Source organism: Gigantopelta aegis, chromosome 8, assembly GCF_016097555.1.
Source record: "Gigantopelta aegis isolate Gae_Host chromosome 8, Gae_host_genome, whole genome shotgun sequence".
NCBI classification, from domain to species: Eukaryota; Metazoa; Mollusca; class Gastropoda; order Neomphalida; family Peltospiridae; genus Gigantopelta; species Gigantopelta aegis.
The window spans coordinates 53,760,124-53,880,186 of NC_054706.1; the positions used below are offsets into that span (position 1 = coordinate 53,760,124).

The following is a 120,063-nucleotide window of genomic DNA, read 5'->3' on the forward strand; positions in this document are numbered from 1 at the left end:
AGAAATGTTGTTATTATGTTTGGAGGATTTATGACAATTTATGTGGTTTACATCTGAGTGAGCATTTAGATTAGAACATTTTAAACAGAACATTTGAAATGGACATAGATTTGCATGACATTCACAATTTCTTTTGCCAAATAACCACTTACCGTTTTGACAGACCATGTCGCTTGGGAAGTTCCGTTGTGTAGAATTCCGTGTTAAGCTAGTCGTCCGGATTTTGGGTTTTCGTTGACACGAATATTGATGCATTTCTGTTGGTCCAACAGCTCTGTAAGTTCTACTTCTGTCAAATCTTGATTAGAAAAAGTTCTTTTTCGCAAGACTGTGCTCGTTCCATTATACTTGGTTCAGTTGTACTTGGCTGTACCTGGTTGCAGAGTCACGTAGATTGTGTTGTAGTTGCTTCGCTGTAGTCAGGTAGATTTTCATGTACTCGCTTTTCTGTAGAATAAGGTAGATTTTGATGTACTCACTTGGCCGTAGAATAAGGTAGATTTTGCCATCGGATCTCCACCACTTAACACAGAGTAATTTTTCTGATGAATGGTAATGAATTTGAACAGAATGAACAGAAGTCTCAAGTTGGTGATGCAGGTTCTTGTATTTTAATTTCCAAACATGAAACATGATTAATAAATTACCAACATGGTGATACAGATAATATACAAGTCAGAGCTCTTGGGTGAATGACACACAGGTCTCCCGATAAAGATGACATTGCTTATTCACAAAACTGTCTCTCAGATCTTCCAGTAGAGTTTGTGCTTTGTGAGAGAACTTCAAGGCGTGTGAACAGTATTTGTTCTCCCGGAGTCTGTCTTTCATGTCATGTCATAGGGTTTTACGTGCACATTCAGAACAAGCTGCTGTAACGCACGCCTGTCGTGGGCACAAGAGCCGGCCTTGGCCGGCCCCTTTGTCCAAGACAGGAAAGGTGGGGGGGGGGGGAGAGATGGGACCGCCTGCACTGGCAGGTGCAAGGGAGCACCAGCAGTCCGATTGAAACGGTAGCAGGCGGGTGGGGGTGGTGGTGGTGCTATGGAATTTTGAGTGGAGCCATTTTAAAGCCAAAGAGAAAATGGTGCGCAGTTTTGTTGAGTAATTTTGGCGCAATTTTGAACGGTCGGTCGAAAGGTAAATGATTGAGCTAGTATAGGTTTTGAATCGAGTGTAGCTCGTTAGTGAGTCGAGAGTAGCTCGTTACTTATCGACCTTTATGATGCTGGTTGTCTCCCTAGGTTGTCCGTAGGGTCCTGATAAGGACCTGACCTCTTCTGGTCGTGGCATGACAACCCCGAGGAGACTCGTGCAATTGTGTAGACACTGGCAGGCAAGGCGATTTGTTCCGGGGTGGTCGAAGCGCTGATGTTGGTTTGGTCTTCAGTTTCCTCCTCATTGACACCAAGTACATTTCCCAGCAGAAAGTATTTGGGGATTGGGTGGGGCGGCCGATATTCTTTTGTTCGGCCTCCCCCGGGTGCATTGCAATTGTGTACTCGGAACCGGTATTCTTTTGTCCGGTTCCTTATTAGAGCACGTGCTGGGCCATTAAAATGTGGGGCGGATGCATTGTTATCATTAGTCAATGCATCCTGTGTGCTGTTTCGGTGAGCATGTTGTCTGTGTGTAATCCTAGTTTGGTGTTTAGGTTGTACCTATTGTCTTACGTCCCTATTCTAATGTTTCCAACGGTCATCATGACCACCCCTCCCCCCCCCCCCCGCCCTTGCGTAGTTTTGTTAACACAATGGCGGGGGGGGGGGGGGGGGGGGGGGATTAGTCTATTCTAAATATCTAATTTGAAGGGCGAGCTCTTGTAGTGTATGTATTGGTTAAAAAAGCCTAGAGCTTAACATATTTATTTTACCAGTCAATGAAAGAGAGAGAGAAAGGAGAGAAAGATAGTTAGCTTATTGTCTTTCATGGGTAAATTATCCTTATTTATAAGACGCATACTAAACACGTATCTATGTAATATACAGTTGTCAAGGTGTACTCGTTCAGACGCCTGCAATACCCGTGGAAACAATTAAATTGCATTGTATTATATTGCTCGTTACATATTTAATTAGTGCTTGACACTAATTGGTTTGATTGGCATGTCACTAAGTGGATACCATGGCAGACGTCAGATTATCAATTAACTAATTGGAATTAATGCACATGTAAAAATAAAGATATAATCCGTATTGTTATAAAGTTGAAGTTTAGGACTGTGACAATACCTTACAATTTTGGCAAATGTAAATTCTTATTAGAGTTCCCCTACTTTTTTTGAAGAGTATATAACCATCTCAAGTTGAAATTTCATCAATCAGTCTGTCTTTGATTTAAAATCCAACCTATTGCTTGACATTTTACTAAAAACTTCACATGAGCATAAGGAATCATGAGTGTGTCCTCATCTTCCTGTGTACATACACCTTGTGGTAAGATGGCATTCTGGCATATTTCAGAATTCTACAAGAAATATTGTCAGATGACCTTTTTTAATATGATATTTACTAAGAAGCTCTTAATGTATTTTATAGGAGTAGCTTTCTAAACAAAGAAGACATCCTCACAATCTGGTTGGTAGGAAGTTCTAATGTCATCTTTCATATATATTGTTCTGTCGTAGTTATCAAAGATAACTTCCACCGGTGTCACAACCTAATGCCTCTGATCATGTCATTATACCTGGCAGTTATGAGGTGGATTTCTACACCATACATAGACTGTTGGTCTCTCATCGTGAGAAATTTACGTGTGCTGGGGCCCAACACACGAATACGTACAGGTACAGACGTAAACCACAAACAGGTCAATCTGATATCAAATTATGATTAACTAGGTCTAGAGACAGTCTCGGCATTACCAAAGAGGAAGGAAGGAAATATTTTATTTAACGACACACTCAACACATTTTATTTTACGGTTATATGGCGTTGGACATATGGTTAAGGACCACACAGATATTGAGGGAGGAAACCCGTTGTCGCCACTTTATGGGCTACTCTTTTCAATTAGCAGCCAGGGATCTTTTATATGCACCATCCCATAGACAGGATAACACTAGCTGGAGCGAGAAATTTACCGCAGAGAGTCCTGACTCTGTATCTATCATCAACGTAATAATTGGTTTAGTATATAGTTTTCTTATAGCCTGTATTGCATGTTTGTTCTACTATTCAACATTTTTTAAAATGTGATTTTAAAAAATAAATCACCCAGTGTATCAAGCACAATGCTTCGCACCGCATGCCGAAACTACATATAATGCACTTTTCCATAAACAGAACAGTACATACCACGGCCTTTGGTGTACCAATCGTAAGGCACTGGTTGGGACGGTGAAAAACCGAATCTATCGAGGGTGATCGATCATGGGAATCACAACTCAGGCGAGCGCTCTTCTTACTGAGCTATCTGTCCCGTCCCACCGGTGTTTGTAGATCCTCCCTGGCCACAAGGGGGAAGCTCCTGACTTGGGTCCATATCTGAAAATGCATGTAATGGGTTACGGTTTGTAACCTATGTGCCAAGTTTCGTGCTTTTAATCAAAACTGCACAATATTTTTGATAGGCACCCCACTAAAACGGTGTGGGGAACATTTGTAGATTCTCCCTGGCCACCAGGGAGTGCTCCTTACTTGGATTCAAATTTGAAACTGTTTGTAATGGGTCAAGGTATTCACGTACCAAGTTTTTAACCAAAAGTGCACACTATGTTTGTTAGCAAAGTGCACACCGTGTTTGTTAGCCGCCGTTAGAACCGTCCTGCCCACCAGGGGGCGCTCCTTATTTGGGTCCTTATCTGAAAATGTTTGTAATGGGTCAAGTTATCTATGTGCAAAGTTTCGTACTTTTATCCAAAAGTGCACATTGCAGTCAAATATTGGGTGTTAGCTGCCCCATTACGAAGGATCGTTTATATTACGTGATTGGGATAATCAAATGCTACTTTGTTGAAAAGAAATCTGTATCAGTGCCCAGAGGCAACTACACGTCGTAATCAACCTAACTACTACTACTACTACTACTACTACTACTACTACTACTACACAAAGGAAAAAAGCACCTAAACATTCAATATTTCCTATTCAGGGCTCGTGCTTATAAAACTTAAAGTCTAGACTTTAATAAAGTCCAGACTTTAACATAATGCTATTTAAATGGCGTTGCCATGATGTTAAAGTCTGGACTTTATTAAAGTCTAGACTTTAAGGTTTATAAGCACGGGACCAAAAGTCGTGACTGATTTCACTAAACACTCACTTGACATATATAATATAAAAAAGATTATTTGAAATTTCACAATTAAGGACACAATCATAGGCGTCGGATGTGCGTGTGTCTGTGTGCAGTGTGTGTCTGTGTGCAGTGTGTGTGTGTGTGCGTGTGTGCAGTGTGTGTGTGCGTGCGTGCGTGTGTGCAGGTGGCACATCCCTCAGAAGCTGCGGGGGACAGAGTATGCAATAACCTCCCACTCTTATTTGTTTTATAGGAATTACATATACCGAGTATAGTGAATCCTTGCCTTTTCCAGCCAGAGCACCACGAATGAAATACCAAAGGTAGTGATATGTGCTATCCTGTTAGTGGGACTGTGCATATAAAAGATCTCTTGATTGCTACTAATAGAAAAATGTAAGGAGGTTAATTTTCTCTCTGAAACTATGTCAAATTACCAAATGTTTGACATCCAATAGCCGATGATTAATAAATCAATGTGCTCTAGTGGTGTCGTTAAACAAACCAAACTTTTCTTTGAATAGCTAAAGGCATGTATTGAATACACATATAGCAGGCCTGTCTTACATGTCTAGGCTTATTTCTACTATCCTTATTTAGCTTCGTCAGATTACTTATCACGATATACTCGTCACTTCCGTTGCAAGATGTTCAAATCTTATATAACGACATCGTGGTGAGAACAATATATAATAATATTATTCTTCATACCACACAATCTCTAAACAAAAGAATGTGAGATAGGCGACCGACATTCTTTATGAAAAAAAAGGTAGTGGTATTTAAAAAAAAAAATTATATAAAAAAATAAATAAATAAAAAGCCTAGCTGACATGAATAGACCTCTCATTTAGTAACTGCGCCCCCACCTGCCCGCCCCAGTTATTGGCATCTTCCGATGCAAAGGTAAATATTGGCAATGATACTTAATGATAATAAAATAAATAAAGTGATGATCAATATAAAAATTCAAGGTTTAAACAAAAACAGTGTAAAGAACTGTGCAAAAATACAAATACAAATATCACAGAATTTTACGGATACTGAATTTTACTCTAAACTTCAATGTGTGCTGTATTGGCCATTCTCAAAGAGAATGTTACACCCCTGCACCACGGTGAGGTTACAGCACGCGCAGGGGAGAGAGAGAGAGAGAGACAGAGAGAGGCGCACATCACACAGAATCCTGAACGACAAAACCGTAATACATGGTCAGGGCCGTAGTGGTTAATTCTATGAATCTCTGTCTAGTGCCTCATCTATAAGAGGTAGGCCACTCCCGAGGAGATCCTTTACTGGAAAGTACATACCTCTTGCACCGCCAAAAAGAGGACTGCCATATATAAATATAAAAACGTTTATAATATGCACTTGATACACGGTAAAACAAATCTCTGTTTAGAACAAAGATAACTGTTTAGAACACTGTATCTAAAGAACGTTTAACTCGGCGCGCAAACTAATATTTATTCATTCATTCATTCATTCATTCAATTATTCATTCATTCGTGCAGCGCGTAATCGTCGCAGGACTGCTAGCGAACACAACTGCTAGCAAACACATTTCAAGTGTTCTTCCGAACCCCTCCGATGATTTACGAAATGCGTCCGGAGTTTTAGACCAAATCATTGTTTATCTTCAAAGCGCCGCCTGAAATCGGCTAAAATTACACCTGTCATTAACTTCCTGAAAGTTTAAAGACGTTATCTGAGGAATGTTGATTTCTTTTACTGCGAATTTACTGACATTTTACGTAAGTTTTAATGCAATTTTGCTTGATGAATATACGATAACATGTTTCAAACTAATATAAATCTGTAAATGTCATACTCGGACACTGATACTGTAATATTACTACTCAGTCTACTGACCCGCCTACGGCTAAGCCACTGATGCTGTTACTGTACAGGTAGACCCGGGTACCTGAGCTAGTTATAAATAGAAGCAGAAGATGACCAATGACACGATATTGTAATTAGTATAAGTTGTTCAGTAATATCAGTTGAATATTCAGTTTTATTTGTAAATTTTATCATTTAGATTATTGATAATAAGTATTGACACCTGGAAGTTGTTTCTAAGGTAAGGCTGGTGAACTTACCTTTAATTTAAAGGGACACACCCTAGTTACGTTTATTTGTTAACCATTACGGTGTTGTTTTTCGCTATTAAACCCCATTTTTCACAAATAAAATTGCACTTTACTTACATTTTATTATTTAGAATACACATTTCCATTCACCTGAAGTGCTTTTTTGGTAATCCTGATGTTTGTAAAACCACGAAATGCATTTTTTGCATTTTTTCACAAGACGTGTTGTCGAGAAAAAACTGTTAAGCAAGCGAGGTCCAATCTATTTTTAGAGGGGATATTTCCATTTCAATGTCACAGACGTTGGTATATCATGTGACCGTTATCATTTTGGTTCGGTTTGTTTTCTCGTGCACGGTTCGCACAATCAACATCCGATTTGTTGTTCATTTGTGAGATTTTTCTTCACAGTTCGTGAACATTTTCAGTAACAATAAAGTTCAGACAAGTAAGTGTCTCAATACAAAACGTTACAAACCCTTAAAACCAATAATTTTGCTAAGTCTTACGATATCTGGAGAGGGGATACAACCAGGACAGAACAGTTGGAACATGTCCAGGAGAGGTGAAACGAAGGCATCCCAAGTCTGTGAAATTTGTCGTGACGTAGGCATTGTTGTGCTTCGAGCGACATCTACCGGTGACATCAGAATACTAACTTTCAAAATTATTTCAAGCAATTGGGACATGAGGATTCCCATGGTATTTATCGATATAAAACCTGCTTTTTCACTCCATTTGATAAAAACGTGATCTAAGTGTGTTACAGGTTTGTAGATTAACCAAATTATAATTTATTTTCGCTGGATGGCACTAGGGTGTGTGGCTTTAAAGATAAGGCCTAATACTTGTAAGCAGTTAGTTGGTCATTCTCCATGTTTCCACAGACACACACACACACATTCCACCCCCACCCCCCAGCTCAAGCACTTTTTTCCCCGGGGGAGCATAGCCTAGCATACAACAAGCATTTTTTAAACATACTTTTTTATAACTTTTGTAATGTAAACTGTAAGCAAATGGAACTAATTAAAAGAAAAACACACAAAATGTAATAATATTTCATCATAAATCTTGTTCAGCACAATGTAAACATGATACGTCAATGGATATTCCAGAGGCCAATTTCGCTAATTTGCAAAAAAGTGTCCCCTCTTCACCAAAGCAAGATATAATACTTTAACAAAAAACTAAAATTAGCACACTTTTCTTTGTTATCTTAACTAGTTATCCTCCAAGTTTTAATGTGTTTGGTTAAACTGTGTATTTTTAATTATTAAGCAAATGTGTTACCCGTCTGTTAAACTATCCACAGCCGGGCACAGAAACACAGAAATGTTGAAAATATTATAATGTTGTCACATACTGACAATCAGTTTACAACTAATATGTCCTATAGACAATATCATTGTGTAGTCTTTGTATTTATTAATATAAATACATCAGGCCCGTAGGAACTGGAGTAGAATGTGGGAGGAGCGGACCTAGGGGCTTGTTCTCCATCCCACACTTGAAGACAAAAATGTATGTTTTAAATTTTCACTACCCCATATAAATAAAGATAATATAAAGATGAAAATCTAGTTTGTATCCCTCACTAGAGACAGTACCCCCCCCCCCCCATACTTCAAATATCGTTCCTACAGGCAATTTGTAGAGGCTGAGGTTAGGAACCAGTTCCTTTTATCTTTAGGATTTTGTAATCATGATTTCAAACCAACTGTTTCAGGTAGTTTGCTCCACATACTGACATAAAACACATTTGTTATTATATATTGGAATAAAACAAAAATAATTACACTATATCCAGTGTTATTTTCTTTAATCATTCATGGAGGAAGAAGGAAGTCCTGGTGAAAATATATTACAGGTAAAACAAAACAAAATAATATATGATGATTATTCCAAGTGGTAACTATTGTAAATTTTGCTTTAAATTGCCAGATGCTAAAAGTGATTACTTATATTATTTTATGGTAACAGTCCAAAATTAGACAACCAATTGTTTCAACCTCTGCCAAAGGTAGCAGGCTTTCTGCCAGAAAATAATTTGAGGGTACGTAATAAAAACTAAATATATCCAAAGGCATATATTGGGTGGTTATGTGTTTGAAATGTTTTTTATTGGACATTTTATTTCATGCACTTTTACTATTTTTAAACAGTAATGCTGTTACTATAATCTATCTAAAAAAAAAAAAAAAATCAATTAATTTCCGAGATTTTTGGGTACATACATGTAATTGTACCCTCCGTACCCTCTGACAGAAACCCAGGCTAGGTAAACAATTATTTTGTGTAGAGTATTTTTAATATGACATACAGAAAGCAGTGAAAAGTGCAATTTTATTATGCTTTAATAGTGGACATTAGCTTTAAAACTAATTAACCATCATTCCTTCTGGCCACGATACATATGTTGTTCCTGCCAAAGTGTTAGCATTTTAATTTTAATGCCAATATACTGAACTGACGATAAACATTGTTAACTAATGTATCAGTTCATGTTCTGGATCTGTTTTGTTATGAGGTTAACAAATCAACTAGATCAAGAGATGTTAGTATGGAGTCGTTATGGGCTGTCGGTGAAAATTAATTTGGTAATTATAGGTAAATAAATGTGGACTATAAATATTTATATGTGAACAAATTGCAATACCTTTATTTAATATATATCTTAAGTACATACTTGTCTTTCATTTTCACATTGTAAATGTACCAAATTGTCATGTTTATGTATTACATTTATACTTTTGGTTTACAACTGTCACACTAAAAACATTTGGTCCATAACTATTTAGTCAAGTATGAGGCAAAATCTAGACTGAAAATGATTTATGCTCATTAAATCTTTTTTGCGATTTATTTATTTTATTTTTGGCATCAGTCTTGTTTATAATAGCAATATGTATGCAAGTTTGAGATTCCGTGTGCGCTATGAAAGAAAAAACATCTTTAAATTAGTGGCGAGAATTTCATAAGTTATGTCCCTTGGTATAAAAATCCCGGTCAATCATAATTACTTTAATAAATCAATTGTTTTACTTACGGTGGTTTAAATTTATGTTAGTGACATAAATCTGTTCTTTAAAATATTGCACATAATAACATATACATATAAATGGTGTTTATGGCTGATAAAGGGTTACAAATTAATAACCTATATTTGGGAAAATAATTTTACCAACTTTTGATTTGCAACTAAGGTGCTAGAGTCACGTAAACAAATTTATTCATCATTCTAGTTGACGAAAACTACCGATTTTTAACGACTAAGTCGGTCATTAATGACCGTAAAGCCGTAATCGACATGTAGGTTTTCAGGGTCGCGTTTTTGGCGAAATGATAAAACGCGTTTAGAGTTTCGGCCCTTCGCTTGGTGGTCGCTACATAGCCCGATAACTGTCATTCGAGAGCTAGACAGACTTTTGTTTGGACAGTTATGATCACTCTCTGAGGCAGAGATAATTAACTGTATAGTGAAAATGCAGAATTGAAGCCTACTATACAGTAGGAAAAGATTCCAGCTCTAATACAACAATAATCCAATGTTTGATTCTAAATACCATTACATTGATAATTTTCGAGTTCTCTGATAACAAATATTACAAACATACTAACCACTAATACACACACTACAGGAAGAAACCCGTCAGCATCTACGTATTTAGCTGGAACATTATTGAAAGTGGGTGCTGCATGAACATCAGAGTACTCGTGCTAAGGGAAGCATAACTTGCCTCCCCCCCCCCCCCCCCTATATAAAGTTTGTTCTATACCCCTACTAAAATTCCTGGGGGGTTTTTCACCAGACATGAGAGGAAAGAAAGATTTTAATACATATTAATATATAGTGAAACTTCGATAACTCGATCTTGAAGGGGGTGAAGAAATAGTTCGAGTTTCAAGGAGTTCAAGTTTTTCGAAATTAATATAAACGAGTTCAGATTTGAAACTGCATTGCAGCTGGTTGCGGCATTGCAGCTAGTTGATTTTGCTTAATATTGTAAGAAGCGTGCTCTTTGCTGCCTACCTCTGAACTCTGAAAACTATGCGTCCCCAGTTGAAAGGCAAATTAATATATCAGTCACCTCACCCCACGCCACCCCATCTCATCCCATCCCACCCCAGCTGTTGGCATCTTTGATGCCTGTGGTACATTCATTTTGCGTATATTGTAAAAGTAAGTAAATAAAACAAAAAAGGTAGCATGTCTATAAAATCACAGAACCAAAATTATGTTTCCCATGATTAGTATCAAGTATGTCTATTCAACAAAAACAATATATATAACAAAACATTTTCTGATGGGTTCCCATGATCACAAGGCATGGAATCAAAAATGTTTTTCCCATTAAAGTGTGAAATCCTATGGTCTGATGATATGTGTTATTAAATGTTCTAGTTTGACGGCTTAACAACATTTAACAAATTATTTTTGTTTTAGGTTTAGGTACATCAACATATTGTCTTGCCTGTATGTGAACACTTGAGAACAAACAATAAGGACCCACCATGAGTAGGGACGCTGCCTACAGGGTTGACCACCTCCAGCAGGGTGGTCCCGGTAGAGGGGAAGAGATCCCATTGTATCAGAGTAAGTCGTACAATTTTACCATAATGCGTAAAGATTAAAGGCGCAGACCCTAGTTTCAGCCCGTAAAAATGGATACTAGGTTTAGTTAATCTACAAACCTGTAACACATCTGGATAGAGTTACAACAGAATGAAACAAGGGTCTGACATTGAAACGGTGAAATACCCTTAAAAATAGACTACAACTCGTCTCCATACTTCTCAGATGGACGTGCGTTTTTAAAAATATTGTAAGTACATTTTATGGTTTTAGAAAGACCAGGATGACCAGAAACACTGTGGATGTATGGAAATGGATAATCTAAACAATAACATTTCAAGTAAAGTATGATTTTTTCGGTTATCAAAAATGGCTCTAATAGTGAAAAAATATGTCTTTAGTGTTTAAAAACTATGGTCTGTCCCTTTAAAAGGCTTGGAAAATACTTTTAAAATGTCATGGAAGATCATCATAAATTTCTATTGATAATAAATTAAGTGTATACATCAACCATATTATTGATTTCAAAATACATACAAATTGGTTCTCAATCATTTCTTTTATTTTCAACTGAATTCTGTAGTTATTTACTAGCCCAACATTGAATATTACTAGCCATGGGAGTGGGGCTACCATAATCTAGAAGCTCTGTATGTTATTGATTTCAAAATACACACAGATTGGTTCTCAATCGTGTCTTATTTTTAGCTGAAAATCAGTGTTTGACAAATGTTTTAGAAAGTCACTAGCCCTCACAAAGCTTTGGCTAATGCCCTACGTATTATAGTAATACCATTGATAATCTCCTCTAGCCCAGCAGTGGCGGATTTAGAAAATAATAAGGGGGGTGGTGGCTGGATTGGGATGGAGTGAACCGGCGGGGGCTTACGGTAAAGATAACATTAAACGTCACAGATACAAAAATATTATTTTCTCTGTGACATCATGTTTAATGTGTTTTTGCTAAAAAAAAATGGCAAATGTTGATCAGTACAGCGACTGCGATTAATTCGCAAAATTCATTAAATATATGTTTGGAATGAACATTTAAAAAAAATTGCCCAGGTAGGGAGGGGGTGGCTAGCCACCCTATTCACCCCCCCCCCCCCCCCCCCCCACCCCACCCCCCAATCTGCCACTGCCCAGACCAGAAGCGAGGACCAGTGGATTTGTTGAACCCTGCTGAATTCTGTTTTTATTTTTATCTCTCCTTTTTTTTTCTCTCCAGTCCAGTCAGATTATGAAGATCCTCCAGAACCCGTTCCAGCCCGGCTACACCGACGTTACACTTCTGAAGCTGGCAGTAATTACCCGCCTCACCAGGCCGGTAACATGGACAGACGGCGGTCCTGGGGAACCATGGATGACATAGCCATTACTGCTGAATTACTGGAGAGTCTGCCCAGCCGACAGCTAGGTAAGATCAACGATTAAAGGGACAGTCTCACCTATCACTGTATCAATCAGTCAGGCCATTAGGAACGATATTTGAAATCAGTTTTAAACAATATTTTATTACTGCCACATTTGGTTTAAACAATATTTATTTCTGTTTGTATTAACAGATGGGATTGGTCAACAGGCATAGACCTTTTGCTACATTATCCAACTGAAATGTTAGCTGGTCAACATGGATATTTTTAGAAAGTACAAGATGTGCATTTAGTGTTGAAAAATGTAACATTTGCAGTTTTGGGATCAGGCAATGGGTGTACGCCTATATTAAGCAGGGCTAAATCTGCTACTCGCCACATTTTAATTACAATTGGCAAATTTCATTTTAATTTGGTGAAACACAAGTGTGTAATAATTGATATTTTGTTGGAAAATAGCAATAGGTTTTACATTTTTTAGATAATTTGGCAAAATTTTCTGATTACCCAGAGCTAGTCCTGTTAAGGCCTCTCCCTAAATATTTACAATACAAAATGTTTCATTTGCGGTCTAGATGACAAAAATAGTAATTTAATATTTACAAACAGAAACAATTAAAGAGACTGTCCTGAGTTTCCTGCATTGTAAGATGTTTCCAACTAATAAAATCTTTTAATGTGTAAAAATACTCAATAAATATATTATCTTGTTTAGAATATCAGTGTCTGTATATTCAATGTGTTTCTGGTTGTGTTAATATTTGTAAGAAGCCCAGACTGGATTTTGTCTTCAAATTATTTTGTATGTACGAAAAAACCATGTTTTAAGAAATAAAATAAAATTTAACCTAGTACAAATACTAGAACGATAAAAAAAAACTTTCAATATACAGCCACTAATATTTTATGCAAAAAAATATATTTGTTATGTAATTACAGTCATTAAAAAGTCTCTGTTAGTCAATAGCATCTTAAAAATTGCAGCAAACTCAGGACTGTCCCTTTAAACACTGGTCTTCATAGACAACTGGGATAGCTGAGGACAGACAGATAGTCCAGATAGCTGAGGTGTGTGCTATGTCAGTGTGCTTGAATTTCATTTGATTCATTTCATTTCAACTTATTTTCATGCTTATATCCAATTACAGTTCAAGTATGCTGTCCTGGACACACACCTCAGCTATATGTATCCTGGCTGTCTGTTCAGGACAGTGGGTTAGTTGTTAGTGATTAGTACCCATTGAGTCGTTAAAACTCAATCAGGGTGGGAGCTGGTACCAGGCTGAGAACCCTGTATATGCCAGCCTTATGACCGATGGCTTAACCACGACACCACCAAGACTGGTTCTTTAATTGGACATAAGCACACAAATAAAAAAAATTAAAAGGAGGGTAATTACATTTAAAGTTGGATTGGCTAAAGAAAGGTATTAGCAGGAGAGGTGGTTATAATGAAATAACAATAGCCAACTTAAACATTGGACACATGTAGCTATCAGTCACACATCATTGACCCCAGAAAGGTGAACAGTGTTCAGATCTGTATTCTGTAATATTCTACACTGTCTAATTTAGCTGGATTGGCTTCCTATAAAAAGACCACATGTCAAGTGTAACAGTGTCATAGTTGATTGAACTGACAGGCTGCATGGGATATTTTGTCCTTTTCTTTCAAATCTGTTACTGAATGTTTTAATGGTATTTCGTGTGGACACCTACAGTAACTGTTTGGCAAAATGTGTGAATGAGATGGAAGATGAGGAGAACCTACTTGTGGCTGTGGACATATTATTGAAGATTCTGAACATTTTATTCTTTATTGATCTCTGTACACTCAACTTCATGACAGGATCATATTACAAGATAAACATCTGGATTCCAAAACTGTTGTGTCAGGAAATAAAAATTATTTGACTCATGAGAAGAATATAATTATGTTCAAAGCAATGCAGAAGTTCATCACTGAAAGTAAATGGTTTGGTGTATGATGAATACATATCCTCTCTCTCATTATTATTATTTAAAAAATATTCTCTCTCTCTCTCTCTCTCTCTCTCTCTCTCTCTCTCCCTCCCCCCTTGTGTCTCCCTGTCTGTCTTTGTCTCTGTCTTTGTCTCTGTCTCTGTCTCACACTGTCTCTCCTCTCTATGTCTGTCTCTGTCTCTCTCTCTGTCTGTGTCTCTCTCTCTCTCTCTCTCTCTCTCTCTCTCTCTCTCTCTCTCTCTCTCTCTCTCTCTCTCTCTCTCTCCCCCTCCCCCCTTGTGTCTCCCTGTCTGTCTTTGTCTCTGTCTTTGTCTCACCGGCCTCGGTGGCGTCGTGGCAGGCCATCGGTCTACAGGCTGGTAGGTACTGGGTTCGGATCCCAGTCGAGGCATGGGATTTTTAATCGAGATACCGACTCCAAACCCTGAGTGAGTGCTCCGCAAGGCTCAATGGGTAGGTGTAAACCACTTGCACCGACCAGTGATCCATAACTGGTTCAACAAAGGCCATGGTTTGTGCTATCCTGCCTGTGGGAAGCGCAAATAAAAGATCCCTTGCTGCCTGTCGTAAAAAAGAGTAGCCTATGTGGCGACAGCGGGTTTCCTCTAAAAACAGTGTCAGAATGACCATGTGTTTGACGTCCAATAGCCGATGATAAGATAAAAAATCAATGTGCTCTAGCGGCGTCGTTAAATAAAACAAACTTTACTGTCTTTGTCTCTGTCTCTGTCACACACTGTCTCTCCTCTCTATGTCTGTCTCTGTCTCTCTCTCTCTCTCTCTCTCTCTCTCTCTCTCTCTCTCTCTCTCTCTCTCTCTCTCTCTCTCTCTCTCTCTCTCCCTCTCTCTCATTTTCTTATATTCCTTTCTTTTTTACATAAAATGTTGGTTTTAAAAATGAGATGTCTTTATTATTTCCCTACCGGTCCAACCGGAGGAGATATAAGTTTTATCTCTGTCCTGTCTGTCTGTCAGTCTATCCTACATATAGTTCTCTGGATGTTTGTTTTACAATGCCCTGAGATATTATGTGTATAGCTTTATCACATACTGTTACAGATCAAGTTTGACTTTCATGATGATTTACTCATTTTTGGCAGAGTTATGGCCCTTGAACTTAGGAGATGCAAATATTTGTTTTCCGGATGTTTTTTTCACAATGGCTTGAGATATTTAGTGAAATCCCATACATTTCTGACAGTTAAATGCTCATTTTACTGCTGCAAATGGTTTAATTAGCCAATCAAATTTCACGTTATATTCACAGTGAATTAGAATTTTAGTTAGTCAGAAACATCTTACAATTGCTGCCAGCTCAAGAATGTCCCTTTAAAATAACGGGATTTTTGTTGTTTCAGAAGACTAGCCTTGGTAGTGTTTTGGTTAAGCCATCGGACATAAGGCTGGTATGTACTGGGTTCACAGACTGGTACTGGCTCCCACCCAGAGCGAGTCTTTAACGACTCAGTGGGTAGATATAAGACCACTACACTCTCTTTTCTTTCATTAATCACTAACAACCAACTATCCTGGACAGACAGCCCAGATAGCTGAGGTGTGTACCCAGGACAGGGTGCTTCAACCTTAATTGGATATAAGCATGAAAATAATTAAAATGAAAAATGTTTCAGAATCTCTGACGAGTGGCAAGCATACGTTGCGACACCGACACATGCGACACAAGTCGTATCACGGCTCAACCCGCGGACCGCATGTAGTCGACCAGACGGATGCTATCGCCATGGCGTTCGATGAACCGGACATGGCTGACCGCACAGAAGAAGAGATCGGCACACTGCTGCGGGACATGACGACGACACTTTCGAGCAAACGAGAAATTAAGTAAGACTAGTATTGTAAAAATGTCTACATAATTATATCGGGTAGCTCCCCCACCCACCCCAAAACTGTACCCCTCTTTACTGATTAATAACTTCGAAAGTATTTAATATTTTGCACTTAATATGTTATGGATGGGATGTAGCTCAGTGGTAAAGCGCTTGTTTGATGCATGGTCATTCTGGCATCGATCCACATCGGTGGGTCCATTAGGCTATTTCTTATCCCGGTCAGTGCACCATGATTGGTATATCAAAGACTATGGGATGGTGCATATAAAAGATCTACTAATGGAAAAATATAGCAAGTTTTCTCTCTAAGACAAAATTACCAAATGTTTGACATCCAATAGCCGATGATTAATAAATCAATGTGCTCTAGTGGTGTCGTTACACAAAACAAACTTTAACTGATATGTTATGGGTATTACCCATTTGTGGTAAAATTTTCAGTTGTGCAGATCGAATGTCTTACAAGTAGTGACAATCAAAAGTGCATGAGAATTAAATTAATAATTCTTTTTTTATTATTATTATCTCATTGCCCTCTTTCTTTTCTCTCCTTTGAATTTCATCTTATTTCTTGCTGATCAGGGACCTAATTCACTAAAGTCTCCCAACTTTGCGATATCGCAGTGCGATGCAGAAAGACTTTCAAAGAGGATGCTTTGTTGTCTAAAAAAGCCTAAGAGAGCTTTGTGAATAAGGCCCCTGGCATGAAAATAAATAAAATGAATAAACAATGAAACATTACTTGTTATTTTGGTTTATTTATCTAGGAGAAGAATTAGCTCCAAGAAGCGCAGTCCAGGACGACTAAGAAGGTGGAAATATTCTCGTGCCATGGTAGGTTTTCCAAGCCACAATATTTCACGGGAACAATTGCTCTGTTCGCGTGTCATTTACACAACTTTAAAATCACAAGAACCGCAAATCGGTTACGTGGTGAACAATTACATTCTAAAATTAAAACTACCATATATGAGTAATGAAAATGAACATGAGTTTATGTTTTTAAATACATTTGAGCCACCAAGGTAGCACAGAACCCATAGTTCAAGTGTTTTAGGATTAGATAGGCCTAACTCATCGGTTATGAGAACTATATTCACATAACCGAACAATCGGTTACCTTAGTAAACCTCATGTGAACTGATGTCCGGTTACCTAAGATTTCGAAATATTGTCCCCTGGTTTTCAGTAATAGAAATACGCAGAAATCTTTACTAATCCTCCGGACAAATACATCTAGAAATCTACTTGTCTGCCAATACTTTCACTTGTCCAAATAACTGGTTTATTTTTTATTCAAGTATCGTGATGATGTTTGTGATTACTAAAAATTAAACTGTACTGAAAAGTTTTACTTGTTCACTGGACAACCACGAGGCACGTTTTGCTTGTCTGAATATATTTTCACTTGTCGGGACAAACGGACAAGTGCTTATTTCGAACACTGGTTTTTGCTTGGGTATTGTAAGCACACAATGAGATACTGTTTGTAAAAGAAGCCAAGTGTGTATGGCAAATATTTTAACTGTTCTAAACAGTCCCACCTTTACTCTTATTAAGTATTTATTGCAGGCTTTTATTTGTTTAAACACTCGGAGGAGTGAAAAATCACTGAATTTAAAGATTGTTTTGTTTAACCACACCACTAGAGCACATTGATTAATTATTCATCGGCTATTGGATGTCAAACATTTTGGAATTATGACACACAGTCATCTGAGGAAACCCGCTACATGTTTCCTAATGCAATACGGGATCTTTTATATGCACTTTGCTACAGGCTGAAAAGCACATACCACGGCCTTTGACCTGTTGTGGTGCACTCGTTGGAAAGAGAAAAAACACTGAATTTGGTCTCCCAATAATTTTGTACATAAGAAAAAATGTATATTATGAAATAAAATTTGACATACTACAAACACTAGTACGATTAGAAACATATTTAATAAACACCCCCTCGTATTTTATGCTAAATTTTTTATTTAATGTGTAATATTAGTCATTAAAGCCACTCAGTCACGGATGGTTGACCTAATTAATGACCCAACAAAGTATTATCTGCAAATATATACATTTGATTTGTACCTAAAAGTACTTTATTGAACCATTTACATAACCACCATATCCCACTTATTATTGATATTTTATTTGGAGAGCAGAGGTGTGACGTATTAATTTTGATTCACGTGACTGGCATCACCAGAATAACCGCAAAATGATATACCAAGCTCGTGTAACATAGGATAAATAGAAAAACCCCAATGAAAATAAGTTATTAAAATTAATAAAAAAATGTATTGAATGATAATAAGCTTTTACATTAATATATTTTAGTAACAGAAGCATGTTAAAACGTCGACAATCCTGACTAGTTAGGCCTTTGCATCTATAGCTAAATGTATTGTTAGTCATATGTGAAAAAAAAGAGTAATAATAATAATAAGTAAATAAATAATTATTTAGTAGATTATCTGAAAAAGAAACTAACTACGGACAGTACAACAACTAACAACAGGGCTTGAACTTAATGATTTTTTCACCGATTGCAATTTTAAGTCTGCTTACGTAAATGTTTTAAAAAGTGAATTTTACTGCAAGTAAATATGACTAAAAGGTTATTTTGCTCTGTGTAGTCATATTTCAAATGCACAAAATTGCAAGCGGCAATCAAAATCACAATATATTTTTTCTTTTATACCAGTAATGCTGAGACCACTCCCGGGTCCCCCTCTAAATTTATGTAATGTTTCTGTAGCAACCACCCCCACCCACTCCACCTCGACTTGATTTTACCAACATTATAATAATAAATTATTATTATTATTCGTCTGCTACTACCTTTTTGGGGTGAAAGGGGCAGTGTTTTATCTGGGGTTATCGCTATAAAAATGCAAGATTAACGTGTGTGCACACACAAACGGCAGGCTGAACTGGATTCAACTGGATTAAGTTATAATTAAGCCAACCTTTGGACGGCAAAACATCCAACAGTACACTGGGTTTTTTTACGCTATACATTAAACCGAATGACTACTTTGCAAATCGGTCAAAATAATTTGCAACTGTTTGGCTAAAAATGACTAGCTGGTTGTAGGCCACAATGGTGATGCTAGAAAACATGTTACCCATTTACGAATTGAGCACTATAGAGTTGTAACCGTCTCTGCTAAATTACATGCATACACACCTGAAGTGGTATCGTGTACGGTAGCTTCATAAATAAAAAACCCCAAGACACAAATTATTGTTTTAAATCATAATAATAATTTTAAAAAAAAACCAAATTTGTGAGTTCCATGTTCCGACTGTTTATTATTTTATTTCAGCGTATTTGCCGTTATTTTGTCTTGAAATAATATATTTTTAATTATCTGTCATGTACATAGCTGGCCCCTCATTTGCCAAATCTCTGTACACAGAGGTCGTTTATATAGAATTCAAGAATACATTATATGGCTGTCCTTTATATAGCCTAATACTATGAGTGTTTTGCCATACATTTTATGACTTTTCACAAGCAGAGTTCCAAATTTTAAAAATGAAGCATGTCATGAAATTCCCCAGATCGTGGTTCAATTAAAATGTTTTGGATGATACAGTAATAAGGTTTGGTATTCCAAATGAATGTAATTTCCATTTATAATCCATATTTAGAGAAATAAGTTCCACTAAATCCGTGACTGAGTGCCTTTAAAACGTATGTTAGTCGGCAACATCTTAACACTGGCAGTAAACTCAGGAGAGTCCCTTTTTAATATGTGTCCGAATGTACTAAACTCTGTGATTTGAGACAATAGGAAGGTGACATCTTCATAAAGATGGCTACTTAAGCAAGTTTTATAACATGCAATATTTGCTATTTGTTTCTGTAGGCATGGCAACACTTCAAGTACAGCATGGCAGAGATGATGTATTCCATTGAGCTGTGGAAGTCAGACCTCAAGAAGATCGAAGGCCATTTTGGAACCAGTGTCTTGTCCTACTTCCTTTTTCTCAAGTGGCTTTTCCTCATCAACATTCCCATCTTCCTCGTGACCTTTGGCTTTGTTGTCCTGCCACGAGTGCTCCAGCGCTGGTTTGAAGACACCCCTGCTGGCTACCCAAACGCATCCTTCACTGGAGTGGAGCTACTCACTGGCGCGGTCAGTATCTAGATCTTACTGTGAAGTTTTAATCATTCAGGGCTGTATCATGGGCATCGGAAGATGTCTGACACATGGCTCACACTGGAACAAATTTGGGTTTAGCCATTTTTCAGAAATGTACAGTATATTACCTTAAAAAAACCTTAAAATGTGGCTAATTTGAGGAATATTTTATTAGCCAAAGTCTAAATTTTGTAGCCATTTTGTATAAAAATTGGCTATTTGCTAATTTGACAATGTACAGGGTGAGCCTTGTGTCAGCAACTTGGGTGGGAAGACATTCCCTGCAATTGCCCACAGTAATCGACAATGCCGTGGAGATTGCTATGGAGCTTTTAATTCTCTGCATCATTTTTTTTGCCTTGGACTATATTCATTGTTTTTTTAATGGCATGTTTTTTGGCCGTGGACATTTTCTTAATTGCTGGGGTTAGAAGACAGTTATGTATTCCCCTATCAACTGGAGTGTGAATGTTTAATCTTTAGAGTTGTGGGGAGGGGGGGGTCAATTGTACCCCTGTTCTCCCACTATTCCAACACAATTTCAGTCCAATTCATTTATTTCCGTTTATGAATTATACAGACATGAATAACAATATCAACATCAAGAAAAAAAGTAAAAACAATACATGTTATAATGGTTACAATATCCTAGCACAATTATAATTTATATACTAGTAACAATATTTAACAAGTGACAGTGTCATTAGGTAGGAGGTCTAGCAACTGAAAGTAGAAGGCATCTTTGTTCAAACGTCTCATAGCAATGCTGCCCTATGATTGAAGCAATGCTGCCCTATGATTGAAGCAATATGTGCTGGGCAGAGAAGTAGAAAGAATAGTTTCTCAGTGTCTGTTAACTGAATAAATGTTTGGTTTAGTTGTAGGTTTTTTTATAGTGTTTCTGCATTTTGTAAGGCCTCGACATTTTATTGAAAAGTGTAATTCATCTTCCATACCAGAGTTGCAGATTTTGCATACCCTTTTGTGTTGTTCAACATTTCTGTTCCTACCAATTTCAGTTTCAAGTCGGTGGTGCACATATTCTTATTTTTGTTATGGCTTGCCGAACATTTGCATTTTTAACATTGTCAAGATATGTTGCGTGTGTGTAGGGGCGGTCAGTATGTTTATAGTAAAGTTTTTTGTTTTTTTTATGTAGATATTTTGTGATTATAGTACTGTTGGTGAGTAACTGTGTTGAAATATGATTTTTAAAATGTATGCCGTTTGTGGCCATGGGCTTTAACAGAGAAGTATCAATCCCATTTTTGTCACACATTATGTTAAAATAGTTGTGCCAACTTGTTTTGTTGGCATCTATCCCTTTGCTGCATTGTACACCTGTTTTATTTAGCCTAATATAACTAGTGGCTGCAATTGTTTTTTTTAAAACCCAAAGAATCGAGGTACAGTAATCTAGAATTCTTAGTCACCAGACAAAAGACTACGTTAACTGTATTTTTCATATTAGCCTCCACTAATTGTGGTCCAGTAATTTAAGTATTTAGTATTAACAGGAAAATAACTGAACTAGTTGTGCTGTCACATAAAATACAGTGTGTTCATTAACCTCTTTTTTTTTCTCTCTCTTTTTTTTCCAGTTCAAATTATATATTATTTATTGTCCCCAGAAACATAGGTGATGTCAGGGTTAGGGAGCCCTCACAATGCCAGTCCACAGTAAAAAGGGGAACAGCTTTTTGTATAGAATAAACTTACGAAATGATGATAAATGTACTTTTTTCTCCGGGCAAAAAGAAACCTTATCACACCTTTTTTGGGAGTGTAGACTTGTTTCTAAATTTTGATCCGATTTCATCCATTGGATTATGGCTAATTGTACCCATGTGAATAATATGAGTCTTTCTGAAAAAAATGGTAATTCTTGGCATAAAAAACCACATAACAACAGATGCTGTATTTGATTTTTTATTACTCTTTGCTACATTTCACATTTACAAATGCAAAGTCCAAAAATCAAACCTCAACTTTAAACATTTCCAAAAGGAAGTTCAACATAGATATAAAATTGAAAATTCAATCTACCAGGGAAGAAATAATCTGCATCTGTTTAATAAAAAGTGGGTATTGTATCAACCGCTCTTTGATAAAATGTCCAATTAAATGTCTTTGTGGCTTTGCTCCCAGCAGTTCATACCTGTTTTAGGACTCTTTTTATATACATAGTAATTGAACAGGTTGTTTTTTGATGGTATTACTTTTTCTGTGACTGGGAAGCTGAGGGAATATACTAGTATGAATAATGTATGTATTGGTGTGTGGGTGTGATCAATTAAATTAGGTGTGAATGAATGTTTAAAAAAATATATATATATTTACCATTCTATAATATTCTGTTTTGTTGATACAACTTCCTGAGTCCTGTTGATCACCTGTCCTCTGTTTCCTCCCTGGATAGAGGGTAGGCTTTGTTGTAACAGGGAAAGGTGAATAATAATTTTTAAAAAAGAATGAAGAAAGAAAAAAAAAAGGGCACTTTTTCAAATTATCCTTTTTTTAATATAACCTTAATTACACACTACAAGACACAGGCATACACAGACAGACATTCATCCACTAAATTTCAAAATGCATTGATTAACCTCTTTGTTTTGTAGGGTTGGTTTGAGAACACTGAGATGTATTATGGATTCTATAGTGACTACAACATCAACTTTGTTGGAGGGACGGAGTATCAGATGAGATTTGCCTACCTGTTTACCTGTGGAGCATATTACCTGTTCTCTCTCTTTATCCTGGCTTTTAGGTAGGCACAGAGCGGGAAATACAGGCAGATTTACCCTTAGAATAATAGTTTCTTAAATAATCCATTTGGGACATACATCACTGTGTGTGATTTTTGACATCACGATGCAATATCCAGAATATGTTGAAGATACAATTAAAGATATCTGATTGGTTGCTCCATGGTGATGTCATAGACATTAAAGTTAAAGTTTTGTTTTTTTAACGACACCACTAGAGCTCATTGATTAATTAATCATTGGCTATTGGATGTCAAACATTTGATAATTTTGACATTAGAGAGGAAACCCACTACATTTTTTCATTAGTAGCAAGGGATCTTTTACATACACCATCTCATAGACAGGATAGCACATACCACAGCCTTTGATGTACTAGTTGTGGTGCACTGGCTGGAACGAGAAATAGCCCAATGAGGCCACCAATGGGGATGGACTCTAGACCGACTGCACATCAAGTGAGCGCTTTACCACTGGGCTATGGCATTTTCATTAAATTCAAACCATCCACAGAAATTAACATTACTGAAACCATTTGCATCCTATGAAGTATATTAGTTTAATGCTCAAGCACAAGTGACCCAATTGTTTCAAGGTTTAAGTAATATACTTCAACTTGCATCATGTTTTTGTTTCGTTTTTTCAGTTTGCAAAATGTCAGCCTGTGTTTGATACCTAATAGCTGATAATGTTTTTTGTGCTTGGGTATCATTAAACATTCATTCATTCATTCATTCATTCATTCATTCATTCATTCATTCATTCATTCATTCATTCATTCATCCATCCATTCATTCATTCATTCACTCATTCATTCCACTAGCCGATATGTTTTCCTGCTGGGGTGTAATTAAATCATTCATTCATTCCAATAGATTTTCATAATGGGGTGTCATTATTCATCCATCCATCTATCCATCCATCCATCCATCCATCCATCCATTCAGTCATCCATTCAATCATATTCATTCATCATGCGGTCGTACAGGAAGGTTCTCTGTAGTTGGAATTATGGGATTCATTCATTCATTCATTCATTCATTCATTCCTTGTGTACCTGTATTTCAGCATCCTGCGGTCGTACAGGAAGTACTACATAGAGGGCAGTAGTAATTTCAACCTGTACTATGTCAACAAAGTTTTCTGTGGCTGGGATTACGGGATTGAGAATCACGAGGCGGCACATCTCAAACACCTCAGTATTTATAATGAACTCAAGGTTAGTGAGAGTGTACACCTCAGTATTTATAATGAACTCAAGGTTAGTGAGAGCGAACACCTCAGTATTTATAATGAACTCAAGGTTAGTGAGAGCGTACACCTCAGTGTTTATAATGAACTCAAGGTCAGTGAGAGCGTACACCTCAGTGTTTATAATGAACTCAAGGTCAGTGAGAGCGAACACCTCAGTATTTATAATGAACTCAAGGTCAGTGAGAGCGTACACCTCAGTGTTTATAATGAACTCAAGGTCAGTGAGAGCGAACACCTCAGTGTTTATAATGAACTCAAGGTCAGTGAGAGCGAACACCTCAGTGTTTATAATGAACTCAAGGTTAGTGAGAGCGTACACCTTAGTGTTTATAATGAACTCAAGGTCAGTGAGAGCGTACACCTCAGTATTTATAATGAACTCAAGGTCAGTGAGAGCGTACACCTCAGTATTTATAATGAACTCAAGGTTAGTGAGAGTGTGTGTCATTTTGTCATAAATGTAGGTCAGGGGGCAGGACGTAGCCCAGTGGTAAAGCGCTCTCTTTATACGCGGTCGGTTTGGGATCGATCCTCGTCGGTGGGCCCATTGGGCTATTTCTCGTTCCAGCCAGTGCACTATGACTGGTATATCAAAGTCTGTAGTATGTGCTATCCTGTCTGTGGGATGGTGCATATAAAAGATCCCTTGCTACTAATTGAAAAAAATGTAGCGGTTTTCCTGTCTATGACTATCAAAATGACCATATGTCTGACACCCAATAGCCAATGATTAATAAATTAGTGTGCTCTAGTGGTGTCATTAAACAAAACAAACTTATAGCTTGCACTTGCCAAACAAAATATCACCAAATTAATGACATTTAAAGAAAGCTAATAGGTACACCTTATTCAGTTAAATCATTTGTCGTAAGGACGTAGTCAAATTGGGTGAAAAACAATGTTTGGTATGGTATTCGGAAGTAATCTAAATGAATTATGAACGTTTAAATGTGCAGACAAAAATTATGTAAACAATGAACCACGGAAAATGTTGGTAGACCTATTCACAACAAACAGTGTTGGCAGTTTTGACAGACTGGTTAATAACTTTGTTTGCCAACTTCAAGTTTAATTCACATTTGATGAATTAATGAAGAAGGAAAGAAATGTTTTATTTAACAACACACTCAACACATTCTATTTATGGTTATATGGCGTCTGACATATGGTTAAGGACCACACAGATATTGATAGAGAAAACCTGCTATCGCCACTTCATGGGCTACTCTTTTTCAATTAGCAGCAAGGGATCTTTTATATGTGCCATGTCACAGACAGGATAACACATACCACAGCCTTTGATATACCAGTCGTGGTGCACTGGCTGGAGCGAGAAATAGCTCAATGGGCCCACCGAAGGGGATCGATCCCAGACCGACCGTGCATCAAGCAAACACTTTACCACTGGGCTACGTCCCGACCCGATGTATTAATGAATGACAGCTTAATCTCTGTACGGATTTGAATGGTACAGCTGCAGGAAAATTAGAAAAAACACTATGTTATAATGTCAGATGTTCATCCTGTGAACAAGTAGTTCTCTTGTCACTTCATGTTACCCCTCCAGTATTTTTTTTTTTTTTTTTGACTGGTATCATTACAAAATAATATGCTTTAAACTATTTTTCAGGAATACCTATCTGGCCAGAGTAAATCATCTGAGAAAACTCTTTCCCAGAAGTGTACTGTATTTTGGATTCGAGTTGTCACCAATGTTCTGGTGCTTGGAATGATATGTGGTGCTGGATATCTTGTGTACTACATCTCGGTGACACAGTCTCTCAAAGTAAGTATTCAATATATCACAGGCACGGCTGAACACTCACTCACTAGACTATGGGTAGAATAATATGTGGTGCTGGATATCTTGTGTACTACATCTCAGTGACACAATCTCTCAAAGTAAGTATTCAATATATCACATGCACGGCTGAACACTCACTCACTAGACTAAGGGCAGAATGATATGTGGTGCTGGATATCTTGTGTACTATATCTCGGTGACACAGTCTCTCAAAGTAAGTATTCAATATATCACAGGCACGGCTGAACACTCACTCACTAGACTAAGGGCATAATGATATGTGGTGCTGGATATCTTGTGTACTATATCTCGGTGACACAGTCTCTCAAAGTAAGTATTCAATATATCACAGGCACGGCTGAACACTCACTCACTAGACTAAGGGCAGAATGATATGTGGTGCTGGATATCTTGTGTACTACATCTTAGTGACAGTCTCTCAAAGTAAGTATTCAATATATCACAGGCACGGCTGAACACTCGCACCCACTCACTAGACTAAGGGCAGAATGATATGTGGTGCTGGATATCTTGTGTACTACATCTCAGTGACACAGTCTCTCAAAGTAAGTATTCAGTATATCACAGGCACGGCTGAACACTCGCTCACTAGACTAAGGGCAGAATGATATGTAGTGCTGAATATCTTGTGTACTACATCTCGGTGACAGTCTCTCAAAGTAAGTATTCAATATATCACAGGCACGGCTGAACACTTGCACTCACTCACTCACTAGACTAAGGGCATAATGATATGTGGTGCTGGATATCTTGTGTACTACATCTCGGTGACACAGTCTCTCAAAGTAAGTATTCAATATATCACAGGCACGGCTGAACACTCGCACTTAATCACTAGACTAAGGGCATAATGATATGTGGTGCTGGATATCTTGTGTACTACATCTCGGTGACACAGTCTCTCAAAGTAAGTATTCAATATATCACAGGCACGGCTGAACACTCGCTCACTAGACTAAGGGCATAATGATATGTGGTGCTGAATATCTTGTGTATTACATCTCGGTGACAGTCTCTCAAAGTAAGTATTCAATATATCACAGGCACGGCTGAACACTCGCACTCACTCACTAGACTAAGAGCATAATGATATGTGGTGCTGGATATCTTGTGTACTACATCTCGGTGACACAGTCTCTCAAAGTAAGTATTCAATATATCACAGGCATGGCTGAACACTCACTCACTAGACTAAGGGCAGAATGATATGTGGTGCTGGATATCTTGTGTACTACATCTTGGTGACACAGTCTCTCAAAGTAAGTATTCAATATATCACAGGCACAGCTGAACACTCGCACTCACTCACTAGACTAAGGGTAGAATGATATGTGGTGCTGGATATCTTGTGTACTACATCTCGGTGACACAGTCTCTCAAAGTAAGTATTCAATATATCACAGGCACGGCTGAACACTCGCACTCACTCACTAGACTAAGGGCAGAATGATATGTGGTGCTGGATATCTTGTGTACTACATCTCGGTGACACAGTCTCTCAAAGTAAGTATTCAATATATCACAGGCACGGCTGAACACTCGCACTCACTCACTAGACTAAGGGCAGAATGATATGTGGTGCTGGATATCTTGTGTACTACATCTCGGTGACACAGTCTCTCAAATAAAGTATTCAATATATCACAGACATGGCTGAACACTCGCTCACTAGACTAAGGGCAGAATGATATGTGGTGCTGGATATCTTGTGTACTACATCTCGGTGACAGTCTCTCAAAGTAAGTATTCAATATATCACAGACACGGCTGAACACTCGCACTCACTCACTAGACTAAGGGCAGAATGATATGTGGTGCTGGATATCTTGTGTACTACATCTTGGTGACACAGTCTCTCAAAGTAAGTATTCAATATATCACAGGCACGGCTGAACACTCGCACTCACTCACTAGACTAAGGGCAGAATGATATGTGGTGCTGGATATCTTGTGTACTACATCTTGGTGACACAGTCTCTCAAAGTAAGTATTCAATATATCACAGACACGGCTGAACACTCGCACTCACTCACTAGACTAAGGGCAGAATGATATGTGGTGCTGGATATCTTGTGTACTACATCTTGGTGACACAGTCTCTCAAAGTAAGTATTCAATATATCACAGGCACAGCTGAACACTCGCACTCACTCACTAGACTAAGGGTAGAATGATATGTGGTGCTGGATATCTTGTGTACTACATCTCGGTGACACAGTCTCTCAAAGTAAGTATTCAATATATCACAGGCACGGCTGAACACTCGCACTCACTCACTAGACTAAGGGCAGAATGATATGTGGTGCTGGATATCTTGTGTACTACATCTCGGTGACACAGTCTCTCAAAGTAAGTATTCAATATATCACAGGCACGGCTGAACACTCGCACTCACTCACTAGACTAAGGGCAGAATGATATGTGGTGCTGGATATCTTGTGTACTACATCTCGGTGACACAGTCTCTCAAATAAAGTATTCAATATATCACAGACATGGCTGAACACTCGCTCACTAGACTAAGGGCAGAATGATATGTGGTGCTGGATATCTTGTGTACTACATCTCGGTGACAGTCTCTCAAAGTAAGTATTCAATATATCACAGACACGGCTGAACACTCGCACTCACTCACTAGACTAAGGGCAGAATGATATGTGGTGCTGGATATCTTGTGTACTACATCTTGGTGACACAGTCTCTCAAAGTAAGTATTCAATATATCACAGGCACAGCTGAACACTCGCACTCACTCACTAGACTAAGGGTAGAATGATATGTGGTGCTGGATATCTTGTGTACTACATCTCGGTGACACAGTCTCTCAAATAAAGTATTCAATATATCACAGACATGGCTGAACACTCGCTCACTAGACTAAGGGCAGAATGATATGTGGTGCTGGATATCTTGTGTACTACATCTCGGTGACAGTCTCTCAAAGTAAGTATTCAATATATCACAGACACGGCTGAACACTCGCACTCACTCACTAGACTAAGGGCAGAATGATATGTGGTGCTGGATATCTTGTGTACTACATCTTGGTGACACAGTCTCTCAAAGTAAGTATTCAATATATCACAGGCACGGCTGAACACTCGCACTCACTCACTAGACTAAGGGCAGAATGATATGTGGTGCTGGATATCTTGTGTACTACATCTTGGTGACACAGTCTCTCAAAGTAAGTATTCAATATATCACAGACACGGCTGAACACTCGCACTCACTCACTAGACTAAGGGCAGAATGATATGTGGTGCTGGATATCTTGTGTACTACATCTTGGTGACACAGTCTCTCAAAGTAAGTATTCAATATATCACAGGCACGGCTGAACACTCACTCACTAGACTAAGGGCAGAATGATATGTGGTGCTGGATATCTTGTGTACTACATCTCGGTGACACAGTCTCTCAAAGTAAGTATTCAATATATCACAGGCACGGCTGAACACTCACTCACTAGACTAGTTTGCATGCCCAGGGGCGGGACATAGCTCAGTGGTAATGTGCTTGCCTGATGCGCAGTCAGTCAAGGATCGATCTATGCCGGTAAGTCCAATAGGCTATTTCTTGTTCCAGCCAGTGTTCTACGACTGGTATATTAAAAGCTGTGGGATGGTGCATATAAAAGATCCTTTGCTATTAATGAAAAAAATATAGAGGGTTTCCTTTCTAAGACTATATGTCAATATTGTTAAAATGTTGATATTTTGATGATTATTAATCATCATGTTGATGATTAATAAATCAATGTACTCTATTGGTGTCGTTAAAAAACCCCAAAACCTTTATCTTTTAACTTTCACTAGATTAGTTTGCATGCCCAGTGTTAAATGAATGATATAGGATAAAATAGGATAAACACTAGGGTCTTCTCGAGTACTCGGGTACGGGCCGAGTCTAGCAAGACTCCAGTCCATTCACAGAACTCGAGTACCTGTGCAAGGAATAGGATAGGATAACATATTAGTGTGCCTATATGTGCAATTAAGGTTCAAGCACCATGCAAGGAAGAGCATTGTCATTTAATTATACTTTTTACATCATTTTGCCATTTGCTTGCACCCGGTTACATTACAGGGCTATGAAAATGTCAGCAATGCAATACAATGGTATGATTTGGCATCCATGTCCAGCCCTGGAATTAAGATGTATACTGCTGTTTTACTTTATTCCTTAGTCTCATTATCATATAGTGTAAGTGTCGGGTACTCGGGTCTGGGTCGAGTTTGACCCTCGAGTACTCGAGTCCAATATTTTGGACTCGTGAAAGCCCTAATAAATGCCAATCTCCCGTCTCAAAATGCTCAAAAGATTCCTCAATATTAACTAATGTATTAATTTGACAGTTTAACACTTAAGGAAATGTTTTATTTAACGACGCACTCAGCACATTTTATTTACAATTATATGGTGTAGAAATTTAACACTAAAGATGCATAAACACATGATTAACATAAATCATATTATATTGAATAGCCATATACTTGAAATCCCTTAAAACTGGACCATCAGTAAACCATAATTCTGTCAAAACTGAAACATTTTTCATAATCCCAACATAGGTGTTTGCCTCAGTTAAAAACCCTGTAAATCGGAAACCCCTAAATACTGAATATTTTATATGGTGCCAGATGGGTTTCACTGTAGTATTACACAATGATATTTATTAACATTTTCTTTCAGAGTGAAATTCCAGTTTTGAGTCTGTTGGCGATGCCTCTGTGCATCATAGGAATAAACCTCTTTCTTCCGTTTGTCTTCAGTCTGCTTGAATGGTTTGAGAGATACGACAAACCAAAGAATGAATTGTACATGCACATGTTTCGGTATGTTATATGCTATAAAATACACTGTCAGTGTCCAGGTAGTGTTAACTTCAGTCAGTCATGAGTTCATTCATGAGTTCATTCATGTGTTCATTTGTCCGTTCGTTCATTCATTCGTTTCATTCATGTGTTCATTTGTATGTTCGTTTGTTCGTTCATTTGTTCGTTCATTCGTTCATTCTTTGAAATAAACCACTTATATATTCACATTAAAATATAGCTTTTCTTATTAAATTTAAATTTTCATTTTTTATTAGTTACATAAATTTGAAATCAAATTAATTAGCTTTCAAGATTACAGTTCTACATTCAAAATAACTGAATTTTAAAATATCTTGTTGTGTAATTAACATTAAAAGTAAAAGATTCATTGTAGGAGTTTTTTTGAAATGTATAGGAACATTGTTTATAACTGTTAATTATATATTCTGCATTGAATTTTCCACCACTTGCCATGCTAAGACATACTTAGATCACTTGTGATATATTCTCTTCACCTAATTTCATTTATATTTGTAGGACCATGTTGCTCCGAGCAGTTGGTTTGGCAGTCCTTGTAAACTTCTGGTTTAATAAAATTGAAAAAGACAAGGTATATTGAACAATTATATATAGTATAAATTTGACACATGTATATATTTTAAAAGGTATGCAGATTATATGCCGACATATATTTTGTCAACAGACATTTTACTAAACAAAGATTTTGCCGACATGGTGTTGTAACTATAATTCAGCAAAAGGTTGATTTTGTCGACATGGTGTTGTAACTATAATTCAGTGAAAGGTTGATTTTGCCGACATGGTGTTGTAACTATAATTCAGTGAAAGGTTGATTTTGCCGACATGGTGTTGTAACTATAATTCAGTGAAAGGTTGATTTTGCCGACATGGTGTTGTAACTATAATTCAGTGAAAGGTTGATTTTGCCGACATGGTGTTGTAACTATAATTCAGCGAAAGGTTGATTCTGCCGACATGGTGTTGTAACTATAATTCAGCAAAAGGTTGATTCTGTCGACATGGTGTTGTAACTATAATTCAGCAAAAGGTTGATTTTGCCGACATGGTGTTGTAACTATAATTCAGTGAAAGGTTGATTTTGCCGACATGGTGTTGTAACTATAATTCAGTGAAAGGTTGATTTTGCCGACATGGTGTTGTAACTATAATTCAGTGAAAGGTTGATTTTGCCGACATGGTGTTGTAACTGTAATTCAGCGAAAGGTTGATTTTGCCGACATGGTGTTGTAACTGTAATTCAGCGAAAGGTTGATTTTGCCGACTTGGTGTTGTAACTGTAATTCAGTGAAAGGTTGATTCTGCCGACTTGGTGTTGTAACTGTAATTCAGTGAAAGGTTGATTCTGCCGACATGGTGTTGTAACTATAATTCAGTGAAAGGTTGATTTTGCCGACATGGTGTTGTAACTATAATTCAGTGAAAGGTTGATTTTGCCGACATGGTGTTGTAACTGTAATTCAGCGAAAGGTTCATTCTGCCGACATGGTGTTGTAACTGTAATTCAGCGAAAGGTTGATTCTGCCGACATGGTGTTGTACCTGTAATTCAGCGAAAGGTTGATTGTGCCCACATGGTGTTGTAACTGTAATTCAGCGAAAGGTTGATTTTGCCGACATGGTGTTGTAACTGTAATTCAGTGAAAGGTTGATTCTGCCGACATGGTGTTGTAACTGTAATTCAGCGAAAGGTTGATTTTTCCGACATGGTGTTGTAACTATAATTCAGCGAAAGGTTGATTTTGAACTTTTTATGTCTTATTTTTCTTCTTTATACTTATTTTCATGCTTATATAAGAATTGTTTGTTATTTGTTGTGAATTTATCAATGTATAACAGTCACAAATTGTATAAAATTGCTTAGCGTAGCAAAGTGATTTTATACTTAATTTGTGACTATTATACATTGATAAATTCACAACAAAATGACGAACAATTCTTATAATTACAAACAGCACAACTTATTTAGTTAAAACTAGACATAATTCATAAATCAGTTTCTAACATGTATATGCTTTATGTAATGACGTCCCATTTGACGTAATGACATCATTTTTTAAGGAGTTTAGTTTAAAATCCTTTACTATGCTACACAATTTATGTAGTTTATTACAAACATACTACAGTGAAACCTCTCAAAACCGGACCCTCTGTAAACCGGAATTCCCTCCCAAAACCAGACAATTTTCAAGATCCTTTTTTAAAAATAGATACAGAACTTAACCTCTCTAAACAGGATACCTCTTAATATCGGAAATTTTACTTGGTCCCTAGGGTGTCCGGTTTAGAGGGGTTTCACTGTATTAGGAGCGTGTGCAGAGGGTGGGTTTTGACAGTGGAACCCTTCCCTTCATCAAGCAAATGTTTATCTTTTTTCAAGACTCTTTCTGGGGAAGCATGTCTTAACCCCTCATAAACTTTGATAGCCACAGTTCAGCCCCACCCTCTTCTAAAATGTATACACAAGTGTCTTAACCCCTCATAAACTTTGATAGCCACAGTTCAGCCCCCACCCTCTTCTAAAATGTATACACAAGTGTCTTAACCCCTCATAAACTTTGATAGCCACAGTTCAGCCCCCACCCTCTTCTAGAATGTATACACAAGTGTCTTAACCCCTCATAAACTTTGATAGCCACAGTTCAGCCCTCACCCTCTTCTAAAATGTATACACAAGTGTCTTAACCCCTCATAAACTTTGATAGCCACAGTTCAGCCCCCCACCCTCTTCTAAAATGTATACACAAGTGTCTTAACCCCTCATAAACTTTGATAGCCACAGTTCAGCCCCCACCCTCTTCTAAAATGTATACACAAGTGTCTTAACCCCTCATAAACTTTGATAGCCACAGTTCAGCCCCCACCCTCTTCTAAAATATATACACAAGTGTCTTAACCCCTCATAAACTTTGATAGCCACAGTTCAGCCCACACTCTCTTCTAAAATGTATACACAAGTGTCTTAACCCCTCATAAACTTTGATAGCCACAGTTCAGCCCCCACCCTCTTCTAAAATGTATACACAAGTGTCTTAACCCCTCATAAACTTTGATAGCCACAGTTCAGCCCCCACCCTCTTCTAAAATGTATACACAAGTGTCTGAACACACCATAAACTTTGATAGCCACAGTTCAGCCCCCACCCTCTTCTAAAATGTATACACAAGTGTCTGAACCAACCATATTTAGTTAAAATATACAAATTGGCTTCTAGCGTCACTTCCATGACCTGTTTTACTTAATGACATCCCAGCTGGTGTAATGACGTCATTTTCTGAGGTTTATTAAAGGATAACGTTAAGTTTTTCTTCAATGTCGTCTAATCAGAATAAAGTAAATCATATAAATGCGGAAAGTTTGTAATTATATTAATTAAGATGCAAGCATGCTGTCCTGGAGAAAACATACCTCAACTATCCAGGCTGTCTGTCCAGGATAATGGTTAGTGGTTAGTTGTTAATTGTTAGTGAGAGAGATGTCAGTGTAGTGGTCTTACACCTACCCATTGAGTCATTAAAACTCTTTCTGGATGGAAGTCGGTACCAGGCTGTGAACCCAGTACCTACCAGCCTTATGTCCAATGGCTTACCCATGTCACCATCTAGGCCGGTTTCTTTATATGGTTAGTGTTAAAAAATCTTCTCCAGAAGGGACAGTAGAAATGTTACGGTATGTGTAATGAATGTGATGCTTTTGTGTATGTACCATAATTGTGCCAACTTGGGGGGGGGGGGGGGGGGAAGGTTTAGTTCTGTATGTACACTATGTAGCACATACTATACTTGCTTTTAACTCGTTACAACATATACAACCAATAAATTTACAACTGCTTTTATATAGTCAAAATTTTATGAAACAAACACATCATTTTGATTACAATAGTTTAATGGTTAAAGGCTAAAAAGGGCTTTACGTACACATTCAGAGCAAGCTGTTGTAGTGCACGCCTATACTGGGCACAGGGACCGGCCTTGACCGGATCTCTCTGTCCAGGACAGGTTTAATGGTTTGAAGACACATGTACTTCTTTGTTTCTTTTCGACTTTTTTTCAAAATCCTGTTGTACATAATACCCACTTTTCCTCAATTTGATTGTTATTAAAATACATTTGTATACAAATTTTATATGTATACATTATTATTATATTATAATTAAGTAATTGTCGGTTTTATATTGTATGTATATAGGAGAGGACCTAGTAAGTTGGCAAACTTGTGCCCAATTCTTTTGTTGCTGATACAATAAAATATGTTTTCAATGTATTTTGTTTTTTTGTCATGAATCAAGCATGTGTGTAGGAAATTGTGAAGGAATGTCTCAACTGTGGCATGGAAAGTTTTGTTTTGGGGGAGTTGGGTCATATTAACCCAGAAAATGCATTAAAAAAATAATACATTTCCTTGTTTTGACTGAATATGATTCCTATCTTAACTATATTAATAACAAGTTAAACTATATGTCTTTATATCATTCCTATCTTAACTATATTAATAACAAGTTAAACTATATGTCTTTATATCATTCCTATCTTAACTATATTAATAACAAGTTAAACTATATGTCTTTATATCATTCCTATCTTAACTATATTAATAACAAGTTAAACTATATGTCTTTATATCATTCCTATCTTAACTATATTAATAACAAGTTAAACTATATGTCTTTATATCATTCCTATCTTAACTATATTAATAACAAGTTAAACTATATGTCTTTATATCATTCCTATCTTAACTATATTAATAACAAGTTAAACTATATGTCTTTATATCATTCCTATCTTAACTATATTAATAACAAGTTAAACTATATGTCTTTATATCATTCCTATCTTAACTATATTAATAACAGTTAAACTATATGTCTTTATATCATTCCTATCTTAACTATATTAATAACAAGTTAAACTATATGTCTTTATATCATTCCTATCTTAACTATATTAATAACAAGTTAAACTATATGTCTTTATATCATTCCTATCTTAACTATATTAATAACAAGTTAAACTATATGTCTTTATATCATTCCTATCTTAACTATATTAATTAAACTATATGTCTTATATCATTCCTATCTTAACTATAATAACAAGTTAAACTATATGTCTTTATATCATCCATTAACTATATTAATAACAAGTTATCTTAACTATCATTAATAACTATATTAATAACAAGTTAAACTATATGTCTTTATATCATTCCTATCTTAACTATATTAATAACAAGTTAAACTATATGTCTTTATATCATTCCTATCTTAACTATATTATAACAAGTTAAAAATATATGTCTTTATATCATTATAACAAGTTAATAAAGTTAACTATATGTCTTTATATCATTCCTATCTTAACTATATTAATAACAAGTTAAACTATATGTCTTTATATCATTCCTATCTTAACTATATTAATAACAAGTTAAAAATATATGTCTTTATATCATTCCTATCTTAACTATATTAATAACAAGTTAAACTATATGTCTTTATATCATTCCTATCTTAACTATATTAATAACAAGTTAAACTATATGTCTTTATATCATTCCTATCTTAACTATATTAATAACAAGTTAAACTATATGTCTTTATATCATTCCTATCTTAACTATATTAATAACAAGTTAACTACTATATGTCTTTATATCATTCCTATCTTAACTATATTAATAACAAGTTAAACTATATGTCTTTATATCATTCCTATCTTAACTATATTAATAACAAGTTAAACTATATGTCTTTATATTATTTTCAGTGTTGGGAGACATTTATGGGTGAAGAGATTTATCGATTGGTGATCGTGGATTTTATATTTACTCTTGTGGTGACATTTACGTTTGAATTTCTTCGAAGGTGAGCATGATGATAAAAATTAGTAAATGTTTACTGTATCTTTGCCTATAAGTCATGTTTTTTTCATCAGAATAGTATTTTATAACTTGGGTTATAGGGGTCGACTTATAGGGTATAAAAAATTAAACAAAATAATACACAGTTTAAACTAAAATATTACACAAAATAATACACTGTTTAAACTAAAATATTACACAAAATAATAAACTGTTTAAACTAAAATATTACACAAAATAATACACTGTTTAAACTAAAATATTACACAAAATAATACACTGTTTAAACTAAAATATTACACAAAATAATACACTGTTTAAACTAAAATATTACACAAAATAATACACTGTTTAAACTAAAATATTTTGTCTTAAAGCAAAGTTTGGGGCAGGACGTAGCCCAGTGGTAAAGTGCTCGCTTGATGCACAGTCAGTTTGGGATCGATCCCTGTTGGTAGGCCCATTGGGCTATTTCTCTTTCCAGCCAGTGCACTATGACTGGTATACCAAAGGCCGTGGTATGTGCTATCCTGTCTGTAGGTTGTTGCATATAAAAGATCCCTTGCTACTAATGGAAAAATGTAGCGGGTTTCCCCTCTAAGACTATATGTCAAGATTATCAAATGTTTGACATCCGATAGCTGATGATTCATAAATCAGTGTGCTCTAGTGGTGTCATTAAACAAAAACAAATAAACCAAAGTTTGTAAATGGTTGAAATTTGTGACTTGTGGTGACATACCATAATTGTGTAAATTATCTCAATAAATGACCAATAAACTATTTCTTCCTTTAACCATTAATCATATACATTGTGCAATACACACACAGGAACGTTTTTCTGTGACTATATTTTAAAAAAAGACCCACAAAACCCTCTAGCTGCTGATGCAACACCCACTACCCATTGTTTGTTGCTCATTGTGGAGATAAAAGCCATCACACTAACCTCTCATTAAAGTGACAGACTCTTGTTTTTAAACACTACGGCATTTTGTTCACTATTAGAGCCATTTTTGTTAATTGAAATAGGACATTACTTACATCTTATTGTTTAGAATACTAGTATTCATTTTTGTACATCTGAATGTTTATGGTTATAAATGTGTTTGTAATGCCACGAAATGCATTTTTGTCATGCTAAAAATACACTTACATGTACATTGTACCTCTAAGAAGTAACGGTTATGGAAATAGCTCAAGTCCATTTCCAGAAGACATTTCCCCCATTTCATTGTCACAGACTATTGTTAACATTATCCAGATGTGTTACAGGTTTGTAGATTAGCCATACTTAGTGTCCATTTCATTGTCACAGACTATTGTTAACATTATCCAGATGTGTTACAGGTTTGTAGATTAGCCATACTTAGTGTCAATTTCATTGTCACAGACTATTGTTAACATTATCCAGATGTGTTACAGGTTTGTAGATTAGCCATACTTAGTGTCCATTTCATTGTCACAGACTATTGTTAACATTATCCAGATGTGTTACAGGTTTGTAGATTAGCCATACTTAGTGTCCATTCCATTGTCAGACTATTGTTAACATTATCCAGATGTGTTACAGGTTTGTAGATTAGCCATACTTAGTGTCCATTTCATTGTCACAGACTATTGTTAACATTATCCAGATGTGTTACAGGTTTGTAGATTAGCCATACTTAGTGTCCATTTCATTGTCACAGACTATTGTTAACATTATCCAGATGTGTTACAGGTTTGTAGATTAGCCATACTTAGTGTCCATTTCATTGTCACAGACTATTGTTAACATTATCCAGATGTGTTACAGGTTTGTAGATTAGCCATACTTAGTGTCCATTTCATTGTCACAGACTATTGTTAACATTATCCAGATGTGTTACAGGTTTGTAGATTAGCCATACTTAGTGTCCATTTCATTGTCACAGACTATTGTTAACATTATCCAGATGTGTTACAGGTTTGTAGATTAGCCATACTTAGTGTCCATTTCATTGTCACAGACTATTGTTAACATTATCCAGATGTGTTACAGGTTTGTAGATTAGCCATACTTAGTGTCCATTTCATTGTCACAGACTATTGTTAACATTATCCAGATGTGTTACAGGTTTGTAGATTAGCCATACTTAGTGTCCATTTCATTGTCACAGACTATTGTTAACATTATCCAGATGTGTTACAGGTTTGTAGATTAGCCATACTTAGTGTCAATTTCATTGTCACAGACTATTGTTAACATTATCCAGATGTGTTACAGGTTTGTAGATTAGCCATACTTAGTGTCCATTTCATTGTCACAGACTATTGTTAACATTATCCAGATGTGTTACAGGTTTGTAGATTAGCCATACTTAGTGTCCATTCCATTGTCAGACTATTGTTAACATTATCCAGATGTGTTACAGGTTTGTAGATTAGCCATACTTGGTGTCCATTTCATTGTCACAGACTATTGTTAACATTATCCAGATGTGTTACAGGTTTGTAGATTAGCCATACTTAGTGTCCATTTCATTGTCACAGACTATTATTAACATTATCCAGATGTGTTACAGGTTTGTAGATTAGCCATACTTAGTGTCCATTTCATTGTCACAGACTATTGTTAACATTATCCAGATGTGTTACAGGTTTGTAGATTAGCCATACTTAGTGTCCATTCCATTGTCACAGACTATTGTTAACATTATCCAGATGTGTTACAGGTTTGTAGATTAGCCATACTTAGTGTCCATTCCATTGTCACAGACTATTGTTAACATATCCAGATGTGTTACAGGTTTGTAGATTAGCCATACTTGGTGTCCATTTCATTGTCACAGACTATTGTTAACATTATCCAGATGTGTTACAGGTTTGTAGATTAGCCATACTTGGTGTCCATTTCATTGTCACAGACTATTGTTAACATTATCCAGATGTGTTACAGGTTTGTAGATTAGCCATACTTGGTGTCCATTTCATTGTCACAGACTATTGTTAACATTATCCAGATGTGTTACAGGTTTGTAGATTAGCCATACTTGGTGTCCATTTCATTGTCACAGACTATTGTTAACATTATCCAGATGTGTTACAGGTTTGTAGATTAGCCATACTTGGTGTCCATTTCATTGTCACAGACTATTGTTAACATTATCCAGATGTGTTACAGGTTTGTAGATTAGCCATACTTAGTGTCCATTCCATTGTCACAGACTATTGTTAACATATCCAAATGTGTTACAGGTTTGTAGATTAGCCATACTTGGTGTCCATTTCATTGTCACAGACTATTGTTAACATTATCCAGATGTGTTACAGGTTTGTAGATTAGCCATACTTGGTGTCCATTTCCACGGGTTCAAACTAGTGTCTGTGACTTTAATAAAAATTAATAAAAGCTGAGTGTGAAATTGTTCATGTTATAAATTGCATATATTTACTCTATACATGCTGGGGTTTTTTCCTACAGTATATTTGCTCAATACTGTTGCAATACAATATGAATGATAACAGTTAATTTACTATTGAGTATTTTTTGTTTTCAGAGTGATGTCTCGGTACTGTTGCACTAAAATAAAACCACCAGTTTTTGCCATTGGACGGAACACTCTGGATCTGATATACTCGCAAGCCCTGTGCTGGTAAGTATATTATATATTTCCTACAGTAAACAGTAAATACTGAATAGTACCGAGTCTTAAACATGTAATATTAAAAATTCTTCTCTGAAGTTTATGGGCCAAATATATGAAGCGTGTTTTTCTTTACACTGGGTTTTAAGCACGTACATGTACATGTATGTAGGTAAAACATGTTAGACAAAAACAGGCTCTGTACATTCGGCCGGGGGCATGACGTAGCCCAGTAGTAAAGCATTTGCTTGATATTGGTGTCATTAAACAAAACAAACTTATTCTTTTTTGTAAATTCATCCCCATATTTTTTATGTATTTATTCAATTTCATTTAAAACAGAACGATAATGAAAAAAACAACTGCATTTCTCTATACTTTAGTTTAGTAACGATTTAATTTTAAGATAGCTATTATCACCAACAACCTTCAAATATATAATATTAAAAATACCTTCTCTGATGTTTATATTATTGTGGCGGGTTTTTTTTACTTTAAATTTTTTTGTTTCTTTTGTTTCAGGCTTGGAACATTTTACAGCCCCTTACTTTCCTGCATAATGATTGTGAAGCTCATTATCATATTTTATGTTAAGCGGGTAAATTTATTCTAGTTCATCTCAAGCATAACACTTCCATTTTTTTAAGGATTGTCAGTTTTTTTCTTTTACGTTCATCAGGGTATGAACAAATAAAATTAGCATCAAACTGTGAATTGGCAAAGCTGTTCACGCGTAAGTTTGTGGGTGATTTTTAAAAAAAAAATTGTTCATACCCAGATGAACGTAAAAGAAATAACAGTTTTAACAGACATTCCTTATAATTAAATTTTAAACATACTTACTACTAATAACACCAAAAGTCCATATTTTATTTTGAATTACATGTTTTGGTTCATTGACAAATTAACAAACTTGCATTGTTACGGCTGGACCAATGGGATTGACATTAAATTGTAATGAATCTTAACAGAAATTTTATTATTTAAGCATGAAAGTAATAAAAAGGTTTAGTAACTCTTATAGTGTCACATAAACTGTTCTTAACTGTCATTCAGTTTTGTTGTAAAACATGAGTTTTTATAATGTATGATCACATCATTGGTCAAGTTTCTTTAAATTTTACGTTCACAGCAGTAGCCTATTGAACAATTTGTCCATTCTTGCATTATGTTTCCAATATTTGGTTATTTTCTGAGTTTGAGACATTTGATGGTAGTGAATAGCCTAAAACAGAATTTATATACATGGTTACTGTATTACTGGGACAGGTTTATAGATGTGGTTTTCTTTATCTTTCGGGCGGGACCTAGCTCACTGGTAAAGCGTTCTCTTGATGCACAGTCAGTTTGGGATTGATCCCCATTGATGGGCCCATTGAGCTATTTCTCGTTCCAGCCAGTGCACCAGGACTGTTATATCAAAAGCCATGGTATGTGCTATCCTGTCTGTGGGATGGTGCATATAAAAGATCCCTTGCTACTAATTGAAAAATGTAGCAGGTTTCCTCTCTAAGACTATGTAAAAATTACCAAAACATCCAATAGCCAGTGATTAATAAATCAATATGCTCTAGTTGTATCGTTAACCTATTTGTATCACTGTGACACGTGATGTGTTTTTGTTGGTATTTCAGATCAGTGTTCTGCAGAACTGCAAGCCGTCAATGCGGCCATGGCGTGCGGCACGGTCTCACACCATATTTCTCGGTTTCCTCATGGTCTTCTTTCTCTTGACCGCTGCTGCAGTCACATGCGGAATCATTTTGTAAGACTTTCTTTAAACAATGTTTAATCATTTTGTAAGACTTTATTTAAACAATGTTTAATCATTCGTAAGACTTTGTTAAACAATATATTGTAAGACTGTTTAAACAATATTTAATCATTTTGTAAGACTTTGTTTAAACAATATTTAATCATTTTGTAAGACTTTGTTTAAACAATATTTAATCATTTTGTAAGACTTTGTTTAAACAATATTTAAAGTTACATTCTCTGGTTCCCATATTATAACATCATGTACAAATATATGAAATACAAGCTCAAATGCACTTTTAAAAAACTTATGTGTGTTCGCTATGAACGGAGATCGTCAAAAGTATATGCTCGATTCGTCGCCTGTGCCGCCATAGCTCGGCAAAGTACAAACGACAGCCTGTTGTCAGTTTCAGTTAACACGTGCGTTTGCCGATTTCAAATTGTAGGGTTCGTCTTAAAAAATTAAAAGAGAAATCTTACGCTGTACGAAGAACTTTCGGTTGAGGATACGGTACTAGAGTTTTTCGTTAAAACCGGTTTGATCTTGACAACGTATTATCGACAATCGTATTTCAGAATTAATATTTTATAAAGTGTTAGTAGAACTTTCAAAGTTTAGTTTGTTTACTAGTAACACATTAATCATGTATATATTTTTTAATAAAATATACTAAAGTAAACAATGAACGTTTTCATTTCTTAATTTTACGTGTTAAAATCGACAAATTCAAATAAATATTCTTTCGTTTGGAAAGGGTAAAGTTAGGGGGGTGGTGTTTAACGACATCAAAGTTAGAGCATATTGATTTAATAATCATTCGACGCCATACAACTGTAAATAAAATGTGTTGAGTGCGTCGTTAAATAAAACATATCCTATCCTTCCTTCCATCTGCTGTTGGATGTCTAACATTTGGTAATTTTGACATATAATCTTAGAGAGGAATCGGGTGCATGTGCAGGGGGAGGGTATTGGAGGTCAAAACCCTTACTTGCCCAAGGTTAAAAAAAATTGAAATGTATTTTCTGGGGGAGCATGGCCCCATATAAACTTCGCTATAACCCCAACCCCGCTGAAATCCCTGCACACACGCTTTGGAAACCAGCTACATTTTTTTTTTTAGCAAGGGATTGTTTATATGTACCATCCCACAGACAGGATATCATGGGGATTGATCCTAGACTGACCGCGCATTTCCAAAAAACACCTTTTTAGGTCTAAGTAATGAATAAATATAACATATAGTCTTGAAAAATGTTACGTAAATCGAACACAGTACCCTCTTCCTCTACCCCTAGAGCATTACGTAATTAGTAACACCCCCTTACATATAACAAGTATGCCAACAGCTGGCCACTGTCAAAATTTCAAGGCAAATCCCCCACCCACCGACCCCTGGAAATGGATATAAATATGTTTTGGAGATATGAGACAACCCCTCAATCAAGACAGTTAAATTTGTTCAAAAATTGCGAAATCTCACGCGATCTCTCGTTGGGGAATTTCACTCTTGTGATAAGCCAATGAAAACCGAGATCGGTAGGAGTCCATCAAAAGTGTCCCACTTTGAAAATACTGGCTTTGTTTTTTACATGGATAAGCCAGCGTAGTGAAACCAATGCAGAGTGCGGCGTCATATATGCACCAAACGTAATTGGATTTTCTGTTCTATATGCTTAAATAATAAAAATATTCCAGGGAATGCCGCTTTAATCATTTTGTATGACTTTATTTAAACAATGTTTAATAATTTTTTAAAGACTTTGTTAAACAATATTTAATCATTTTGTAAGACTTGTTTACACAATGTTTAATCATTTTGTAAGACTTTGTTTAAACAATGTTTAATCAGTTTGTAAGACTTTTTTTAAACAATGTTTACTATAAACATACACATTATAGTGGAATTGGCCAAAGGCACAGCCTACAATTCATATAGGATGATCAAACATTGCATGCATGTACAACTTGGGATAGTGGTGTTTTCTGTACCATAACTAGGTCACCACGACCTACTTTCCATCACACTCGTGACTGTTGTATCATTTACCTTATTGGAACTCTTGTTTACTTCTGTTGCAAATCCATGTTGATAGAATCACCCCATTGTCTAATTACATTTCATAGTTAACAGCATTGTGGTTTTTGTTTGTTTGTTTTACCTTCTGTGTTCTTGCACTTGCAGTATTCATCCGAGCACCACTTGTGGTCCATACCGTAATGTAACGACCACCTACCAGGTTGTCATTATACTCATCGACGATTGGCAGGACGAACACAAATGGCTTACTGACATCATACATTTCATATCATCCCCTGGTGCTATCTTTGGATTGCTGGTATTCTTGTGGTAAGTTTCACAAATGGTTTACTGATATCATACATTTCATATCATCCCCTGGTGCTATCTTTGGATTGCTGGTATTCTTGTGGTAAGTTTCACAAATGGTTTACTGACATCATACATTTCATATCATCCCCTGGTGCTATCTTTGGATTGCTGGTATTCTTGTGGTAAGTTTCACAAATGGTTTACTGACATCATACATTTCATATCGTCCCCTGGTGCTATCTTTGGATTGCTGGTATTCTTGTGGTAAGTTTCACAAATGGTTTACTGATATCATACATTTCATATCATCCCCTGGTGCTATCTTTGGATTGCTGGTATTCTTGTGGTAAGTTTCACAAATGGCTTACTGATATCATACATTTCGTATACTGACATCATACATTTCATATCATCCCCTGGTGCTATCTTTGGATTGCTGGTATTCTTGTGGTAAGTTTCACAAATGGTTTACTGATATCATACATTTCATATCATCCCCTGGTGCTATCTTTGGATTGCTGGTATTCTTGTGGTAAGTTTCACAAATGGCTTACTGATATCATACATTTCATATACTGATATCATACATTTCATATCATCCCCTGGTGCTATCTTTGGATTGCTGGTATTCTTGTGGTAAGTTTCACAAATGGTTTACTGATATCATACATTTCGTATCATCCCCTGGTGCTATCTTTGGATTGCTGGTATTCTTGTGGTAAGTTTCACAAATGGCTTACTGATATCATACATTTCATATACTGATATCATACATTTCATATCATCCCCTGGTGCTATCTTTGGATTGCTGGTATTCTTGTGGTAAGTTTCACAAATGGTTTACTGATATCATACATTTCGTATACTGACATCATACATTTCATATCATCCCCTGGTGCTATCTTTGGATTGCTGGTATTCTTGTGGTAAGTGTCATAAATGGCTTACTGATATCATACATTTCGTATACTGACATCATACATTTCATATCATCCCCTGGTGCTGTCTTTGGATTGCTGATATTCTTGTGGTAAGTGTCATAAATGGCTTACTGATATCATACATTTCGTATACTGACATCATACATTTCATATCATCCCCTGGTGCTGTCTTTGGATTGCTGGTATTCTTGTGGTAAGTGTCATAAATGGCTTACTGATATCATACATTTCGTATACTGACATCATACATTTCATATCATCCCCTTGTACTATCTTTGGATTATTATTTTTTGTGGTAAGTTTTTAAAGTGTTGCTACCTATCATCTTTGGTATAACTTAACACAACAGAGAAAAATCGTTAAAAATATTAGTTTTTCTGCTGAAAGAGAAGATAAATGTACCTGACTTTGGAATATTATCCTCAGCATGGTGATTTAAATGTACTTTCTTGTAGATAACACTGATCATTTGTTACTATATACCATGAATCTAAATATCGCCCAGTATATATGAGTAGGAATAATTAAATAAAGGGGCAGGACAAAGCCCATTGGTAAATCGCACGCCTGATGCACGGTCGGTCTAGGATCAATCCCCATCGGTGGGCCCATTGGGCTATTTCTCATTTCCAGCCAGTGCACCACGACTGGTATATCAAAGGCTGTGGTATGTGCTATCCTGTCCGTGGAATGGTGCATATAAAAGATCCCTTGCTACTAATAAAAAAATGTTGCGGGTTTCCTCTCTATGACTGTCAAAAGACCATATTTTTGACATCCAATAGCCGATGATTAATAAAGCAATGTGCTCTAGTGGTGTCGTTAAACAAAACAATTTTTTTTATTTATTTAATAATTGATAACTAATTGAAGGCTATGACATCACATTTAAGTAATACTGTGTACGAGGACCCTATTTGTGTTATTTATTTTTGTAAGTTAATTGTTTGTTGGTACATGTCAATACACAACACAAACGGGTGTCTCTAATTGATGTTTTATCTCTTAGCATGGCAACATACTACATGAGGATTGCTATGATTGGACACAAGGAAATGGTGCAGTTACTTCGTCAACAACTTTCCTTGGTATGTTGGGTTTTTTTTTTATCTTTTAAACAAATGAAAATCACTGTACTGTTTGAATTTTGTCAGGCCCAAATTTGCTTATACTGTGAAAGTCCTCTAAACTGGAATGCCTGAAACCTCAGTGGTATATGGGCATGTTCAAAATACTCACTCACTCTAAACTGGACACTCTCAGGACCAAGTAAAAAGTCTGGTTTTAAGAGGTATCTGGTTTAGAGAGGTTCTCTTCTGTACAGGTATGTAAAAGAGGGAATTCCGGTTTACAGAGAGTCTGGTTTTGAGAGGTTTCACTGTATATTATATAATTACAAACATGGCATCTTTAACTGTTAATCGAAACACATTCAGCATCTGTTTCCCCATTCACATTCCTGTCATACTTCAGGGCTCGCCCTGTCATTGCCAAATTAGCCATTAGCTGGAGGTCTGCATGTGGTAAGGCCAAATAAATAAAATATGTGTGGTTCTAACTCTAATTGTTTTGGCCATTTTCATCGACCCTAAACTTTTTTTCCACCTACTGATCTTCAAAACAGTAAAAGGACACAGCATGTGTTTGAAATGTTACTCTATTGCTTTTTGTCAAGACCAGTTTGACAGATTTTAGGAATAAATGAAATGAATAAAAAAAATTTTTATAGTCTATCCTAAAAAAAAAATTCACATGTAACCAAAACCACAGATATTTTTTTAATTTTGCCTAATGAAGTACATTGTGTTTGCAGGAGGGTAAGGACAAGAATTTCTTGCTGGGTCTTCTTCAAGAGGCAAATAGAAAAAGCAAGAGAAAAGCAAGCGTGAAGAATCGTCTTCAGACACCGGACAAAACCACAGAAACCAACAGCTTCATATCTCCTGGTAATCTGGAACCATATGCTATTCTGATATGTTAATCATCATTTCTTGATACCCACACACATCTGGTAATCTGGAACCATATGCTATTCTGATATTTAATCATCATTTCTTGATACCCACACACATCTGGTAATCTGGAACCATATGTTGTTCTGGTATGTTAATCATCATTTCTTGATACCCACACACATCTGGTAATCTGGAACCATATGTTGTTCTGGTATGTTAATCATCATTTTTTGATACCCACACACATCTGGTAATCTGGAACCATATGATATTCTGATATGTTAATCATCATTTCTTGATACCCACACACATCTGGTAATCTGGAACCATATGTTGTTCTGATATGTTAATCATCATTTCTTGATACCCACACACATCTGGTAATCTGGAACCATATGCTATTCTGATATGTTAATCATCATTTCTCAATACCCACACACATCTGGTAATCTGGAACCATATGCTATTCTGATATGTTAATCATCATGTCTTGATACCCACACACATCTGGTAATCTGGAACCATATGCTATTCTGATATGTTAATCATCATGTCTTGATACCCACACACATCTGGTAATCTGGAACCATATGCTGTTCTGATATGTTAATCATCATGTCTTGATACCCACACACATCTGGTAATCTGGAACCATATGCTGTTCTGATATGTTAATCATCATGTCTTGATACCCACACACATCTGGTAATCTGGAACCATATGCTGTTCTGATATGTTAATCATCATGTCTTGATACCCACACACATCTGGTAATCTGAAACCATATGCTGTTCTGATATGTTAATCATCATGTCTTGATACCCACACACATCTGGTAATCTGAAACCATATGCTGTTCTGATATGTTAATCATCATGTCTTGATACCCACACACATCTGGTAATCTGAAACCATATGCTGTTCTGATATGTTAATCATCATGTCTTGATACCCACACACATCTGGTAATCTGAAACCATATGCTGTTCTGATATGTTAATCATCATGTCTTGATACCCACACACATCTGGTAATCTGGAACCATATACTATTTTGATATGTTAATCATCATTGTCTGATACCCACAACTTTTTGTTTAATTTCAAGAAATCCATTTCTGACAACTGTTTATCTTCATTTCAAGAATTTCAATTATTAAAGTGACAGACCCTAGTTTTTAAACACTACGTCGTGTTTTACATGGGTTAAAACTAGGGTCTGTGACTTCAATAGTGAAATAATCATTAAATATTAGAATTGAATTTCATAGAGCAGATATGTCTGTCTATTACCCAATGTAAAAATGGTGCCACGGTGAGACATCGGTATCCAGTAACTGATCATTCAGTTCAGAGCAAAACGGTTCCATCTGCAACACTGTTTTAATTGTAGATGGCATCTTCTTGTTCGCCTCGTTCCAGCCAGTACTCCACAACTGGTGTAACAAAGGCTGTGGTATCAGTGTTCGAGATTAACGGTATCCCGATATCCCAGGGATATCAGAATTTAATTTTGGATACCAGACTTGAAGAACCCAGTATCCCACCAGGATACCATATAATGTTTGTGGGGTTTTTTAATCTTGTGTTTTTATTTTTCGCCGAAACAACGAAAGTCGTCATTTGCTGGTGAAGTTAAGTAACAGTGTCGTCCAAAGTTGTTACGATGTTATTTATGAATTTCATTTAAGTGGGATACTAAATTCTTAGGTAGGATACCAGATTTTGAAATGTTAGTATCCAACTGGGATACTGCCCAATTTTTTTTATCTCGAACACTGGGTATGTTCTATTCTGTCTGTGGGATCTTGCATCTTGCATCCATTTGTAAAATGTTGGTAGAGGTTTTCACATAGGCTGTGCCTTTTGGCCAATTCCACCGTAATGTGTATGGTTACAGTAAACATTGTTTACAAAGTCTTACAAAATGATTAAACATTGTTTACACAGTCTTACAAAATGAGGGGCGGGATGTAGCCCAGTGGTACAGCACTTGCTTGACGTGCGGTCGGTCTGGGATCGATCCCCGTCAGTGGGCCCATTGGGCTATTTCTCGTTCCAACCAGTGCACCACAACTGGTATATCAAAGGCCGTGGTATGTACTACCCTGACTGGGATTGTGCATATAAAAGATCCCTTGCTGCTAATCGAAAAAGAGTAGCGCATGAAGTGATGACAGTGGTTTCCTCCCTCAATATGTGTGGTCCTTAACCACATGTCCAACGCCATATGATTGTAAATAAAATGTGTTGAGTGCATCGTTAAATAAAACATTTCCTTCCTTCTTGTTCTTAACCCATGAATTATGGTGACAATGTTTTGCTTGGTATTGCATAAATATACCTCATAACAGATTTAGTAATAATATTCCTTTCCTTTTCAGTGACATTTGTCTTGCTTGTAATTTCAGGTGGTAGAGAATTTATTAGAACAGTGGCTGAATCAGCTAGCAGGACAGCACATTCCTAACTGTTTGAAACAGAAGTGGATTTTAGAAATAATTAACAGTCATATTTCTTCATTGCTAGTTGTTTAAAATGTGAATGTCAATAAACATCCACTTGAGTTATTATTTCTTTTCAACTTAACTTGACCTAAACCCCCCCCCCCCCCCCCCAAAAAAAAAAAAGACGAGAAAAGACATTCAGATTCTAAAAGTGAAAAAGAAAGACTGAAGTTGCTGTAACATGACTGAAATAGGAAGTAGAAGACTCATTTGAAATATTTGGTTTCATTGATTGTTGAAATGGGGGGGAATACTATTGGTTACAGGTGAGTTAAGTATTTATAAAAAGTGAAACCAATCCAATTTTGCTACATTTTTAAAGCAGTTTGATTTTGCTTCTGTATATTGACTTTGAAAACAAAATATTAAACAGTTTCTAATGTGTTTTATATACCAGCGCGTATAATTAAAAAAAGGGCCAAAATTATGAAACCTTTTTTGTAAATTGCAGGTCTTTATGCATTGTAAATATACAGGTAGGTACTTACATTATTTTAAGACAAAAACTGGCTTTGTAGATTCAATCCAATTTTTTTTATTTAAATTTAGATTGTACCAGCAATAGTTTTAACTACTTTGCTTGATCTGCAAACTATCTAATTGATTCTGAGCCAGTCGTTGCTCAATGATTTTATAAAATGGCACCTAGTATAAGTGTATCGATCAACCAAATGAGGTCTTTACAACTGATGCAACTAAATGTTACCGGTAATATTATTTTTGTACACTGGTATATTTATATTTTTAATCCCCTTTTATCATTAAAAAGTCCCAGTTAAAAACATTGACCACTTTATTGCAATTTACCATTTTTGAGACAATCAACATAAACTGAATTATAAATATTAATATTTTACATTTTAATATATATATATATATATATGAAGAGTTCAGGCGCAAAACGCGATATAAACCATTTTCTTTCTTTTTTTAGTTAAAGCCATTATTGTATGTCAGTAAGGGCTAATCGTAGGCCCGCTGATTTGCTGCAAAATGTGATTGATCCTTATGAAATTGTATTGGGTAAATCCCGGGGTTTTTTTTATATATCAAAACGTGATATACGCCAATTAAAAAAGTCACCTTTACTGAAAATGAAAAATGGATATATCGCGTTTTGCACCTAAACTCTTCATATATACCGTATACATGTACATGTATATTCATTATGTTTGTGTACATTTTAGTGTAAAACTTTATCATGTCATATATTAAGAAGTGTAACTAGGGATAAAATTCTACTTGGACTTTTAAAAAAACAAAATGTTTTATTAAGAATTATTTCTTTTGGTTCGGGGGACTGGCAGCCTAGAAAAGTTACTAATCTTCAGGAATCAATGTGTTCTAGTGGCATCATTAAACAAAACAAAGTTTTTAACTTTCTTTCTTCTACGCACATAGTTACACAAATAATATTCAAGGTACAACATTCCAGGTAGCAACACCTCAGGACCCATATTCACAAAAAGGTGTAAATTTACGTCTACTACTAGCACTTACGTCTGCCGTAGATTTACGTTTACGTGCAAGAAGCACCTTATTCTCAAAGACGGTCGTAAATGTAAACGTAACTTAGTTGGACGTAAATCTACGATTTAACACTCACTAGAGAAATAAAAAATAAAAAACATTAGAAACGATGGCTACCGGGTAAATAACAAATGCGCAAAACTCAATTTCGTTTGTCGTCTGCTAACAATAACATCGCGAACGGTGAACCATGACATTTTGGTATTGTGAGAATCCGCGTTTTGGTACGAACTTGAGGATATTTCTTAAAAAGGAAAAGATAACTCAGGAGAAATTGTCCGAGTCGAAAACATCCGTTCGATCACCAACAAAAATATGTTAAATCCGTGGGCGTTCGCCATCGCAAACTGCTTCAATTATTGGAACTGCTGCCAGTTTTCGTAAATAATAGTAAATAACGGCGATCGTGCTTGATTTATTATATGAACACGACTTACGTGCAGCGTTAGTTGTAACTGGAGGCACTCTTATATTTACGTCCAACTTACACGTAACTTACGTTTTCGTTGTTTCGTGAATAGCTCTTCAGTCGTAGATTTACCTTTACGTGTAAAACTAGGCTTACGATGTTTTGTGAATATGGGTCCAGGTCTGTTTTTATCTATGCATTTTAGTAACCGTATCTGATTGACTAAATTTGTATATTAGAATTTACGGTCATTTTTGTTTTACATGTATCTATTAACCAATGAAAAGAAGTAGAATAATGTTTGTGTTTCAGAATTAAATATATATATATATAATCTATCTATCTATTTATCTATATATATATATATTAGCTATGCTATTATGTTTAATATTCGCCATAGAAGTATCTAATGGACATAGACCTAAACTAGATTGTCAAGTATACATTCTGACAAATGATCACAAGTTATAACTACAATATAAATCTGCAAACCTTTTCTTAACTTAGTGATTTTAATTGGGTGAATTACATGCATTTTAATTACTAATTAAATGATACAGGTACATATATATTTGTATGCAGCTCTGTTGATAGAATATTAAAACTAAATATTTGGTTGAATAGCCTTTCTTATGAACTGCTAAAACATTGAGCTTTGTTTTGCTTTTGCTTATCAGATGTATATTTTTGTTCTCTTTATTCATTATTATTCATACTCATTACTTAATCATTTGTGTATAAACATTACCCATTTTCTTGTATGTAACTATGATAATCAGACTTGTGGAAATCTCAACAATATACTGTCATCAGCCCATGTAGCCTGTCAACCAGCCTTGGTGGCGTCGTGGTTAAGCCATCGGACATAAGGCTGGTAGGTACAGGGTTCGCAGACCGGTACCAGCTCCCACCCAGAGCGAGTTTTAACTACTCAGTGGGTAGGTGTAAGGCTACTACACCCTCTTCTTTCTCAGTAACCAACTAACAACTAATCCACTGTCCTGACAGACAGCCCAGATAGCTGAGGTGTGTGCCCAGGACAGCATGCTTGAACCTTAATTGGATATAGGCACGAAAATAAATTGAAATGAAATAGCCAGTCAATATCTACCCGTCTTGATTCATATACCGGTATATGTATGATGACCAAATAAATGTAAACCTGGATAGCTCATCTACCAGCAGTTATAATCTTATTTGTCAGACAGAAGTTAAACATGGAAAAGGGACATCATGCTTATGGACCCCGAAGTTGAAAACTGCACGTTTATTGTGACATTCTGGAATTAAAACTATGACATACACATAAGTGACATACACGTGTACATGACAGAAGATAATAATTGTTTTGTAATTTTTTCTCCAATATTAAGTGCTCTGGTGACAACAAACTTTAACTCTAATATTAAATGTATAAAATATTGTATAGTAAATAAGGTTGAAAGGTATATTTTTCTCACTAAAATATTAATTTCTGTATATCTGGTGTGTTCTTTGCTGTCTTAATGTCTACAGAAGTTCAAGACAGTACGGTATATCAGTTGCTGTATATCTAGTGTTCTTTACTGTCTTAATGTCTACTTTAAAGACAGTATATTCAGTTTTGTATATCTAGTGTGTTCTTTACTGTCTTACTGTCTAAGTTCAAGACAGTATAATATTCAGTTTTGTATATCTAGTGTGTTCTTTACTGTCTTAATGTCTACAGAAATTCAAGACAGTATATTAATTTTTGTATATCTAGTGTTTTCTTTACTGTCTTAATGTCTTTAGACGTTTGTCAGTATGTTAATTTCTGTATATCTAAAGGGTTTTTTTACTGTCTTCAGAAGTTCAAGACAATATATTCATGTTTATTCACAAATCAGTATTTTAAACTTAATGCAGTATTTTAATCGGAACAATTACTCTGATGTCTTTCATGTGGATATATACTAACTCCACTGGAGTTGTACCACCCAAATTGCCAAAAGTTATATAATAAATAGAAAATTTCAAGCGCGATGAGTGTGATATGATTGCAAACTTCACTCAATGAGATATAAACCATATTTGACAAAAAACATGAAATATCCTCTATGTATTAAATGAAATGCACAATAACTGCTAACCCTTGTATACAATTTATTGGTTGCATACCAGAATACATCCAGTTAACAAAATCATTTTATTATTAATTTTTTTTTAATTCTCATATTATTTTTACACATTTGACTGGCACATTTTCAACAGTCTAATAATAAACTGAATAGGGTTAAAGTTTCAGTAAAATTTTGAATTGAATAGGATTACTGGATGAAAGCTTTTTATTATTAAAAGGCATTTTCACTCAAATGTGACATTGTAGTGATTTCCCTAGAAATTAGGCAAGGCATGGTAGGCCAAACACTTTTGAGGCATTTTCACCATTTTCGGGGCACTTGTTTTTCATTAAAAATACACAAAAATTAATTGAAATGAACATTAATGTAATTTATGTACTTGCGTTAATAAATGAATGGCAAAAGATATAAAATGCATATTTTATTAATTAATAATACCTTTTTTGGTGTTTTATAAAGGCAAGTTTAGAATTAATTATTGAAAAAGGCTTGTTTAATCTCAGGGCAGCATGGTGCTGATTAAGGCAAGATGGTGCTAGACTATTAAGGATGGTGCTGCACCATGCTAAAACAAGCTAGGGAAAACACTACATTGTAATGTATTTTGAATTGTTTTGACTATATTGATAAATCTACAGGGATGGGGATTTTAGAAGTATTCAGACTAAATGTTTGGGGGGTAACCATTTTTAGTTTCATTAACAAGAAATATTTGATGGACTGTTTATTTTAAATTATTAATGTTATACGAAATCAGTTTGGACTACATGTATGTGCTCAGTTTTTAAAAACCTAGATTATTAAACTACTCAAACTGCATGTAACAGTTCAAACTCAAGACTGAATCCAGGTTTAAAATACAAACCCATTATTTTTATTAGTAGAGTTTCATATGATAAAATGCAGAATTTTTTTTTTTGACATCTTAGGCTAAAAGTAAATAAATTCTGGTCTCTGGTCAGTGCACGCGTCAATTTTGACCTCGAAGACCAACATTTAAAAAAATATATATATTTCTTGCAGTATGATGTTGATTTTTATAGCAGTGATGTGGGTTGTACAAACACCCCCACCCTACTGTTTAGGAAAATATTTAGGTTACCATGGCCATTGAGGATGGACCAAAGCAGATGAGAAAGACGTTAAAAACCAAAATATACCCTCCTTTTCTGTGCAATCCATGCTTAAGCAAATATTTTGAAAAAAAAAAAAAAAAAAAAAAAGCCGCATCAATTCTGGAACTTTGGTCTGACCGGAGACCAACTTTCTTTTTTTTGAAAGAAATATTACAAAGCATTCATGTATTACATGCAACTGATACCATCTTTTTTTAATGTCTTCTATAAACCAAAATGGCAATTTTATATGTAAATAATACAAACCAATAAATAATCCATATATATATACATGTTAAAAATATGAATTAAAATACATATATATACAATTCATATTAATGAAAACTGTTAGTCCATACAATATGTATGGTCCATACAATATGTATGGTCCATACAATATGTATGGACTAACAGTAAACTTAAGTAAACTTTATAAATCCTTTAACATTTGTTACAGTATATAGGAAATAAATTAGTTTATGTAAAGTATTGAAACATTTTATGATTAGAATCCTCAAGTACCAAGGTTGTGGAAATAATTCTGTTATTAGTATTATGTTTACTTGTTACTTTTTGAAAATCTTGTACTGTTTTGAACATACATCAGTTCAACCAACTGACACATTTATAACAAGGTTAATTGCAGATTTATATTTGGAGTCTGGATTGAAAGCACATTACTACATGTATCTACAAAAAATTTCATAATTTCTTGTGTATTGAAATGAGGCTATACCTTTTAAAACATTTAAACTTACATGTACCTTCTGCAGCTTATCTGAGGCTTATCTGAGGCTTATCTGCAGCTGTGGTCTATAGGACCCATTTTTTATTTACATGAAAGCTAAATAACATTCCAGAGCAAAATAACACTGTAAGCAACTTGATGTGTAACGTTTATTGGATGAAAATTAATGTAATGGCAATACAAATAGGCAAATGTGTTTGTGATCATACAGTAAATGTTCAAGCTACTGTGGTCTTTCTATTAGATTGGGCATTCTGGGGGTTTTCACAAAACCATTTATTGCCAAATTTGGCTTATCTTGTACAGTGGACAAACCACAAAACATTGCGGTAGGACAAATTTGATGAAGTGTGCATGTATGTCAACTGTATTCAATTATGTACTCAATTTCATTAAAATCTTTGGAATAAGCTGCGAATATATTTACTAATATCAAATTATTTCATTTTGTGTAAATGTCTGTGTTTACTGATCATATTATTATATTCAGTGGCATACTGCTTCTCGTTTACATTAAAATCTTTTACAAAAATGATTAAATGTGTTACTTATTTTTTATATCCTCCTTTCTTTTTAAACTACCTTTATATTTTGAAGAATTAATTAGATACTATATATACTCCATAAAAAAAGTTAAGCGCCACCCAATGTTTGCAATGTTATTCAAATTTGGACAGAATTGAATAAATATGTTTATCAGGAGTCAACAATAGAAAACAAGTCGTTGATTAAATCGCATATGCGGTTGTCACGTGGGTGTTCGAAAAACATGTCTGTGTGCTGAGAAATGGAAGGCTGAAAAACTTTGACCATCAGTGCAAAATAAGATGGAAAAAAAAAGAAAAAAAAAAAGAAACTGTTCCAGAAAGGTACCTAGCACTATTAACATGTTCTAGAACCACCAATCGCTCCATAACGTGTAGGATCCGTGTGCAGTTTGAATTGGTGGATTCCTTTTGTGAATGTTACATCCAAGAATGTTCCACAAGTGTTCAATGGGGTTGAGATCCGGACTGCAAGCTGGCCATGGTAGAGTATCTATGGCCTCCTATTGAAGAAACTCCACTATAGCCCTTGCTCTGCGAGGTCAAGCGTTGTCATCCATGTACACAGGTCAACTTCTTAGGAGATGGTTGTCGAAATGCGGCACTACGATATTTCTCCCCGTTTAGCTTTCCTTGTACGGTCACCAGATCCAGTTTGCATCCATATGAAACACATCCCCATATCATTACTGATCCCCCGCCACCTTGAAGGGTAGCTTGAACATGTTTACGAGCAAATCTACTCTTATCCCGTCTCCAAACATGATCTCAACCATCAGTAACCCACAATAGCATCCTACACTCATCGGACCAATGGATCCCTCTCCAAGAAGCGAAGTTCCAGCCTACTCTATTCCTGCACCACATCAAACATTCACGGATACATCTATCAGGCTGTGGTGTGCTAACCAGTCTGTGGGAAAATGCATGTAAATGACACCTTACAATTAATGAAAAATGTGCAGGTTTCACCTGAAGATGATGCATCACAATTACCAAATGTTCAACTTCCAATGATTAATTAATCAATGTGCTCTAGTAGTGTTGTTAAACAAAACATTGAAGTTCAATGATGGCAGCATATTCTGTTCATTCTGCAACAGAAGTGTTACAGTTAACATATCTTACTCTTTATAGCCAGGAGTAATAAAGCACTCGCCCGACGTGTGATCAAACCAGGATTGCTCACCATTAGTGAGGCCATTTCTCACTCTAGCCAGTCTTCCACAACTGGTGTAACAAATGCCTTGGTATGTATTCTCCTGTCTGTGGGATGGTGTATATAAAAAGACTGCTGCCAACTGAAAAAGAGTAGCCCATTAATAGAGTGGTGACAAGATTTCATTTCTCATTTGAGTCGTCTGTAATCATATGAAGGAAGGACGGAAATGTTTTATTTAACGACGCACTGAACACATTTTATTTACGGTTATATGGCATCGGACATATGGTTAAGGACCACATAGATATTGAGAGGAAACCAGCTGCTGCCACTTCATGGGATACTCTTTTCGATTAGCAGCAAGGGATGTCTTATATGCACCATCCCACAGAAAGGATAGCACATACCACGGCCTTCGATATACCAGTCGTGGTGCACTGGCTGAAATGAGAAATAGCCCAATGGGCCTACCGACAGGAATCGATCCCAGACCGACCGGTGCATCAAGCGAGCTACATCCCACCCTCCTATAACCATATAACCATAATTAAAATAAATGTGTTGAGTGTATTTCTTTCTCTTTGTTTCTGAACAGGACAATGGTGTTATTAAACTTTACAACCTACATGTAGCATTCCAGTTTAACGTTTTAACAAAAAACAAACAGCACATATAAGAATAACTTAAATCAGTTCTTTATCTATGAAACAGTTCACAAAAGCATTTGATAGAACATTAAAAACTTTGGTAACACGATATATAGGCACATGAAGCTCAGCTTGGATACAATAAACCAGCAATGAAACAACAAAATGAATGAGGAAAAAAACCCTTTAAAATGTTTAGGCAGGTGCTTTTGCAATAAAAATTAAGAAGGCAAGACCTAGAAAAGTGGATGTCCCCTTGAATGCTACGGGACATAATTATATGATAATATCTAAGCTTGTGTATAGATTGATCTGCAATAATATATGCTACTGCATGGTTATATTTGATCAAATATTAAGTTTTTGTGACAAAATTTGACACATCAATGATGTTAGAAGTGCGCTCGCCCGAAGTGCTTGCATTGAATCACCTCAGTGGACCCATTCTCTGATTTAGTTTATTCCTGTCCCAACCATTGCACCACAATTGATTTATCAAAAACCATGGTATGTGATGTCCTGTCTGTGGGAAAGTGAATATAAAAAGATTCCTTGCTACCAATAGAAAAATGTTGCGGGGGTGTCTTAAACTGTATACAGTATGTCATTGCCTCTGCTTTACTAAATGTTTGACATCCAACAGCAAAGTATCAATAAATCAATGTGCTCTAGTGGTGTCATTAAACAAAACACACTAACTTTATCAATGGTGTCTTTTTTTTCTTACACATTACCTGATTTATTTTCAACATGAAATCATTTTGACATTGTCTCTACTTTACTAACCTTAATTATTAATCATAGTAAACATATTATTTCAAAGACTTTTTTTACTAAACTTAATCACAGTAAACATATTATTTCAAAGACTTTTTTTACTAAACTTAATCACAGTAAACATATTATTTCAAAGACTTTCTTCGCCTGGTAGGCCAGAAGTTGCTCTATCTAGGCTAGATATGATTAATATTGGGTTTGATTGCACAGGGGTACATGTACACACAGACATTTGTTTTTAAAATAAAAGATATTTAAATAATAGATATCAAATTCATTAATTAAAGTGGACAATGCAAATACATGTAAGTTCATTTAACTTAAACCACTTATCTACTGATACATAAATTAAAACACTTATCAAACTAATACATAATGCAACACATGAGGTGCATCTTAATGAAAGACAAAACCTATATACATGCATAATCCCTACAATTTATTCATAATTTGTGTATAATATGTATGTAAGTAATGACATGAAGAGAAAACAACTTGTCTCTGGGTCACCTGGATTCAAAGATAAGCTTTGAAGACTTGACCAGTCCATAATTATAAACTCACAGTGAAATCTAGTTTAGAATAACAGGTTTGTAGCACAAATGACCACAAGAGACAAATACCTGTTGCATTAAAGTTTGTAGACAAGGACTGGGATGTAAAGATGGACGATATAAGAAGATAAAAAAACTAGGACGCATTGGCAGAATAAATAAAATAATGAATATTAAAAAAAGATAGGGAGCTACATTAAATTTTGTAGACAAGGACTGGGTCATCAAGTTGGATAGTAAAAAAAGTTAGATGATGGGACATGCTGTTAGAACAAGCATCATGTAATGTACTGCTAAAGCATTACATGTTATCTACAGGTCCAATTTTGTTTAGTATCTCTAAAGTTCAAAGGTCACAACTTTGTCCAAAATGTGCCAAACATCATGAAATTCAAACTTGATCTGTAAGTCTATGTGATAAAACTATACACAAGGTTCAAGGGTCATAACTGTGTTTAAAAACTGGGTAAATCACTGTGAAAGTCAAACTTGATCTATAACTCTATATGATAAAAGCTATACACAAACTTTCAGCTTAATACTCTGAGGCACTGCAAAAAAACAAAGTCTGGAAAACTATATGTGGGACAGACGGATGGATGAATAGAAGGACAGATGGACGGATATAAACAGACAGACAGACAGACAGACAGATGGACGAACTGAAGGACAGAGGCAAAAACTATAGTCCCTGTCACTTGGACTGGTAGGAACTAATAAAACAATGGACATGAAAGCACAAAAGAGAGTTGCATTAAATTCTACAGACAAGGACTGGGATGTTAAGATGGAAGGTAAAAGACAATACTTACTGTGATAATCAATGGACCAAAGAATGTGAAAGGAGAGTAAATGTGAATAGGTCAACAAATGGTACACTGCCAGACAGACAGAATGGAAAAAACAAAAATGTCTATTAACATGCAGGTGAGAATCAAGTTACAAAGTGGTGAAATTTATCACAGCTTAATATAAACTTTTAATATAAACATCCTATAAAACCTGAGAATACACAACAAAGCTATCACAGTAACGGACGGGATATTTAAAAATATATATCAGTAGTTACAAATTTTATCATGAAAATTAACATATTACAATTAAGATCTTTAAAAATTACACTGACACATAAATAGTTTGTTGCTACATGCTAAATAAATGACCAGTAAAGCACGGGCGAATACAACAATACACACTCATCCACAAACCAACAGAAAACTAGTACCATAGCAAGAAGAATAGTATATCCAACATTAATTTAATATCACAGGCTACAAAATTTGTAGATTTATTTCTCATCACCAAACATGTGGCAAAACATTCAACTCATGGCCACATCTCCATAAAATAAATAGTCACATATCAGGAAACAAAGAGAAGTAGAAAACGATTTGTGTTAAAATTACAAAAAGATTCTGATTTCATGGTCAAATGCATTTGCCATAAGTATGGGAATGATTTAAAATATGTAATTCTGGAATGTTCTTGTTAGCATTAAGACACATTAAATTATAAATACATATACTAATTAATTCACTGAGGTAGTAAAGCAAAACAAACACTTTATCTGGGCAGTATGTTTTGTTCAGGTATAGTTTAAATGTATTATTATTTCTCATATGTTTAAAAATATCTCAGTACATATCAAAATGATACATCCCACTAGAATGCCAAGTGGGATGTAACACTTCGATGTCATCGATCGGTGCACTACAACTGTACAGGAACATCAATCAAATGAGTTGAGAGATAAAAAATTAAGATCGATAATGGGTAATAAATAGGATATTAAACTTGCTATCATTTTGTATCATGTTTATGTTCCTCATGAAATCATTTCCATTGTCACCTGCTACAGCTCGTGAAAATTGAAAATTATTTCACTTGGGACATAAACATGATACGAAATGAATGCTCGTTTAATATTCTATAATTGAAGAGTTCAGGTGCAAAACACGATATAAACCATTTTCTTTCTAGGTTTTAGTTAAAGCCATTATTGTATGTCAGTAAGGGCTAATCATAGGCCCGCTGATTTGCCGCAAAACGCGATTGATCCTTATGAAATTGTATTGGGTAAATCCCGTTTTTTTATAATCAAAACGCGATATACGCCAATTAAAAAACCCATTTTTACTGAAAATGAAAAATGGACATATAGCGTTTTGCGCCTGAACTCTTCAATTCTTAATCCTATTTTTCACATACGTATCCACATATAAATACATAATAATTTTTATTTCATCAACTGTTACCAAGGAATGTGTATGGCTGTTTTGTTATATTATGTCAAAGTACTATTAAAATATGTTATTAACTTTTAAGAATTTAAAACCACTGTCCCTAGTTAATATGCAGTGCAAATGTTTTTCATCTATTACAGGATTTTTACCGTTAACTTATACCTTATCAAAAATCCAATGTTTTTGTTCATCTTAGAGTAGGTAGTACCGGTAGATCAAAATGAACGTTATAAAAAGCTAACAAAGGTATTTACCTCAGAAACTAAGATCGGCATCTTTGAAAGAGTAAGATCTTAATTTTTGTTTTAATAGTGTCATCAATCCAACTTAGATAACATTGATTGATTGAATGAAACATATCTTATTGCTTTTGAAAAACATATGGATTAGGCACAAGTTTTCCAACATGCTAAGCCTTCTCCATACACAGTATATATAATAAACAGTTGATGCTTTTTGCCATTTTATTTAATTAAACTATACTGACCATATGTTTATCTTTCACTTGGCCATACGAGTTCACAATGACTTTGATCTTCGAATACAAGTCATGACCATGGCAATAACAACTGTACTTTGCTAAGAACCGAGTTTGAATACTAGTCATAACGAAGGCAATAACAACAGTACTTTGCTCAGAACTGCGTATGAATTCAAGTCATGTCCATGGCAATAACCACTGTACACTGCTCAGAAGTGAGTTTGAATAAAAGTCATGACCATGGCAATGACTACTGTACATTACTCAGAATTGAGTTCGAATACAAGTCATCAAGTGAGAATGAGGAAGCATATAATATAAATAATGCTTAATATTGGTAAAGGAAGGCTGTGTGCTACTGTGGAAGATTTCTTAATTGTTGATGCTCTCAGGTGACATGTAATGACATTTTGAATCTGTTATATTTATCATGTTAAAGGTGGCATGAGTGTAACTAGTAGTAATTTTCAAGCATCTGTCAATCATTTGTAAGCAGCTTTGTGTGACAGTGAATGAACAGCCCAGTGTTGAGCTTTTTAGAACTGATTCACAGCTCACTTTATGTTTGATACAGTTTTTAGAACTGATTCACAGCCCACTTTATGTTTGATACAGTTTTTAGAACTGATTCACAGCCCACTTTATGTTTGATACAGTTTTTAGAACTGATTCACAGCCCACTTTATGTTTGATACAGTTTTTAGAACTGATTCACAGCCCACTTTATGTTTGATACAGTTTTTAGAACTGATTCACAGCCCACTTTATGTTTGATACAGTTTTTAGAACTGATTCACAGCCCACTTTATGTTTTGATACAGTTTTTAGAACTGATTCACAGCCCACTTTATGTTTGATACAGTTTTTAGAAACTGATTCACAGCCCACTTTTATGTTGATACAGTTTTTTTAGAACTGATTCACAGCCCACTTTATGTTGATACAGAAAAAATTAAGATCGATAATGGGGTTATAATAGATATTGCCTTGGCTATCATTTTTGTATCATCATGTTTATGTTCCTCATGAATCATTTTCATTGTCACCTGCTGACAGTCTCGTGAAAATTGGAAAATTATTTCAACTTGGTACATCAACATGATACGAAATGAATGCTCGTTTTAATTATTGCTATAAAAATGAAGAGTTCAGGGCAAAACACGATATAAACCATTTTCTTTCTAGGTTTTAGTTAAAAAGCCATTATTGTATGTCAGTAAGGGCTAATCATAGGCCCGCTGATTTTGCCGCAAAAACGCGCTGATCCTTATGAAATTGTATTGGGTAAATCCCGTTTTTTTTAATCAAAACGCGATATACGCCAATTAAAAAAACCCATTTTTACTGAAAAATGAAAAATGGACATATCGCGTTTTGCGCCTGAACTCTTCAATTCTTAATCCTATTTTTCACTACGATCCACTATATAATACATAATAATTTTTATTTCATCAACTGTTACCAAGGAATGTGTATGGCTGTTTTGTTATATTATGTCAAAGTACTATTAAAATATCTGTTATTAACTTTTAAGAATTTAAAACCACTGTCCCTAGTTAATATGCAGTGCAAATGTTTTTCATCTATTACAGGATTTTTACCGTTAACTTATACCTTATCAAAAATCCAATGTTTTTGTTCATCTTAGAGTAGGTAGTACCGGTAGATCAAAATGAACGTTATAAAAAGCTAACAAAGGTATTTACCTCAGAAACTAAGATCGGCATCTTTGAAAGAGTAAGATCTTAATTTTTGTTTTAATAGTGTCATCAATCCAACTTAGATAACATTGATTGATTGAATGAAACATATCTTATTGCTTTTGAAAAACTGGAGAAAACTTGAGTGTTTTCTCTTTTATAGATACATTACCTGTCCTCAAACAAGTGCACCTCCCCCCCACGCAAGTGGTCTGGTCCGAACATCCCAACAGCCAATGGGATGGCCTAAATTCTTCTACTGCATACTGCTCTCTAGTTCCGGTCACATGACTAACTTCCTTCTTTTTCCCTGAGCACATCGCACGGAGAACAGGAAGCGGGGAGGCCCGGGCGGGATGAATCTTGAGGACAGGTAATGTATCTATAAAAGAGAAAACACTCAAGTTTTCTCCATTTCTATAGACATTACCTGTCCTCAAACAAGTGCAGCATTCAACAGATGGTGGTGGGTGCCGAGATCCGTAGATGCTTGTGAAAAACTCCCCAACCGGAAAACAGGCTGACTAGTGGAAGAATAAGGCCAACCTTGGTAAGCCCTCATCCTAGGGATGCCCGTCACAGACCAATGCAGGTGATGTTAGTAACAACAACCAGAATGGTGGCATCCGTCAGCAGTGGCAGGTACGGCTCCTAGAACACATGGACCAGGAGGCGGAAGCCACATCTCATGCTGGTTCTGACAGGGTGGGAAGACGTAGCCACCAGGGGATGCAGGTGTTAGGTAACCCTCACGTATTGAAGTGTTATAGTTTTTCAATAACAAGCGACAACCTAATGAGGTGCATCCGTCAGAACATTGAACAAAACAAGACCCCCGAGTGTTTTCTGTCTAGTACACCAAAGATCTGTTAGTCCAATAACGACAACCAATCAACCACATGCAGTGCAGGGTAAAGGTTATCGAGACAAAAGTTCCGGCACCAGTACGTGAACTGTGCAAAAGAACAAAAGTCTAAGCAATCCTCATCTGTCGATTCGATGGACATCTCGGTATGCAGCCCAGAATCAGACAGACATCAACGGCGACGAGGACGGCTTGTATTCAACAGAGTCTGTGCAGCAACAAAACCGGACCCAAATGATGGAACCCCCTCAACGTCTTCTGTGGAGACATCCCTCAGATAATAGTTGGCGAAGATGGAGTCCGTAGCCCAGAAACCAACCAGTGATAATGTGCTGAATGGGTGTGTTTGCAGTGCAGGGACATCGTGGCAGCCAAGGCACGGAGTTCATGCGGATTAGAAGCAGATGGAGCAGGTAAACCCTCCTTCTGATAGGCGGTCAGGATAGAAGACCGGATCCAGGTGGCCACCGTGTTCTTGGTAAGATCCCTCAACCGACTCTGGTTACAGGAAAGGAAAAGTCTTTTGCGATGTTGTCGAAAAGATCTGGTCCTCTCGATGTACTGGTGCAGGGCTCTGACAGGGCACAACGCCAAGTCCTCAATGTCCGCCGGACCAACAATAGAGGAGAGGGCCTGCACAACATAAGAACGAGGCGCTTGGTCTGGTAACTGATTCTTTGCAACAAAGTTCATGAGTAACTCCAAGTTGACTGCACGCCGATCTCGGTGAAAACGTACCAAGTCTACATCAAGAGCATGGAGTTCTGAGACACGGACAGCCGTGGCAAAACCGAGTAAAAACACCATCTTCCGCGTCAAGTCTTGCAGGGAAGAGGATTCGATCGGCTTATAAGGTGCGGTCGATAACGCTCGTAACACCAGATTCAGGTCCCATCTTGGTGGCCGAAACCGGTGTACTTGATCTTCAAGGCGAAACCCTTTGATCATCTTATGGATCTCAGGAATACCCGATAACTTCGTTCCAGTAGTGACATCACGAACAGTAGCGATGACCGAAACGTACCCAGCGATGGTAGACCCCTTCAATCGTAAAGTGGTCCGCAGATAGAGCAAAAAACCCAGCAAGACGAGGTATTTGAATCGTCTGAGGGTTGAGTTTTTTTGGGTTTTTTTTTTTTTTTTTTTTTTGCCGGACACACCATCGGTGAAGACAAAGCCATCTGACGTTGTAAGCCGCAGTAGTAGATGATCTGTGCGCTTTCAAAATGGCCGCCGTAGACTGTGAAGAAAAACCTTTCTTCCTCAAACTCCACGCGTGCAGTTGGACAACTGCGGATGTGGATGGTATAGTCTTGACGTGGGATGCAGCAACAGATGATCCCAGTCTGGCAGCGATAAAGGATGTGGATCGGCAAGACGTATTAGATCTGGATACCACATCCTGGATGGGCCACATCGGAGCAATGAGTAACACGCGACAATGGTACAGCTGAAACCTCTGAAGCACCCTTGGAAGGAGGATTGGTGGAGGAAAAGCGTATGCGTCCATCTGTTCCCAGTTTATGGCCAATGCGTCGAGATCCAGAGCTTCGGGATCTGGCACCGGAGACACGTAAACCCTCAGCTGATGGTTGAATCGTGTGGCGAAAGGATCGATGTTTGATGTGCAAAGTCTGTCGCACACCCATCGAAACGCTTCGGGATGGAGCATCCATTCCGTCGGATGTGGAAACAACGGCCGAGACAGTGTGTCGACTAGTACATTGGAAACCCCTGGAATATGGCGAGCCCGAAGTTACAACGGAATCTCGTCAACCAGCTTGTAGAGACGATAAGTCAACTGCAGCGACTGCTGGAGTGGGTTCCGCCCCGACGGTTGATATAAGCCACTGCGGTGGTACTGTCTGTGGCTACCATGAGAGAGGCGCCTGACGGCATCTCTCGCCAATGAAGGATGACGTAACTGCCAACATCTCCAACAGGCTGATGTGTAGATCGGCTTCATCCGTAAAACACAGCCACCAACAGGGGACTGGACTGCAAGGCGACTGGTAACCGGATCAGCAAATCTGCGTTATTATACTGAAAGCATGGATTCAGAAACAGACTGGATACCGCGACCTCTAAGCGTCAAATGTTGCGCCAACGTCAAAATTACTCTTGCAATGATACATCATGAAACAGTAATAGAGTGATTCAGGAATCAAGACATCGGAAACAGCGACCCGTGATACAGGCAAGAGCCAAGACAACGTAGCAACTCGCTACGCTACATGCCCGATATACCTGGAAGTGAAGCAACGCAAAACAACAACCGGCTAAAATCCCACGGTCGTCAACACCACCCCGGTGCGAAACAGCAGCAGAGACCATCTAGACAGCATCGGTCACGAAACTCTGGCGGGGGTAACAACAGTGAACGTCAGTGAGTTGATAAGCCGCAATGATCCCTGTACCACGCGATGGCAACTGGATAACTTCCGGAACCAGCGGAAGTAGCGACTGTCTTGCATCGCCACCGGATATAGAGAACGATCTGCCGAATGTCGCTGAACCTTCCTCGAACATCGGTGCACGGGATCTCAACACAAGTGACCGGACCAGTAGACTGTCTTTCGTCACCAACCCGGAAACGCTTGTAACGTCGAACCCCTTCACGGCAAAGAGACATATGTAGACCACAGGTCTGCCAAGATTACCGGCTTGTGCTGAAAGTCGAGAATGGATCGCTTCAGGCAAGTCGGTTGACGATAGTGTGGCAATCGTAGTGCACATTGACGTCACGGAAGATATAAGGTAGACCAACATCAGAGTCGACGGCTGGAACAAAGGCATATCCTCTGGCATCCTGCACATGAGGGAGTTATGGTCGCCATGTACATGTACGCTGAACTGAAGCCATTGACAGGACGTGCCAATCTAAGTTCCAGGAAGACGTCTGGTCCCGCCGGAAACAGCGTCATCCAAAGCCGGCGCCACACCGTTGAAGGATAGATCGAAGACGGAGACAATCAGTCACAGCCATGTGGGTCACTGCGTCCGGATCTTCTATAACGGAAGGTGCCGACGCATCATCTGAAAAATCAGTCAGTACCCTGGCACAGGCACTTTCGATCCAATGTACTGGCTGCAATCGGAAACAGGACCGTGGACGGTCCCGTCAGGAGCCGGTGTAAAACCTGAACGCCGAATCAGCTGCCGACTGGTGTGGACTTCTCTTTCGTCTGGTCCCGCCGGAAACAGCGTCATCCAAAGCGGCGCCACACCGTTGAAGGATAGGTTGAAGCCGGGAGACAATCAGTCACAGCCATGTGGGCCACTGCGTCCGGATCTTCTATAACGGAAGGTACCGACGCATCATCTGGAAATCAGTCAGTAAACCTGGCACAGGCACTTCGATCCAATGTACTGGCTGCAATCAGAAAACACGGACCGTGGACGGTCCCGTCAGAAGCCGGTGTAACCCTGGACGCTGCACCACTTCGATCGATCACGGGACCACTTCGATCGATCACGGGACGAGGGTACCGAACGGTGAGCCGATGACGCAGCAATCTTCCAGTTCGTTACAGGGCTCCGTCTGCTTGCTGGAACAACGATCCGCAAGGGCCGGTTACTGGTAGCCGTGTAAAACCGACGGGGGCCTGTGGCAGCCAACGATCAAATGCCGACATCTGCCGGCGGAACCTCCGTGGCGATCATCGAAACCGGACCCTTCTTGGCTGAAACAGGTGGAGGGGCCAGCGGTGGTAGCATATCAGATATGACAGCCAGACAATCCCTCAGTGACAGGTGGTCCGCCGCATCCAGATCTTCCAGCACCGCAAGAACCGATACATCATAAGAAAGTCACGTAGCACCCGTGAACAAGCCAGTCGCTCTGGTCATGGCCCGATGGAGATACCGGAGAACCGGACCGTGGGCGGTCCCCGCGGATGACCACATCGTCGTTGGATGTGGCAAGGACGGCACAACATGTCGTAGACAGCCGCCAAGCAATCCCTCATAGGCATATGGTCCGCCGAGTCGGGTTCTTCAATGACAGATGCCGCAGGCGCTTCATCACCAAGTCTCGTAGAACTCGAGCACAGGTCAATCGATGTACCGTAATGGAAGCCGCCGGTTAACCGGACCATAGATGGTCCCGTCTAGCCCTTGGAGGCCTTGGAAGCCACATCAATTGAAGGTTGGCGCTGACGATCTGTGGAACCCGTAGGGAGCCATACAGGTCATGTGGAACGGCTACGGTCCCGGCTCCGATGCGCCGAAGAGGACTTCCCCGCCGAAGATCGGTGAGCCTTGGAATCCGTGGAGCGTCTATCTGAATGAACCGGCTTCTTAGAGGGCTGCGTAGAGACCGCAGGCCTGTCATCCGAAGTCTTAGGTATCGGTGGAGCTGAAGAAGCCGCACCCCCTGAAGAGGGGACTGGAAACCGGACCTGACCCCGAAACCCGCCGGTTTGGGTAAGGTCGCCATTGACGCCATTGTTTCTTCCAGCATGGTCGATAGAATTGAACGTAACACTTCCGCCACGGAGTCCAGCAATCGAAGGCGAAGATTCCACCTTCTTGGTCCTCGCTGACACCACCTTCAGGTAAGCCGCGAACTCGACATCAGACAAGCCCGCACAAAGGGTCGCATCTAGAAGTGAGGCCACACGAACACGACAACCTGGACATAAGTCGTGTGGGTCGCCGCCGGCACTAACTTCTTGCAGCGTAACACGCTCGAACTAGTCGCCTGAACATTATCAGATATGATAATAGTAATTTTTCAATCTGTGAAAAGAAAGAAAAACCAACCATAACACAAATACAAAGTCGGTAAGTAAAGACGCCATTTTGCAAATGGCGTCCGACACGACAACGGGCGATATAACAACATTTCATGTAATTAACACTTGGCAAGTCAAGCGAAATACGCGAAAGACATACGAAAGCTAACGAAAATTAAGGTGAAAAACATTTCACCCAAACACAAAGCCAGTCAACACAGACGCCATTTTGCAAATGGCGTCCGACACGACAACCGGCAATATAACCAAACACGAATACAAAACCAAAGGTCCTATAAAAAAGTTGACTCCAACAGAGCCAAGCAAAAGGACGTCCAGACCCTTTAGCGAAGAGAAAAAGAAGGAAGTTAGTCATGTGACCGGAACTAGAGAGCAGTATGCAGTAGAAGAATTTAGGCCATCCCATTGGCTGTTGGGATGTTCGGACCAGACCACTTGCGTGGGGGGGAGGTGCACTTGTTTGAGGACAGGTAATGTCTATAGAAAATATGGATTAGGCACAAGTTTTCCAACATGCTAAGCCTTCTCCATACACAGTATATATAATAAACAGTTGATGCTTTTTGCCATTTTATTTAATTAAACTATACTGACCATATGTTTATCTTTCACTTGGCCATACGAGTTCACAATGACTTTGATCTTCGAATACAAGTCATGACCATGGCAATAACAACTGTACTTTGCTAAGAACCGAGTTTGAATACTAGTCATAACGAAGGCAATAACAACAGTACTTTGCTCAGAACTGCGTATGAATTCAAGTCATGTCCATGGCAATAACCACTGTACACTGCTCAGAAGTGAGTTTGAATAAAAGTCATGACCATGGCAATGACTACTGTACATTACTCAGAATTGAGTTCGAATACAAGTCATCAAGTGAGAATGAGGAAGCATATAATATAAATAATGCTTAATATTGGTAAAGGAAGGCTGTGTGCTACTGTGGAAGATTTCTTAATTGTTGATGCTCTCAGGTGACATGTAATGACATTTTCAATCTGTTATATTTATCATGTTAAAGGTGGCATGAGTGTAACTAGTAGTAATTTTCAAGCATCTGTCAATCATTTGTAAGCAGCTTTGTGTGACAGTGAATGAACAGCCCAGTGTTGAGCTTTTTAGAACTGATTCACAGCTCACTTTATGTTTGATACAGTTTTTAGAACTGATTCACAGCCCACTTTATGTTTGATACAGTTTTTAGAACTGATTCACAGCCCACTTTATGTTTGATACAGTTTTTAGAACTGATTCACAGCCCACTTTATGTTTGATACAGTTTTTAGAACTGATTCACAGCCCACTTTATGTTTGATACAGTTTTTAGAAGTTCTTATGCTAGACATAATAATTAAAAAGTAATTTTTGGGGCGACTTGCAAACTGAATTATTTTTATCTGTAATCCATCTCACATTTGTGTTTGTATTTTAAACAAAGTCAGGCTAGGGATTTTTAAAGCAATATTAGCACTACGAAATTGTACAATCATCATAGGCTATGACGTCACTACAGCGCACACCATAGTGATGTCATAGCTTATGATGGTTTTACAATTTCATAGTGCAAAGATAGCTTTGAAAATATGGGCCTTGAATCCCAGATCCAAACGATTCACCTCACACCAGCTTTCTCTATGTTGGCAACTCATAATTGAAATGCCACTATGCTTTATATATCAAAACTGTTGCTAAATATGTTTAAAGATAAATCATTTTAAAAGAAAAATATAAAGCAAGATACAAATAATGCACAAAAAAAAGTCACATAATTTAAAACATTTCGCATAAATATTAAAAGAAATATATATATGTATATATGTACTTCTACATACTTTTTCATATTATATAAGTACTTTTTCAACAAATTTATTTTAACAGTTTTTAACAATACTTAGGCACTGATATATATAATGGGACTAAATTTTATACGATCTGTACAAACAAAAAACATTTTCTTCCAAATAAGATATAAATATGTATATTTAAACAAAACAATATTTAAATATACATATAATATTAAAAATACTGTGAAGATGGACAAACTACTGAGTATCAGTGAACAATTATTGAATTTGGATAAATATTAATGAATATTAACAAAACTATTAATTTATCAGTAATAAAACTAAGCTGAAAATCTATATTCCAAAAAATGTGCAGATATTTTAAACAAATCTGAAACAAATATATATGTACACATAAAATATATGTGATTGTATCTGCAAAAAAAAAAAAGTTCAGATGTGGCATTACATGTATGTCATTTACAGAAAATGCTTAAAAGGAAATCATGTGGAATTTCAATGGGAGACAAATTCTAGGTACATTTTTGTTGAAAATATTAAGCAACTAATTAATTATATTACATTAAAAACAATGTATGTTTCTGTTTATTACATTTTAAATTTTATAATCTGAAATACTATAAGAAACTCTTTACACTATAACTTTAAAAAAAATAGAAACAACTCACAGCATAATTACATCTCAAGATTCCAGTTGTCACATATATCGTTGTGTCCTAACAAGTAGACACAGTACTCATAACCACTGGCTATAAAAAAAATGCAAAAAATATTGTAATTGTTTTTCTCTCATTCATATATCTGCCGATGCAATCACTTGTGCATTACAATGTCATAAATACTATAAATTATTTTTAAATTTAAGAATAAGATTAGGAAACTGTACCAAAAAATAATTAAAAACTAATTGTCCAAACACCATGACAGTTCAACAGAAAGGGCAAATTCAAAGAACAAATGTTGTCTCCGTTTTTACTGGGAATTAGAAATGTTTATCTCTACTTTTTTTCAAAAGTAATATAGCTATTACTAGTTAAACAATTAATCAGGTTCTTTCTAGTGAAGTCTAGTATAATACGCACCTTTTGGTCTTTTAAAAATGTAATGGTAAAATAAATAAATAAATAAAATAACTTAGTTTGATTAAAATTGCATTTTCAACAATTTCCAGCAGAGTTTTAATGTGTAAAACAAAGCATGATAAAACTAGAGATTATGAGGCCACCACCATTTGTTTTGATTATAAATTCAAGAAAGGTTTAGCTGCTGAATAAGATTCATTATGAATATTTCATAAATATTCGGTGAAAAAAATTATTAAGATTAGATGCATGCATCCAATTCTATCAAGCAACAAAGACCATCTTGGCTATATCTATTCTAATGCACTGTACATCTTCTGGTTTTGACAAAGGGCTCAGTTATATGTATTTATAAAATCTGTCTAGGGCCCAATTTACAAAGCCTGTTTTTCTTAAAAGCAGGTATTCAAGTATTGTAAATGTATGTAGTTACACACATGTAAGACATAAACAGGTGTTTAAGCATTGTAAATGTATGTACAATGTAGTTATATGCATGTAAGACATAAACAGGTGTTTAAGCATTGTAAATGTATGTAGTTACACGCATGTAAGACATAAACAGGTGTTTAAGCATTGTAAATGTATGTAGTTACACGCATGTAAGACATAAACAGACTTTGTAAATTCAGCCCCTAAAATCCAGTAGGGAATACTGGTATTTATTACTTATTTGATTCACATTAAACGGTGTGGTGATTAAAGTTACAAATACGTTACAACAATTTGAAGAGTAACTCTAATATTAAAAATCTTTAAGACTGAAATACACAGTAACTGAAAATAAAACTGAAAATGGTATTCTGTGTTCTTATGAAAAATAAAACAGAGCCCATCATGAACTTATTTCATAAATCTCAGTGGCGGATCCAGAAAATCAATTTGGGGGGGGGGGGCAATGACATGAGGCGGAATGCCAAGGGAACTTTGGGGGAGGTTTGGAAAGGGATCGTAAAAAAAATTAAAATTATAACTCACAAAATTTAGAAGGGGGCTGGGCCCCTGGCCCCCACCCCTAGATCTGCCTCTGAATTTCATATAGTACTCATGACCACCTAATAATATGTTTATACCAGATGTAAAATATCTGTATTAAAGTGATCAGTGAAGAGAAAAGAAAAGAAAAGTCAGCAGCATGAATTACAAGATATCACAAGCATGGTGTAATCAAAATAGATAATAATAATAGTTGAAAACACATTCTTTTTACATAACAACCTTTAACACTTAAAACATTCTGCAAAAGTTCAAAGATTGGAGGAGTTGGCAGACTGGGGAAAAAAATTACATGATTTTAAAGAAGGGCAGGAAAAGGAAGCAGTGGAATAAAAAATAAAAAAGACTTCTGGCTTAAAATGTTCAGTAAGCAGGTAAAAATAATCAATTATATGCAGGCAGTGAGATAGAAATAAAAAAGGCAAACTAAATGCATTGATAGGATCTCGCTAAAGGCACAAGGTGGGGTTTAATCTTCATCAACGTCCTGTCTGATGCTGTCCAGAAACGACACGCCTCTTTCAGCCATCTTTGTGTGCTGGTCATCATAAATCTTCTTCTTCTCCTGCAAAGCAATTACTTTGGACTTAATTTAATTAAACGTATATATGTTCTTTTAGCTGCCTGAATCATAGAAAAATATTTCTCTGCATGTATTGCAAAAAGTATAGATTTAATGACATTGAAACAAAAATCAAATCATTTTCAAAATATTATTTATTGTTCATTCGTAAGATGGGTTTCCACAATTAAGCCTTAAGGTGTGTCGACATGAGTCATAAATGTTAACCATTTAAAAATTTTACAGTTGGTCTGAGCCATTTTATTTGGTGCACAGAAATGTTTTTTCTACAATCATGTTAAAATGCCCTATAAACATTAGAAACAAAAACACACTAGAAATGTCAACAAAATATTTTGTCAAATAACATATAACATACAATGTTGAATAGAGGTAAAAGGTTAAGAGTAAAAAGCAGAGTGGTTGTTTTTTGTTTGTTTTCAACCTAGTCAATACATGTAATGCCAATGAAAGACAAACAATCTTTAACCAGTGACAGTATTTAGTCTGCTAAACATTGGTATCACCTGACGATTTCAGCTATGTTTAAAACAATTAAGAAGAATTTTAGCATCTAAAGTCCGAACCACATTGTTAACAACTACCATAAATTATTCTCCTACCTTTAATTACTGTGAGATTTTACCCACATTTTGTCCAGACAGAAATCTTGAAAAAAACATTACAATGACACAGATTCCACATATTTGATGATAACTATATCACCTATATCAGTTTTTCTAAGATCTCCCAGGACAAAAAAGCATGTAGTTTTCCGCCATCTGCCATTTTACTTTTTTCATGGAATACTCTTGTGGAAGCCTCCGAAGTGTTTGACGTAATTAATATGACGTCAGCATGATTGCTTTTATACCATAATGCATGTTATCATATGGCACTGTTAAGATTATGTGATATTCTTTCAACCCTCTTGAAGAGTATTCAATAAAATGGTAAAATGGCACACACTTACATGCTTTTTGTCTGATGCGATTACAGCGAAGTTGAGATAGGTGACATGTTTATCATCTAGTATGTGGAATTTGTGTCATTGTAATTGTTTTTTCACGATTTCGGTCTCAACAAAATGTGAGTAAAGTCTATCAGTAATTAAAAGTAGAAGAATAATTTACAGTAATTGTTAACAATGTGGTTTGGACTTGAACAATTACTTGACACATTACAAACCTTCAATTCAGGTGAAAGAGGCCTTGCCTCTCCCTTTTTCTTTTCTTCTGAAGAATCATCCTGCAAAATATTGACAATAAGAGTTAACAGAAACAAAAATGGAAAATAATATTTATTTAATGACACCTCAGCACATTTTTAATTATGGCTACTTGGTGGCTAACAAATGCTTATTTTAACACTTGGGGGGGAAGAGAGAGAGAGAGAGAGAGAGACAGAGAGAGAGATGTTTTATTTAACGACACACTCAACACATTTTATTTATGGTTATATGGCGTCAGACATATGGTTAAGGACCACAGATTTTGAGAGGAAACCCACTGTCGCCACTACATAGGCTACTCTTTCCGATTAGCAGCAAGGGATCTTTTATTTGCGCTTCCCACAGGCAGGATAGCACAAACCATGGCCTTTGTTGAACCAGTTATGGATCACTGGTTGATGCAAGTGGTTTACACCTACCCATTGAGCCTTGCGACTGGCATCCGAACCCAGTACCTACCAGCCTGTAGACCGATGGCCTAACCACGATGCCACCGAGGCCGGTAGAGATAGACAGAGACAGAGACAGACATAGAAAGAAAGAGTGACAGAGAGAGAGAGAGAGAGAGAGAGAGAGAGAGAGAGAGAGAGAGAGAGAGAGAGAGAGAGAGAGAGAGAGAGAGAGAGAGAGAGAGAGAGAGAGACAGAGAAAAAGGAAGTAACTTGTTGCTGCCACATAGGGTACTACTACCGAAATAAAAAAGCAAGTGATCTTCTATGTGCACTTTTCCATAAACAGGAGAGTACATACCACAACATTTGAGGGTTCTTAGCAAAGATTGACTGGTCATTTAGTTTGAAATATTTATTTCTCAAAAATAGATACATTACAATACAAAATGATATGAATGGTGTAAAATGAAAACTCATTAATAAAAAAAGTCATATGTTTGGATGCAAAAAGAAAGCCTGTGAAGTGTTATTTTAAATGTCTATGATAAAGTTCAGAAATGGTTAGAAAACATTTGTTTTATTTAATGAAACCACAAGAGCACACAGTTTTATTAAATCATTAGATACTGGATGTCAAACATTTGATATTCAGTCTTAGAGGAAAGATGCTTCATTTTTACATTAGCAGAAAGGGATCTTTAATAAGCACTTTCCCACAAACAGGACAGCACACCACACATTACAGCCTTTTATATATTAGTCGTGAAGCATTGGATGGGATGGGGGGAGGGGGCAACCAATCAGAAAATAGGACTACTGAGGATAAAGTTAACTTTGTTTTGTTTAATGACACCACTAGAGCACATTGATTTACTAATCATCAGCTATTGGATGTCAAACATTTTGTAATTTTGACATAGTCTTAGAGAGGAAACCTGCTACAATTTTCCATTAGTAGCAAAGGATCTTTTATATGCAGCATCCCACAGACAGGATAGAACATACTACGGCCTTTGATATACCAGCCGTGGTGCACTGGCTGGCATGAGAAATAGCCCAATGGGCCCACTGACGGGGATCGAGCCTAGACCGACCATGCACTTTTACCACTGGGCTATGTCCCACCCATGACCACTGAGGAGAATTCAATCCCATCATCAAAGCATCCCAGGAGAGCACTCTTCAGACTGATCTAGATCCCACCCCAGTAAAAAAAATGGACAGAAAGAAAGGAATATAATGTTTAATACCTTTTCTTGCATCCATCCCTGGTCTTTCTGTACACCTGGACGTTCTTCTTCAATGGCATCCAGATGTCTTCCTCTACAAACAAACAACAAGATGTGTGAATCATACACATGGACAATTCATAATACAAACACATTTAAAAAAAATTCTTCTATGGGCTCATTCAATAATAGGAGAAAAATTGGAGTGCTTTCTTTTTAAATTATACTTCACCTGACTTCAAACAAAGGCATATTCCCCTAGGAATATTAGTCTGGTCCAAATATCCCACCAGTCAATGGGATTACTTCCAAATCTTCCAATGAGTGAAGTAGAAAAGAAATACATAATACTCTCAGTTGGCTAGAAAGGGTTATGGAATGCACTTGTTGCATTCAAAGTACACGTCAAAAGGCATTATGTTGAATGGCCCTATTCTTTTAGTTTTAGGTTTGAGTAATTATATTAAAGTTTCCAATAAACATGCACACACCTCCTCACTTTGCTCAAGCAAAGTTTATTTTGTTAATACATTTTTCACAGAAACATGTCTTGACAACTGAAGATCAAGGCAAATAAACTAACAAAAATTAAGTTAAGCTGACAAAGGCACAATTATACTAGTTGTTTGCTTTTAACAAACTGGTTTATCAAAACTTTTTTTTAAAGACCTTTTTTAAAATTGACCTCCTCCTGACTAATATACAACAACTCTCACCCTTGTCTGTACTGATTGTGGAGCATAGAAAAGCTGCTCTCTGGATTGGCCAATTCTCGTTCACATGCTCGCAGGAAATCTGCCACCATGCTTTGCTCATATTCCTCTGCCAGATAGAGTGGTGTGCGACCAAAGTTGTCTTCAGCATCCAGCCGTCCATGATTTGCAACCAGCCACTTCACGCAATACGCGTGACCCCTGAAACAAATAAGACACATGCGTAAACTATTAATGTTTTTAAAATAAACACAATGTGCGTCATAAAATATTGACCATGTGTTTTGGGAATTGACTCCTAAGCAGAGCCAAAGAAAAGACGTCCGGATTTGATAGTGAAGAGAAAAAGAAGGAAGTTACAGTCACATGACCGGACCTAGAGGGAATATGCAGTAGAAGAATTAAGGCCATCCCATTGGCTTTTGAGATGTTCAGACCAGACTACTAGACATAGGGGTGAGTGCACTTGTTTGAGGACAGGTAATGTGAAAAGAAACATACTTTTCTGCTCAAAGATGAAATTAGTTTAAAGGAATGAACCCTAGATAATTGACAGTAAAATATTTTCAATTGTTACAGCTATTTTTGGTCATCCTGAATTTTATGTGCAGCAGAAAGGATATACATGTATGCCTCAAAACCTAGGGCGCGTGACTTTTAATATGGAGTATAAATAGCTGTGAAAGACTCATTCTCTGACAGCTAGGTGTAATTAGTTCAAAACACTCTTGTTGCAAGCAACTAACACAACTGAACATGGCATGTAAAAAGGTTTAAAGATTCACTATCTGAATGCAAGATTCATTTGACACATTTTGAATGCAAGATTTCTGAATGCAAGATTCAACTGTTCATGAAATATTCAAATAATGCAATAAGATCAACCCCACAACGTAAAATGGTCTAAAAGACTCACCCTTTTGCAGCGAGATGCAATGCTGTCTGCTTATCAATAGTCTCCTTTATGATTGAAGCCCCCATAGCAGCCAAGACCTGGAAAAAGATAAGTGATTCAGGTGTTATAGGACTGATCATTGGACCAAACATATACATTTACAATAAATCAGGGAACCTTTTTAAAACAATAACTAAATTTATATTAAATAAAAAAATAAGTCTCTGTTTAAAAACACAAAGAAAAAAAGGTCTTGTCAACTAAATCATTAGGAGAAAAATTTAAGAAACAAACAAAACTAATCCTAAAATTTTGTATGAAGTATCTTTTATAAATATTAACCCAAAGAAACTAACAGGAATGACAAACATGTTTTATTTGTTATTTCTAAAATTGGTAAACTGATGCAAGATAATTATTTGCCACCATATCCTATATATGATGCACATTTAACACTGTCCAATATATTCTGTTCTATATTCAATGCTTTCAAATAAATTAAATTGGTTAAGCAATCAATACCAGGAAATGTTGGTCAGAAACTAACCATCATAACATTAACGTGTCCATTCATGGCCGCGATGTGTATCGGAGTGTATCCGGTAGGAGTCTCCACATCCAGGCTAACTCCACTTGTTGTCAGCCACTTGACAGTGTTAATCTGGCCAGTAGATGTCGCCAGGTGCAGGGCTGTCCAGCCATTCTCGTCTTTGGAGCTGAAACATTGAAACATAATCATTCTGTTAAAAGAGAACTGTAACTATCACAGGCCCTAGTCTAGAATTGAAAAAGTATGAGAAGTGACTTCTCCCTTCCCAGAAGAAAGGGGAGAAGTTTGATAAAAATAGGCGAAGTGAACATTTATCGGTACATTTCGTAACATTTCGCCAGTTTCCACGTTTAATCGGAAAAATTCTGAAACAAAGACTACTCGAGGGTATAGACTGGTGCCAAAGTAAAAAAACAGCCAAAAATATTTTATACTGCATAATAGCCAGGGTCAGCAGCTGTAACAGAGAGTATTATGGACTTGAAAACATGTTTAAACTTCATTAACAGAGGACTAGGAAACCAGGTGGGCATAGGAAAATACAAGTTAGTTATTATATACAGTCGAACCTGTCTATGGAGGCCACTCGTGGGACATGAAAAAAGTGGCCGCTATAGAGAGGTGGCCGCCGTATGCAGGTCATATATAAGTCCGAATTTTTAAAAATAATTACACGTATGTTGCAATAGAACTATTAAGGAGCCTAAGGAGCGTGTTGTGCCTATGCCTGAATGAATCCAGCCACCCATTTGACGCTTTGAAACTTGCTATTCCCAAATCTTCGGCAAATTTTAACGCCTTCTCCTTAATCAGTGGACCGCTGACATTTATTCTACGAGCAGTGGCATCTTGGAACCATTTCCAAACCAACATGTTAATATCCTCATTGCCTGTAAGTTTTCTCTGCCTTTTTCTGTCAGAGGGCTGGTTGTTATCATAATCTGCCAACACCTCCGCTTTTCTCTTTAAAATGCCATCAATCTGAGTTCTACCCACCCCGAAATGTTCAGCAATTTTTCTAGCACTCAATTTGTCTTTCTCTGATTTTTTAATGACCTCTACTCTCTGTTCCAACGTTAACACGATCAGCTTACTGGGTTTAGGTGGCATTTTGAAAATAAATATCAGAAATAAACTGCAGCAGTATTTAATTCCTTCTAGAGTTGACACGTTTAACTCCAGTTGTTTTAGGCTAGATACCCTCTTATCAACTGCGTTTAATGACCACCCACGATGACTAGTATATCGCACCGTTAATCCAGATTAAAAACACTTGTTAATTAATGAACACAGCTAAGCGACCGACGACCTTTAAAGGACCGCTGTTTATCAAGCCAATTAGTTATATCAATAAAAACATCTTACGTTTTTTTTTTACGATTGCCGACATTTCTTTATAACTTGCACTAAAAAACAATTGTGGCCGCTATAGCAGGTTCATTTTCGCTTTTTTATGTCAAAAGTGTGGCCGCTGGCCGCGTTGAGCAGGTGGTTGCCATATAGAGGTAAAATATATAGTAAAATTCATTGGGGGGACCTCAGGGTGGCCGCCATGGACTGGTGGCCGCCATATGGAGGTGGCCACGAAGACAGGTTTGACTGTACTCTTCAAAAATAGTAGGGGAACTCTAATAAGAATTTACAATTGCCAAAAATGTAAGGTATATAAGCTGTGGGGAATTGTTATATGATAATATTGAATTAATTGGGCAAACATTATAACTGATAGTTCAGTATTACAGTAGGTTTTATGACCACCAAAGATCTTGAAAGACGATTGGGGTCAGAAGTGAAATTTGAAAGTTGACGGGTTTTTTATCAGTAAAAAAAATCACAAATTCAAAGAATAAAAATGACAAAAAAACAAATAATAACAACTGTATGATCAACAGAATGAAAAAGATTGACAGAAATAATGTCCCACAGTGATTAATGGATCTTCCTGGAAATGGTTAAAATTGAGAATGACACCCCATGCACGTGTATGGGGCAACTGCGTGATGCATGTGCAAACTATGGAATGTGTTTCGGTGTGTTGATAAACAGACCTGAACATTCTTTACTAGGATGTCTGTCGTCAAAACGTATAACCTTAATATTTCAGGTTCCCCTACTTTTTTTGAAAAGTATATAAATGGTTATTTCCACCCTTTTCATGTTTTGATTGATAGTCAACAGTCCCAGGTGCATCAATCAGAATGAATGAAGGAATGTTTAAAGACACCCCAGCACATAAATACGCATCAGCTATTGGGTGTCAAATGAAGGTAAGTACATGAATATGATTATTTACATATAGGTAAAAGGTGAACGATAATGAAACATAATTTTCAAGTTCACTGACAGTATTTGAACCACCAATGTTGTTGGCACACTGGTAATAACCAAACTTACTCCTTCAGCTCTGGGTAGTGTTCCAGCAGTTGTTTAATTCTCTCAAGATTTCCTTTCCTGGCCGCATCGTGAATTGTCTGACCATTGAGAATACTACGTTCCTCTTTTCTCTCCTGTTTGTCATGTTGATGCTTCTCCTTGTTAGCTGCATCAATCCCAGCCTGGTAGAAAAAGATAACAGAATTACACCAAATATTACAAATTCCCGATTCCATGCTTTGTGAAATGTATCAGAAAAACAGTTTGATGTTTCCATTTTTCTTCTGCTTTCAATCAAGATTTGGCCATATTAGATCAATACTCCAGATGTGATGACGAAATGTGACGTCTTCCGGAGGTCGTCGAGAAGTCCCCAGAGTTTGATATTATGGGGTGTGTGATGTTTTCATTAAGAAAACAAACATTGCTGCCACATCATGAAATGCCGCAAATGCTGACAGGTTTTTTTTACCTTGTTAAGGTTACACACCACTATTAATTACTCCATGCAGTTCAATACAATTTCTATGTCAGAATATATTCTGTGAAAAATATTATCTGTCGAAAGGGTCATGTGACTACTAATTTTAGGGAGTGCTCTCAACTGACATGTATAGTGTAAAAAATCAACATAGGTCGACCACAAAATTGTTCAATTAATGGCCTCTATGCGACCATCGCCTCGTGTTGCTGTTACACAAGTGGCACTACACCACTTGCACAGTTGTTATCAGTTAGTACTACATGTAACTAGTTACTTCAAACCAATGGGTTATTTAAATACTACAGAGGTCAACTTACGAGTAATCATCAAAAAAAGATTTCAAAAAGGATATCAGAATTTTGTAGTATATTTTTTTATGAGGAACTATTTCCTAAACCGGACTATATTAAGTTGCTATAGCAAGTAACAACACGACGAATGGTGGTGTGTTGTCTGAAGCAGATTGTGAAATGGTTAGGCTTTAAATGTACTCAATAAAATGATTGAGTAATTTTTTTTAAAATTATACAATGCCAGAAGCTAAACAAATAACAGTAGCCTAAACACAACTGAATCATTGTGGAAATAACACATCAAAGTGGGAAAATCATGACATTAAATGTGCTGACTTAGTGGTGGTTCAACTATAAAGTGCTGGTCAGAACTTAAAGTGTAGGGCCCCATTCCACAAAGCGATCTTAGCGCTAAGATCACCTTAAGAGCATTTTAGGGCTAAGATCACTTCGTGGAACTGGGCCCTGGTCAGAACTTAAAGTACTTGTGAAGCCCAATAAGTAATATCTTAATTTGCTTCATATATTTTTTTTTATCCATTTGCTTGTTTAATAGATCTACGTTAGGGGAGTAATTAATAAAAAAAAAAAATTTTTTCATACTAAGGTTTGTAGTGAATTGGGGATAGAGTTGGATCTTTTGGAACTACAGAACACCTACTATATATATGTAACTCTAATATACTGACCTTGTATCCTGCCAGAAAAGTCTCCTGAACAGGTCTGCCTTCCTCTGCCTGCCCAGAGCTCTCTCCCTCAGCTCTCATCCTTTCTGCATTCTTGTCTGGGTTAATCGACCGGAACGTGAACGTCGGACCCTTCGTTTGGTCGTCGTAGAAAACATCTTTCATATCCTTGCGTCTAGCATCATCGTGTCTTGTAGAATCCTCTCTGGAGTCCTTGTGAGACACCTCCACCACCGCCTCCTCCGAACGACTCTCAGAGTCACTGTCACTTTCACTTTCGCTGCTGCCTGTGTAACTGGAGCCTGACGAATCGTCCGAGTCGTACTTTCGCTGACGAGTCTGCGGGGTTCTCGATTCCGACTGGCTCGTATTTACTCGCATGCTTGTGTTATTCTTCGTGCCTGTTCGCTCAGATTCATCGGATGTTTCATTTTGTGGATCTAATAAATTTTCCTCCGACTTCAAGGCTGTAGATTGAGAAGTTTATTAACAAATCAAACAAACTGCTTTGTAATGTGTAATACATAACTGATATCACGGCTAGCTCTGGCCCACACCAAATTCGCAAATTGCAAATTTCAAAAATTATTGAAAATTTTAATTTGGCAAAATAATTTCATGAAATAAATGATATTTGGTTAGAAAATAACTGGGTTTCTGCCCTTTTTGAAGATTAGTAGATAATTTGGCAAACTTTTCTGCTAACCCAGAGTTGTTTTTTTTTTGTGTTTTTTTATTATTCACAGATTCCCTGGATAATGTTCTAACCATCTTCATACAATTTCAATATATATAATTATAATGAAATGTCAAAATAGTTTCGTAATTTATATATAATAATTTACAGCCACAATTTTAAATTGTCTATTTAATTATCATCAAAGGTGTGTATTATTATCTCAAGACAGAAAATGGTGTACATCTGTTGCATTTTTATGGTTAATGAATGAATATGTAAGAATACCCCAGCGCAAAGAACCCAAAACCCAAAAAACAACCACAGACATCAGAGAATTGAAAATTTGCTAAACCAGTTATGGATTACACAAATCCAGGTAACCAATTTTGTTTTTGTGTCACCCATTATGATCATGTAAATTGTGTCCTAAATGTAAGGCACAAACAAAAAATTGGTGATATAAAACTAGATTTGTGTGAGCAAAAAAAAACTATTGTTCCGAGATTCAAAATTTTATGAGACCTGCATCAGCTATTGGATGATTTTTATATTGCCATGGATTTGTTGATATGCAGAATGGAATAGAATAGATGTTTACGACACCCCAGCATGAAAAATCAGCTATTGGATGTCAAACTGCAAAATGGATTTCATGGTTTTGAAAATAATAGGTTTGTTGTTGAAAAAGTGTACATGGATTCTGAATAAACTAAAGACATTCTAGGATAATTATATTTAACATATTATTTACATAATATTATTTGATATCATATCAGTTCCTATTAAAGAAGCAGCTGTTTGTTTCTGAGTAAATATTTTCAGAGGTAAACTTACCTTCAATAATAGCTCTGTCCCTGTCACACTGTAGCTCTCTGTATGTCCGTCTGTCACCGTCCTGTCCCGACAACCACTGGTCACACGGAAACTCGTGAATCCGTTTAGTTAGCATATCATACACAGACACACCTTCCAAGAACCAAGCATAACCTGCAATAGAAGTTAAAGTGTGCTTTATTTCAACACACACCTACAGCACATTGATTAATAATTAATTATCAGCTATTGATATGGATGTCAAACATTTGGTGATTCCAACAGTCTTCAGAGGAAACCTGCTCCATTTATCCATTAGTAGAATAGGATCTTTTATTATGCATTTTCCTAAAAACAGGACAGCATATACCATGGCTTTTGATATACCAGTTATGGGGTACTGATTGGGACAGAACAAATCCAAAGGGTGCACTGAGGGTGTCTATCCTACAACCTAAGCATCTCAGATGAGTGTTCTACCAAATGATCTAAAGCCCACCCCAACCTGTAATGAATAACACTGGAAGTCAAACAGTATTCACAGCTTTGTTAAGACTAAACATGTTCCCTCTTAATCCACATTTCAACTTTCTGTATCATATGCTGTATTCACATTTATATACTTATTGCTAATCCTTTCTTTTTCTTATTCTTAGAACTACTATTTATAAGTAAAATATGACCATGTATAATGGTAAAAACAATATACCAAGTAATAAATTTTATTTATTCATATAATTAGAAACATCTATAATTTTTGTATTCCAGGGGCCTAATTCACTAAACTGTCGTAACTTTGCGATCTCACAGTGCCATGCTAAAAGACTTGCAAAGAGGATGCTTTGTTGTCTAACAGAGCCAAAGAGACCTTTGTGAATTAGGCCCCAGGTATGAAAGATCTTTTGAAAAGAAATTATTACACAAGTACAGTGAAACCTCTAATAAGTAGACACCTGTTTATAAGACACAACACTTTGTTTTTCAAATAAATTTTCATTATTCAGTACATATTGACATCTATTAAGACTTAAAAGGCCACTGTTTAATCTCCTTGACATACATTGTATATACTAAATATTGATTTGATTGTGCTAACAGTAAGACTTAAAGTTATTATTCACACATTAAATTACACCTTGACTTCTGCATAACACAGACAAACTGTTCCTCAGACATTTACATAAGTCTTTACTTGAATGTTATCTCACTGTTGGAATTATAAAATAAAATAAAATTTCACAAAGGAATAACATAACTTTTCTAACAATGTGCTATCCTCCATAATTTGTGGACAAAATTAAAAATCATATATTAATACTTACTAAGTTCAGTATAGTCATGGCCAATTTTAATCTTCCTTAATTTCCCCACATGATGACAAGCAATATTAAAGAGATCTTCCTGTAAAATGAAGTAAATTGCTTAAGATTTTTAATTTTCAGCAAGCAAAATCATGACATGAAAATATTTAATGCACATAAATGAAAAATATACAATTTTTGTTCACAATCCATGCCTGTAATTAATGATGATGGACAAAGTCAATTCAGACAGCTATATGGATGCAAGCCATATGTCCAGTGAGAAAGCTGCAAGTTTGTTCACAATCCATGCCTGTAATTAATGATGATGGACAAAGTCAATTCAGACAGCTATATGGATGCAAGCCATATGTCCAGTGAGAAAGCTGCAAGTTTGTTCACAATCCATGCCTGTAATTAATGATGATGGACAAAGTCAATTCAGACAGCTATATGGATGCAAGCCATATGTCCAGTGAGAAAGCTGCAAGTTTGTTCACAATCCATGCCTGTAATTAATGATGATGGACAAAGTCAATTCAGACAGCTATATGGATGCAAGCCATATGTCCAGTGAGAAAGCTGCAAGTTTGTTCACAATCCATGCCTGTAATTAATGATGATGGACAAAGTCAATTCAGACAGCTATATGGATGCAAGCCATATGTCCAGTGAGAAAGCTGCAAGTTTGTTTTAACACCACTAGAACACACTGATTTATTAATCATCGGCTATACCAAACATTTGGTAATTCTGACACAGTCTTAGAGAGAAAACATGCAACATTTTTCCATTAGTAGCAAGGGATCTTTTATATGCACCATCCACAGATAGATAGCACATACCATGGCCTTTGATATACCAGTCGTGGTACACTGGCTAGAACCGGAAATAGCCTAATGGGCCACCAACAGGAAAAATCTGCAAGATGTTTGGAGGTATGTGTGTATTGGGAAGAGGGGAAGTATCTATGAGGTAGGCCTAGTTGTAATGAGTGAAAAGACTTGAGTGGAGTCAATGCCTTTTCTGACAGGATGATGGAACTGAAAATTTTGTGAACGAGCAAATATCAACACAAGGAAAACTTTTTTACGATGGGTTGGTGCCTTGACTTTGATACCAGGCTTGGCGCTTATAAAACCTTTTTACGATGGGTTGGTGCCTTGACTTTGATACCAGGCTTGGCGCTTATAAAACTTTTTTACGATGGGTTGGTGCCGGATTTGATACCCAGTTGACTGGGTTGGTGCCTTGACTTTGATACCACGCTTATACGATGGGTTGGTGCCTTGAGGATGGGTTGGTGCCTTGACTTTGACGCTTATAAAACCTTTTTACGATGGGTTGGTGCCTTGACTTTGATACCAGGCTTGGCGCTTATAAAACTTTTTACGAGTGACTTTGATACCAGGCTTCACTTTTTAGACTCTAATAGAGTACGATGGGTTGGTGCCTGAGACACTAATGTCATGACAATGCCATACAAATTGTATGTGTGTGATGTCTTTAGAGATTGAGTATGGACTCTAAAAGTTTTATAAGCATAGGCCCAGGTTTTTGTTTTCTTTGAAAAGGACATTACTTTTGCTAGCCAATAAAACCTTATAAACTATTAAACAAGCAAATGGATAAAAAATAATAATATTAACTTACTTTTCCCTTCTGAAACTTGATTTTGTTTCGTTTTGATTCTTTAAGTACAATCTCTTTGCTGCAACCTTTGTCTCCATACAATATGATCTTGACATCAGCTTTCCCACTGGCCCCGATTCGGTTCCCAGTTCGCACGTAGATTTGGTATTCTGCCACAGGACCACTGCGTACCTCATCTTCTTCCTGCACATCAACAAGGTACAAAATTTACAGTGTACAAACCATGCATCTAATAAAATCATTATTAACAAATATGTATTACAGTTCATAATATTACATATTAATGTATATATGTATATAATAATGGTGTCTCAAATATTACAAATTTAATCTGGGAATACTAATTGTGTTTTTACCATAATGATTTTTAAATTATTATTTGTAGGAACCAAATATACTTATCTGAGATGGAGGCCATCTTTTAAAAAAAACCATGATTTATATACACTTTACAAGCTTTCATTTTCCAAAAGAATAAATAGTAAGGGACCTCCTGTTCCTTTTAAAAAAAAGATGTGGATATGAATTGCCCAAAATATAGGATTAGTGCCTTTAATAAACTCACTGCCTTATACTGCTGATAAACATCTCTATGCCTTTAATAAACTCACTGCCTTATACTGCTGATTAACATCTCTATGCCTATAGTTAACTCACTGGCTTATACTGCTGATAAACATCTCTATGCCTATAGTTAACTCACTGGCTTATACTGCTGATAAACATCTCTATGCCTACAGTTAACTCACTGGCTTATACTGGTGATAAACATCTCTATGCCTATAGTTAACTCACTGGCTTATACTGCTGATAAACCTTCCTATCTGTCTGAGTTCCGATTTCGTCGAGAGTCTGTGTCCCTCCGCCTCCAGTCACTTCGTCATGCACGTCTGTATGTGGCACGTTGATGATCGTTCGACTTCCGTACTTCGGTGACTTCGGTCTCTCCTGAAATCGGGACGGTGCTGTCCTTCCGCGGCTTTTCTGCATGGATGTCCTGGGTCGGCCGGGACTTCTGTCATCGGATGTGTAGGTGGTGTAGGATGTGTGAGTCGTTGCAGTACTCTCCGAGGGTGTCGGCGATCGAGGTCGATAATGCATATTTTTATTTCTGCCAGAAACTTGACGCCTAAAAATATATATATATAAAACACATTTTAAAAATAAGTGATTAAATTTACTCTTTTTTCCCTCTGTAAATTTGCTTTGTGGTTTTTTTTTGGTATATTATGTTTAATATAAAAGAAGAAAAAATGTAAGATGATGAATCAGGGTTCCATAACCCTGACATCAACTATGTTTTGAGGGATAATAAACAAATAAAAATAATAATAAAAAAATAATATAGGAATTTAATCAATGCTGATGGGAATACTAAATAAATTACAATTATAACTATTGTTAATACCATGATATTTTTATATGCTGAATAATATTCACAAAAATGAAAAAACAAAAAGTGGTATCAATCTACATTAACAATACCCTATTTGATGTTTTGGCAGTAAATATTAAAAATATTGTTAGTAAACATAAACATACCAAATGTGACACATATTTTATTTGTAAATTTCCAGAAAATATAATAAATATGGCCCTTTAATCTATAATGTATTGAATTTGTCTGCATACTAACACAAGGATAAAAACATTAAAAGCTGTGACAAAACATGAAGTAACAGTTCATCCTACCTTTCTTTACCAGTACTTTGAGCAAGAAAACTGTCATCATAAGCCTGAAAAGAAAAAAGATAGCTCTGTAGACATGAAGCCAACAGGTCTTAACACCCAACGTTTGAATTTGGCCAAAAAGAAAGAAAGAAAGAAAGTTCTCTTCAACAATGACCAACCAGCGTTGAAAATAAGCATCTGTCCTGACAAGTGAAAATCTGTCCTGACAAGTGAAAATGTACCCCAGTGGTTGTTATACTGGACAAATGAAAATGTTCAATGCAGTTTTATTTTGAACAATCAAAAATATTTTATAGTTGAATAAAACAAATTATTTATTTGGACAAGTGAAAATATTGGCAGACAATAGATTTTTAGATGTACTAGTGAAAAATTCTGCTTATTTCTATTACTGTCTACATGGTTACAGCTGGACAAGAATGAGGCTACAGGGCAATAATTATAATCCTGACCTCCAGCTGGTTAAAGCCCTGGGACAAGAACTTCATTTAACAATACCATCAGAAATACATCTACTGTTAAATCGGCTAAAGCAACCACCTCTTTTAAGAGTTGTTAAATACAGGATGACTGTACCTTTGGTAAGCTGAGGAAAAATTAATTTGAATCCACAGAACATATGGAGGGAAACTACAATATAGCTTAAAGGGACATTCCTGAGTTTGTTGCAAGATGTTATCGACTAACAGAAACTTATTTACGATTATAATTACATAACAAATATATTTTTCGGCATAAAATATTAGTGGCTGTATATTAAACATATTTCTGATCGTTCTGATATTTGTACCAGGTTAAATTTAATTTTATTTCCTAAAATATATATTTTTGTATGTGCAAAATTATTTGAAGACAAAATCCAGTTTGGGCTTCTTACAAATATTAAGATGACCAGAAACACATTGAATATACAGACACTGATTTTCTAAACCAGAAAATAAATTTATCTTACAATGCAGCAAACTCAGGAATGTCCCTTTAAGGTCAGGATTATGGAGCCGTATTACATACTGAATTGGCACAATTTCAGTGGAACTCATGGTAGAGTATAACTTGTTTTTCAAAACCTTAACAAATCATCTGTTCCACCCACCTCGAATGATAAACATGACAAACAGTAAGCCCTACAGTTGCTGATTTTATCTATAGTATACCTTAATTTGATCTTGTTTGACTTTGCGACCATTTATGTCCCAGGTATACTTTGCAGTAGATGGTCGCCCAGCACCCCTTGGACTCTGAAATATTCAGTAACAAAAATATGTAATTTAAGTATTTTACAGTAGTTCCCTGCACCGTTTGGACTCTGAAATATTTTATAGCAATATTCTAGCTTTCAGGGCCGTACCCTCTGGGGGCGGGGCAGGGAGGGCAGTTGCCCCATGAGAATCTCACTTTTTTTTTTACTCTAGAAAATAGCATACACATCTCGGGGTTTAGTATGTATAGTGTTTCATTGTTTATAAAAAGTAGTGCCCCACACCCCAGGATTTTTATCAGGGTATGGCCCTGGCTTTTAGCATCTAAAAGAATTAGCCTAAAACTAAAACTTTATTTTTTGCTGTTACACAACTTTATGTGAGGCATGCTCCAACTCATCTATATTTTTCTGCCAATTTTAAAAAGTTTTTTTCACTGTTTCTTAATATATTGTAATATTATGTAAATACTGTTAAAATCTTGAATATCACCCATTACATCAAATATATTCTGATTTCAAGGATGACCATGTGAATATTCATTCTGCAATGATTTTCTCAAACAACAGTTTAAAGTCACTGTTACAAAATGGTTAATTTGTACTGGATACGGTTAACCAAAATAATTTCATGTTACTCTTGCACATCCGCAGAAATAGTAAACCTACAATCCACTATAATTTTATTCAATGATGGTACAAACCTCGGCTATCTGGATTGTATGTCTAAACAAGGGATTAAAAGCTGGTAGTATTTTTGTCATTGAATACAAATCATTGTCATCAGTTGAAGGCACCCTAGTGCTGGAGCAAATTCTCAAATTCAGGCAAAAACGTTAAGAGATATTCAAACAAAATGTGCAACCGTAGACCTTTTTACCATGTCTTTACATTTGACATCATTCTATCTGCAAAATGAGTTGTAATCCACGTAAAAATGTGTAAGTGATTCAATTTGTAACCCAATATTTCTTTTTGGCAGTAATACTAATATGAATAAATGTTGTTATCCAGATTCAGGCATTTTCTTTTCATTCGGGCAAAAACCAGCCTGCCCCCATACAAAAATGGGAGCCCATACGCCTATAATTAAAGGGATACCTTTTTGCTTTCAATTTTGTGTTTCTTTGTTGCTTAAAAAAGTTACTGTTTAAAATTATTGTAGGCAGGCTAAAAATTGTCATAGATGACCATTTTGCCTATAGATGGCAAAAACATTTCAAAATTTCCATAGGTAACAAATTCTTATGGTCCAGCCCTGATGACATGTGAACCAATAAGTTACGGATTTTACTGATATTTACCTCAAAAGGCTGTGGGGCCCCTGACCGACTGCTGGCTGGTCTCTGTACATGAACATATTCCAGGGTCTCCTACAAAACACAATTAATGGTACGTACAGCAACTACAATAAAAAATAGTCAGTCTCCTACAAAACACAATTATTGGTAAATACAGTAAATAAAATAAAAATAGTCAGCATCTCCTACAAATCATAAAACTATCTGATATCGGTGTCTTCTGAACATAAAACTATCTGATATCGGTGTCTTCTGCACATAAAACTATCTGATATCGGTGTCTTCTGCACATAAAACTATCTGATATCAGTGTCTTCTGAACATAAAACTATCCGATATCAGTGTCTTCTGAACATAAAACTATCCGATATCAGTGTCTTCTGAACATAAAACTATCTGATATCAGTGTCTTCTGAACATAAAACTATCCGATATCAGTGTCTTCTGAACATAAAACTATCCGATATCAGTGTCTTCTGAACATAAAACTATCTGATATCAGTGTCTTCTGAACATAAAACTATCTGATATCAGTGTCTTCTGAACATCCGATATCAGTGTCTTCTGAACATAAAACTATCCGATATCAGTGTCTTCTGAACATAAAACTATCTGATATCAGTGTCTTCTGAACATAAAACTTTTGAACCTTTTAGGCCCATTTTGACTGTCTATTTTCCAAATTAATTTCATCATGCATGAATATATAATTATCATATACATATATAATAAAATATGTGTATTTCTTTTGTGGTTTGGTATGTTATATTTTCATTTCAAAGATTTTAATAAACGTTTCATTAAAACACATGTTTTTTTACTTTCATTTATTTTTATAGCAGGGCTGTAGCTAGCAGGGGGGCAAGGGGGCAGTTGCCCCCCCCCCAAAAAAAAACAATTCGGAAAGCATTATAGAAAGTTAAAGAAAAGGAGTTTTAGACTATTAACTACTCAGTTCCCCCCCCCCCCCCCAAACAAAAAATCCTAGCTACAGCCCTGTATAGTGATATATGTACACAGAAAACATTCTGTATGTATGCCTATATCATACCACAACTATAGGATTCATTTCATTAAAACAAAAAGTTCTAAATCTGACAAATATACAACTTGTTGATGCAATTTAAAATGGCTAACAAAAAATATTATACTGGAACCACAGATCCGTGGACTATAGATCTTTAAAAATGCATAAACGATCAAATGAATTATTCATTCGAATCCATATTCTCACCGTAGCAACGAGTAATTTTGTTGCAGCATTAACAAGTCTCTCAGCCTCCCCGCGGGAAATGTGTGTAGAAGGCACTGTGCGCAGAACAGGCCAACCCGCTTTCAGAGGTCTAAGAAAAAAAACAATAATAAACATTTGTATTCATGATTTAATCTAAAAGAAGTGTTTTATTTAACGACACACTCAGCACATTTTATTTATGGTTATATGGCGTCAGACATATGGTTAAGGACCACACAGATAATGAGAGAGGAAACCCGCTGTTGCCACTTCATGGGCTACTCTTTTCAATTAGCAGCAAGGGATATTTTATATGCACCATCCCACAGACAGGGTAGTACATACCACAGCCTTTGATAGACCAGGTGTGGTGCATTGGCTGAAACAAGAAATAGCTCAATGGACCCACCGATGGAGATTGATCCCAGAACGACTGTGCATTGAGCGAGCTCTGTACCACTGGGCTACGTCCCACCCCCTTGGTTTAATCTAATCCCATTTGAAATTCTATATTTTATATTCATACTGATATACTTTTGTCTTTATGACGTAACTAATACAGTCCTAGTGAAAATGTGCAAAATAATAACTAACATATTAAATTGATCTATTAATTACTGCCTTAAAAACCATCTCTTGGTATATGTCAGAGTTCAAATCATATTTTGAAAAGGGATTATTATAAAATACAATTCACAGATTTTCAAGAACATTTTCACAAATCCATTACAATTATGAAATTGAAATAAACATGAACATCCCTTAACTTTACATGGTGACAAAACCCATTTAGTAGGGGTGCATAAATGGAAAATATTTCACTAGCCCTCTAAACCAGAACCAACTAAAATGTACTAGCCCGCCAGTATTTCTACTCGTCCGCCAGCCCATAGAACAATATATTATTGTTTAACAATATTATAATATACACTTCAAATGATAGATATAAATTTGACAAAAACATTATTAATAACACTTGGTTGGCCAGGTGATCAATATCACATGACAAACAAAATAAAAAAGACCCACCCCCACCTCTTGATTAACAAAACCCAGATCGTTCATCGTACTAGTCATTGTATTGTTTAATTCGTTCGTCAGAATGTTTACTCACATTTGGCAAGTGGGTGAGTACTTTCTGCACCATGTATATATCATAACACAATGAGTGATTATAGACATACATAATTCCATACCAATGAAGATGACAGCATTTTGCAGAAAAGACAAACAATGGCGGAGTGACAATGCCGACAAACTGATTAATCTGCCAGTAATCTTATGAAGGATTTTCTTAATAAAATACATGTATGTAAAAAAAGACTTATATAAAACGAGTATACAGTTAAATCCCGTTGGCTCAAACCCCGTCGGTGCTCGAGAAAGTGTTCGACCCATCGGGTAGTTCGACCGAACCATTCGGTCAACATCGGACATTTCCATAACATCATTTAGAAAGTTGAATTAGATACAAATTGTGTAATACACGTAAATGCACTGAAATCAAATAAATAAATGGCAAATTCTTAATCTGTATTTACATGAATTTATTACTGAACAATTTTAATATTTCAACAATAAAAAACGCAGTACTGTCCACTTTTCAGAAATGTAGTCGTTTTCAAAGTAACGCTTTATGCTGAGGCCCGTTTGTGCACTAATTGTTTGATTGGTATCATGGTTCATCTAACAGTTGCGGTAACACTAGCTGTACTTGAAAGATCATTACCGATAGTCGTTAAGAAACAACATGACAAGTGTGGTGACAAAAGGACTGCATAGCTAGTGTTGCAATTCCCCGATTCATCTATGTCTGCGTCGTGAAATAAAACATTTTTCTTTCTTTCTTTCTATAGTTCATTCCGCCTAAATAATTAATCCAAAGGTTATAATAACCAACTGCGCAAGCGCAGTAATTGTTAGTCCTGTTTGGCGGTTTGCCATAAGGCCAAATAAAAAAAAGAGTTGGTGATCGTCCCCGCCCGTACCTGAAAAATGCACCCGCCCCTGAAATTATTTTATTTTTTAGTTTGTTAAAAACTGTTTAAAATGCGTTGAGATAGCAGCAATTCAACTTTCGTAAGCACCGTAACGGGTTAAACCATCACCAGGTCCATCTGGCGGCCAGTGAAGGAACTATATAACATCCAGGCGCATGCGCTGTTGACTGCTACTCCTGGTCTCCAGGGTTTTATAAGGGTTTTTTTACAGAAAAAACAACAACCCCCCCCCCCCCCGATTTGTGTGATCAAAAGGACGACCACCAACTCTTTTATTTTTTATTTGGCCTAATTGATATTTGATGGATCACCAGTTCGAGGGAAATATAGCTATTAACATAGATGGGACCGACAATTTAGTTCGAGCGAAGGCTTATAGTCGACCCTGGACGTGTTCGACCCTTTAGCAGTTAATATAAGGGTTTACCGAACAAAAAACTTGGGACTTTGTTTTTGGTTCGAGCGTTGCGGTGTGATCGACCCTTCCGAGGTCTCTCCAACAAGATTCTACTGTTTCTATAAAGTCTTTAAAGTTTATCAACAGATGAGTCTAAACAGTTATAATGGGTACAGATTTTAAAAGCAATCCTTACTTCTTTTTCTTTGTTTTCAGAGGCACTCCAAAGCCAGTGAGTTCTGGACGTGTAATGCGACCTTTAGGTGGGCCATAAATGTAATAGCACTCTGGTAAGGAACTCTGAAAACAGAAACATCAAAAGTTTGCTTTGCTTAATAATACCACTAGTGCATATTGATTTATAAGTCAACGGCTACTGGATGTCAAATATTATGATAATTCTGATAATTCTGATATAATCTTAAAGGAAACCTGCTACATTCTGTTCATCCCAAACAAGACATCTTTTATATTCACTTTTCCAGACAGGATAGCACATACCACAGCTTTGATGTACCAGTCGAGACAGGAAAAAACTAATCATGTACTGGATTAATGTACCTGCCAGTCTTAAACCAAAAAAGTTAACCATTTACCAAGAATATAAAAATACTCAAGAATATTTATTCTATGTCTAAACACTAACAATAGACCTATAACGTTCAAACTGAACACATAATCAGGACCAAGTATTTCAGTCACAATGGAATTGTGGACAGAATCTTTTATAACCAGAACATACAAATGTGCATGTATCATAATTTACACCGAACACATTTATTGTGATAATAAATTGGTCTAGAAACCTGCATTGTTTTATAAACAGGACAGCAGATACCATGACCTTTGATAAACCTGTCATAGAGAACTGGTTGGGAATGGAAAAACAGGTTGACCAAGAGTGGACAATCCTACGTACTACTGGGCCCGGTAATATAAAGCACTCGTAACACTTAATTTACATCAATAATGTGTGGCATACGTCTGGTGTAAGTGTTACGAGTGCTTTGTGTTACCGGGCCCTGTACCTCAGGTGAACACTCTGTAAACGTAGCTACATCATACCCTTGTTTATGTGCAGAAAATGATAGTAAACACTACAGAACTATTTTATACATGGAGCAAACAAGACACTTAGTAGTAGTACTTTTGAAACAATAAGTAGATTACATTTTATTTACCACTGAAATATAATAAGACATTTACTACCCACTTACACTGACCCTGCATGGTTAAGATTTTAAACACAAGTCAATGCTGAAGTTAGCTGTAGTAACATTATTTACAAGATCATCATCCAGTCATAATTTTTACGTTTCAATTATTCTATAAACATGAAGTGGTCTTCTGATGAATAAATAAGTACACTGCTGTACATAAGTGGTGATAAACCCATAACAACCAGGAGTATTTCTATTAATAGATAATATTCTCATCTTGAACTTGTCTGTCCCTTTGCACTAAGTCTTTAATTTGATTCTAAAAATGCGTGAGATTATTTCGACAGGATGGCCTCGTGTCAGTTTATGAGAATAACAGTAGCTTAGTGATAGAGTACTCACTTGAGATGTGATCATTTGACCTTGGTTGACCCTTTGTGTTTTTTCCTTTAGTAGGCCTACCCTTCTGATGATATGGGTTTATAGGTGTGACATGCAAATTTCATATGCACCACCAGTTGCATATTAGTTTCTAAATGACATTATTTCAGTAAGAGACGTCATTTCAGAAAGACATGTCATCTTCCCAGGTGTAATACCCGTCTTAGCTCTGTGCATTCCCATGTCTTGATAAGTTATGTTGAAAATAATTGTCAATAAACAGACTACCATACTCATTCCCAAGTTTTTATTCAGTGCAATATATACAGTCTTTCAAGGGAGCTCATTTAGTATTGTCTGTTTCCCAGTCAGTTTCTCATAATTGGTACCCTAAAGAACATGACCTGTTCTATAGGAATTATAAAGTGCACAAAATAATCCCTCAATGCAATTTGGTGGATGTCGCAGCACTGTAGTCTATGCGATCTGTCAGTGCAATTTGGTGGGTGTTGCTGCACTGTAGCCTATGTGATCCCTCAATGCAATTTGGTGGATGTAGCGGCAGTGTGTTCTCTCGGTGCTATTAGGTGGGTGAAGCAGCACTGTAGCCTATGTGATTTCTCTGTGCTATTAGGTGGGTGTAGTGATACTGTAGCCTATGTGATCTCTCGGTGCTATTAGGTGGATGTAGTGACACTGTAGCCTATGTGATCTCTCGGTGCTATTAGGTGGGTGTAGCAGCACTGTAGCCTATGTGATCTCTCAGTGCTATTAGGTGGGTGTAGCGGCACTGTAGCCTATGTGATCTCTCGGTGCCATTAGGTGGATGTAGTGAAACTGTAGCCTATGAAAATCAAATTATAGGCGGCCATTAGGTTAACATAAAAGCACTGTAGCCTATGTGTTTATTGGAAGTTCGATGATGGCACAATTGATTCGATAGCCGGTGAAAAATCGTCGGGTATAGGCGGCTATTAATGACAAAAAGTCAACTATTAGGTTTATTGGAAGTGGCACTGTAGCCTATGTGATTGATTGCTATTAGGTGGGTGTAGCAGTCACTGCCGGCCTATTGTGATCTCTGGGTGCTATTAGGTGGGTGTAGTGGCACTGTAGCCTATGTGATCTCTCGTTGCTATTAGGTGGGTGTAGCAGCACTGTAGCCTATGTGATCTCTCGGTGCTATTAGGTGGGTGTAGCGACACTGTAGCCTATGCGATCTCTCGGTGCTATTAGGTGGGTGTAGCGGCACTGTAGCCTATGCGATCTCTCGGTGCTATTAGGTGGGTGTAGCGGCACTGTAGCCTATGTGATCTCTCGGTGCTATTAGGTGGGTGTAGCGGCACTGTAGCCTATGTGATCTCTCAGTGTTATTAGGTGGGTGTAGCCTATGTGTTAGTAGTGGGTTTCATCTCTTACACTCAGACCAATCATCAAAGTAACAAGATATTAGACACTAAATACATGTAATTTAAATGAGTTGTGGTGTCCTTAAACAAATGAATAATTCATTTCCGAAATGTGATACACCTGTTAGCAATGTGGTTTTTTCTTTAACGAAACCACTAGAGCACATCGATCTATTAATCATTGGCTATTGGATGTCAAACATTTGGTAATTTTGACATTTAGTCTTAGAGAGAAAATCTGCTACCGTTTTTTCATTAATAGCAAGGGATCTTTTATGTGCACCATTCGAAAGACAGGATAGCACATACCACAGCCTTTGATATACCAGTCATGGTGCACTGGCTGGAACGAGAAATAGCCCAATGGGCCCACCAACAGGGATCGACCCCAGACCGACCACGCATCAAGCGAGCTCTTTACCACTGGGCTAGTAACGTCCAGCAATGAAGGTATCCTGATGTTAATACAACTCGGCAATAAGACAACAGAGTTTCTGTGAAATCCATTCTGTGCTCATTAAAGGGACATACCCTAGTTTTTAAGCACTAAGGCATATATTTTACTATTATAGCTGATTTTTGATAACTGAAATCATACTTTACTTAGATTTCATGGTTAAGATTATCAATTTCCGTACATTCGAAGTGTTTTTGGTCTTCCTGGTGTTTTTAATATCACAAAATGCATTTATCATATTTTTTTAAAAACGCATGTGCGTCTGAGAAGTAACAGTTATGGAGTCGAGTTTTAGTCTATTTTTAGAGGGTATTTAACCATTTCAATGTCACAGACTCGTATTTAACTCAATTGTACCTTTATCCCAATGTGTTACAGGTTTGTAGATTAAAGAAACTTAGTGTTAAGTTTCACTGGTTGAAACTAGGGTCTGTCCCTTTAAGCAGAATCTTTAAACATACATGTAGTGTTGAAGAAGTAAAATCACATTTCTTCTCAAAATGATGTAAATGGATATACTGTGTTTTGGAAATGAACTCTTCAAATATTCCTTTGATGATTATCCAGCTGTATATTAGAGATAAAATTTTTGTAAACAGTGATCTCCAAATGAATGGGCATCGAGTTAAACAATAACAACTTATCTACAAATGACACAAATATAGACCATTACACTAACGTGCCATATGAAATATATGGAAGGAGTTTGGGAACTGGTTAATTTTCCACAAATAAAAGTGAAGAGAATAACACAATTTCCAAATGAGCTCCATAAATATTTTATGGCACTCATGTGAGTGTACTAATTTATTTATTATACACAAAATTATAATTTACCAAGAAACATTAAGTGTGTTCATACTTCCTATACCATCAATATTGATTACATTTAATGAGCCCAGACATTATTTTGAAGTACCAACATAATATCATGCATAGTAAATTATTATTAGATAGTACAGTGAACCAAACCCTCAGTACACTGCAATTCCCTCAAACATTTTTCTCTGTGCTTTGCTTTTTTAAATATCAGTACAGAACCTCTTTAAACTGGATACCCCTTAAAACTGAAAATAAATTATACTTTGTCCCATGGGTGTCTGGTTTAGAGGGGATTCACAGCACTTTGATCCCTTAATTTTGTCATAAACATAAACCAAATCCAATATCAATGTTGTTGCATTTCTTAACTCTTTTTTTTAAATTTTAATATTTTTGTTCGTAATCATACTGTAATAAAATAATACAATAGATATTTTAGAGAAAAAGATCCAACAGTTAAAAAAACCTAAAAACCTAAATAACATTTGTATATAAAATTATCAATACTAGGCAATAAAAAAAAGTTAAATGGTAAGACTTGAAATTGACAAAGAAGAAATGCCAATTGACATCCAAAACACACAATATGCTTTCAACAACCAACCTCACAAGCAGCCTTTCATCCCAATATTTTTTTAACCTTGTAAGGGTCGAGGTTTTTTTTTTAACTGTCATTTTAGTCCAATGTGTGGCTTTAAACACAGGTTTCAGTATATATTACTTAATTAAGAAATGAACCCATACAAACCAAGTGTTTTCCTTCGACAGCTCTTAGTCATACTCATTTATCAAAGAAATATATGAAAATACACTGTTTGAGCACACCAAACATGACAACACAGAAAACACCAATTTAAATCATGCCACACACACACATACATGTGTTGTAAACTGAGGTGCCAGTCTGATCTAACTGTGATAACTACATTTACATGGCCATGCAGCTGCTAAACGAAGCCTAGTTAGTTTAATTTGCTTGCCAAACACTTTACACTTCTACTATTTTTATAGGGCTACAACAAAGAGCAGTGTGAGTAGCAGAGACTTTGTGTATTGACATCTTAAGATGTATTTATCATTTAATATATACATGTAGTCACAAAATATTTACACTGCCATTGCAAATAGCTCATTTGTTCATGTATAACACAAACCTAGCCAGCCACCTATCTACATGTATATCAGATAGTAATGACTGCAATGTGTAGTATATATATATATATATATATATATATATATATATATATATATATATACACAGTATATAATTGTAATTTTTCAAATTTCTAATTTAATAGTTTAAATTTTTTTTGGTAATAAAAACAAAGCTTGAAGCATTTCACATCTACATCATATATTACAAAGGAGAAAAACAATTCTGATCATTGCATGTATATGTCATAAACACCAAAACTTATCTGTCAGAATTTGTCTTTGTCAGCATTGATGTATTTCAAACACTGAACAGAACTGCTATGCTAGTAACCACCAAGAAAATGAATATGACAATATAAAATGACCACTATAGCATGCTGTGACAAATATATGTTAAAAAAAAATATGTGAAAGGAAATTCAATAACTGCAATAAATTTGAATAATTCAGTCAAGTAAATTACACAAATTTGTGTAATCTGTCAAGTTTGAGGATTTAACAGAGAACATACAGATGTCAAGGTTTTTTTTTAAGGGGAGTGGGGTAGGGCATAGTAAGTGTCCTCTTCAGTTTATCAGTTCACAAATAACACAAATTAGAATACCAAAGCAAATTGGAGAGACACCAAAGCAAAAGTAGTTGTAAGCTTGTTTGGTTAATAAAAATCAAGATACAAAACTTTCAAATTGTTTTGTCAAACTGTCAATTCTTTCACATTTTATAAAAAAAATAATCATAATTAAGGATACATCTACAAAATGGCTTTTTTCTAGACATCAATAACATCTGATTTTCGGGGTACAATGACAAGAAAAGCAACTATGGCACTTGGCAATTGGTGACGTGCTAAATTTCTAACCCTCAATTTGTCATTGCAATTAATTAATTAGAAAGAGAGTAATCTGTATGTGAATGAAATGATCATTTGCAGATCATTTTTCAGCCCGAAAATAAAACAAAACTTTTGACTATTGTGTGACATAAAACACTGGTGAACTGTTATATAGCACTGCAACTATTTACAGCGTTATTTATGTGGGTACTACTGCGTGCAAAAAAATACAACAACAAAATTAATTCAACCCAAATCACAGAAGATGGACTAATTCACCTCCGTGTAGTAAATTACTCAATATTAGCTTATTTTAACTACATTCAAAATCAAAACATAATGTATTATTTTACTGACTACTAGTGGTAGCTTATTTTGTCATTAAAAATCACCACTTAATGTATATTGTATTATTTTGCTGAATATTAGCTTATTTTGACAACATTCAAAATTCCCAACGTAATGTATTATTTTGCTGAACATCAGCTTATTTTGCCATCATTCAAAATCACAATGTAAAGTATTTTTTACTGAATACTACATGTAGTATTAGCTTATTTTGACAACATTCAAAATCACAACTTAATGTATTATTTTGCTGAATATTAGCTTATTCTGACATTCAAAAGCACAATGTAACATATTATTATGCTTAATATTAGTTTACCGTATTTTGACAACATTCAAAATCACAACTGGTGCAGCAGAAACACCTTCTGAAATGCTTCACATCTCTGGCATAGCTTTTTTGCTTCTTTATATTTTCATTCATAATCATATAATTATCCAATTAAAGTTTAGGCATGCTGTCCTGGACAAACACCTCAGTTATCTCGGTGGTTTTGTCAGACAGGAGTTATTAGTGGTTTGTTAGCAAGAAGGTTGTCTAGTGGCCTTACACCCAGGCATCAAAATTAGTCAAGAATGGCCGTTTAGGCCACCTGATGTCAAGAAAGTCAAGAACGTTAGTTCGTTCTCCACAAAATGAGGACAAGACATAGCTCAGTGATAAAGCATCCACCTGATATGTGGTCAGTCTAGGATCGATCTCCATTGGTGGGCCCATTAGGCTATTTTTTGTTCTAGCCAGTGCACCCCAACTGGTATATCAAAGGCTGTGGTATGTATTATCCTGTCTGTGGGATGGTGCATATAAAAGATACATTGCTACTAATGGAGTGGCGACAGTGGGTTTCCTCTCTCATTATCTACTAATGGAAAAATGTAGTGGTTTTTCCCTCTAAGACTGTCAAAATTACCAAATGTTTGACATTCAGTAGCCAATGATTAATAAATCAATGTGCTCTAGTGGTGTCATTAGACAAAACTTTTTCTCCACAAAATATTTTGAACAAAAACACACCATCTAAATTTTGATCAATTGTGTGTTGCTTAAAAATAACTTACACTCTCTAATATCATCATGTTTCTGAATGAATGATAATGGGAATTGAAAAGTTGTCCATGCAACTTCTAAGGGGTGGGATGTAGCTCAGTGGTACAGCGCTCGCTTGCTGTGTGGTCGGTCTGGGATCGATCCCCGCCGGTGGCATAATGCTTATTTCAATGTCTGCTTTACACCTGTGCAATGAGCCATGAACATTAACTCTCGTATGGAGCCAGTATCGGAAAGTGAAGTCAGAACCTACCAGACTAAACATCAACAGCTAAAAACACCATACCACTGAGGCTGAAATGTCGCAGTACATTCAAATAACTTTCATCCAAAATTGAAAGCAGTATAAAAATACACTAATATTTCATAACAAAATTTCAGCAACCATGTACCAATGCAATGAATGATATTGGGCAATTCCGTGGTATTCGTTTTGTTGCAGATGGGACATTCAGAGACCCCTGATATTTTTACTGGAATTTATGGTACAAAATTTCTATTAGACATACATATATGGTACATTATGGGTACTGCACTCAGTATCATATCTCTGATGTATTAATTAATGACTTTCATGAACAAAAATAAGTAATAAATTAAAAAAAAAAAAAAAAAAAATCAGAAAAAAATTGCAACAGTATTAACAATTTAATGTTCTGCAAAAGAACAGACCACCAGCTGTGATGTGGGTTGAAAGGTTTTGCACATTTAACTACCTTAAAATTTAATGGACTTTTAGAACTACATTTAGAAGAGCTTCTGGATTTTTTACACCTTGGTTTTTCTTCTAACACTGGCGGGAGCTCAGGCGCAGTCAGCTGTACAATGTCAACACGACAATGGTGTTATTATATAATAATGAATGATATATTAGTAATAAATAAAGACATGCACACGATATAACTTACCTGGTAATGTATTATATACCAGAAAAACAAAAACTCATCACAGCTATATGTACATGTATAATCAACTGTTAGAAAGTACAGTACTTTACACATGGTGCTACCAGTATATAAACTACAGTACTTTACACATAGTGCTACCAGTATGTAAAACATGAAACTACAGTACTTTACACATGGTGCTACCAGTATATAAACTACAGTACTTTACACATGGTGCTACCAGTATGTGAACTACAGCACTTTACACATGGTGCTACCAGTATGTAAACTACAGCACTTTACACATGGTGCTACCAGTATGTAAACTACAGCACTTTACACATGGTGCTACCAGTATGTAAAACATGAAACTACAGTACTTTACACATGGTGCTACCAGTATATAAACTACAGTACTTTACACATGGTGCTACCAGTATGTAAACTACAGCACTTTACACATGGTGCTACCAGTATGTAAACTACAGCACTTTACACATGGTGCTACCAGTATGATAAAATGTTATGAAACTACAGCACTTTACACATGGTGCTACCAGTATGCATAAAATGTTATGAAACTACAGCACTTTACACATGGTGCTACCAGTATGCATAAACTGTTCTGAAACTACAGCACTTTACACATGGTGCTACCAGTATGCATAAACTGTTCTGAAACTACAGCACTTTACACATGGTGCGACCAGTATGCATAAAATGTTATGAAACTACAGTACTTTACACATGGTGCTACCAGTATATAAAACATGAAACTACAGTACTTTACATATGGTGCTAACAGTATGTAAACTATAGTACCTTACACATGGTGCTACCAGTATATAAAACAGGAAACTATAGTACTTTACACATGGAGCTTATAAAACTTTTAGAGTCTAGACTCGAGACTCATCTGAGACAGTAATGTCATGACAATGCCATACAAATTGCATTTGAGATTGAGTCTGCACATGGACTCTAAAAGTTTTATAAGCACAGGTCATACATAGTGCACTATGCATATAATTGTAATAAACAACAAACTAAAATGGAAATGCTACATTTTAACAGACACATATGATTAGGCATAAAAACAAACAAGCTGAATAGACTAAAATTAATATTCCTTGGGGGAAAAAACCCCAACTTAATATACATATATTACAAATTAATCTAGGGATCATGCTTTCATTTGCATATGAACAGACGGGAATGAAAAAATATAACAACCAATATTTGAAAAATCAATCAACATACCAGAAAGTGATGCTTGGCCATGTTCTTTTCCAGTTTATGTTTGACATATCGTTCCCGTGGTGCTGCCGACATTGGTCTCTAGAAAAGCATACGTGTATGAGATATATTAATTGCAGAAGAGTCCATAAACACTGATCGTATGTCTGCAGATGATATAATAGTGACGGGAATTGGTTGGAATTTCATCATCGATCAGCAGTTATAATTGATTGGCACTAAACATGTGATAGCGATAGTTGTAGTCAAGTGTGAAGTCGTTTTACAAGTCAGTGGTGTTATTATAGGCTTAAATTGGATTGGTCAAGGTTAGTTTTATGGCAACACTTTTTATGCTTCGAAACTTAGGATTTTCTAGGAGAAATGTCCTCTTGCATGGGCAGGTGAAACAAGAGACCTGATCAAATACCAGGAGTCTCCTGTGGAAGCTGGGAAGGTTAACAAATTTAGTAATTAATCATCACATTATTATAAATCAAGACAAAAGGACTGTTTAACAAAACACACTTTACAAACTGATTAATCATTTTGCTTGAAATACATATATTTACAGATTCCCCCAATATGAAAAAATCAGTTACATATGTATATACACATGTATAATTCTAATATTCTCTTTATAAATTTTTTTATTCCTAATACATGTATAAGATATTGACGTCACCGAAACATACAAGAGTAATGATCTCTTTATCATATAATTTCAAGCTTAATTAACATGTTTTTGTAAACTATATTCGCAACTTTAATTCCAGTCAGCCATTACTCTACATGTATATTTAAATGTCGTAAGAATATGTAAAGCAGCAGTGTGTTTTTTAATGAAAATAATGTTAAACTTGAATGACATCATTTGGGATATCCTTACATAAAAATAAACTAGTGCTTAACATTTTTGTTTTCTTAATGCTGGACACCTTTCTGTGTAAAGTTGCTATTAAAAAGTGTTTGTTTGATGACTATGAATGCATATGTCAGTTATGGAGTGTCACTGTAGTACATTTGTTTAAATGCCAAATGTCAATAAATGTAGTGCCATGACCTCTATTAATTTACATCTAATTTGCAAAATTGTCAAATTCCGAAAGTATGTGATCTGAAAACTATCATTTACTTTGATTACACTGGATATACTAAATATTATATGGTAAATGTAACCATAGTATTACCACTTGGGGTTGTTGTTCGGGTACACCTGTGGAGACATCTAATACTTTTTCTCACTGATCTAGGGAATAAGAAAGCGCTGACCAAATCAATAAGATTTGTTTTTCAATTACTAGCATAATATGGACTTTTACATGCACTTTTCCATACTGCACAGACAGCAATGTCCATATGACCTTTATAAATTTTGTCCTCAATGAACGGTTCAGAAGCACTGAATGGAACACCTTAATCTTTATTCTTAAAGTATTGGTCACACAACATATTGCACTTCACATGATCAAATAACACATTGTCTGATTTCAAGAACTTCGACCATGTATAAATTTTGAATTGGTTCAATGAACAAATACAACAAAATAGTTGAGAACTTTGCTGTAGGGTCTGTTCAACAATTATGTTATGCCAAATTTGACATTTTTACATCCTGACCCCAAGTAATGTTTTGTAATGTTAGGTCACCTCTTCTAAAAGTACACAATGATCATCAGTACTCTCATTTTCATGTCATAATAATTTTATTCGGCCAATATTATTAAATTTTCTTTTTGTGTGGTTTGGTGATAAATACTAAATAGAAAATCATTTGTTAAATAACACAATAGCAATGACTAGGTGCCTTTTACTTCATAAATAAAAATGAGACAATTGTTTTGCAAACGTTATGTAATTCTTGACAAACACCTTTCTCCCTGCCCCATAAAAGTTCATAATGCATTAAATGACAATTACGTAATTGTTGAATGGCCCCTTACAATCTGACATTGCAAAATATTACAATTGCGTTAAAAGATGTTTTCTGTCATATTGCATATACTGGAATATATACCTACAGTGACATGGGAACGGCCATGTTACCAAAAAAACTAGGACTGGGGACGTTGGATCAGGGCACCATCCCTATACCAAAGACTGTGTGTCATGGATATACACCATATATATGTCCTCGCCTCTAATACAAAATACTACATATACCCAGGGCTTCTAGAATTTTTATAAAATCTACTAGCCATGGGATCAGTGAATTTTTTAACTTACTAGCAACGATTAAAAATTAACTAGCCTTACTTCACTTTAAGTTGATAAATGTTTACAAAATAATAGTAATAGTCAGATATGTCACCTAAACAGTGAGATAGAGCTTGAAAAAACTAACATTGGGGGTTGGGGTGGTGCCAGGATATTCACATTTACAAAACAGACTTAACTGCAACATTTGACCAAAAAAATTCACTAGCCGTCGGGCATGGCAATATTAGTTATTTACTAGCAAAACATTGAATGTCACTAGCCACGGGAGTGGGGCTACCATAATCTAGATGCCCTGTATACCACTACATATTACTACATGTAATTATGTCCCAATTCCATTGAATATTAGTAAATTAAAAATATCTGTTATATCACCAATACAATTAATTTTATATTTATACTAAATATTACACATGTTCCTATGGAAAAACAATTAATCCTTCAACTTTGAAACAACACATTAATTTTTACTTTACCGTACATTTCACCTTTGACACGTACCAGCCAAATATATGGATAAAACGTTCGATTATACGGATTGCATGCAAGCCACCAATAGGTTCTCTGCCAGGCACTGGCGCTAATGTCACTGTACAGGTAATAGTGGTCGGTTCGCTCTCCAAGAAACGGTTCGTTCTCCATGTACACGTGTGGCATAAACATGGCAGCCATTAATTGTCTACCAACCTTTTTAATTACCTACAGTACCACAGTTCCGTCACAATTCCAATGATCAACTTTAGTAAATTTATAATTTTTTTCCTTTTTTTTTTAAAAATCCAGATTAATCTAGGTTTCACCTATTTGTTTGTGGAGACTTTCTTCAAGACAGATATTAAAAATGATACTAGAATTTAATTTCTGGCGAAATGTTCACAAGGTAATATAACGGTACAGAGTTAATAGGGTAAACAACAAACACCCAGCTTACTAGTTATTTTTCACCCTGTAATCAGATAATCTCCAACCTGGCAAACACCCAGGATACGGTTGAACAATGCTTAGTTCTACATGCAACTGTAAGCTTACAGATATATAGAGCCTAACCAACCCTATACTTAGATGAAATAATTGTTAAAAAATTCTGAAAAAAATAAACTCCTTTCCCAATTCTGTCAATTACAAAGCCCATACATACAATACATACATTTATGTGTACAATAATTTATATTTTTATACAAAGAGCAGCCAGTATAAGAAAAATTATAGATATAATGCACAGATTTAGCTTAAAGAATGACCCAGACAAGATCATATTAATATACACAGCATATATAGGTAATATAACACACAGCATGCGGTTAATATGTATAATATCTCACAAGCATAATAGTCAAACAAAACAAATTTAAATAATAATTGTTACTTTCAAAAGAATATTAAATTTATGAACTTAAAACTGTTTTAAAAACAAAAGAACTGCAATATTCCTGTTATTCAAAACATTCATTTGTATAATATAAATGCAAATTTTACCTAGTATTTTAAGTTTCAACAATATTTTATCAGCAAATCAAATTTGGGATTGGCCAACATTGGCCTAGTATTTTTAACATTAATTAGAGGTATGTGTAATATGTACAAGTGGTGAAATATTGATTATATAATAACAAGATCCTATGTAATTCAATAAAACTAATTGTACCATTTCACATCCAAATATTTTGTTTCTTAAATCAAATTTAATGAATATACTTTACAGTGATTTCAGAGAGAGAGAGAGAGAGAGAGAGAGAGAGAGAGAGAGAGAGAGAGAGAGAGAGAGAGAGAGAGAGAGAGAGAGAGAGAGAGAGAGTGATAATTAGGGAGAGAAAAAAACTGAGAGAGAGAGAGAGAGAGAGAGAGAGAGAGAGAGAGAGACTTACTGTACACCTCACAGCCATTACAATTTAATGTTACAACAATTTAATTTAAAAAAATTAAAAATAAATAAAAACAGATTAATTATGCCAGATACCATAGTGACTACAACAGATTAAAAATGCTTACAAATTTTTCATGACAAAAATATTTCTTGACTGTTTATATACTTTAACTATTATAAATATAACACAATCTATACATTAATATCCATAAATAACAAAGAATAACTGTTGACCAATTTCCCATTAATCAAACAAACCACAAAACGGCAGAATTGGAAAAAAAATCCTCAGACAAACAAAATAAACGGTGCATGCGCAATCCCAGTCGATCTCATAAATTGGCCACAGAACCACTGCGTGGTCAGTGGGAGTTCTGAACCTTCGAATTATCCCTTGACCTCTTATTACATGCATGATATAATTCTGCAAAACGCAATGGTAATTAGATTGCCTGACTACTACATGTAGTTCTAGCCTAGCAAAGAAAGGGAAAAGGCAGTAAGAGGTAGGGATTATTTTTATTTTAAAGTTATTTTAAGATCATTTGTAATGAAACATCTGCTTGCCAAGAAAAAAAAGGAGCTAAATATTTAACAAATAAGCGGCTATAAAATGAAATTTAAAAAACAAAGCATTAGGCCATTCTTACAAAAGTGTTTTAGTTTGCTGTACTGTAACCCAGTATTTTATTGGTGGATAAGTCCCAGTGCTTATAAAACATTTAGAGCCAAGATGACTGACATCATTAGATAATGAATGAATGTTTAATGACATCCCAGAACAAAAATACATTTCAAGAGCTGTGCAAAGTATAACTATCACAGGTAAGTATATTAAAGGGACATTCCTGAGTTTGCTGCAATTTTAAAGATGTTATCGACTAACATAGACTTTTTATTGACTGCAATTACATATTAAATATATTTTTCTGCATAAAATATTAGTGGCTGTATATTAAACATGTTTCTGATCGTTCTAATATTTGTACTAGGTTAAATTTCATTTTATTTCCTAAAAAATATTTTTTAAGTAATTCGAAATTATTTGAAAACAAAATCCAGTTTGGGCTTCTTACAAATATTAAGACGACCAGAAACACAATGAATATACAGACACTGATATTCTAAACAAGAAAATATATTTAATATGTAAGTTTAATCATAGAAATATTTTATTAGTCGGAAACATTTTACAATGCAGCAAACTCAGGAATGCCCTTTAAAATTTTTAACAAAAATTTCAAAATACATGTAAGTTGAAATCATCTTTCAAATATATTATTTCTCGTCAATTCAAAATGATTACTCTCCACCGAAATGTGCTGATCAATCCATTAGTGATGTCATTTGAGAAATGAGTCTGGATTCTACAGTTTTATAAGCATGATTTTCTTTTAGTCAGTATTTAATTGTATTACCCCAGAGATCAGTCATAATGTTTTACTGATATAACATATTTTGTTATTGAACAATTTAGTGCTTATTAAATGATTGTCAGTACCAAGTTGTCAAATTTGGCAAACATACAAAATATGATCATGTTTCAAGAGTGTTAACATTTAGGATTATCTTTAGTTTTAAAAATATATGTTTAGCAGAATAAAAACAAGTAGTTGTAGTATTACAGAAACAATTAAATTTAAAGTGGCCAGTTTACATAGTTTTAATAATTGTGCAACAAACAAACAAAAATCTGAAGAAAAACAAATTGGGGTAATAAACAAAAACAAATGAACTCAATACCATTTATGTCAAGGAAATAAACTTCACTGAAAAAGTAATATTTAACTCGTAACTTGTTTATAACCTTTTATTATCCAAATAGTTCATGATATTCATGATAAAAAAGGAAATCAAGCAATTACAAATCATGACTGATAAAGATTAAGTCTGGGTTATATGTACAGCAAACAACATTTGATAAAGTATGGCCAGGCCCTACACAATATAATTTAATTCAAATTGATTACTTACATACCAATATATCACATGTATTTAATGCATATTACATATATATATATATATATATATAGTAGTCGTTTTCGAGTTGAAAGACGCTATTTTATAGAGTGCTTAACGATATATATATATATATATATATATATATATATATATATATATATATATATATATATATATATATATATATATACATACACACACACACATAGCGAAATAAAAGAATGAGTTGAGGATATGTCCAGTATGAATAGCGATACCATGTGTTAGTCACTTGATTTACTTACTGTCCGCATTTGTGTGATTCTAACTCGCACGTCGGGCTCACTGAAATAATGTTTCAGTGGGCGGTCATGAAGACCACACTGGAGGGTGGGTCGCTAAAAACAGTCACAGGAAAGACATTTTATTACATTTCGTATTTCTAGTTTGCATATGTATATCCAGATAATTCATGTACAAAGAAGAGACATGTATAGTTATTATAGTATGAAGATGCATGACAATTAAGCTGAAACCATTTTAAAACACAGTCACACGCCATACTAAACACACAGAGTCACACACCATACTAAACACACACAGTCACACACCATACCAAACACACAGATCTATACACACCATACCACACACAGTCACAACCATACCAAACACACACTATACCACACACTGTCACAACCATACCACACACACACACTCTATACCACAAACACAATCACACACTATTCCAAACACACAGTCACACAGTCGCACATATGCACACACCATACTACACACATATTCCAGTGTAAAAAGTATCCACCTTAAGTATAATATTTAATTTTGCAAGAAGTCAATTCAACATGCTGAAAAAGGTTATTACAGTTCTTAATTTGCCGGAATCATTATTAACAAAAATGTTCATAGTGACAGAAGATTTCAGATGAGATGGAAATGATGAAGAATACTGGAGTCTAGCATGTTGGGTAATTAAACCTTCTGAGTAAAAAACTAATTATTGTCATTAAAATGCTTTAGGTACCAGATAAAGTCTAGAAAGACTGAGTCTGTAGGATCTTGTCTTGGGTGGGGGGGATGTGATTTTCTGCATACTCTTTAAAACTTTGAAATAAGATTTTAAGACCATTATAGAACAAGACAACAATGTCAGTACTGTTTCAAACCACTGAAATGTCCACCATTTTGAATTTCAAAATGATCTCCAGGTAAGGTGTAGAACTGTGTGTGTGTATGTTTAAAACCACTGAAATGTCCACTATCTTGAATTTCAAAATGGCCTCCAGGTCAAATATATGCTAATCCTGCTATTCCTGTAGAATAACAAACATTGCAAACCGTTTGCTAAATCTATGGACTTACTGCTTTTCTTTGAGGCCTGTCAAGTACTAGCTTGTTAGATCCTGATATGTCAAATCCATCTTCAAGTCTTTTCACTTCAAAATAATATTTCCTGAAAATAACAAAACACATAAATCAAGTAATACCAAGGATATTTAAGTAATGGAATCAATTAAATCAGATTTTATGAATATATAATTACAAAATACAATTTAATCTATTCTGATTGACCGACATCGAAGAAAAACTTAATGTTATCCTTCGATAAACCACAAAAAATGACGTCATTATGCCAGCTGGGATGTCATTACATAAAACAAGTGATGGAAAGGATGTTAGGAGCTGATGAATGTGTATTTTAACTAAATATGGTATGATCAGGTGCTTGTGCATACATTTTAGAAGGGGGGGAGGGGGTGCTAAACTGTGGCTATAGCAAAGTTTATTATGGAAAAAGTATTGGTAAAAAAAATCATTACTTGATCAAGGGGAGGGTCAACCACCAAAACCCACCCTCTGCACATGCTCCTGTGTGTAATAAGAACTGTGTCATTTTTAATGAATTTATCGACTGTCACAAATTGCATTTAATTGTATAGTGTAGTGAAAAGATTTTAAACTAAAAAACCTAAACAAATTATTTCATTATGTCAAATGGGATGTGATTATGTGAAACAGATCATGGGAATAACCTTATGGAACAGGTTTTTTAATTATATGTAGTTTTAACTAAATAACTTCTGCTATTTGTAATTGTTTGTCATTTTGTTGTGAATTTATCGATGTATAACAGTCACAAAATGTGTATAAAATCGCATTGCTATGTGATTTTATACAATTTGTGATTGTTGATATATATCAATACATCATATTGCAGATAAAAAGACAAAACACATATATTAAACTTTGAAACATGATTATTTTATGGTAAACTTTACATTATTTGTTAACCTGGATTAAAACAGGAGTCAGACTTATTCCTCAGAAATAGTAATATTTACATGCTACATGGGTTTTACATATACTGTGGGTATGTAATCAATGATTACCATGCCAAATGGATACCTGAATTAGAAAGCAAATCATGCCAATAGATGACAAACCTGGATAAATCGGATCGTAGTCTGAACGGCCCATGTACTAAACGGCCTTAACAATAATTGGTCAAAACGGCCCTTAAAAAGTCAAAATGGCCAAAGTGAAAAAGTCATAACGGCCCTTGAAAAAAGTCAAGACGGCCTTAGATATAATACTTTAAAAATGTATTTCATCTACACAAGTGTCAAGAAAGATAACTGTGCAAAGACAGTTTTCGCATTCATTGAAGAATGAACGTTGGTTTTATTTAGATCACGTGATAGCGTTTTAACCAATCCAGACGCCTATTACAAAACATAATTATAAAATGGCATTATATGCAGATAATATAGTGTTATTGAGCTTATAATGAACGTATAATGAGCTGTTGTGTGTGTGTATATTATTTTTATTATCGTATGCAAATGATATTGTGTTAGTTAGAAAATTTGAAGTGCCCCGGAAAATAAAAATTGTTTAGCAGGTGAATACAATGCATTTATTGGTTTTTAGTGGGTAACGTAATATCTTGCTCAAAATCAAAATCAAAGGGACCGACACCAAAGCGTGGTACAATAATTATTAAATTAATTGGGGATAGGCACGTAGTGGCCACTAAGAACTTATTTAGGCGATAAACACTCGCTCGGAGGGTCTATAGGGTCCACTGCCCCGTTTTTTTCTTTTATTTATTAAAATAACTTGTGGGACGGGCATGCTACGACACACACACCCCCGGCGAGCAATGCCACTTGGAACTCGCCCGGCGATATGCTCGTCCGGGGGGGGGGGGGGGAGAGGGGGATGTCTTTTCAAATACAAGGTCAATTGGTGGTCTTAATTATATTAGTAAATTGGGGGACAGGCCCGTTGTGGCCCCCGGGTGAGCAGCGCCACTAGGAACTCGTTCAGACGATACGCACTCATCCGGAAATCCTAGATGGTCCACTAACCCTCCACCCCTTTCTGTGATTGAATTCAGTGTTGTTAAATAAAATGTTAATTGATGGTCTTAATTACAATAGTATATTGCGTTGTGTAGGCTAATAAATTGTTACCAGTGATTCTGTTGTTTTGGTTGTTTTTATATATATTTTTATATATGCTATGTTGATTACTAATTATTACTAATGGGAATTAATTTAACGTGATAGTACCTATTGGCCGTTCTGACAATTTTTTTTGGCCGTTTTGACTTTTTCTTTGGCCGTTTTGACCACTTTCTTTGGCCGTTTTAACTTTTTTCTTTGGCCGTTTTGACTTACATGTTCAGGGCCGTTTCATCATGGGGCCATTTTTACTGCATACCAATAAATCCATTGCCTCTAGGCTTTCTTGTCATTTTAAAATGATATCAGAGATTTTTTCCAGAGGATAAAATGTTTGGAGCTTACTAAAATGCACCCTGAAAATAAATTATGCACAGTGTGCAGGCATAGATCAAGGTACCGTATATCTTCGCCTGTAAGTCGATCTCGGCTATAAGTCGAGTCCCTAATTTCAAGCCCTGAAAACGTATTTTTTTATTGACCCGTTTATAAGTCGACCCATGAAAAACAACTTATAAATATTGAAGTATTTCTTATTTTCAGCACATGAGAACAATAATGTACAATATCTGAACAAAAGAAAATTATTTTACAAACTTTGTTTTTCACGTTTTGTATATCGCAACATTCCAATCAAACTACATAGCACCAAAATGAAATATTCCCTTAGTAGAGAGTGAAAGCTGTTTGACACCCAAAAATTATTTTATAACTTAGGGGGTCGACTTATAAGAGGGTAAAAAAAATTCACCCAAACATATTACCGTTTTGGGGATTATTTTATAAGTTTTATTGTTCAAGTATGCAGTGAACTGCAGAGATCAGTCTATTTTAAGGGAAAGCTCAGTAATATTCATGAAGTTAATCACCGATAAAACATTGTTTGAACAACCATTAATGCCAGTGACCAGATTTCAAAATAAACTCAGGCAACAGGTAGTTAGTATTGTTTACATTTTTGCTATTAGTGATGACTGTTATTTTAACTAAGTGGACTGTTGTCTTGGCATGTGAGTGAGATCGCATGCCTTTTCGCATAACCAAAACCGTTATAATGCCCCCAAAAAATAGGTTATAAAAAATAAATGTGCCAAATTAACATATTTGAGTATAAATACAGGGCATACTTCAACAATAAAACTTGTAAAATAATATTTTTGGGTGAATTTTTTTTACCCTCTTATAAGTCGACCCCCTAAGTTATAAAATAATTTTTGGGTAAAAAAACAATTTGACTTATAGGCGAAGATATACGGTAGGTAAAGGCACCTGATATGATAACAGGTGTTGGAATAGGCATTTCTTCTTCTTTTTTTGTGCCCTTCAGAGGTTAAAAATTTGTTTAAATTACCTTATTTAACGATACATTCAAGACATTTTAATTATGATTAAATTATGACTTTGGGCATATGGTTAAGGACCACACAGATAATGAGAGAGGAATCTTCCTATTACTCTCCATGGGCTATTCTTTTCAATGAACAGCATTGAATCTCTTATATGCACCATCCACAGATAGGATAATACATACCATGGCCTTTGTGGAGCACTGGCTGGAACAAGAAATAATCCAATGATCTTTGCAAAGAGTTGGTGACATGCAATCCCTACAATGAATTGCCTATGGCGGTCGGTCTAGGATCAATCTCTGTCGATGGACCCACTGGGCTATTTGTTATTCCAGCCACTGCACCATGACCGGTATAACAAAGGCCATGGTATGTGCTATCCTGTCTGTGAAATGGTTCACATAAAACATCCCTTGCTACTAATGGAAAAATGTAGTGAGTTTCCTCTCTAAGACTATATGTCAGAATTGCCAAATGTTTGACATCCAATAGCCGATGATTAATAAATTAATGTAGTCTAGTGGTGTCGATAAACAAAACAAACTAACATATCACAGACTTTGATATATCAGGATTATCATTCTCAATTATGAGGGGACAAAAAATAAAATGGGTTCATTTACCCACTATACTTCAGATCACTCCTTTACCACTTAGCTATATTGGTTACTAATGCAAAATATTAACAGTTTCAACAAGCATTCTCAAAGTACTGTTAAAGTAACACATGTTCTCTACAGGGAACCACAAATCTCCTAAGGGGCGGGATTTAGCTCAGTTGCTTGAGTGCTCGCTTGAGGTGCTTGCATCGCAGGATCGAACCACCTTTATGGATCCATCTACCTGATTGGGTTTTTTCTCGTTCCAACCAGTGCACCACAACTGGATAAAGGCTGTGTTATATGTTTTCCTGTCTGTGGGAAAGTGCATATAAAAGATCTCTTTCTGCATTAATAAAAAGTGTTGCAGGTTTCCTCTGATGAGTCAGAATTACCAAATGTTTGACATCTAATAGCTGATGATTAATTAATCGATGTGCTCCAGTGGTGTCGTTAAACAAAACAAACTTAAAAACAAATCTCCTAAGTTCAAGGGCCATAACTGCCATAACATGGTTAAATTCAATTTTTGACAGAGTTATGACCCTTGAATAAATCCCCATGAAAGTCAAACTTGATCTGACCAAATTGCTGTCAAAAATGGGTAAAACCATGCAAAAAATTACAAACAGTTCTTATAATTTTTAACTAAATAGAAGTTAATAAGTTTTGAAAAAAAAATTTCAGTTTTCAACGTCCTTTCCATGACCTGTTTTACATGATGAACAACAAAAAAATTCTTATCTCAAAAGATCTGGCAACAAGATTCAGTGGAAAAGTTCAGACAGATATATTTTTCATCTCTCTGTGTACATAATCACAGGGCTCGAACTTAATGACAGCAATGATGGCAATTGCCGTCGTTGAGATATAAATTGCCGTAGGTCGGGAGCATCACCGATGGCACAACAGTGCTGTCGATAAAGCTCCTTAACAGTGATAAAATTTTCACACCTGGTGTACATTAGCTGCCAGTATATAATATTAGTACATTTAAAATATGTCTACATACAGCAAATTAAACCTTTCAGTCTTATTATAATTTATTTGCTGCAAAAGTCTTCTGTTTTTTCAGTTGCCATGGGCAGGCTTTAAATTGCTGTCGGTGGTCCATTTCACTCATGGCAATTTTGTTTTTAAATTAAATTGCCGTGGGAGACAAATTCTTAAGTTCGAGCCCTGTAATCAGCAGGGGTTGATGCAGGATTTTTCTAGGGAGGGGTGCAATATGTAAAAGGAGAATCTACTATATTCAGGCTGTAAACACATTACAGTACTGTCCTAAGTGATGCAGTGGTTAAGACATCAGACTTAAGATAGGTCCTAGTTTCGCATCCCGGTACAGGCTCCCACCCAGAGCCAGTTTAATGATTTGTTAGGTAGGTGCAAGAGGCTTGCGGTGAACTTGTATGGAAAACTTACTCGTATGGGGAAAATGCAGTGAACTCGTATGGAAATCCACAAGTGAACTTGTATGGAAGACTTACTTGTATGGGAAAAAAAAAAAATTAAGTGTGTTTTATTTAACGACGCCACTAGAGCACATTGATTTTTTTATCTTATCATCGGCTATTGGACGTCAAACATATGGTCATTCTGACAGTTTTTTAGAGGAAACCCGATGTTGACACATAGGCTACTCTTTTACGACAGGCAGCAAGGGATCTTTTATTTGCGCTTCCCACAGGCAGGATAGCACAAACCATGGAATTTGTTGAACCAGTTATGGATCACTGGTCGGTGCAAGTGGTTTACACCTACCCATTGAGCCTTGCGGAGCACTCACTCAGGGTTTGGAGTCGGTATCTGGATTAAAAATCCCATGCCTCGACTGGGATCTGAACCCAGTACCTACCAGCCTGTAGACCGATGGCTTAACCACGACGCCACCAAGACCGGTCGTATGAGGAAAAAATGCAGTGAACTTGTATGGAAATTACAAACTGATATATCTAATACTGTAAAGCAACTTGTGTGTAGTTTTTATGACATCAGAATATGTTCTAGATCAAATACATATATTACTTTCAATGTTACCTATAATGATAGCTATTCACATGTTGACAGAATGTGTTATACATACATACATTTATATATTTTATATGAAGGTATATTATCCATACTATACCATACCATACCGGTGACATTGGATGCTTGTTACAGAATAAATTAAACATGATTAATTGAACATACTTGTGTCGTTGTTTTCTATTGATTTGGAATTACACATACTGACATAGTTAAGGTGTGTGTCCAAGACAGTGTGCTTGAACCTTAATTGTATTATGAGCACGGAAATAAAAATATATTTATTAATTCAAAAGTAAACTATCATGCATCATCTATATATGGCAATCTTTACCAAAAACACCAAACTAACCATGATATTGTCACCCCATTAAAAAATGTGGGTTTTTTTTTTTTTTTTTTCACAAACACTGGATACTTTGACCCTGGCACCTTCTCCCTGATCTTTTACTTTAACTCAAATCCACACAGTCAAAATGGAAAGATTTCCTCCTACATAACAAATGTTTAAAAATGTAATGTAAATTAAAAAGAGCACTCTAGACTCCACTATTTTTAACGAGTCAAAAACATATCGAAAATGTCACTGGAAACTAACAGTTATTCACAACATTATTATTGTCAATTACATAGTAATAAACTGAACGAGAATGAATACACAGCACACTGAAACGAGCCGGTGAATACAGCAAATACACACTGATAGTGTAATAAACTCAGATTACTTACAAATTCTTGGCAACAGTCTTGATAACATCGTCCGATGACATTACGATTCACAGTATATTCACAGAAACAACCATTCAAATAGTATGTCCTATTTTATTATAAACGTTATAAAATTACATCCACTTCATGCTTCGACTGGCAGAACAAGACCCACTTACAAAAAATGTAAACAACATAATATTACACCTTGCGCACGACAAATAGATCCCAGAACTATTGCAGAGTAATGCATGAATCAAGGCGTATATGGCATATCATCTGTATCGGTTATACTGTATAATATATTAAAACATAGTCAACCTGGTTAAAACTATTATTTATACTAATTGAAACATTCATAAGTGAGAGTTCTGTTTATTTGGTTTCTATGACGGAACTTTTTATTTTCAACAGTTCCGGTTGAATGGGAGATAACATTGTTATTAACTCATATGACAATTCTGCCGGAACCGTAGAAAACAACCTAGAATTAAAACACTCGGTTGAAAGGGAAAGTTTAATACCTACCACAGGATTTTTTTTTTTGGGGGGGGGGGGGGTCACACTTATAGGTAAATGAGGTATCGAAATATTAAAATTGAAATTGAAAGATTGTGTTATGTTAAAAATATATACATACAGAGACCTGTATATAAATAAAGATTTTTTAAATGCTGGCTTAATAACCGCCCCCCACCCCACCCCCAACTGTGCCCCCATTCCAGATGCTGTTCATGTGGCTTGCACTAACTATTAAAACATTATAAACATAGTAATGTTTGTTTGTTTGTTGCTGTTTCAAAATATATGAACATTAATTTTTTTAAATTTGTTTGTGTGTAATAAAATTATACATACAGGATTCTTTTAATACATAAATCTATAAATATTATACACGATATAAAAAGGCCATAATTTGGGATTAAAAAACTCGTAAATATGTAGCTGTATGTGTATCAATGTGTGTGTGTGTGTGTGTGTGTGTGTGTGTATTTGTGTGTGTGTGTGT

At 35.9% G+C, this 120,063-nt stretch overlaps 2 protein-coding genes across 4 annotated transcripts; one reads left to right on the top strand and one right to left on the bottom strand.

The window, feature by feature from the left end:
• The first annotated feature begins 5,890 nt into the window (after positions 1-5,890).
• On the top strand, positions 5,891-50,884 carry LOC121380169 (transmembrane channel-like protein 7). Of its 2 annotated transcripts, none has more exons than XM_041508967.1 (19): positions 5,891-5,993; positions 10,780-10,929; positions 12,137-12,325; positions 15,896-16,106; positions 16,882-16,948; positions 19,987-20,256; positions 22,881-23,029; positions 24,096-24,246; positions 25,912-26,067; positions 30,802-30,944; positions 31,464-31,536; positions 36,734-36,831; positions 40,349-40,444; positions 40,958-41,033; positions 42,070-42,200; positions 44,380-44,544; positions 46,477-46,555; positions 47,281-47,413; positions 49,833-50,884. In XM_041508967.1, the coding sequence occupies exons 2-19, from the start codon at positions 10,848-10,850 to the stop codon at positions 49,889-49,891; spliced, it is 2,328 nt and encodes a 775-aa protein (XP_041364901.1). In that variant the 5' UTR covers positions 5,891-5,993; positions 10,780-10,847; the 3' UTR covers positions 49,892-50,884. The 2 variants fall into 2 exon arrangements, with proteins under 2 accessions (XP_041364901.1, XP_041364902.1); XM_041508968.1 differs by lacking the exon at positions 5,891-5,993 and adding an exon at positions 6,205-6,322.
• A 22,108-nt stretch (positions 50,885-72,992) lies between these two features.
• LOC121379401 lies at positions 72,993-119,209 on the bottom strand. 2 transcript variants are annotated; one of them, XM_041508001.1, is made up of 21 exons: positions 119,076-119,209; positions 112,266-112,356; positions 104,888-104,965; positions 103,457-103,558; positions 95,325-95,428; positions 92,732-92,840; positions 91,501-91,569; positions 90,153-90,236; positions 88,999-89,042; positions 88,102-88,435; positions 87,307-87,489; positions 85,675-85,753; positions 84,374-84,526; positions 82,864-83,327; positions 81,419-81,579; positions 79,022-79,190; positions 78,496-78,572; positions 77,583-77,780; positions 76,888-76,960; positions 75,203-75,262; positions 72,993-74,017 (listed from the first exon to the last, which is right to left on the bottom strand). In XM_041508001.1, the coding sequence occupies exons 1-21, from the start codon at positions 119,114-119,116 to the stop codon at positions 73,922-73,924; spliced, it is 2,769 nt and encodes a 922-aa protein (XP_041363935.1). In that variant the 5' UTR covers positions 119,117-119,209; the 3' UTR covers positions 72,993-73,921. The 2 variants fall into 2 exon arrangements, with proteins under 2 accessions (XP_041363935.1, XP_041363936.1); XM_041508002.1 differs by lacking the exon at positions 103,457-103,558.
• Positions 119,210-120,063: the final 854 nt, after the last annotated feature.

What these genes read in the sequence shown, in the direction of transcription:
- LOC121380169 (XM_041508967.1), top strand. Translation starts at nt 10,848, where the DNA reads ATGAGTAGGGACGCTGCCTACAGGGTTGACCACCTCCAGCAGGGTGGT. An exon ending in AGAGATCCCATTGTATCAGA is followed by an intron (nt 10,930 to 12,136) that starts GTAAGTCGTACA and finishes TTTTCTCTCCAG; the next exon opens with TCCAGTCAGATTATGAAGAT. An exon ending in GGATTGCTGGTATTCTTGTG is followed by an intron (nt 44,545 to 46,476) that starts GTAAGTTTCACA and finishes TTTATCTCTTAG; the next exon opens with CATGGCAACATACTACATGA.
- LOC121379401 (XM_041508001.1), bottom strand. Translation starts at nt 119,116, where the DNA reads ATGTCATCGGACGATGTTATCAAGACTGTTGCCAAGAATTT. An exon ending in AAGACTGTTGCCAAGAATTT is followed by an intron (nt 112,357 to 119,075) that starts GTAAGTAATCTG and finishes TGTTATTTTCAG; the next exon opens with GAAATATTATTTTGAAGTGA. An exon ending in TCAAACAAGATCAAATTAAG is followed by an intron (nt 89,043 to 90,152) that starts GTATACTATAGA and finishes TTTTCTTTTCAG; the next exon opens with GCTTATGATGACAGTTTTCT.